Source organism: Miscanthus floridulus, chromosome 3, assembly GCF_019320115.1.
Source record: "Miscanthus floridulus cultivar M001 chromosome 3, ASM1932011v1, whole genome shotgun sequence".
NCBI lineage: Eukaryota > Viridiplantae > Streptophyta > Magnoliopsida > Poales > Poaceae > Miscanthus > Miscanthus floridulus.
In genome coordinates, this window is record NC_089582.1 from 44,209,662 (window position 1) to 44,324,010 (window position 114,349).

The 114,349-nt window shown below is 44.7% G+C and overlaps 6 protein-coding genes and 1 long non-coding RNA gene across 8 annotated transcripts; 5 read left to right on the forward strand and 2 right to left on the reverse strand.

Moving 5' to 3' along the window:
• The first annotated feature begins 9,211 nt into the window (after positions 1-9,211).
• LOC136545604 (IAA-amino acid hydrolase ILR1-like 9) lies at positions 9,212-18,854 on the forward strand. 2 transcript variants are annotated; one of them, XM_066537612.1, is made up of 5 exons: positions 9,212-9,703; positions 17,578-17,703; positions 17,786-18,100; positions 18,237-18,365; positions 18,452-18,646. In XM_066537612.1, exons 1-5 carry the CDS (start codon positions 9,338-9,340, stop codon positions 18,509-18,511), a joined length of 996 nt encoding a protein of 331 aa, XP_066393709.1. In that variant the 5' UTR covers positions 9,212-9,337; the 3' UTR covers positions 18,512-18,646. The 2 variants fall into 2 exon arrangements, with proteins under 2 accessions (XP_066393709.1, XP_066393708.1); XM_066537611.1 differs by having other exon boundaries at positions 9,213-9,703; positions 18,445-18,854.
• A 729-nt stretch (positions 18,855-19,583) lies between these two features.
• On the forward strand, positions 19,584-27,853 carry LOC136545605 (IAA-amino acid hydrolase ILR1-like 8). The gene is given in 8 exon segments (XM_066537613.1): positions 19,584-19,797; positions 19,799-19,975; positions 24,786-24,788; positions 26,552-26,671; positions 26,798-27,112; positions 27,241-27,369; positions 27,468-27,487; positions 27,489-27,853. Coding segments are annotated over 8 exon segments (1,305 nt in total). The 5' UTR covers positions 19,584-19,602; the 3' UTR covers positions 27,835-27,853.
• Positions 27,854-30,050: 2,197 nt separating this feature from the next.
• Positions 30,051-34,776, forward strand: LOC136541617 (IAA-amino acid hydrolase ILR1-like 7). Its single transcript, XM_066533593.1, has 5 exons — positions 30,051-30,588; positions 33,086-33,211; positions 33,417-33,731; positions 33,909-34,037; positions 34,175-34,776. The coding sequence occupies exons 1-5, from the start codon at positions 30,196-30,198 to the stop codon at positions 34,550-34,552; spliced, it is 1,341 nt and encodes a 446-aa protein (XP_066389690.1). The 5' UTR covers positions 30,051-30,195; the 3' UTR covers positions 34,553-34,776.
• On the forward strand, positions 34,650-35,126 carry LOC136543642 (RING-H2 finger protein ATL5-like). Its single transcript, XM_066536029.1, has 2 exons — positions 34,650-34,672; positions 34,787-35,126. Exons 1-2 carry the CDS (start codon positions 34,650-34,652, stop codon positions 35,124-35,126), a joined length of 363 nt encoding a protein of 120 aa, XP_066392126.1.
• A 4,092-nt stretch (positions 35,127-39,218) lies between these two features.
• On the reverse strand, positions 39,219-44,417 carry LOC136545606 (mRNA-decapping enzyme-like protein). Its single transcript, XM_066537615.1, has 8 exons — positions 44,045-44,417; positions 43,894-43,934; positions 43,193-43,242; positions 42,058-42,202; positions 41,117-41,173; positions 40,516-40,636; positions 39,839-40,351; positions 39,219-39,506 (listed from the first exon to the last, which is right to left on the reverse strand). Exons 1-8 carry the CDS (start codon positions 44,216-44,218, stop codon positions 39,456-39,458), a joined length of 1,152 nt encoding a protein of 383 aa, XP_066393712.1. The 5' UTR covers positions 44,219-44,417; the 3' UTR covers positions 39,219-39,455.
• A 19,728-nt stretch (positions 44,418-64,145) lies between these two features.
• LOC136543643 (acyl transferase 15-like) lies at positions 64,146-65,447 on the reverse strand. Its single transcript, XM_066536030.1, has one exon. The coding sequence runs from the start codon at positions 65,445-65,447 to the stop codon at positions 64,146-64,148; it is 1,302 nt and encodes a 433-aa protein (XP_066392127.1).
• Positions 65,448-73,329: 7,882 nt separating this feature from the next.
• LOC136545607 (uncharacterized) lies at positions 73,330-74,351 on the forward strand. The gene is made up of 3 exons (XR_010781096.1): positions 73,330-73,673; positions 73,756-73,879; positions 73,962-74,351. It is a non-coding gene; the product is annotated as an uncharacterized lncRNA (long non-coding RNA).
• Positions 74,352-114,349: the final 39,998 nt, after the last annotated feature.

Below are 114,349 nucleotides of genomic sequence, written 5' to 3' on the forward strand. Positions count from 1 at the left end.
TTGCAAGTGATGAAGAAGACCAAGTCCGTTTGGATATTAGGAAGCAATTGGGAGATAAGAACCTTTCTCGTGCAATAGAGAGGAGGTGTGGCAGTGGCAGAGGTGTCCGTGTTTCTGTTGGTAAAAAGAGTGTCACTGCCTACTTTGACAAGGATTTGGCATGCAACAAAGCACCTGTGCAGCCTAGAATTGACACTGCACTTCAAGTGGGATCTAGAGAGAAGCTTGGACAAGCATGGGCAAAGTTTTTCCATGCGAATGACATTCCTGGGCTGAAAGCTGATTGCCCGTACTTTCGGAGTGCAATTAGGCTTACTCAGCAGCTAGGGACTACAGCACAGATTCCTACATCACATGGAATTGACGGGGAATTCTTGGAAGCAAACTTTGAGGAAGCTAAAAATTCTCTTGAACAATTCAAGCAAGGTTGGAAACAGTATGGTGTGACTATCATGTGTGACTCATGGTCAGGACCTACCAGCATGGCCATCATCAACTTCATGGTGTATTGTAATGCACGCATGTTCTTCCTGAAGTCAATTGATGTATCTGGCCACAAGCAAAGTGCTGGTAAGTTGTTATTCTCATTTATTTTCTTCCATCTCTCCTTTAAGTTTTTCCCATGTTGTTAAGCTGAATGTGTTTACTGTTAGTAACATGCAGTTAATTTTTACTACTAAGCTATTAGTTTAGATGGGCATGTACCTACTTTTAAGCTTAATGTGTTTACTGTTAGTAACATGCAGTTGATTTCTACTATATTTTGGTGCTGTGCAGATTTTATACATCGGGAAATTAGAAAGGTGGTTGAGAAAATTGGCCCTGAATTGGTAGTTCAAATTGTCATAGACAATGGGTCAAATTACAAGAAAGCATGTGAGAAGCTAATTGAGGAATACAAGCATATTTTCTGGCAGCCATGTGCTGCTCACACTATCAACCTCATGTTGAAGGACATTGGCAAGTTCCGAAAGGTTGCTAATGTTGTTGCAAGTGCCAAGCTTATCTGTAGGTTCCTATACAACCATAACAGGCTACATGATGAGATGAAGAAGAAGATTGGTGGGGAATTGATAAGACCCAATGCTACTCGCTTTGGAATTGTATTTATGTTCCTCCAAAGTTTCCTTGACAAGAAAGAATATCTCCGAGCTTGGATGGTTTCACAAGATTGGAAGGACAGTGACTGGAAGGATGATGAGTACTATGAGTACACTGAAGCGTGCCTGACAAGTTCTACATGGTGGTCTGCACTGAAGTGGGTAGTAGATGCACTGAAACCACTCTATTTGGTGCTGCGATATGCAGATACACAGAAGTCATGCACACTTTCTGGGTTCAAACCGAGGATGATGGCAGCCATACAAGCAATGGAAGTTCAGCTTGGCATAGGAACAAGATAGTTTGATCGATTTCTGAGTAAGGTGACAAGGAGGGTTGACAATATGGAAAGAAACACATTAATGGTTGCAGGTATTGATACTACTACTAAATTTCATTGTTACATGTTGTACTGCCATAAATTCTAACTCTTTTCCACCTTATGTAGCTGCTGTTCTTGATCCCGAGACCCATTACAAGCACAACTTTTGCAGCAAACCAGAATATTCTTTAGCACTAACAGATGCAATAGAGAAGATGGCACAAGCTTCTGATGATGCTATTCAGGCAATCAAGGAAATATCAGTCTTCCGGGAATGCCTTGGGAGGTTCAATCGCCCCATCGCACGTGCTGGAGCATCATCTATGTCCCCAAGTAAGTCTCATCGAGTCTAATAAATTGTATGTTGGATGCTTGTTTAAGTTTGGGAGATGAATGTGAGAGATTCAGGTGCTATAATTGAGTAGTGTAATTGTAGAGCATCTCTTGTTTCAACATGTCCCTCAAAATTTTGCAATAATGGCGCTGTTGCTGCAGCTGCACCTTTTTTCTGCAGCAATATGGTGCTGTTGCTGTAGCTGCACCTTTTTTCCTACAGCAATAAGGTGCTGTTGCTGCAGCTGTACCTTTTTTTCTCTCAATTTACTACAGAACCAGTACACGACAGCAGTAGCTTAATGCACGCATGTGAACAGGCCCAACTAATTCAATATTTTAGTTACATGTCCATTGAATTGTTGAATCTGTGCTTTTTCTTGTGGCTGACTTCCATTCCCATTGTGGCAGCTGATTGGTGGTTCCAGTTTGGAGGAGAAGTGCCTACTTTACAGAAGTATGCATTATGTATTGTTTCACAATGTGTGTCATCTAGTGGTTGTGAGAGAAATTGGAGTACTTTTGCACTGGTGCATACAAAGATTAGGAACAAGCTAGGCTATGACAAGTTGCATAAGCTTGTGTATGCCCATTATAACTTGAAGGAGCGTATCCGAGAGGACAGTGGATACCAGCAGAAGGACAAGGAAGTTGATCCATGTTCTATGATGTTGGATGCTGCAATTTTTGATGAGAATAATCCAATATGGGACTGGTTAGATAGATCTATGAATGATGTAGGCCCTAGTTTGGATGACCTATGTCGAAGCCAGCTGGGCAATTCATCTCGTGGAAAGAGGGCTAGGGAGTTTGAGGATGAGGAGATTGAGTTTGAGTTGGGGGAAAGTGATGAAGAACATAATGAGGATGAGTTTGATGATGACTTAGCTGAAGGTGATGATGACAGTGATGATGAAGACAATTGTGATGATGATGAGCCTGTGTAAACTACACCAAGAGTTGAAGAAGACATAGAGGCTTTAGGTGAGGAAGATGATAATCCTAATAGCCACAGATCTGGAAGACTCCAGCAAAAAAGGATGAGGACTCAAAGCCTCTCTACTCTCTATGAGAGAGAGTAGCATGACTCTTCTGTCAAGGTAATATGCTTTGGTACCTGTATATATAATAATTGCTACTTTTATATTTGATTGTTGTGTATTTCTATGAATGATAAATTTATGTTTGGCTGGAGAGCAATACATAGTTGTTTCATAGTTATCTTTTCATTTGATGTTAATTTACCAATAGTCAATTCTCTGTAATATATTTTACTAATAGAATTGCAATATATATTATCAATAGAACCATCTGAAAATTATGTAGTGGTGAAGTTAAAGTGTGTTGGTTAATTAAAGTTAACTTATAAATGTTGTTTTATGAATGTTTTTTTAGGTACAGTCCAGCAGCAGCTCTCCAGCAGCAGTTCTGGAAGTAATTTTTTGGTGTGTACATGGTGATGGGTGGATGACTGCCATGAAACACAAAAAGGTGCCAGTGGCAATTGACAATATGCTAGCTGACATTTTATTTTGCGTTGCTTACTTTTGGGCGACTTAATTCTGTTAGTGTACGTATGGCTGGCTGGACTGTAATTTAAGTTGTACTCCTTCAGACTATTTGAGGAGTGATGAACTAGACTTCAAGTGGCCTCTAATTTGGCTTATGTTGTGTACTTAATTTGGACTCTGAACTATTTATGGAGCTATGAACAAACTCCTTAGGACTGTATTGTCTAAATATTGGCTCAATTTATGTGGCTTTCTAGGCTATCGTGCTGCAGCCTGTGTTTGAAAACTATTGAAGTCTTTATTGTTTTAAAGCCTTGATCGAAGCATGATACATTGTTTGATCGTTTTTAACTGATTTCTCTGTTGTTTTGTTCTTTATAAAAAAATTCGGACTAAATTTGTCAAATTTCGGTCAAAATTTGGTCAAACATGAAATGTTTGACTGGTCAACTTAACCGAAAACCAGTCCGAAAATTCTGAAAATTCTGAAATTCGTCAGATTCGGTGAGCACCGAAATTTTTAGCATTTTGAATCCCAAAACCTTGGCTGCATTATGTGCCAGTGAGTGCTTGAACGCCTATTTTCGTTGCCTGATTTTAAATGTAATATAATCACATTGCTAACTGATTGCATTTTATACATGAAGGGACTGGTTGCAGCGAGGATCATGCCGCAGAGGTGGCTCATGCAAGGTATGAGGAGAAGAAGTTAGATGAGCATAGATCGTGAGCTAGTCGCACCATTCAATCCCCGATTATGTTGTCTGATGAGGGGGACGAGGATGAGGACGACACTGGTAGACTTAGTGAGCTAATTGCTCTAGCAGAGGCGGGCTTGTAGGTGGTGGAGGATGAGGACGACACTGGCAGACTGAGCGAGCTCATCGCTCTAGCAGAGGCGGGCTTGCAGGCGAAGGAGGATGAGGACGACACTGGCAGACTGAGCAAGCTCATCGCTCTAGCAGAGGTGGGCTTACAGGCGGAGGAGGATGACAACGCGTTCTTCACTCAGGCCGCAGCGGCCACAGATGAAGCGGAGGCCGCTTACTATAGGCGATAGGCAGGTTAGAGCAACGTAGGTGAGCCTAGCCACAGCAACAGGGTTGTCATTGAGGATTGGTACTCGGACGATGAGTTGCTTACTCAGTATGTTTCTGACTGAGGGTTTTTGATTGCACCGTCTGTTAGTTCCATGCTTTATTAATGATCAATGTAGACATATAGTATAAATTCTATTGTGTTGTCTTATATTCCATTTGAACTACTGATGTATTGTACCCATGTATCATGTACTCAGATTACCCATGATCGATCTTAAGTGATCACATCTGTTTGTATCATGCGTTAAAAATTTCTAAAACAAACGTAATCATTTGTCACGCCATAGCCCACGGCGCGTCTGTGCTGTACAAAACTACAGAACTACAAGCGGAGGTGGGCTTACAGGCGGAGGTGCTGTACAAAACTATAAGTGTTGTACAAAACAAACATGAAGCAAATAAATGGATGATAAGTTGTCATACAACATTTTCATTGGTTTATGAGTCTACAAGTTTTCGACGACAATATTCGTTCGACATAAGTTTGACGTAATGAACCTCGTCGTTCGGTACAAGAAGGAGGTTGTCGTACTCCACATCAAGAAGGGGGATCAGCTGGTGCGGCATGGGAGGGGCCATCCTATTACAAAATGATAAACAAAGGGTTGGAGTATTCAAATTAAACAATTTTCATATTAACATTATGTAGCATTGCAAAATTTAAACTACTTGTTATGCAATTCGAACACAATATGAAATCACCTGCTGTCTTCTATGTCGGCTAGCCTTGTGGCCAGATTGTTTGCAAACAGAGCAAAGATTCCTGCCACGGGTCTCGTTGAAGTCTCCCCCGCTGTACATGTCTTCGCCGTACCCTCTCATAGCGTCCATGTCCCCCTTCAATCGCTTCTTCTTCCTCCTACCCTTCCCTACCTTCATTAGATCCGGATACGGCACGTAGTCATAACCATTATAAGGTGGTCATTGTGTTGGGTCAAGGTATGGCTCGAAGCTCATCTCCCAAATACTAACGGTGTTTGAACGGAGATACAAGGGTGACATATATGGCAGATCCTCATAGTTGTACCCACGAACCCTGCAGGCCATGATCATATGAGAGCAAGGGGCATGCATGATCTGAGGGACGTTGTAACTGCACTCTACCTTTTCAAGATCAACTCAGTAGTTTCGTCCACCATAACGTTTGCCGCCCAGGCTTGTGCCACCCTTGCCCTGTACACTAAAGATATGGTGGCAGGGTCCATACAGCTCGGCGGTGTGCTGCTTGGCCAATTCCTCGGCCTTCTTCAAATGTTTAGCTCCGGCCTTTCCAAAATGCCCCTGCTCAGCTATATTCCTCTATGCAAGCTCCCACCTCTTCACAAAATATTCGTTGCACTTATGAAAGGAGAACTTAATAATTCCAAACACAGGCAACGATCGAACTCCGGTGAATACACGGTCGAAGGACTTCGAGGAGTTAGTGGTCCTGATACCATACCTAAAACCCCCTCGTCATATGCTAATGCCCACTTAGCCTTCTGTTCCATCTGCGCCTCTAACCAGGCCTTTTCCGCTGCATTTAACATCTTGTCTAGTTCTCTCTTTGTCTCCTTGAACTGGTGCTCTATACATACACAACATAGAGCCTTTACCTTGTCACATACCTCCTGCTTCCGCTGACGCCGCCAGAAATTAGCGGCAAAGTGTCTCATGCACCATCTATGTAGCGGCAAAGTGTCTCATGCACCATCTATGTACTAGAGGTGGGAACCCATCTATATGCTCAGCTGCAGCATTAAGAAGCCCTGCGTGATGGTCGGAGATCAAACATATAGTGCGAGTTGGGCCAAGCACTTACACACGTAGAAGACGCATGAACCATGACCACGATTCATTATTCTCTCCCTCTGCCAAAGCAAATGCCACGGGTACTATCTGGTCCTCAGGATCAACAACAGTAGCCATCATTAAGGTGCCCCTGTACTTTCCTATTAGGAAAGTGCCATCAACAAGTATGACTCGCCGACAAAACTGGAATGCATGTTCCGTTTACGCAAACGACCAGAACACACGATAGAGGACATGCCTCAATGGGTTCCGAAAAAACATCCCTCTGGTGTCCACAAACCATTTCAAGCTAGGGTTGTAATAATGCATTGCACATAAGATACGAGGCACCCTGTTGTATGCTTCCTCCCAAGTACCCCATCGAATCGCTAGAGCAATTTGCTTAGCACGCCAAGTCTTTCCATACGTCACATCGTACCTAACGAATCCAGATATGGACTGTTGTAAAGAAGACGCCGAGATGTCGTTGTTGTCATTAACGAGCCCCAATATACGATGGACAAGGTAACGTGCAGTGAGCTGATGATGATTTTCCTTCCCCCTATTGTCTAGGCAAGTGTGGGGTTCAACAACTTTAGTTATCCTCCACTTTCCATCACTCTGTCTCCTTCGTGCATTTAACCTCCACAGATAACCGTTTTTGCATATCAAGTGGTACCTCAACTCCTGGTCCGAATAAGTGACAGTGTACGATCTATGGTGGTACACATCATAGTCCTAAAGGAAGAGTTTCATCTCTGACATTGTGTTGAATATCATCCCCTTCCTAAGGGTTTTCGTCTCATGGTTATACAATGAATTCCTACACATCTGGAGACTGATATCATAAACTACCATATCCGTCATGCTAACATCCCTATAATTCAGAACATCCCTAAAAGGTATGTTCTTGGACCTTAGTTGCTCAAGCTTAGTCGCTGTGTAAGATGGTGCTGGAACATACTGCTGCGCTTCGCTAATTCTGGCCCATGAATCGTAGGGGATATCATTTGCAGCCAAATCTATGACTAGTCTACCCTGAGCATGGACACATTGCAAAACCTCAGTTGGTACTGGTAATGGCATAGTATGTACCGATACTAGCATGACATCAGCTGTTGTTGCCATAGCATCTGTACCTCCTTGGTCATCATCAGAATCGTCTGAATCACTGCTAAATACATCACCGATCCTGTCCTCCTCCTCCTGCTCCTCCTCTTCTCGTTCGAACTCATTCACATCGAAGTCATTGCTTATACAGCCTACTACAGTTGAATGAAACTGCTCCTACGTCAACTGACCGTCCAAATTCATGTTATCCTGAGATGCTTTCTCTTCGACCCCTAATTCTTTTTCATTGCCTCCGAAACCATCAATGGATGGGCCGTCCTGAACACTATGCATCTTATACCCATTCTCTACCACCACCTCAACCATGGGCACATTGGAACCTTGGAGAATCCTAGTGTAGCGGGACCAGTGAGCAGGGTCACGCAAGGACATGAGGACATAGTGTGCCCTAGTCTTTCTAGTATCAAACCTCTCCTTTAGTGTGAAATCACCGCTAAACTTTATATTCAAATGGACACAAAGGTCGTTAAAGCTAGGAGGTTCATCAAACCATTCCAATTCTTCTTCCATATCCTCAAACATACTATCATCTCTCCTAACACTTTCTCCGTACAAAACTCTAATACAACAATCCATCTGCAGAAGCATTTCAAAAAACTTCATTAAATCATCGAAATCATCGTACGTAATGTCCATACTAACATTAATATATTTTCTAATTATAACTATACTAACTAATCAAATATTAACATCTATACAAGGCATACTATAACTGTACTAACTAAACTACCTAACTTTACTACCTATACTAACTTATTATATTACGTATACTAACTTAACTAACTAACTTTACTAACTATAATAATTATACTTTAATAATTTTACTAACTTTTATTAACTGTACTAACTATATTAGTGGAGTACCTCGTTGCAGCGCGTAAGATCGGGCCGGGAGGCGCGGGCGCAGGGCAGCCGCCGTGCGTGACCGGAGGGGGAGGCGCGTCGGCGTGCGGGCGCGCCAGCCGCACCCGGCGGCTGGCGGCTTGGCTGCCTGGTTGGCGCGGGCGGGCTGGCTGGCGTGGGCTTACGCGGCCGCGGCAGACGGCGTGCACGGCGGCGGGCAGGCGCGGGCGAAGGCAAGCTGACAGGCGCGGGCGAAGGCAGGTGTGGGCAGTAGGCCGCTTTGCTGCTCGGCCAGCGGGACTGGCCGCGGCGGAGGTTATCCCTAGCTCTGCCGCGCCATGGATCAGGGCGCGGCACTGCCGCGCCAAGATTGGTGACGCGGCAGAGCCCTGCCACGTCAGCGGCCAGCGTTTCTAGTCACTGCCACATCGGCCCTGTGCCGCGCCACCATGCATGGCGCGGCACAGGCATTTGGCCGCGCTAGGGCAATAGACGTGGCCAAAAGTGTTAGTTTAAAAAAATCGAGAGTGTTAGATTTAAAATCAAGTTCAAAAAAGTGTTAAAATTAAAAAATAATCCTCCAGGTGGAGCGTGTTTTGCACGCGGGCGGCCGGGCCAAACATGGACGGCATTACACCCCACGGGCGCAGCCAGGCTCTCGGGCCATGATACCAAACAGGTCCAAAATAATAAGTTTTCTGCGCCTCTCATCTAGATACAACTGTAGTATCTGTTCATGGACAGACACACACTCACACCACACACTCACACACACCGCACTCACACCACATGTACACAAATAGATCCTACAACTACACCTAGATATCACGATCGCGTCCTTTGTGAGATTACTGGATCCATGGATCCGTAGACGACGAGGTGCGTTGTATTCCCTTCGTGGTTCCACGCGCGAGAGGCAACATAATTATTTTAGGGACTAACTCCGGTGAGACACCAGAAAATCGTAGCCGCTGGGGCTCGAGGATGCCAAAATAACAATGACTGGTCTTTTCATGATTCCGTCTCGCCCCTAATCCCGAACGCGAATGGCAGGCAGGTAGCTCGATGACTCGGCCCTCTCGAAACCCCCGAAAAAACTCTGGGCCGTTCGATTCACTTCGCCACTTGACTCAAAGAAAGCCGTCTCTGCCCGCCTCCGACCACCCAAGTGAATCTCCTTCCACCTTTGCCGGCCGTTGCCACCGGACCGGCCGGGTGATCTTACCATGGCCGCCGCCGCCGCCGTCTCTTTCTCCACTTTGCTCCTCCTACCGCTACTGCTCTGCTCGCAGTTCTCCCTCGCCTCGGCAGAGGCGGCGGCGGCGGCGGCGGCGGAGCTCCTCGGCGAGGCGCGCGCGCCGGGGTTCGCCGCGTGGCTGCGGGGCGTGCGGCGGCGCATCCACCAGCGGCCCGAGCTGGCCTTCCAGGAGCACCGCACCAGCGAGCTCGTGCGGGCCGAGCTCGACGCGATCGGCGTCCCCTACAGGTGGCCCGTCGCCCAGACCGGCGTCGTGGCCACCATCGTCGGCGCCGCCGCCGGCCCCGGGCCCGTCGTCGCGCTCCGGGCCGACATGGACGCGCTCCCCGTGCAGGTCCGTGCCCCGCCCGGCCCGTCTCTTGTTTGTTCCTTTGCAGATCTTTCTCAGCGGTGCCGACAAAATCTTGCACGCCACGTTTGGTTGTTCCCCCAGTTCGCACAATCCCACGTGGGATTCGAATTCGATGCCCTCAGGGGTTTACTTAATTCGAGCATTAAATTCATCCCAACTTTTTTTGTTTTTGGCTGGCTGTGATCATCATTCTCTGGAACTAAAGGCGAAGGTTCATCTAGTTAACCCGACTCAACTGATTTTGTGTAAGATGATGCATCTGCTTGTTTTTCTTTCTCCGAGGGGTTAATGACTTGCTTTGTCTCGTACTAGTACGCTGTTCGTCCAAAATAAATCAACTTTTATAAGTGTCCTTAGTCCAACTATTTTAAATTTAATCAAATGTATAGAAAAACAATAATATATATGACACCGAATAACTATTACTAGATATACAATAATTTTTTTATAATATACTAATTTTGGTATTCTCTTTTTTATAAAGTTGATCAAACTTAAAATAGTTTAATTTTAGTTTATTCTAAAAATTGATTTAGTTTAGAACGAGGGTAGCACTAGTAATGCTAGGTTAATATAATTGTGTTTTCACCCGGTTCAGGACATTCTTTTGAACAGTTGGTCGGCAGGTTAAATGTGAATTGGGGTATGTGAGGACAATAGTTTTTTTTTTTCTCGAACTATGCAGGAGAGCTACGCGTCATTTCATTAAGAAAGAAGTGAACAAATACAAAAGCTTAGGGGAGACCCCTCAATCCTTGCACACCAACATACCCACCAAAACAGAAAACAAAAATTGCCAACAAAAAATCGCAGACTTGACCGGTAGCCATGGCGCCTAAGTGCCCAGCACCAGCGACCTAGTGAGGAGCTCCTGGAGCTTTGAGGCCCCAGCCATACACCACAAGGAGCTCTCATTTGCCACTGTTTGAAGTAGTATCTGGATGCTTGGACGTGCTCCTTCAAACACGCAGGAGTTGCGGTGCTTCCAAACCTCCCAGGCCACAAGTACGATGAGAGAGTTCAAACCTTTCCGCATATCTTTTGGCACTACCCGGATGGTGTTGCACCACCAGGCCGAGAAACTAGAGGACTCAGCCGTGGGCAAGTTGATGACCAGGTTCAGATATTGGAAAATGAAGAACCAAACCTGACGAGTGAACACGCATGATAAAAGAAGGTGCTGGGCTGTTTCCTGTGCCTGGTCACACAGAGGACAGGCGTCAGGGTGTTGCAGCCCACGCATGGCCAGGCGATCCGCCGTCCAGTTCCTCCCTTTTAATGCCAACCAAATGAAGAATTTGCAGCGTAGAGGTGCCCAACTCCGCCAGATTCTTTGCCATGCTACAAATTTTATGGAACCAACAAAGAAGGCCTCGTAAGCGGACTTGCTGCTATATGTACCAGTTTGGGTCAGCTTCCATTGAAAATGATCCTGAACTTCCTGCTGCAAGACCACTCTATCCAACAAGTCCCAAATCCTAAAATAGTCCAACAGAACTGGGACAGTGAGAGCCCCTTTTATGACAGACGCCCAGACCCTATTATTTAGAGCTTGTGCTACTGTCCTTGATCTCACCACCCTTTTGGGGACGGCTTTATAAAGGTCGGGAGCTATTTCTGCCATAGTGTTGCCATTTATCTAGCGATCTGACCAGAATAAAATTGTGTCCCCATTTCCAACTATTGCATCAACCGCCATATGAAACAAGGCTTGAGCTTTTTGTGGTACTGGATGGTGAGACCAGCCCAAGGTCTTGATGGATCTGTTTTCTGTGCCCAAAGCCAGCGGATCCGAAGTGCCCAACCAAAAAATTCCAGATTGTGAATGCCCAGCCCTCCATATTCAAAAGGCCTCTGAACCTTTTCCCAGGCTACCAGGCAATTTCCTCCATTAGCCTTTTCCTGTCCTCTCCATAAAAATCCCCTCCGTTTCTTGTCGATGGCTCTGATAACCCATTTGGGAAGATCCACCGCAATCAGAAGGTAAATTACAGTGGTTGTCAGGACCACCCGTGTTAAAACCAAACGGCCTGCTCTATTCATCAGTGAAGCTTTCCAACCTGGTAGATGGTCCGCGACCTTGTCAATGAAGGGCTGGAACACCTCCTTAGGCCCTGTTTGGATTGGAGGAAATCCAAAGGAATTTCAAAGGAAAGGATTCCTTAGGAAATGTTTCAAAGGTTGCTGTTTGGAATACAGGAAAGACGCGTTCTGTTCCAAAGGAAAGGGTTCGTATGCTGTACAAATCATAGGAAAAAAAGAATCCACTCGAACTTAAGGGAAATCTCATTGCTTGTTGATCGCTCGCTCGTCACAGCCCCACAGTCGACAGTTGCGACTCGCCGCGCATCGCGCGTCCTGGATTTCGGCGCAGTTACCGTCCGTGCTGACACCGATGCTCGCCGCGGCTGCTCGTGCTCGTGCTCGGTCGTTGCACCACCCGGCCTCCCGAGCTCACACCGGCCATGCCGCTCGCACGCCCCCGCCATGCATGCCGCCGTCGTCAGGAAGAGAGACTCATCAATGGCCGGCAAGATAAGAACCACCAGGTGCTCGAAACGGTAAAAACTTATATGGAGAGAGAACGGTTCAGCCGGACAGAGAAAGAGAGTACTAACTACTCTGCGTATACAACAACAACAACAACAACAAAGCCTTTAAGTCCCAAACAAGTTGGGGTAGGCTAGAGTTGAAACCCAACAGAAGCAATCAAGGTTCAGGCACATGAATAACTGTCTTCCAAGCACTCCTATCTAAGGCTAAGTCTTTATGTATATTCCATCCTTTCAAGTCTCCTTTTATTGCCTCTACCCAAGTCAACTTCGGTCTTCCTCTGCCTCTCTTCACGTTACTATCCTGACTTAGGATTCCACTACGCACCGGTGCATCTGGAGGTCTCCGTTGCACATGTCCAAACCATCTCAACCGGTGTTGGACAAGCTTTTCTTCAATTGGCGCTACCCCTAATCTCTCACATATATCATCGTTCTGAACTCGATCCCTTCTTGTATGACCGCAAATCCAACGCAACATACGCATTTCCGCGACACTTAGCTGTTGAATATGTCGTCTTTTCGTAGGTCAACATTCTGCACCATACAACATAGCAGGTCTAATCGCCGTCCTATAAAACTTGCCTTTTAGCTTCTGTGGTACCCTTTTGTCACATAGGACACCAGACGCCTGCCGCCACTTCAACCACCCTGCTTTGATTCTATGGCTAACATCTTCATCAATATCCCCGTCCCTCTGTAGCATTGATCCTAAATATCGAAATGTATCCTTCCTAGGCACTACTTGACCTTCCAAACTAACATCTTCCTCCTCCCGAGTAGTAGTGCCGAAGTCACATCTCATATACTCAGTTTTAGTTCTACTAAGTCTAAAACCTTTGGACTCCAAAGTCTCCCGCCATAACTCCAGTTTCTGATTCACTCCTGTCCGGCTTTCATCAACTAGCACTACATCATCCGCGAAAAGCATACACCAAGGGATATCCCCTTGTATGTCCCTTGTGACCTCATCCATCACTAAAGCAAACAAATAAGGGCTCAAAACTGACCCTTAATGTAGTCATATCCTAATCGGAAAGTCATCCGTGTCTCCATCACTTGTTCGAACTCTAGTCACAACATTGCTGTACATGTCCTTAATGAGCCCGACGTACTTCGTTGGGACTTTATGTTTGTCCAAAGCCCACCACATAACATTCCTTAGTATTTTATCATAAGCCTTCTCCAAGTCAATAAAAACCATATGTAGGTCCTTCTTCTTCTTCCTATACCACTCCATAACTTGTCTTATTAAGAAAATGGCTTCCATGGTTGACCTTCTGGACATGAAACCAAATTGGTTCATAGAGACCCGCGTTATTGCTCTCAAGCGATGCTCGATAACTCTCTCCCATAGCTTCATAGTATGGCTCATCAACTTAATTCCCCGGTAATTTGTACAACTTTGAATATCCCCTTTATTCTTATAGATCGGTACCAATATACTTCTCCTCCACTTATCAGGCATCTTGTTCGATTGAAAAATATGGTTGAACAGCTTGGTTAACCATACTACAGCTATGTCCCCGAGGCATCTCCACACCTCGATTGGGATACCATCCGGTCCCATCGCCTTACCTCCTTTCATTCTTTTCAACGCCTCTCTGACCTCAGATTCTTGGATTCTCCGCACAAAGCGCCTATTGGTGTCATCAAAAGAGTCATCCAACAGAAAGGTTATGTCCATATTCTCACCATTGAACAATTTGTTAAAATACTCTTGCCATCGATGTCGGATCTCATCCTCCTTTATCAAGAGATGCTCCCTTTCATCCTTAATGCACTTAATTTGGTTGAAGTCCCGTGTCTTTCTCTCACGAACCCTAGCCATCCTATAAATGTTCTTCTCTCCTTCCTTCGCACTCAAATGTTGGTAAAGATCCTCGTACGCTCTACCATTTGCCATACTTACAGCTCGCTTTGCAGTCTTCTTTGCCACCTTATACTTCTCTATGTTGTCCACACTCCTGTCATGGTACAAGCGTCTATAGCATTCTTTCTTCTCCTTAATAGCCCTTTGGACTTCCTCGTTCCACCACCAAGTATCTTTAGCCTCGCGTCCCCTTTCTTTGGTTACTCCACACACCTCTGAGGCTACCTTCCGAATGTTGATTGCCATCTTGTCCCACATATTGTTTATGTCGTCTTCTTCCTTCCAAGAGCCCTCTTTGATAATCCTTTCCCTAAATACCTCTGACGTCTCCCCTTTCAGTTTCCACCACTTTGTTCTTTCAATCTTAGCTTTATCCCTACGGGCACGCACCTGAAAACGAAAATCTGCCACCAAAAGCTTATGTTGAGAAACAACACACTCCCCTGGTATCACCTTGCAATCCAAGCATGTTCGTTTGTCCTTTCTTCTTGCGAGGACAGAGTCAATCTAGCTACAGTATTGTCCGCTACTGAAGGTCACTAGATGAGATTCTCTCTTTCTAAAGAAAGTGTTGGCTATCATCAGGTCAAAAGCTACCGCGAAGTCTAGAACTTCCTCACCCTCCTGATTTCTACTACCATACCCAAAACCTCCATGAACTGCCTCGAAACCTGCGCTTGTAGTACCTACATGCCCATTAAGATCTTCTCCTATAAAAAGCTTCTCACTACTAGGTATAGCTCTAACCAGGCCATCTAAGTCTTTCCAGAACTGTCTCTTAGTACTCTCGTCGAGGCCTACTTGGGGAGCATACGCACTAATTACGTTCAAGACCATATCACCAACGACAAGCTTGACTAAGATAATCCTATCTCCTTGCCTTCTCACTCCCACCACACCATTCTTGAGGCTCTTATCAATCAAAACTTCTACTCCATTTCTATTCGCGACTGTCCCTGTGTACTAAAGCTTGAAACCTGTATTGTCCACCTCCTTCGCCTTCTGACCCTTCCATTTAGTCTCTTGAACGCATAATATATTTACACGCCTCCTAGTCGCGGTATCAACTAATTCTCTTAACTTACCTGTAAGTGACCCTACATTCCAACTACCTAAACGGATCCTAGTTGGTTCGACTAGCTTCCTTACCCTTCGCACCCGTCGACTCTGATGCGAAGACCCTTGCTCATTTTTCACTACACCCGGGCGCCGATGTAGCGCGCCATTAAGGAAGCGACGACCCGATCCTTGGTTACTTGACACCATGCCCAGATCACGACACGGCGCGTCACGGGGGGTGACGACCCGGCCCTTGCCCATTTAACACCATACCCGGGTTCCGATATGGCGCGTCGCTAAGAGGGTTACGCCCCAACGATTTTCTTTCGGGTTTCATCTCCATTTAAGTGGCTAAGTTTTTACATTGGCTCGCCACGCTTAACACAACCCTCCTTCTTTACCAGGGCTTGGGACCTGCTATGCTGGGACACCAAAGGCGCCCCACCATAGGCGGAGTTAACTACTCTGCGTATAGATGAATTAAAAAGTAATATACCAAATGACTAGTTGAAAGCATCTAAATATTGTGTTAGGATGCATCAACCGATATAATCGATGCTTATGGACACACATGACGATCAAGGCTATTCCTGCAATCCAAACACCTCAAAGTATTTATTCCTGTGTTTTGGAATCCTATAGTTTTTCACTTTTCACTCTACCCTGTTCCTGCGTTTTTTTCCTTTCCTCCGTTTTACATTCCTGTGTTTCAAACAGGCCCTTAGTTGGCTTTCTCAAGGTCAGTGGCAAACCCAAATAGGTACATGGAAAATCTTTGATTGCACAGGCCAAAATATCAGAGGTCTGCTGCAAGTCTTCATCTGAGCAATGAATTGGGGAGGAAGAGCTTTTTGAAAAATTGGTATGAAGTCCAGACGATTGATTGCGAAGCACGTTCATTAGACCATGTGAATTTTCGACCCAAAAGAGGGATTTCTTTGATTTCCAAATCATCCAGGAAGCGTCTAAAATGCCCCATAATCACACGGTCCACTATTTTATTTTATTTATATACAAGGCGTGTATGCCAAACCTTGTAATAACAAAATTTTTCACATGAGAACAATCTTGTTATACATATTATGTTACATGGTTACATCACCGAATGTGCTTTCTTATGGTTATGATGTTATTTGTATATAATCGTAATAGTATATTTCAGGAAATTTACAAGTCAAAATTGAGTTTTGGAAGCCAGTTAAATCGAACCACGCTTTCTTATTTCAAATAAAGGGAGTATAATAATTTAGGACCCAGATAGCAGTTGGAGGATACTTTAAGTTTGGAGTATATGCAAGAGCTTTTAAAAAACACTTGCCAAATTACGGATTATGGCTCTGTTTGGCTTGTTACCATAGAATCGCCACAACTCAACTCTGGCTGCGCTAAAAGTCTGGCAAGCAAAGCTGGCGCTAGAGTTTTGGTAGCTGCATCCAAATGAACTAGCACCGCGTAGGCAAAGTGCGGCTCGCCATAAGTTAGATCACGAAGCAAACGTTGGCTAATGTTAGACGCGGTGTGGAGACGAACCAAACGTGCCCCATACCAATTGGGCAAATTGAGTAGGGAGCTAACTTTTACCCTTTTTAATTATTTATAATATTTGGTTGCTAAAAATCAATTCCTCCACCCAGCCTGCTGCTGCTGCTTCCCCCTATAAGCCCCCTAGCCAGTCGTAGAGAGCCCCCAGCTTGCTGGGGGAGGGGTGGAGGCCGCAAGCAGGAGGGGGAAAATGTAGGAAGACCGGACAGGAGGGGGAAACAACACAAGAGGCACGATGCACAATGCGAAATGCATGCACATATCTGGGATTTGAAGGAAAGGTTTACCAAATGTTTACTTTTAGGGAGTTCAAATCAAAACTGTTGGATGATCATTTTTTCCTTTTTGCCAAAAAAAAAAACAAATTCTGGAGTTGGAGCTTTTGGAAATGCTCTTCTATCTTATCTTGTCCTAACTGAATGCCACATTCTCTTTATCTCGCTAGTTTGTTGATATTTTTTTTAAGGATATTGCTTTCTTGGTCATTCATGTTAATTGGACATATGAGCACATTGAGAAATTTGGTAGAGGATAATAGTACGGCACAGCTTCCACATGTGAAAGCAAAATATCAATGTTGTAATGATTTTTAAAAAGAGCTCAGTTTTTTATTGTTGTAATCTAAAAGGCAGAGATCAGATCAACTAGGAGAAAACGGAAAATAATTACTCCACATTGGTATATATGGTTTGCATTGTCCAAACTAGCACCATAACTTCCATATGCCTTATAAATTAAAGCTAGCACAAACTCTTTCGGTACTTTGCACAATCTTCAATTATCATTTGAAAAAAAAATACTTACCCTGGTATAACATTGCTTTTTGGCAGGAGTTGGTGGATTGGGAACACAAGAGCCAGGAAAGTGGGAAAATGCATGCTTGCGGACATGATGCACACACAACAATGCTTCTGGGGGCTGCTAGAATACTTCAAGATCGCAAGAGTGATCTAAAGGTACTGCTTAACCAGCAAATTAAACAGATCAATTTATAAATTCCATGATTCTATACTGTTGGTGTTCTTGCTTGATCATCAGGGCACTGTAAAGCTTATATTCCAGCCGGCAGAGGAGGGTCAGGGTGGTGCATATTATGTGTTACAAGAAGGTGTTCTTGACGATGTGTCAGCCATATTTGGCTTGCATGTTGACCCAGCCCTTCCTGTAGGTGTCGTTTCATCTAGGCCAGGACCCTTTGCAGCGACGTCAGGTCGATTCCTAGCAACAGTTACTGGTAAAGGTGGGCATGCTGCAATGCCCCATGAATCCGTTGATCCTGTTCTAGCTGCAGCCACTACTATCGTCAGCCTTCAACAAATTATTTCTCGGGAAATAGATCCCCTACAGGGTGCAGTATGTTTTCTGCTTAACTGTACTTTTGGTAGTATTTTTCGTTTACTGTAAATGTTGAACCTTTTCTGGTAAAATACTAAAATTGTCTACATATGTTAAAAGATTGATGGTTCCTCTTCTTCACTAAATATTTCAGGTTGTATCAATCACTTTTATGAAAGGAGGAGAAGCTTACAATGTTATTCCAGAGTCTGTGACCTTTGGTGGCACCTTGAGGAGCATGACAAATGAAGGTTTATCATATCTCATGAAGAGGATCACAGAGGTAAACTCCTCTCATTACCTAAACTACATAGTTTCAGTTTTTTACTACTACGTACTATTTATAAATGCTTCTATGGAAGATCGTAGAAGGACAGTCGGCGGTACATCATTGCACTGCCTCTGTGGACTTCATGGAGGACACAATGAAGCGATATCCGGCTGTGATCAATGATGAAAGGATGTATGCTCACGCAAAGGAAGTGGCTGAGAGCCTCCTTGGGGAAAAGAACGTCAAGCTTGGTCCCCAGGTAATGGGTGCAGAGGATTTCGGGTTCTATGCGCAGAGAATGGCGGGCGCCTTCTTCACCATTGGAGTTGGCAACAAAAGCACCATGGAGACAATCCGTTCCACTCACTCACCCTATTTTGTGATCGATGAGGATGTGCTTCCCATCGGAGCTGCACTCCATGCCGGTGTGGCAATTGAATATGTGAAGAAGAATCATGCATCAACCTAAACTGAATTGGAAATACAAGCCTTGTTTGAATATTTTGGAAATACAAGCCTTGTTTGAATATTTTGGAAATACAAGCCTTCCATAAAAAAAGAAAATTCAATTTTAGATTTAGGACAAGACAAACTTTTTAAAATTTAACTAAATTTGTAAAAAATAATATTAGTATTTTGTTACGTTTCTAGCGAGGAAAGAAACAGTAATGCAGACTCTGATACCAATTGTTATGTTCCTAGCGAGGAAGGTAACAACAATTGTTGTTCTCGGACTAGAATCGGGGGAGAGTAGCAAGAACAAGAGAGAATTATTCTATCATGTCTTTCTATTTATGATATACACAGGTTCATAAATCCACTCAAGCATCGTTGTACAGCTGATCCTTACACCTCGGCCCGCTACCAGCCTTTCGGCCCATGACAGACAACACAACCCACACAATTTATACGCCATCAACCACTTCTGTCATACACCCTAATAACACATTTATATCTCCAACCATATTTATAAAAAATATACTACATAATTAATATAATAATAACTTTTATTTAGTATTATAAATATAATTATTTTTATACGATTTAGTGAAATTTAGAATTATTGGACTTGTTGAGAAATGAGAATCGTAATGGAGCGACAAACAAAAGAGGATCTCCCCAGTTCTCCAGGCAACTGTAGTGTACAAAGTGGCCGTCCTACCGCTACCGGCCGTCTGTTGTGTCCCATTGACCATTGTCCAACTCCAACGAAGAAAACGTGAGCAGAAGTCTCGTGGCGCTCGCGTCCATGGCATCGTCATCTGCTTCTCGCCGCCGCCTCCTCATGCTCGCCATGGTCCTCGTCCCACACCTGGCGGCTGCCGTCTCTGGCCCAGCGACGACTGCTCTCGCCGACGGCCTTCTAAGCGCGGCCCGTGCGCCAAGGTTTGCGGCGTGGACGCGCGGCCTCCGGCGGCGCATCCACCAGCACCCGGAGCTGGCGTTCCAGCTTCCAGGAGCACCGCACCAGCGAGCTGGTGCGCGCAGAGCTCGACGCGCTCGGCGTCCCCTACGCCTGGCCCGTCGCCCAGACAGGTGTCGTTGCCACGATCGCCAGCGGCGGCCGCGGTGTCGGTCCCGTCGTCGCTCTCCGGGCTGACATGGACGCGCTACCCGTTCAGGTTAGTGTTGAACTACTGTTGTGTAATTGTGTTGGCACGCACTATGCTCCCTTGCATTCACTCGCTTGCTACGCTATGGTTGCTACTGCGTTCTATTTGCTCTTCATTTGAACATCAGGTAGTGATCAGAGTTCTCAAAGTGTTCAATGCTTCGTTGCAGGAAAAGTTAATTTCTTTTTACTGAACTGATGAAGATTCATGGTATAATTTAATGATCCTCAGATCTGTAAATGCTGCCTCCGTCTCATAATACAAGTCGTTATGAGATGCGTGCAGGTTAAACTTTCTCAACTTTGACTAGATTTGAAGAAAATACGTGCAACATTTATATCTCCAAATAAGTTTATTATGAAAGAATATTCAACGATCTATCTAGTGATACTAATTATGTATTATAAATATGAATATTTTTTTATATAATCGGTCAAAGTAAAAAAAAAGCTGACTTCTCGAGAAGCGAGAACGACTTCTATTTTGGAAGTATAATTAAGGATCCAATGTTAATGTGATCGTTGCTATATGATAATATGAAAACTTGTGGAGTTTTTTTTAGGCGTGATGATGATGGTTCAGCGTCTGATGATGTATGTCGTGGTCCATTGTATAATTCTCATATCTGGAGGATATGTCATTGCTACCACAGCTGCTCCGTCCTATTTTTGTCCGATAGAATGCCTCAAAGGTGGAGACACAATAACAGGAGGCCATACAGCTAGCCCCTCCTCGCTTTCTCTCGAGGAAGGGCCTCTTTAGACGGAGTCCTGACACATAAATGCCTGCTGTGCCATGTAACATATCCTAACCCTAGATATTAAAAATTTGATGCTTAGAAAGTATATCTAACCTAGGCAGCCTTTTGAAGCCACCAACCAAACAGACCCTTACCATATATTTGTGTCCCAACGCAAGAGACCTATTATGATATTTTGTGTATTTACTTGCATTTCTTAGAGCAACTTTAGTAGCACCCCTGCTAGGCCCCTATTTCCAAGTTGGATAGTGGAAGCAAAAAAATCAACTCCAACAGACCCTTACTAGGACCCTTCATATTTATTGGCCTCCTATTTTTCCTCTCCCGCTACCCATTCATGTTGCCCACCTACCCCCTACCCAAAATTGTTTCCCTGTTTCTTCTCCGCTCGACTTCTCCACCCGCGCGACCTACACGACGCGTTTGTCTCGACCGGACGATATTCACCAAGTCACCACGCCATTGACATTCGCCCAGCCCGCCACCGACAGTCGCCCAGCCGCTGCTGTAACACCTCTGGTGTTACGAGCTTGTTTAGCACCGAGATTTAGGCCTAAGAAAATTTTTTGAAACGGGTTTCTCGGATTTTTTATTTAAAACATACTTGAGGCGATAAGTGAACCTACGTGACTTAAGTTTTGTGGACTAAAATAAACGCCCAAGTTAAATTACTCAGTGCGTAAAGATATTTAGCAATATCGAACGACAATTCTAGCCAATAGATAGCGAACGGTCTGTTCTATTAGATTAAGCATGAAAAGCAACGTTTATAAATAAAATAAAATCTATTAATAAATAGAACGATATATATAGCTTTTGAATCTAATTTAAAATTCGAGCTTTGTTGAAAATCGCCTTGTGCCTAGATGTTGCTAATTGTCTAAATTAGTAAACCGGTAGAAATATCTATAAGTATATATATATATATATATACTTACGTGTTTATTTTGAGAAGCACGCTCAGTTGAAAAGCCTTGGTCTAGTAACATGTTTTACGTATAGACTCGTTTTAGTCCCTATAATAAGTTGGTAACGTACCCGTGACAGCTGCCTATCTGGCCACTTCATAAATTCAATGTGATTGGTGTGAAAGCACGAAGCAGACGAGAGAGAGCACAACAGCTTCATTTACTTTTTTCTAGCGCGGCGTACAGCGTACTCGCCTTGCATTGCAATTATGCACCGTCTCGTCTCCCGTCGTGGCTCTGCTCCTGCCACGTTGTGTCCACTCCCTTCCCTGTACGTGCACAGGCGCGCCTCTACCGGCCACGCTGCGCCGTCCTGCCTTGTCCCCTCGTCGTGCTTGGAATTGGTGACGAGCCCGCACAAGTTTCTTGTTTTTACTCTGCTCGTCCTTGTCTGCCTCTGCTTGTCTCTACTCCCTTTTTCCATCTACTAGACAAGCAGCTCAGAGCCATTACCACCACCGCTCAGTCGCGTCGCATCAAGCAGGGTCAAGCCTGAGCTAGACCTGCTTCTTTCCCCTCCCCTTTTTCCTCTGCCGCTGAGGCCGAGTAGCCACTACCTCCGTTGTCCCGTCGAGCTAATAACCTTGTCGTGATGCCGCTGCCCTCCTAGTCGCCGTGTACGCGGGTTTGTTTGTTTGCCACCACTCACGGAGTCGGTATTAACTGCTCTTGCCACGCTGCCCTGCCCTGTCCGCCCCTATCTCCACTTGCTCTGCCGAGCTAAGCATCCACCAGGGTTTTGCCCACCGTCGCTGCGCCTCCCTCCTTGCTCCGTTGCCGCCGCTGCTGCCTCACGCGCTCGTGCTTCCTCCTTTTCTCCCACGCCCTGCAGCGCCGCCGTGGCCAAACCGTCCGTTACCCGTCCCCTCGCGGACGAGCGCGAACCCTTGTGTTTACCCCAGGCCACGTCCACTCCATGGTCAGGCGAGTCGGTCGTGGCCGCGCACCTACCTGCGCCGTTCGTCTCTGCTGCTGCGCCCCACAGCGCTGTCCTACGCAAGCCGAGCATCAGCCATGGCTGCGCCCGCCGCCATCGGTGCCCCTCACGAGCGCTGCTCCTCCTCGCAACTAGTGGCTCCCCCGCCCCGTGCCCCGCGTGCCTGCCCCCGCCGCTGTTCCGCTGCTCACTACCACCTCACGCTGAGCCTGCACCTTCGTCAAGCTCCGCGCCATGGCCAGGCGCCCCGTCGAGGCCACGCCACCGTCGCGCCCCGCCGCGGCCGGCTTGCCACCTCCATGGCTCGCGTGGGCAGGCTGCCGGGGGCTGGCTCGAGTCTTGCCGCGGCCAGCCCGTGGTCACACAGGTTTCGGTGCCCCTCACCAGTGGGTTCCCGCCGCCGCCGTGCCTTCTCCGGTCAGGATTGACCGCTGGCCGGTGCTCCCCTGTCCGTGCTCTGCTTTGGAGGAGCAGGTGAGGACGTAAATATGTAAATAGAAGATTTTTTGGGGTGCTAGATGCGAAAACTATGACTCGTGTTAATAGTGTTAAATAGTGTAGAGTACTGCAGGTGGATTAAGTAAAAGTACAGGGGTCTCGACGCAAATTGGCACCGCCGCCGCTGGGCTTCCCATCGTGGGCCGGCCTGCTCGCACTGGGCCGCCCGCACCGTTGCCGCGTGCCCCGCCGTTGCTGGGCCGCTGCCCGCAGCCTGCTCGCTACCCGCGCCTGGGCCGAATGCGCGCGCTGTGCGCCTGGGCCGTGCGTCCGCGTGGGTCGGCCGTTCCGACTGCTGGGCCGCCGAGCCGCGTTGGGCCACGCGCGCGCCTACGGGCCGAGCTTGGCCGCCCACGCCTTTTCTTGTTGCGTTGTTTTGTTTTGTTAATTGAGTGCCTTCCAAAAATTAAAAATAAAACGTAGAAAAATCATAAAAATACCAAACTAATTTTGTTAAGTTTCTAAAATTATGATCTACCTGATAGGGTATTTCGTTTGCATAGGTTCTATATATTTTTAGGATTGCTCTAATTATTTTAACATGCTTAATATTGTTAAAAAGTGAACTTGTAGGAATTTCCGTGAGAAATCGGTGATAGTGTTAACTCTAAAAATTTTACAGTAAATTACTAATATTATTAGCTGCTCACTGTAATTTTTTAGCTCCAGAATAATTAGTTTGCTAGATAGAGAATGATGCCCTATTTCGAATAAAGATTAAATTGATAGAATGGGATAAAGATACATGTTGAGATTGTATAACTAAAACATATGTTGGGAAATAACGCCTTATTCAACAACATGGATATGTAGCCTAAGTACGGTCGTCGTTAGAACTAGCTCGAGTGGCGTAAATCGTATTTTACGAGTCACGGTTGCAGTTGATTAATTACGTCTTTGCATTGCATCGCATTGCATATCATATAGGTACGATGATGGATCAACGGATCAATTGAAGGATGATTGGGAATTTAAAGATGGTGTAATGGTATTCTCTCCAGGAGATGATACAATGGGCTTTCTATTCAGTTGATGGTGGATGATCTAAAGATGCAAATACTAACTTTTTAGTATAAATCTTACCCAGGCAAGCCCCGGTGCATAACCCATATTATTCTGCACTTTAAATTATATTTGTGCATTAAGTTTTAAGGAGTTGAATGAAACCTACTTGCATATATATATATATATATATATATATATATATATATATATATATATGCAAGTAGGTTTCATTCAACTCCTTAAAACTTAATGCACAAATATGACAGGATTGTGTAGATTGCTATGCTACAGGACTCTGGTAGAAGTCGAGTGATTGCCTGTCACTCGCGAGAGATAACAAATATATTACTGTATTATTATCACTTGGAATATATAAATAGTGGAAAGGAAAATGGTGACTGGGCATGGATATGGTTTGGGTATTGGTGGGTGTAAGAGGTTGTGTCCTGCGGCCAACGGGACATAGCTTGGTTACACTGTTTTTTTTTGTCTGTGTCAGTTAAGGACCGGCCGTTGCATTGGACGCTAGGTAAGTCACAGACTTAGTATCCCGAGCACATACTTGGGTATGGGCGCTTGAAAGACTTGTTACTCTCTTGTCATAGGTTCTGGCTCTTTTCGGACCGACTGTCAGAGTGGTTTTTGGGTTAGGAGGTCCTTGCACCGCACTGAGTCCGGAACTCAGAGGCGGGGGCTTGGAGTCCTAGTTTGGACGGGGACCTGGACCCATGATAGGAGGGTAGTGGGTTGGTTCTACTTGTACCTAGGGTACAAGCGTGGCATGTGTTTTCGGGTACCCAGCTTGGGGCATTGATTCGTGAATCGCCGAGCAATCTGGTACGACTTGTCTAAACTCTAGCACCGTAATAAGAACTGGAAGATGAAAGATGGTAAAAAGAAATCTGATTGCTTACCACCTGCTTGAAAGTAGCACAGGTGCTTACATAGAATGATTAGTTAATGAACTAATGTACTGCTAATAAAAATCGAATATAAGGACGCACTTTTAGTAATGCTCCTGCAGATGCAATAAACCCACAAGCCAGATAGCCTTGCATATTCTTAGAGTCTTTTCTTTCCTCCTTTGGGTAAGTCTTGCTGAGTATAATTGAGTACTCAGGGTTTTATTTTCCCCTGTTGCAGGTGACAGGTGGATGCTAGAGCTGACTCTTGTGTGTGAATTCCTCCTGGTGGGCTCAGAGAGGATTTTCTTTACGCTGCAATCATAGTTTTGATTTATAACTCTCACTAAAGGTTTTTATAAATGAAAGTTTTATAATCTGTTGTCATAATTTATATATCAATGCTTCATCATGTCATGAATAGATATTTATTTCCGCTGAAATTCTGATTACATGTTTATATTCCACTGTTAACTTGAATTGTTCATAACTCTGATAATATGATTATATTCCGCTGTTATAACAATAGATATTATACTCTGATGTTGTATTAAAAGTGATGTAAGAAATGGTTAAGAATGATGTAAGCTTCATTCTCTCATTTATGATCCTAATGGAAAAATAGGGATTTTTGGGTTCTCCCCTGGGGTGTGCCCGACGGGACCGCGTAATTTGGTGTTCTTCCTTAAGTGCTTAGTGTCTAATGGAAGACGAGCACTCCTGGAAGGCATTAGATTAGGCGGTTCTGCCACAGCTGCCGCCCGCCCAGCTGCCATCTACTCAGGAGCCTGCCCAACTGCCGACGGTTCTCAAGCATGGCCTGCCTTGCCTGGTGCGGGCGCACCTCTGCCTTGCCTCTGCTCCGCCGCCGATGCCCGCTTCGACACTGCCGGTGCATCTCCCTGGCGTCTATGGCGAGGAGAACATGAGAGAGGATGACATGTGGGTCCCGCATGTCCTCCTCTGCTATGATAGTTTTGGGCAGCCTGTTTTAGATAGTTTTGCAGAAGAAAACAACGAAAAATGGATAGTGGTAGGTGGCTACCCAAATCAAGACGTAGGAGGTCTGATTTTGGTAGCACTGCTGGAGATGCTCTTAACACCCAGTTTAAGTAGTCAAAATGAGGCAGTCGAGATTGTGATAAATCTTAGCAATATAGTCCCTTTTGTAACGTCACACATGATGTAAGTACTAGAAATGAAAACGACATGGAACAACAAACACAACATCTGATCGAGTCATTTCTTGGCCACATCTTGCACGGCATAATGAGTTAGACAAATCAAACATGACGTACATTGTAAGAACGAAAACGACAGTAAAATTTACACCTTGTGCAGCAGTTCAACGTATCATATTTATTTGGATCTGCACACGATCGACACGATTTTTACTGAAACTACCATATTAATTATGTTAGCGATTACACCACAAGGGTTCTAAACTGTTAACATGGTGCTATTGTGTGGCTATTTCCTTGAAAATGATAGATAATGTCGTCCTTTGGCAGGAAGGTAAACTGGGAATACAAGAGTAAGGAAGATGGCAAGATGCATGCTTGTGGACATGACGCTCATGTCACGATGCTCCTTGGAGCTGCTAAGCTTCTTCAATCTCGGAAGGATGACCTGAAGGTAATTCGCAAATAAACTTATACTTCTGTGATGATGAAATTAAAGTCACCATTGAATATATTGCAAGAAAGCTACCATGTTGTGGTTGATCACTTCTCATTAAATTATGGTGATATTCGTCTTCAGGGTACAATAAAGCTTGTGTTCCAGCCAGCAGAAGAGGGGTACGCTGGGGCCTATTTCGTTCTGAAAGAAGTTGACCTGGACGATGTCTCGGCCATCTTCGGCTTGCACGTCATCCCAGATCTTCTAGTAGGCGTTGTCGCATCCCGGCCAGGGCCTTTCCTTTCAGCAGCAGCTCGGTTCACGGCAACGCTCACCGGAAAAGGCCGGCATTCCGGCGGCCCTCACGACACCATTGATCCTGTGATCGCTGCGTCCTCTGCCGTCCTCAGCCTCCAGCAACTTGTGTCCCGGGAAACTGGCCCTCGTGAAGCTGCTGTACATGATCAGCTTGATTACCACACCCATATGAATATGTGATTGTTCATTATTTAGTTTTCTAGCTAGCAGTTCGTCTGAAAAATGATGGATTTGTCATCTCATCTGGGTTGCTAATTAACTTTCAGGTGGTATCTGTCACAATGCTGAAAGGAGGTGATGCTTTCAATGTCATCGCTGAATCTGTGACAATTGGTGGCACCTTCAGAAGCATGACAGATCAAGGTCTATCATTTCTCATGAAGAGGGTCAAAGAGGTACGTAATGACAATATAATGCAAAGTGACAACCTGACAATGGATGCCTTCCCCACCAACTGACAATGCAAAGCGACAACCTGATGTTTGTATGGAAGATCATTGAAGCACAAGCCGCCGTGCACCGCCACCGTCGACTTCCTGGAGGAGGATCTCCGGCCGTACCCGACCACCGTCAACGATGAAAGGATGTACGCGCATGCCAAGGAAGTTGCTGAGGGCATGCTTGGGAAAGCCAACGTCAAGATTGCTCCGCAGACCATGGGTGGCGAGGACTTTGCATTCTACGCACAGAGGGCAGCGGGTGCCTTCTTCTTGATCGGCGTCGGCAATCAGACCACCATGGAGAGGGTGCGCCCGGTGCACTCGCCGTACTTCGTCATGGATGAGGACGCTCTTCCTATTGGAGCGGCGTTCCATGCTGCTGTGGCAATTGAGTATCTGAACAAAAATCAGTGCACCTGATTCCCTGAAACTAAGGAGCAGTTTTGGTCGGTCCGATCAAGGAGCTGGATGGATTTGTCGAAAAGGAAATGCAAATTCTTTTAGTGTGTCATATCAAACTGGAATGAAAAGATGAGCATCCATGAATTAATGTTGTAAACTGTAATGTAATGCATATCTGTCGAAATTTGCTGCATCATGCGCAGTAATTACCATGATCTTCAATTCTTCATAGTCTTTATTTTGTGAGTAGCCGAGTAGGTCAAGATCTTCGTTAGAATTACAAAACTTCCTATAGTCGATAAAACTCAGAAATCAGAACCATTTCGAAGATCAACTTTGAGATAAGCACAGCCCCTAATCTTTTGATGAAGTTAAATGTGACACAAATTAAAGTGAACTGGAAGAGAAGAAAGTATTATGAGATTTGGTTTGGACCAATTTAAAGCTTGGCATATTTATCAATGCCCCCAGAAAAGTGGACAAGTGTTAACGTACCATGTTTTTCTCAAGTTTTAGGAAAATGATACTTTGGTTTTGGGAGATCAGAGGTGTTTGGATGCATTAATGTAATTTTAAAAGCTATAATATTCTTGAAACTGTGAGTTTTCTGAAGTTTTAGAAACTCCAGACTTTATTTTTTTCTAAATTATTGTTTTGCAAGCCTTTCTAATACTAAAAGATAGAGCAAGTAATAGCGATTCCGTTTTTGAGGTTCTTGATGTGAGCTAGGTGCCGGAGATGGACAGCTAGCGGTGCCAACGGTGGTGGCGGCGGTGTGGCACTATGACGAAAAAGTCACCGGTGTGGCACTATGACAAAAAAAAAAAAAAACTTCAAGTAGATCTACTTTCTATTTTTAGACTTAAATTATTGGAACCGTTGATGATGAGATTATTATTTTTCCAATAATGATGCCCTCAAGGCGTTCGGATGGACAGACGGGATGGACCCGCCTCGCGCCGTGCGCAACTGCCCCTCACACAGTCGCGCCTCGCACCATACCTGTCTCGCTCCGTGCACGCCTCGTGCCTTGTGCAGCACACCCCACCCATGCCTCGCGCTGCGTGCTTTCCACGCCTTGTGCCTCGTGCCCCACTCGTGCCGCGCGCCGCCCGCGCTCGCGCTATGCTCCCCCGCGCCGCGTCAACTAGCCTCTGTTGGGCGGCAGCAAGTAGATGAGCACATGTTGCAAACGTATGTTTCATGCGTTTCAGATGTATGTTGCATATGTTTTATCTGGATGTTGCAAAAGTAAATCTGGTGTTGCATATGTTGCAATGGTTATACACGTATGTTGCAAATATATGTTTCAAATGTTTCAGCTGTTTGAAACATATGTTGCAAGTGTTTTATCTGGATATTGCATATGTTGCAATGGCCATACACGTATGCTGCAAGTGTATGTTTCAAACGTTTCATCTATTTCAGATATATGTTGCAAGTGTTTTATCTGGATATTCTATATGTTTCGGTGGCTATACACATATGTTGCAAGCGTCTAATCAAAATGTTTCATCTGTTTTAGGCATATGTTGCAAGTGTGCTTATCTGGATGTTGCAGTTGCTATACACATATGTTGCAAACATATGTTTATAAATGTCTCACTTGTTTAAGACGTATGTTGTATAAATGCTTCATGTTGCAACATTAACAGGCATAGGAAGCAGACGCATGCAAAGGCGGTCCCCACAGGTGTATAGCTGTCTCAACGTGCGCGGCAAGCGAAGCGGGCGTGGGTGGTCCCTACCTGGCATGCGCATCACACATGCATGTGGCGCAAAATTGCATGTGTACGCACACGGCGTGCAGGCGCTGCAGCATACGGGTCGGCGTGCATGCGCAAGCACAACGGTTGCATGCGGGGCATGCGCCGTTCTATTTCTTCATGAGTGGAGCCCATTAATTTAATGTGGGAACCGTGCATGCAGAGGAAATATTGCTGCCAGTCCTGTAGCTAAATGCAATAGGGAGCAGAGCATGCAGGTGGGTGCGTGGCGTGGGGGCACAGCAGTCAGGGCGGATAGCGCGACTAGGCAGGTGCAGGCGTCCGGATGGGGCGCTAGCCACGTCTTTTTTTTCTATTTATTGGAAGTGTTCCAACACTAGAGTTTAGCGGTGCCTCAACGTGAAAGGATCACTTAAACTTTGCCACAGAACCGCCAAATATTGTTGACTGAAGATATTTTGGAAAGTAGCTTTCCAGAGAGACGAAAACTACGGTTTGGAGGGAGAGAAACAAACCTCGGCTACCTCACTTGCCTGGAGGCCGAATGGCCGATGCGCTATCTCACTGATTGTGTAACAGAGCAGGTGCATGCGCGTTTAGTTTCAGTCGGTCGCTCGCGGGGCGCGTCGCCACTCACCTGATCACCGAGGCCATGGCCACGCCGCCGCGGCGTCTCCTTGCGACTTCCCTCCTCTCCCTCCTCCTCCTCCTCCTCGTCCTCGTCCTACTGCACCACGACTCGCCGCGCGCCGCGGCGGCGGCGGTTACGCCGTCGTCTCTCGGTGACGACCTCCTGGGCGCGGCCCGCGCGCCAGGTTTCGCGGCGTGGCTGCGCGGCCTGCGGCGCCGCATCCACGAGCGCCCCGAGCTCGCCTTCCAGGAGCACCGCACCAGCGAGCTCGTCCGCGCCGAGCTCGACGCGATCGGCGTGCCGTACGCGTGGCCCGTCGCGCAGACGGGCGTCGTGGCGACCATCGCCGGCGGCGGCGGCAGCGATGGGCCCGTCGTTGCGCTCCGGGCGGACATGGACGCGCTACCCTTGCAGGTCCGTATGCACATCTCGATCGTGAGTTGGTTGGGGTTGGATCGAGCATGCGTTTCGCATCAGTTCCTGCATGTTTCCCTTGCAGAAAGTTCAAAATTTTCTGTAGTGTTTTCGTCCTGTATCTACTGTTTTCGTGCTTTTGTGTTGTATATGCATATACTCCCATTCGGTTAAATTCGATCGTGCCTCTGTTTTAAAGAACAGATGGTGCAAGCAATTCGATTGAACTCATGTGAAGTGCACACTTCCATAGCAATAATCTCGTCGATGGTGGTTGCTCTCATGTCTACAACTAATAATAACACCAACGAAGCAGCACACATGCCATTTTTGTTTCCTGAAAAATCCAGAACATAGCCGGCATATATAATAAGAAGAAGAGAGAATTACATGCGCCAGCGGCACAAACAGCCCCTAGATTTGGCAGACCCCCAAGCTAGGCAAGGGTACTGTTAGCGTATATATATTATGCTTGTCCACACACCTGTACTTGTGTAGCCTGAGTCCTGAGGGCTCGGCATGCAAAAAAGGACTACTCACAATCTAGGAGTACCATAATGAGCCACAGCAAACAGCAACACAGCCTACCTGGCTACCTTCATCTTCTAACTTGCCAAACAAAGTAGCCACCGATATCTTCTTTCATTTTATAAAGCTATCGCGGGCTTTATAATTTAATTAAGTTGAAAACCCCACGCACAGCGTAGGTGTTGCGGCAGCGGTTTGGTAGTTGACCAGCTGTGTTGCCATGTCAATCAGGTCACTGTCCTAAGCCACCAGGATGCCTCCCGTTGTGCCATTTGCAGCCACGAATTCAAAAACCGTGTACAACCTTCCCAGGAACTCCACTGCCAGGAAGCTGTCCACTGTCTCTCTTCTTGCAACATAGTTCCAGCAAAAAAAGCTTCAAGTCCTTGCTATCCATAGGAGAAACAGGCAGCGCAACTGAAGCAGCAGGTAAACAGTTAAGCAGCAACCATACACTACCGATATTTTCTAAATCTCAGTGGTTAGTGATAAAGACAAATATTGGATATATCAGAAATTTATAGGCAATAGAAAATATTTTTCAGAAAAAAATTAGACAAAAAAACTCATTTTGTTCAGGAAAGCTCACTGATCATTTATAAACCATTTAACTTAAAAACTAAATAAAACCATATTATCAATTGTCTATTCAATGATGAGGGCAGTGACGCTGCTGGAGCATGCGAGTGTGTTGCGGCGGTGGCAACTTGAACCTCGAAGAGAAGAGGAGAGAAAATGAAACATGGATTAAGGTTAGAGTATCGTGTGGGCTTTGACGTCTATTTGGGTGGACAAATTTTAAAATTCTGAGATTTTTGGGTGATAGAATAAAAATTTTGAGCCCAGCAAGTAAACGGGTATCTTGGAAATTTCGGAAAGTATCGGCCGATATTTTAAACCCTAATCAATTAGACTGAAAACGAACCACAGAACTTCTTCCACAATACATCCTATGGAGGAGGCCCAAGCCGAGGAACCACTCTGGGGCTTAGTTAAACTAAATGGGTGTGCGGCCCAAGCTGAGGAACCACTCAGGGGCTTAGTTAAACTAAATGGGTGCACTAATTAAAGTAGAAGTATCTCAGGGGCTTGTTAAATATAAAGATTGAGACAAGTAATTATTCTCGCTCTTCTGTTTGCAAAAAACGAATCAATTCAGTTTGATGCATCTTGGATGGATTTAATGTGTCTTGTGTTGTGGCACATGAAGCAACAATCCACATTAAAAATGCTGTTGCCAGCCCGGCGAGGCGCCGATCGAGCGCGGAGGTGGCGGAGACGAGGGACGACTCCAGGGCGTCGACGGTGGCGGTACGGTCGGGAACTCCAGCGCTGATCCTGCTCCTCGAATCGGCGCGTAAGCTGCGTGAATTCATTGAGCAGGAGTTTGGTGTTCGGTTCCATGGCGTCGCAAAGAGCGTTGGAAGCGAGTATAGTGGTGGTGTTGGAGATTGGAGTCGGAGCCCAGGATTGGAACGAGGAAGCCGATACCAATTGTTAGCAGAGAACCAGCTAGCAAGGAGGAAGAAGAACTCGGGGGAGAAGAAATAGAACGGCAGAAGGAAGGATTGAATTGAGTTTCAGAGTTTAGGTTTACAAATTCCATGACTCTCTCAGCTCACTTTCTTGCTACTCATAGCAACAGAGCTAAACACGCCACATGGGCCCGAACACTCTTGTACTGGGCCTAGTAACTCTCTTGGGCCTTGCCATTCCAGCCGGGTCGTCATCTTCAGAATCCTTCTTCTGCACGTCCTCTTCGTTCTGAGCCGTGTTGTGATGCTCATCAGACGAACCAGAGTGTTCAGCCTTGCGGTTGCTGACAGTTATTAACTCTCTTTGAAATGTGGCATGACTCTTGCCCTCTATATTGTGTGGACAAACTATCTCTTTGCCAGTTTCTGTTTTTTTTTAGATGTGAATGTGCTCTCCCGCTTTGCCAATTTCTTTGCGACGATTCATTTGGCAGGAATTGGTAGACTGGGAACACAAGAGCAAGGAAAGTGGAAAGATGCATGCTTGTGGACATGATGCTCACACAACGATGCTTCTTGGGGCAGCTAAATTGCTTCATGCTCGGAAGGATGATTTGAAGGTATTGTATAAAAAAAGCAGGACTTGTGAGCTTGAGTCCTGTATCTTCCTTGGAGTGACAATTATATATGCGTGCAGATATGTGATTAGAGTTCGTTTAATAAAAATAAGACATGATTGATGTCCTTCCCTGTTTGCCCAATTACTCGATCAAACACTTAGTCAACTGCTTTTTCTCCTTCTTTTGTTTTCTGTATATTTTCTAGGGTACTGTGAGGCTTGTCTTCCAGCCAGGAGAAGAAGGTCACGCAGGCGCTTATCATATTCTGAGAGAAGGTGTCCTGGATGATGTGTCGGCCATTTTCGGCCTGCATGTTGATCCAGGACTTCCTGTAGGCACCGTTTCCTCCAGACCTGGGCCATTTCTAGCAGCATCAGGTAGATTTTTGGTGACGATCACTGGAAAAGGCGGACATGCTGCAGGGCCACAGGATGCTGTGGATCCCATTGTTGCAGCATCCTCTGCCATCGTCAGCCTTCAGATGCTTGTTGCCCGGGAAATTGATCCCCTCCAGTCTGCAGTATGTGGTCTCAGCATTATTGTAGCTTTGCAGCCTATCTTTTTTTTTTAACGAATCAGACAGGAGAGCTGCTGATTGTATTAAAAAGAAGAAGCCTAGGCTGGGCAGTAGAACGAATCAACAAATCCAGATGATGCTTTGATAATAGCATGATCTCCTCTTTGTTGTCACCGTCAGGTGGTCTCAGTGACGTTCATGAAAGGAGGTGATGCTCACAATGTCATTCCGGAGAAAGTATCCTTCGGTGGTACCTTCAGGAGCTTGACAACGGAAGGCTTTTCGTATCTTATGAAGAGGATCAAGGAGGTAAACAATGAAGGAAGCGCTCTATTTCCCCATTTGTCCATCAATCTGTAGTGGATCAAGATCAATCCAAATTTACATTTATCTACTGCGCTTAAAACAGTAAATTAATAAATGATACCTTTATACTTCTTTCAAAGATCATAGAAGCTCATGCCACCGTCCACCGCTGCACTGCCGTCATCGACTTCATGCAGGAGAAGCTCCGTCCATATCCAGCCACTGTAAACGATGAAGGGATGTACCATCACGCCAGAGAAGTGGCAGAGACTATGCTTGGGCAGGATAACGTGAGGATAGGCGCCCAGTTAATGGGTGCTGAGGATTTTTCCTTCTATGCGCAGAAATTCGCGGGGGCGTTCTTCTTTATTGGGGTCCACAACACGAGCATGGAGGCAATGCATCCCCTCCACTCCCCTTACTTTGTGATTGATGAGGACGTGCTCCCAGTAGGAGCTGCCTTCCACGCTGCAGTAGCGATGGAGTACCTGATCAAACACACAACCGCCGCAAACTGAACTGCGCACTGAACTGTGATAGATTGCTTCACTGCTTGTATGGATTATGATAGTGAAGCTCATGTTATACAAATAATTGTAGTTTCGCCAATTGCCTATGGGTTTCAGCATAGTTTTCTGGTAAGGGATTATCTCTCATCGTAAACTCGTGGTGTTCTATTCTATGTAAATGTAAATGATCTTCATGTTTCTGAAACATCATATATAAACTTTAATTTAAAACTTATTCCATAGTAAAAAAAAATTTGAGAACGGTGCCATCTGCCTCGCCGAGTTCGCGGACGGGGACGCCGTGCGCGTCATGCTGGCCTGCGGCCATGGCTTCCACGCGCACTGCATCCGCGCTGGCTCGCGGTTGGCCGCCGCTCGTCCTGCCCGACGTGCCACGCCGGCCGCTGTTGCCGCCGCCGCGCAGCCTGATGAGGCCGCTCGTCCTGTCCGGCGTGCCGCGCGCCAGCCGCTGTTGCCGCTGCCGCGCCGCCTAATGGGGCCGCTCGTCCTGCCCGACGTGCTGCGCGCCGGCCCTGTTGCCGCTGCCGTGCAGCCTGATGTGGCCGCGGCGTCATCGTCGTGAAAGATCGCTTTGGCGAGCACCAGGCATGTTGCTGTTCTTGGCAGGTGTCGGTGTTTCTTAATTTCTCTTTAACTTGCATGTGTAAATATCAAGGTTTAAAATATCTGGCTAAGCCTCTTAGCTGCTGAACTCCGCAACAGCTAAGAGAAGTTATAGCCGGAGATAGCTGTAGCTAAGACATTTAGCTGATTTTGCAAAAATCAGAAAAAGTATAGAACTTTGGCATAACAAATATGAAGTGATCCATAACTCATTCTCTGAGACCTTCAAACATTAATTTCAGACAATCAGATATACCATCAAACATCACCATTAGTACCATCAGACCATCAAACTTAACAAAATGGCAGATTGACCATCAGACATTCAGACATCTGTATAGCTAAGCATACATTAAACAAAAACACATCTTTAATGGACTGCAACTAGAACCGAGACACGGAATCACTGGCGGAAGGGGCACGCTGGTTGCACACACCTTGAACACGGTCTCCGAGGCTATGTTCTGAGCGTTGAAGAGTGCGCTGCCATTTTAGGCCTTCGTGGGCTTCCGTTTCATGGGCTGCGACCTTTTTCTGGGTCAGTCAAGGGTTTAGCTAAAGCTAAGGGCCTATTTGGTTCCCATGGACTAAAGCATTTTGGACTAAAATCTGCACTTTAGTTGAACTAAACAGCCAAACACTTGGACTAAAAGTGGACTAAAATCCTTTAGTCCTTTAGTCCATAAAACTGGACTAAAATGGACTAAAAGGTGTTGGGGACACCCATGCCTCTCATTTATTGCTCTCTCTCTCCACTTTAGTCCATTTTAGTTCAAGAAACCAAACACCACTTTAGTCCACTTTTAGTTCATAGACTAAAGTGGACTAAAACTTTTAGTCCATGAACTAGAGAACCAAACAGGCCCTAAATAGGCCACTAATTAGCGGCTATCTCCGGTTATCTCCGGCTATTAGCGGCAACGATTGTTTAGCGCTAAAAGTTGCATCTCCTAGCTGTACTCTTCCCCAGTAGCTATCCGGCTATAGCAGCAGCTAGAGCTGGAGATTTAAAACTTTGGTAAATATCTTGTCAGTAGACGACATTAGAGGCAATATAACTCAAGTGAATGTTGATGCAATCCAAGATAGAGTGGGTTGGGTTGGGTCTAAGTTAATTTGGAATAGGGTGGGGAGGAGTTGAAAAATACTAATTAATTAGATTTGGAATGGGGTGGAAATGGGTTGGAATCTCACCCATTAGCAGGTCTAGATATATATAATAAATAATATATACGGCCAAGAGCCCAAGACAATGAAAATTATCATATACTTGTGTACCTACAAAAGCTTTCAAAATACTGGCTTTGCCTCAAGATCTCAGCCATATAAAGGAAAATTATGACGCCGTGTGATGAACATTATTTTTTCTCAAATACGCAAAAATGTTTACGCATCTTTGTATTAAATAGGAGAATGTTTTACACAACGCGCAAGTAATTTCCTGCTCTCTGGTAGTGATGTAAGCATAGCCTCCCTAGCAAGGGATGTGATGAACATTATATTTCTGCCCTTGGTTAGTATATTATATTGTCACTTTATTATTGTCGTCGGTGTACCATATCTAGTTTCAGCAGTGCCTTTTGATTCCCCCTCGCAACCCCCCTCCCCTCTGCCGCAATACTTTTTTGTTATTAGCATAGCATGTACAGTCTTTGTTTTGAGATAAGGATAGATGGTAGTCAAATATATTGGATCCGAGTTTATTCTAAGTGATCAAATTTATAGAGAATGAGTATTTAAGACATAAATAAAAAAGTTAAATTAAAATAATATTTCATAGTCATGTAACAATGCGCGCATGATACTGCAAATATTATGTACTGTCAATAGCATGGCGCAGATGTTTGCATACATGCATGCACACATATTAATTCACCGTTATGAACATACCATTTCTATAAGCATTACATAAACATTAACCTGGCAGCATATCTTGAGATTGACAATGTTATCATAACTGTCTCGTTGTTGACAGAACCCTGCCTACAGATCCTATCCCTATGAGTACCTTTGGAAGACTAAGGACCTCTTTAGCAGGGCTCCGACTTCTGCACTGTAGCAGGGTGTCAGCCGCTGGGCGGCCGACAGGTGCCTACAGGAGCCGGAGCCGCGGAGCCAGAAAAACGAGCTTCTACGGCTCCGGTTGTGTCAGTGAGAGAGAAAAGGAGGAGAGAGAAAAATGGCTCCGATGAACAGTAACCGGGTGTCGGCCGCTGGGCGGCCGACAGGCCGGAGCCGGAGCTGCCGGAGCCCTGCCAAAGAGGCCCTAAGCTGGTAGATAAGAGTGCCATCAAATCCTACAATAAATCACTCGCATCAAATCGAGAACTTAAACCTTGGTGAGAAGGTTAACCAGCTGGGCTACTTGTGCTTTTTCACTATTATTTTTCACTTAGGATACTTAAATATTTATGACATCAAATAGATAAATTAAAAAAATGTTAATTTAACCAAACTTAAAAAAGAAGTTTTGACTTAGGAGAACTCAAAATCTGTACCATTTTATGACAGAGATAGTTGCTTTTGCATCCAAATCTCATAATAAAGAAGAAGCAAGTGCCACATGATTCTATCGTTCTCTCATTATTGATCTGTTTCCGAAGATTGAGTAAACCAGATACAGCTGCTGTGTTGAATCCAAAAGATGTGTTGACCTAATGAGTTGCGGCGTGATCGCGTGCTCCATGATCAAGCATATATATAAACAAAGAAGCTGAGAAGCGGATTTTATTTAAAATGGTCGCCACAATAAGAATCGAGTGTAATCATGCTTATCATATAGTCACCGATGTCATGTGTCCCTACTTCCACCTATCATAAGCATATATAATCCACAAATATTTCTTTATTATTGACTATTACTATATATATCTTAGCTTTCTACTAGTAGCTCTGTTGAAATGGTAGGTTATTTCTGTTTTTTTTCTTCTCAAATTAGAATTCTCCAATCAAGTTTATAAACTAATATATATTAAATATTTTGGTGACAAACTATCCTCCAACAGCCTTCAAGATTTATCACTATCGCTAGCTAAAAATAGAGAGCGAGAATGACTCTAGAATGCGAACTATAGAAAAACTTGTTGGAGCATACAAATATATAGAGAGCGATTTTAACTGAAACGGTTCTCTAAATCATCATTTAGAGAGTAAATTTTAAATAGCCTCTTGGAGATGCTTTAAGGACTAGCTTATGGGCCTCCACCACAAAGGATGCCTATATACAACTACAACGTACTCTCTTTGTCCCTAAATATCTATTATTTTCGCTTCCCGAGAAACAACGTTGATTAAATATATATTAAAAAATATTAATATTTATAGTACATAATTAGTATCATTGGAAAGATTTTTAAATATAGTTTTTTAAATAAATTTATTTAGAGATACAAATGTTACCAGTATTTTCTACGAATTGAGTTAACACGCACACCAACGGCAGCTTCGCACCACCTGACGACTGTTTTTCCTTTTTTTTTGAGAATCCTCTTTTTCCAGTGACGACTAACTCCCTTTTGTGGCAGCCCCAACCCCAAGCTTGCATCGGCCGCCCGCACCTCGCCTCACACATCATATATGTTGACTTCAGCCCTCCGCCAACATGTGCCTGCATATGTGACTTTATTGCTGACAGAAGAAGCACATTTTTCACGACAAATGGCTTATCAGCACCGGCACGGAAGGAAAAAGCACTAGAGCTGGCTTGGCTTAATTGGTGAGTTAACAATGACACAGCCCACATGACATGGATTATACAGGTTCACGGGATATATCCCTAGCACAGATTATGCATTGAGATCTCGGCGCATGAAAAGAAAGAAACACAAACACCAGGTTATCCCTCTTGTATTCCTAACCCAGATATATGCTTTCCCTGTTATTTTACCCTGCATATTTGGTTAATCTACTACATCTTGCAGTTCTAGCCTATGCAGGCCAGAGGGAACAATCTTCGCCATTTTGCATGCACTCCAACTCTACTCTTTGGACACCTGTTTTGCTAAAACATGACCCAACCGTCCACTTGAGGATATAGGTAGGTCCCAAAATGTTTGGTTCAGCAAAAGTTTCACGATATACTCAGAACAAAACTTCTCTGCACCACGAATACAGCACAGATTTTGTAACCATTTACAGATGTAGAAAGTACATTAATAGTACAAACTCCACCAATCGAAGGATTTCATCAATGGATTTACAGGATAACTTGGAATAGGCTGGACAACAGATAATCATAGAGTCCAGACACAAACTAGCCTGATGGAGAGGGCTGTACCTTGAAAATCCATTACTGTCTGTTCATGATCTCCCGGTAGACTAAATCAACGAATTCATCGTTCTGGCACAAAAAATAAACTTCGTGTCTCAGAAGAAGGAATACAGCTAGGAACAAATTACTGTACTACAGTTCAACAGATATAAAAATATCTACAACTCTTCTAGTTTGATGTTGAATTAAGCACAAGTCTAGCAGAACTATATTCCAAGTGCTAGCTTGTCACACCCATATATACCTATATACTACAGCAAGATACCAAAGACTAAAAAAAAGTAGACTTGAACAAGCAATATATTCAAAGCCAACAATTAAATAATTGCGCATCCTCATAATCAGAAAAAGAAGAATGCATTCAAATTATACAACAAAATAAAATAAACAGAACAGTGTACCTCCACAAGTCTCAGTAATGCATCTCTGACTTTGTCTCTAGACAGCGCTGGGCTCCACACTGGTGCAGACGCAAGAGATGGCGACGGATTAGGTGGCGGAAACGGTTGAAGTAATGGAGTCCCATATGGTGGAGATGGTGAAGCCGTAGGTAATGGAAAAGGCTGAAGCAAGGGAGCACTTTGTGGCTGCTGAGCGGTACGAGGATGTTGTGGTGGAGCAGTTGGTACTGCAGGATTACTGTGCATCATTGTTGTCTGTGAAGACGTCAATGGTGAGAAAAGTGATGGGTTTACAAGGCTTGTGGTCCTTCCTATAGAACCAGTGCCACCATGAGCATCAGCTGGCATCCCAGAAACCGTTGAGGCTTGTGAAGGAAGCAAATAATGCAAGCCTGGCGATTGTGCTGTAGTGATACTAGTTGCTGCATGTGTAGCCACCGGAGTAGGACCAAAAGGTTGAATTGGTTGCCTTGCAACAGCTACAGCAGAGTTGCCACCAGCATTTGCAGCTGCCTGTTCCCAGAGATGCACATTTAAACACAGGGAAAAAAAAGGCTAAAGCTGCTATATACTGGAGAAAGTAGATAACAATCTTAGGCTGAAAAGCAGCTAAAAGTTAATGGAGTTAAGAGGACCAGAATACAATGTAAAATTAATGAGCAGAACAATTTCCATACACTGAAAAATGCAGATAAAGGGTCCTCTTGAACGTGAGTAGTAGTTGACATGATATTTGACGTTTGCGGTTCCAGAGGACCTTCAACCAACGCAGGTGCTGCTTCCAACTCTTCAAATTCACTGAAACAGGATTAATTAGCGACTGTAAACCTCCTCCCCCCCCCCCCCCCCCCCCCCCCCCCCCCCCCCCCCCCCCCAATCACCACCAAAGAAAAGCTTTACATTATATAAGATGCCATGGCTCAACATTAAGAGTAAGGTGAAATGTTAATTAAGTTCACAAAAACAAGTAGACATTGGCCATGTTAATGCAGCATCATTACAACTTGTTTGTTTTCACATAATATGCTAATAGTAATTGGAGTACAAAATTGTTTGTCCAATAACATAACACTATACATACGCCTGAAGTAATTTTTAGTTTTTCACTAGCTATTTGATGAATTAAACATTGAAGGGTCGAAAAATAAAGAGTAATAAGCTTTTGTTGCTAATACAAGTTCTGGAAAGGTCCATAATAAAATTAAAGGAATATGTTGCACCATGTCCAACTGATTAGCATGTCTCCCACCATACCATAATGCACAACATTTCAAGTACCTTTGAACAGAGGGAATCTTCGGCTTTGGTGGCACCTTCGAGAAAGCATTCAAAATCCTGCGCAGTGTGATGTATTGGTCACCAAAGGAATAGAAAAGCTCTGAGAATTTCGAAAACTGTACTACTCAGATAATTTCAGACATACAATAAGATAAAAGCACTGATGTGGCAAAGAAATAACAATATGAAGCTGCTGTAGATTATATATGCACATCTGATTCTCATATTGCTAAAAGCTATCACATCTACATAGACGATATCAAAACAATATTGAGTGTTCACTTGCATATTTATTGTTTTATTAGTTGCTAAAGTTTGTATACTCGGGAACATTAGCACAACACAGGTTCGTGGGCCTACCAACTTAAACTAAGTGGGTGTCTTTATTCAAGGTTGGGGACTTCAATGCAACGTCCTGAAGGAAGACTTGAATACTCGATTTCAACATTTAAAATGTTACTTTTTAGCAGGAGTCACCACATGTCTTTTTAACCAAAATGTAGAAAAGAATGTAGAATCTACCACTGTCACATGTCTTATGCTCTTATACCGATGCGCAACAAATATTAGGCATTTAGAAAGCCTGTAATTGACACTTTTTCATATCACCAATGTCTGAGATTGGTGGGGAAGGGATGACTGGAGTACTGGACTATATATCTTAGTGTTAACTCCACACACACAACACTCAATAAACAATGACCATATCAGAAAAATATATCTTGATGAAGATGCCTTTGCTTATTGCAATTCACACACACAACACTCAATAAACAATGACTAGATTATATATCATAGTGTTAACTCAACACACACAACACTCAATAAACAATGACTGGACTATATATCTTGATGAAGTTGCCTTTGCTTACTGCAATTCATGATAAGAAGGGTCCTAAAGACAAAAGCAGGAGTAATAATTACAAGTTTGCAACTGATACCTGTTGAAAAGGTTTGCAACTTCTTGACACTCCTGAGAGTTGTAAAACCAAATTCCTATAACTTCTTGAGCAGCATTGCGGTACATTATATAAGGAGCTTGGAGTTGGTATTCAAAATCTCCCAAGAGATCTTCAACTAGATTATCTGTTAACAAGTGGAAGCGACCGAAATATGAAGAAAACATTAATGGCAATGTGAAGATACAAGCAGGCTACTTTACACAATAAGCTTCTGCCAATCATTTCAGAAGAATAATAAAAAACTAAACATGCAATCACCAACGAGTTTAAAAAGTAACCCATCTTAAACTGCAGCTAAGTTTACTCCAACAATAGAAATGTGGATATTATAGAATATTATGGAATACAAAAATATTATCAACATTTTGAAGGTTAATGTCTTTTGGCTTTGTATCAATGGACAAAGTATAGAAAATGAGTGAACTACAAGAGTATCAATTTATCATCTATTAATTTGACAAAATAAAACCATTACCTGCTCCTTTCTCAGCTGGAGAACTATTTCAGTGAGAACATTATCATATAGTTTTATTAGATTTGAGGTATTAACAAAAGGGGAAGGAGTTAGCAACACCAATATCAAATGATGCAAAGAAATATGTTTGGTTTTCCCCTGCAAACTGAAAGTTTATGAGCTTCATTAGATAAATTGTGTAAAATCTAAACTGTTTTCTGATGGGCAGGAACAAAGAGTTGTTATCAAAGATAACTATTACTCACAGAAAAATAGAGTTCACAAAGATGTTAATTAAAGTTTCAGACTGCCAGGTTGATACCGATCATCATGTATGCCACATGACTGAGGGCATGTTTGGATAAGCTAGAGCTAATTACTAGTTGGGCTAAAAATTAGCTCAAATTAGCTAGGGTTGGCTAGCTAGCTGGCTAACAACTAGTTAAAGACTTATCTAAAAAAATAGCCCATCTATTAGCCCTCCTGTTTGGATGCACTAGAGCTAATTTGGACTAATTTTTAGCTAGCTAGTGATTAGCCCTTGTATCCAAAATGGTCCTGAGTTATTCTCATGTGAATTTTTTCCAAAGGTTACACATAATCAATAATGAGAATTCAGTCACCAGATTATACAACCCAAAAAAATGCATGATAAAATACCTGTATTCCTGCGATTCATGACAATGAACTGGAATCTGGGTTGAGCATTCCTGCAAGAAATATACACTATTTGTTGGAAAGACGCAAATGGTATAAGCACGGACAGAAACGTGAACCGCAAAAATTTGATCACTCTTAAGGCCCACAACATTTTAGTTAGCTTCAGAATAAGAGACATATCTAGAACTGGATGACTAAACAAATAGAAATATGGGCACATGTCAATAGACTAATACTTGGATATGCAATTGTTCCACTTATAGAAAGTGAATTGTCCCTGTCTGAGCTTCCATTCATTTTCGGCGATTTTAGAAATCTTGAAGTAGCCCAACATGGTAATCTATTGAACTCCGAAATAAACAAATATAGAAACCCAGGTATGCATCTCTCTCTCTCAAAAGGCAGCAGAGGAGAACTAAAAAAATCACTAGTCCAATGCTTTAAACTGGCAAAGAACAAAAGCTCTACTCTGCATCTAGTAGGATAACAGAGAGAAGCAATTCACGGCACAACTGAACATATTTTTGCCAGTACAGTAATCAGATTCTGCATTTAGTTTCCTATGATCACCAAACAACCAATATGTTTATGATTTATTAGTAGATAGAAATTGCTAAAACGAACGACATTGACAACCTATAAAGTTTCAATTTTTATGCAAGTGCATCTAATTAGGCCTCTGAGAAAGAGACGAGACGGACCTCTTGACGACGAATAGCGACCCCTCCACGTCCTTCCGGCTCTGCATAAAACACACAACACGGAGCACACAAATAAGGCCCAACCAGCCAAATTCTTCACCCATGAATCACAGGGTCAAGGCGAATCAGACAGACGTGCAGGGAAACGCACCCACTGGTTGACGTCGGTGTCGAAGTCGTAGAGCGTGACGTGAGCCGCGGTGATGAGGATGGCCTCGACGGCGGGGTCGAGGCGCTGCAGCACGGTGAGGTTGAGCGTCCGCGTGCCCTCGCCGTCCACCGCCAGGTTCGGCGTCACCTTCGCCCTCCCGCCGCCGTGGGCCATGGCCGCGCCGCCGCGGGTTAACGAAGGGGGAGAGAGCACCTAACACTCTGATGGCGGATTGCCTAGGGTTTGGGGATTGGATCGAAGGGATTCGAGGTGACACAGTGGGCGGAGTCGAGACGAAGAGGACGAAGAAAATAAAGAAAAAAGGGAGTTTTTTTTTCGGTTTCTCCTGTGATCTTTTTCTGTCGCCTTTTCTTTTCGGTTGCGGCAAACAGGATGCCGAGACCGGGGCGGAATGTTTGTGGCTGTATCAGGGTTTGGGTGGATTCGGCCGCACGTGACACCGTCACGTGTCCTTGCCGGAGACCTAGGAAATTATATCGAGGAAAATTCATGGACGTCAGATACATGCCACGTCAGCGCAAATGTGGGTTAAGATCCATCTGGACTCCAAGTTAAAGGTTCCTGAAATATCATCGCTTCGTTGAAAAAACAAGCCAAAACATTGTTCTAGCTAATTTGTTGTGAGAGAAAAATACTATTCTAACTGGAAAAACAAGCTGAAAAGTACGGATTATAAGAGAAGCAGGACCTTTAAGAGCATATGGACCTAAATATGGGATATTATTTAGGTCCCTATGCTCTTAAAGGTCCTGTTCACTTCTCTTATAATCCGTACTTTTCAGCTTGTTTTTTCAACCGGAATAGTATTTTTCTCTCACAACAAATCAGCTGGAACAGTGTTTCAGCTTGTTTTTTCAATGAAGCGAACATGGCCAAAATGATATTTTAGGGTCCTTTAACTTGGCTACGAGTCTCATGCAGGTCCAGATGGATCTTAACCCACATTTACGCTGACGTGGCATGTATCTGATGTGTGGGGCCCATGCTATGCCACTAGGCCGTGCCCCGTCGTCAGTCTCTCTTCTGCGGCCTTGACTGCGGCGGCCTCAGCCGTTGACTCGGGGCCAGCGGCGGCGTGCAGGCCTACACGGGGTGCACGGCGGTCACACTTGCACAACAGGGGTGCTCGCATGCACGCTGGAGCGGCGGCGGCGCGGCTATGCCGGCGAAATACGGGAGCGGCACGGTGGCGGCTCGGCGACGGCCCTCCAACACGAATCGGTGTAGCTCGCCGCGTGCTTCCACAGCGCTGAACCCGGTGGCGGCGCGCTGACTGCTACGGCGGCAGTCCTGGAGATCACGACACGCGACGTGGGGCCACACCATTGCTCTGCGGCGTTCCTCGATGCCCTCGACCTAGCCCACCGCGCCGAGGACTTCCTCGCACAGGCCGTGCTCTAGGTCGCTCCTAGGTGCCGCGCCGTGCTATAGTCCTGTGCGGCGCTGCTCCCAGGTGGTGGGTGAAAGGACCTTGATGTCGCCTAGAGGGGGTGAATAGGCCTGTTTAAAATAAACTCGCAACGAAAGTTAAATTCTAGGTGCGGCACTACTGCTCCCAAGGTGCAGCACTGCCGCACTGCTGCACTACCTCACAAAAGTGCGTCACTGCTACGCCTATAGACAAGCTCGAACTACAATTCAAAAAACTGCCCAAGGAAAAGTAGATCAAGCAAATTACTGATGTTCCTGGAGTAGTGTAGAGCCTATTCCACCGCCTGTATGTTGGCGGAAGTGCACAAGCAAGTAGATCGGGACCAAACCCTAGAATCACCATAAATACAAGTATAGCAATACAAATCACAAGAACACAAGTGAGACACCGATTTATCCTGTGGTTCAGCTCGCCACTAAGGCTTGTCTATGTCCACGTTGTTGAGGTTGCCACAAAGGCTTTGGGTCTCTTTTAATCCTTTCCTCGTTCTCAAGTCAAGAGAATGAACTCTTGAGACGAGGGATGATTTCACTAGCTGTTTGGGGTGATAACAAACCTCTCGGGGCTGCCACACAAGTTGGCAAGCTCCACGGACGACGCTCTAGTCGGCTTGAAGTAAAGCTCCAAGAGTAACAAACACAATTCACCGGCTTGAACGAGAACCAAGTGGTCTAGGAGATAAGGACAGTTGGGGTTGCTCTCTAATGCAGTTTGGAGGCTCAAACTCTCTTGGATTTAGAAGTGGAAGAGAATCAAGGGAGAAGCTTGAGGGTCTCCAATGGTGAGTGAGGGAGAGAGAGCATCTCTTTTCTGTTTTTGACGAGCTGGAATGAGCAGGAGGTTCTAGAGAGCCGTTTAGGAGGAAGAGAAGGGGTATAAATACCCCCTGCTCCCAACGGTTAGTTCAGTCTGTGGTAGTGCCGCACTGCGATAGTGCCTCTCTTCAGGTGTGGCAGTGCCGCACCAGGCAATACAACAAGAGTAAGAGTGAAGTGTTGGCTGTCTTGGCTGTGAATCTGAGGATGCATGTGTAAGTTGGAGCACTTGGTAGCACATGCTAGCTTAAGCATTGTGTCTCTCTTTATAGTATGGCTTTTCCTATACTCAAATTCAAAATATCAAATAATTTAAATACCTTTGAGTTGGTCACCGCATCTTTTTATAATAGGGGGCTCCACTATCAAATGTATTGTCCTTATTTCCATTATGCTTTAAGCATGTGACTTAACCATTTTAACCACTTGAGTCTTCAATGTCTTCATATGCCATTTCATCTCAATATCACTTCATAAGCAAACACACCTTGAGCATGTGACTTGAACCATTTCCATACATATGAGTTCATCTCATTGGCTTCAAGTCACTTTCACTAATGATTTGATCCTCAACACAATATGACTCCTCATAGCTTGATTAGTTCCTCGACTCAATGCAAGTACTCTCTTCTTCACCTTAGCCATGGTACCTCGGTCCTCAAGCCATCGCTTGCCCTTCACCTTTGTTTAGTCCCTCGAAGCCCTTTCCTTGCTATCTTTACCTTATCAAGCCATACTCAAGTCACATCATATCAAGTATCCATTGAAAAACCATTTCTTCAATAGTATGATCCTTTCTTGAATATCTTCTAGATATGAATGTTGAGATCAATCAAGCTTTAGTTTGATTCACATAAAGACATATATGAATCAACATCAATATAGTCAAGCCAATTCATGATTTCTTATATCCTCTTCATTTTGGCTTGACACTCCTAATACTCACTTCAATATCTATCTTCATACTTCTAGCTTGATCAAAGTAATGCAAAGTGATTTTCCAAATCTTTATCCATACAAGCAAACCAACATAGAGACCGACTTATATCCAATATGAGTTGTGTCCTTTATCATTTAAACCTTTGCTTGGTATTTCTTCACTTATGCATTCTTGACTCATTCTTCAATCCTTGATCAAAGCTAATCCACTAGTCAAACTCTTCTTGTTCATGCAAAGCAAGCCATTATTGAGACCAATCCAAAATCATCAACTCATGTCTCTTTTAACATTTGCCAAATATGCTTGCATTCTCATGATACTATGATATTCCTCAACATAGAAGCCATTTCATCAACTCCATTTGCATTGTTGTCTTTCTCTTGAACTATATTGTTTCCATGATCTTCCAACACAACAATACACAATTTGGCCTTGATTTGAACATTATATGGAATATCATCAAGTTTGCCTTCTTGTTGAACCTATATACACTTCTCATTCCACATTCCACAAGTGTATGCAATAAACTCAATTTCTTGTTCAAGACTTAGCAAACTTGTTAGACCTTTAATGGTGTTGTCATTCAATTCACCAAAACCCACTAAAGGGCTAGATGCACTTACAATCTCCCCCTTTTTGGTGATTGATGACAACACAATTAAAGCTTATAAGAGATTGATAAATAATAAGATTTTGAATCCTATGATATAGTGAGCTCCCCCTAAATGTGTGCATTGAAAGGAATTCAAATTTTGGCCTCAAATGCCAAATGCACATATTCAAGATAAAGTGTGGGAACTCTCCTATATCTTAGCATCCGTGGGGTGCAAGGAGTCATCATGATAAACGTGATGCTCATGGCAGTTCATGCACTCAAGAAGTTTCTGAAGCTGTCATGTGCGGCACTTCCGTGAGTGAGCGACGGCACTGCCTCACAGTGGCAGTCAGAGAAAATAAACAACACATCATTCAAGGCAATGAACATCACACACTAGCATATATGGTTCCTTATCAAGAGCATCAATTTAAACTATCCTTGCACACACCACACAATAAAAATTGAAAAATCTTATATGCCTCCCTTTTACCCCTTTAAATCCTCATATCAATCTCTTTCCTTACACTCTCTCCCAATATTTCTCCCCCTTTGGCATTAATCTCCTAAAAAGGATCTCTCCACCAAAAGGAGGAAATAATGAGTAGACAAGTGAGGGCAAGAGGTAGGTAAAAGTTTAGCATATAGGATTTCTCTCTGAGTTTTCTACCAAACAAAGTATGCAACATGTTAAGTCAAGATTCTTGAGAAGTCAGCATATTTGGCTCATACCTCACTTAGATGACACTTTTAACATGAGACTGACTCATGCCATCACCACAAGAGATATCAACCAAATATCTAAATAATTCTCTAATCGTCATCCACAAGAACAAACTCATGGTGTGACTCAAAGTATTGCATACACATGCACACACTAGCATGTAAGGGCCTAGATGCACAAAGGTAGTACAAGAGTTCATGGAGCGATATACCTTTGTTCTAAGCCTCATAATCTCCACCAGTGATCATGATATTTTGAATTTAGTGCTTTGATGGGCTTGGCATAATGCAAAAAGATTTCATTTGTGCCCATCTCTTTTAATCATGACCTTCATGAAGATTTCACAAACTTGTGCTTGATCTCGTTTGAAAGTCCATTGCTAGCTCTTCTTGTCATTTTGAGATACCAACTGAAGACATATTTCTTGATATACCGAATTGAAAGATTATCCACTAATACCAATTGAAATATGATCTTCACAGTTTTGACACCACTTGAAGGAGAGTCTTCACAAGTTGATGCCAATTGGAATGGATTCTTGTATCTCATAATGTCACTTAGGGAATACTCATAAAGACAAGAGATATCATTAAATTGCACAAGCTAGAGTTTCACAACTAGTTATCATTTTGGAGGTGGAAGGCATGTAGATCACTAATTGCAAAACCTCATAACATAGACTAAATTCCCCCTTTTTGATAGTGCATACATATATATGTGGAAGGCAAGAACATATGCACTTTTGGTCAATTAAGTCCAAACAAGGGAATTTAAGCTATATTATGGAGAGTAGCTACACAAGAGATAAAATTGCAATCCAAATGAATATGAGAGATAACTTTACCAATTTGGATTGAGTCAATGTAGCATACCCATGAGAAACTCATTCTCACCAAGAGACTATATAAATTCACTAGAAGAAAAGATTAGTCTCAAAAGACACAAGACATAGAATGGGCTCCTCCTTAATATGTGCATCAAGTACTCGAATTACTTGTGAAGTGCACTTGAATCGGTTTAAGAATTAAGAGGAGTTCATCTTATATCTTGGTCAAGGCATGATAAATTTGCAATAATTGAAATTATGCCAAGGAAACATACCACCACCAAGGTAGATAGATCACCACATTGATATGACCATCATAAGTGAGACTTGATGATTTGGATAGCCATAGTTCTTCACTTGATGACTCATGGTGAATTAGAGCTCTTATGATCATCCAAGATCCATATTTGGTTCTAGTTCTTTCTTTACCTAAAGCAACTCACACAGAGAGCAAAGGTAAAATTAATGAATTTTGCAAATAGTGAACTAGGAGTTACCACTCTTTGTTGATAAGATCCTAGGTGATCAATGGGATGGATCATGTGCATATGATGAGCTCTAGAGAGGAGAAATAGCAATGAAAGCCCACTCTTCAATTCTTTTCTCCAACTCATTCAAATCTAGTTCCACTAAAGGATTGGGGCATTCGACAATAAACCGGGAGCACTTGGTTTATAAAGACCAAGACCTCCTAGAATAACCTTTGGAGCACCCAAGGATTCCATTGGAACCATCCATCCTCCTTTGATGTTCTTCTTTTTCCTAATGTGTGTGAGACTACTCAATATTAACTTTGAAAGAAACCATTAGTCCCACAAGATATAGGCTTAACTCCCTCTCAATTTGTGCATAGAAGAGTGCATAAAGTACACTCATGCACATCAATAATTATGAGGTCAAGGGAGAAGTTTACACTATACTCCAACTGATTCAAACTCCTTTAAACTACTTGTAGTCCAATTAGTTTCAGCTGATTCTAGTTGCTTCCAATTGATTTCAAATAATTCCAACTGATTATAACTCATTGCTGCTACTTGTAACTGCTGAAGTCAACTAGTTTCAATTTATCTCAGCTGCTGTTTCTGAAAGCCTGCAACTGATTTCTTCAAGTTCCAATCGGTTGCAATTACTTGTTGCTTCTTGTATTTTGATTGCAACTCTTTGGACCCTTGTGTGAGTCTTTCTCTTTCATTACAACTCCTTTAGACCAAACTGATGCTTATCATTTTTACTAATTCTTCACGACCAACTTGAGAGCCAACTTAATGTTGTTGTTACAATGCAATCCAATTCAATATAGTGAGTTTTCAGATTCTGTCTTCCTTGGAGAAAAATTGATATCCCTCAGACCACTAGTCCAATATGCATGAAATTTGGCTGAGATGTGCACCCATGAATCCTCTAACTAGCTGTGAAAATTTCAGCTCATTTGGACTCCATTTGATCAGCCAAATCAATTTTCTATCACAACTGCTAGAGTCTAAAACAGCATTGCTGAAGCTGACAGATCACTCAAAACTGACCTTCTTCTAAACCAATCTTCATGCCAACTGTATAGCAACAAGTACTAGGTGTGTATAGCATGCTCACAAAGTTTCAGGCCAATTTATCAGTATTTGTAACTTCCAAATCCATGCTTGAAGGCAGCCAATTTAGAATTTCAATTTTCTAGACAGATTTGATAATTCCCTATTCTTCTCTTTTTTTGTCCAATCTTGAGGTGAATTTGGTTGAGAGTACTCACAAGATGTTATTTTCATTCAGTTCTCTTATTGATACTTGTAGTCTTGTGAATTCTTCCAATATAGCTTATCCAACTCAACCTCAAACTTGATTTTATCCAAACTAAAAATTTGGTCTCTTTGGCCTCTAGCAACCTCATCTTTCTTCAGGTGAAGAGTAACCATGGGCTTGTGATTTATTTAGTTAAACAAGCACAACCTTTTTTTCTTGATTTTCTATAAATAAGCTCAACACAAGAGGGCATTAGTAACACAAGTACTAGTTTCTCATTTAGTAACATTTTATGTGTGGAAGACAAATGGGTTACTAAAATAGAGAAACCTCATAACATGGACTAAATCTCCCTTAAACCCTCATGCACATTCTTTTGAGTGGAATGGAAATGATAAATGTGCATGGTTGGTCAATTAAGTCCAAAAGGGTAGATTTAAGCCATATTATGGTGAGTGGCTAAAATAGATGAATCAATTCCAAATTAACTAGAGAGAGCACATCACATAATTTTGGATTGATGATCTTCCTATGATAGCACACTCCATTTGAGAAACACATTCTCATTTAGTGAGACTACACAAATCACTTAGAGAGAAAGATTAGTCTCACAACACTAGTCATAGAGTAACTTCCCCTTTGGTAAGTGCTCTAAGTATTTGAATTCCTCACATAGCACTTTATTCATTTAAGAACTTGGGATTTCACTCTATGTCTAGGTCATGGCAACAATAGAGTAATCAAATTGAACTATGCCAAGAAATACTTACAATCATTAGAACATGTAGATGGCCATAAGATAAGAATGAGAATTTGACAATCTACCATAAGACAAGATTCCATCAAGTAGAGAGTTCTTGAACTATGAGTGATAAGTGCCTCTACTTGAGCTTGATTCTTTATTCTTGGCTTTGTTGAAATTCTTGGTTTGAAGTCCACAAAGAAAACCCAAGTCATGTATGTTGCTTGGTGTGGATGATCAATTCAATTCCAATCATACTTTTCTTCTAGAATGACCAACAACCAATTTATATCCTCAAGTGCTTTATTTTCCTAAGTGGCTACACAAGACGCAAAGGAGTAAATTTGAAAATATCATGCACTTGTGATTTTAGAGATTAGCACTCCTTTTCAATATTTTGGTGAGCTCTTGGTTATGGAACTAGAGATTGGTCTTGAGTTGACCTTCCATTTGAGTTTCATCTGCTTCTTGCTTCAAAGATGGGTTGTAGGTTTTGTCCTCGAACTAGACTATTGTCAACTGCTGCTTCTTGTTGCTGCGCGGCACTGCTGCTTAGAGGTGCGGCACTGCCGCAGATGCTGCATCAGCTGGTTTTGGAGCAGCTACAACTTGAGGATCCTCCTCTGTAGTGGTCCTGGATTTCTTGTGGTCTAATATCACCAATAGCCATTAGCTTGATTGCCTTGCAAGGTGGTTCCTCATACCTACAATATGAATAAGATCTTGCTCTACTAGAGAGCTATTAAAAGTATCATATGGCAAAAGATTCATTAAACTTGAAATACTCTAAGCCACTCTTAACAATTCACAAACACACACATATTTGTGAACTACTAGAGACTACACAAGTCAAGTGGCTAGCTAGGAAGGGTTAGGTACTAGTTACCGAGGTGAGTATGAAGTTAGAAATATATCCATCAAGTCATCCTTGGGTCAATCTTGAGAAAATAGACAATATGAATAAGATTGATAGCTTGAGATGATATTTTCAATTAACTTGCTCAAGCACCCCAAAGCTTCATACCACCTCCAAGTACCTACAACACTCATCAAGCACAACTTGGTACCCAAACTATGTTTGGTCCATCAAAGTTAGTCACAAGAGACTTAGGCACCCAAATGGCCTTTGTGCTAGCACGTGGTGAACAAATCACCTTTCTAGCACAACTGTCATTTTTAGGCCTCATAAGCAAATTTGAATCAATTGATGAGTTGAGCTTAGGAGTGTTACCCATAGGGACAATCCATATTTAGATGTCCCTTTCCTCGGCAAGTGTAGCAAATGCGGCGCTTGATCTTGTAAGACATCTTTTTATCTTGCTTCTTGTTTGCTACCTTGCTAATGAGCCTCTTTCTTGATGACACAAGTCTTTCACTTTTCTTGTTAGAACATGAGCCAATTTCATGTCCCTTCTCATTGCAACCATAACACTTCCTCTTGTTTCTTCTTATCTTCTTCTTTGGAAGTGTGGCTGGTCATCAACCTTGTTGGAACACATAGAGGCATTGTGTCCCATGTTGGAACACTTGAGGCACTTGACATGAGTCATCTTCTTCTTCTCTTGAATCTTACTCATGCCTTTGTTTTCTTTCTTCAAGGAGCAATCTCTTACATGGTGACCCTCCTTCTTGCACCTGAAAGCAAGTGATGAGAGTCTTCTTTGGTTGAAGTTGCACCTTGGTGGCCTTGGGGGCTTTGCTGTATTCTGCCCAGGTGTGGCACTGCCGTATCCTAGAACCTCTGTAGCCTTGAGCTGAACTACTAGCATTTTGGACAGATTGCACTTCTTCAAATTTCCCCTTGACTTTGGCACTGTCGGACTTGTGTCCTTCTTGATGGGGCTTGATGCATGCTTCGGTTGATCCCTTCTCAAGCTTCTTCACCATGTCTTTATGATTATCTTGAGAAGGTTGAGCATTGCACTTGCCCTTCCATTGAATCAAGTCCCTTCTTAGCCTCTCAACTTCTTCCTTGAGCTCTTCATTTTCTTTTGTAATGGAATCATCACAAATTTCTACAAGTACATGCTCAACGGAAGGTTGGCTTGCTTGATAGCAACAATTGTTAGCACATGATAAAATAAATGGAACTTGTGTACATGTGCACTTGTGAGTGTGAGGTTGGTATGATTTTACCGTTGTTACCACAACCTCATGAGCAATTTCTAGCATGAGATGAGAATCCATAAGCTTCTCATGAGAGCACAAAAGCTCATCATGATCTTCTTGTAAGATCTCATTCTTGCTAGTGAGCCTTTCCACCTTGTCCTTGAGCACATAATTCTCATCTTCTAATTTGGCAACACAAGATAGAGAGTTAATAGTACGAGTTTGCTCAATTGACAAGTTCTCATACATTTTGACCAAACTAGCATGAGAGCACTTAAGCTTTTCATACTTTTTGGTCAACTTCTCCAAGCATCTGATCTTATTGATGAGAAACTCTTCTTGCTCGTGAAGTGTTTCTTCTTGCTCTTGAATTTTCTCTATGAGCTTGAGCACCATCAACTTGTCTTTCTTGGTTAGACGTGCCTAAGTATTGATTGAACTCATCATCATCACTTTCATCTTCACTCTCACTCTCACTCTCACTTGCCACATTCTTCTCTTTCTTTGCCATGAGACCCAAATGAGGAGTGGCATAGAGAGTTGAGTTTCTTGGTGAGGTGGATTCATCATTTGGCCTCCACCTGATCACAAGTTTCTTCTTCCTTCAAAATGTTAGTCTCACAAGAACTAGAGGAAGTAGAAGTACCACATGTAAAAGCATTGTTCTCACCAACCATTTCATTACCTTCCATTAAGTCATATGTTGGTGAGGAAGTGGATGTGGCATGATCACTTGGACCTTTTGGGAGAATCACTTGAGGCTCTTCATTTGTCGATGAAGTTGAGCACTCCTCAAGTGGTTCCTCAAATGAGAGCAACTTCTCATTACATTTGGACTTGTCATATTTTTCTTTGAGTGTGGTCCAAATGATATGAGCATCATCAAGTGGTTCATCATCTCCAAATATGATGGCATCAAAAACATCTTCACTCAAAGCACTAAATAAGACATTAGTAGCTTGAGCATTGTGTTGTAAGCATTTCACTTCCTCTTTAGATAAGATGGTCAAGTCGTCACTAGGAGGTGAAATGCTTACATCTACAATCCGTTCAATATGAGGACCCATGGCCCTAAAAACATCAAGCACACTAGCGAACCAAGATGCACAATTTGAGCCATCTAAAAGTAGAAGTTCTAGAGATATCCTCCTCACTTGTCGACATCGTCTCTCAAGGCTGGTTAAGCCCTAAATTGAGAGCCTATCTCTGATACCAATTGAAAGGACCTTGATGTCGCCTAGAGGGGGGTGAATAGGCCTATTTAAAACAAACTCGTAGTGGAAGTTAAATTCAAGGTGCGACACTGCTACTTCCAAAGGTGCAACACTGCCACACTACGGCACTGCCTCACAAAAGTGCGACACTGCTGCGCTTGCAAACAAGCTTGAACTACAATTCAAAAACTACCCAAGGAAAAGTAGATCGAGCAAATTACTGATGTTCCTAGGGTAGTGTAGAGCCTATTCCACCACCTATATGTTGGCAGAAGTGCATGAGCAAGTAGATCAGGACCAAACCCTAGAATCACCACAAATACAAGTATAGCAATGCAAATCATAAGAACACAAGTGGGACACCGATTTATCCCATGGTTCATCTCGCCACTAAGGCTTGCCTATGTCCACGTTATTGAGGTTGCCACAAAGGCTTTGGGTATCTTTCAACCCTTTCCTCGTTCTCAAGTCAAGATAATGAACTCTTGAGATGAGGGGTGATTTCACTAGCTGTTTGGGGTGATTACAAACCTTCCGGGGCTGCCACATAAGTTGGCAAGCTCTACGGGCGATGCTCTAGCCAGCTAGGAGCAAAGCTCCAAGAGTAACAAACACAATCCACTAGCTTGAACATGAACCAAGTGCTCTAGGAGATGAAGAACAGTTGGGGCTACTCTCTAATGCAGTTTGGACGCTCAAACTCTCTTGGATTTAGAAGAGAATCAAGTGAGAAGCTTGAGGGTCTCCAATTGTGAGTGAGGGAGAGAGAGAGCAGCTCTTTTCTATTTTTGATGAGCTAGAATGAGCAGGAGGCTCTAGAGAGCCATTGGGGAGGAAGAGAAGGGGTATAAATACCCCCTGCTCCCAACGGTCAGTTCAGTCGTGGTAGTGCCGCAACTGAACTGCGGCAGTGTCGCACTGCGGCAGTGCCTCTCTTTAGGCGTGGCAGTGCCGCACCAAGTAATACAACAAGGGTAAGAGTGAAGTGTTGGCTGTCTTGGCTGTAAATCTGAGGATGCACGTGTAAGTTGGAGCACTTGGTAGCACATGTTAGCTTAAGCATTGTGTCCCTCTTTATAGTATGGCTTTTCTTATACTCAAATTTAAAATATCAAAGAATTTAAACACCTTTGAGTTGGTCACCACATCCTTTTTATAATAGGGGGCTCCACTATCGAATGTATTGTCCTCATTCCCATTATGCCTTAAACATGTGACTTGAACCATTTTAACCACTTGAGTCTTCAATGTCTTCATATGCCATTTCTTCTCAATATCACTTCATAAGGGGTTGCAATCATCTTTATCTCATCTATTCGAGTAAACACACCTTGAGCATGTGACTTGAACCATTTCCATACATATGAGTTCACCTCATTGGCTTCAAGTCACTCTCACTAATGATTTGATCCTCAACACAATATGACTCATAGCTTGATTAGTTCCTCGACTCAATGCAAGTACTCTCTTCTTCACCTTAGCCATGGTACCTCGGTCCTGAAGCCATCGCTTGCCCTTCACCTTCACTTAGTCCCTCAATGCCCTTTCCTTGCTATCTTCACCTTATCAAGCTATACTCAAGTCACATCATATCAAGTAGCCATTGAAAAACTATTTCTTCAATAGTATGATCCTTTCTTGAATATCTTCTAGATATGAATGTTGAGATCAATCAAGCTTTAGTTTGATTAACATAAAGACATATATGAATCATAATCAATATAGTCAAGCCAATTCATGATTTCTTAAATCCTCTTCATTTTGGCTTGACACTCCTAATACTCACTTCAATATCTGTCTTCATACTTCTAGCTTGATCAAAGTAATGCAAAGTGATTTTCCAAATCTTTATCCATACAAGCAAACCAACATAGAGACCGACTTATATCCAATATGAGTTGTGTCCTTTATCATTTAAACCCTTTCTTGGTATTTCTTCACTTATGCATTCTTGACTCATTCTTCAATCCTTGATCAAAGCTAATCCACTGTCAAACTCTTCTTGTTCATGCAAAGCAAGCCATTATTGAGACCAATCCAAAATCATCAACTCATGTCTCTTTTAACATTTGCCAAATATGCTTGCATTCTCATGATACTATGATATTCCTCAACATAGAAGCCATTTCATCAACTCCATTTGCATTGTTGTCTTTCTCTTGAACTATATTGTTTCCGTGATCTTCCAACACAACAATACATAATTTGGCCTTGATTTGAATATTATAGGGAATATCATCAAGTTTGCCTTTTTGTTGAACCTATATACACTTCCCATTCTATAGCCCATAAGTGTATGCAATAAACTCAATTTCTTGTTCAACACTTAGCAAACTTGTTAGACCTTTAATGGTATTGTCATTCAATTCACCAAAACCCATTAAAGGGCTAGATGCACTTACAATCTCTGCCTTTTTAGTGATTGATGACAACACAATTAAAGCTTATAAGAGATTGATAAATTATAAGATTTTGAATCCTATTATATAGTGACCTCCCCCTAAATATGTGCATCGAAAGGAATTTAAATTTTGGCCTCAAATGCCAAATGCACATATTCAAGATAAAGTGTGTGAACTCTCCTATATCTTAGCATCCGTGAGGTGCAAGGTGTCATCATGATAAACGTGATGCTCATGGTAGTTCATGCACTCAAGAAGTTTCGAAAGCTATCATGTGCGGCACTTCTGTGAGTGAGCGCGGCACTACCGCACAGTGCCAGTCAGAGAAAATAAACAACACATTGTTCAAGGCATGAACATCACACTCTAGCATATATGGTCCTTATCAAGTGCATCAATTTAAACTATCCTTGCACACACCACACAATAAAAATTGAAAAATCTTATATGCCTCCCTTTTACCCCTTTAAATCCTCATATCAATCTCTTTCCCTTACACTCTCTCCCAATATTTCTCCCCCTTTGGCATTAATCTCCATAAAGGATCTCTCCACCAAAAAGAGGAAGTAATGGTAGACTAGTGAGGGCAAGAGGTTGGTAAAAGTTCAGCATATTTGGCTCATACCTCACTTAGATGACAGTTTTAACATGAGACTGACTCATGCCATCACCACAAGAGATATCAACCAAATATCTAAATAATTCTCTAATCGTCTCCACAAGAACAAACTCATGTTGTGAGTCAAAGTATTGCATACACATGCACACAATAGCATGTAAGGGCCTAGATGCACAAAGGTAGTACAAGAGTTTATGGAGTGATATACCTTTGTTCTAAGCCTCATAACCTCCACCGTGATCATGATATTTTGAATTTAGTGCTTTGATGGGCTTGGCATAATGCAAAAAGATTTCATTTGTTGCCATGTCTTTTAATCATGACCTTCATGAAGATTTCATAAACTTGTGCTTGATCTCGTTGGAAAGTCCATTGCTAACTCTTCTTGTCATTTTGAGATACCAACTGAAGACATATTTCTTGATATGTCGAATTGAAAGATTATCCACTAATACCAATTGAAATATGATCTTCATAGTTTTGACACCACTTGAAGGAGAGTCTTCACAAGTTGATGCCAATTGGAATGGATTCTTGTATCTCATAATGTCACTTAGGTCCAGCCCAACGCTGGCACACCAAGCTTCTTCCATGTCGATGCCGCCTCCTCCCTCTCCTTTAGTGCCCCCTCTTCTCCCTATATTGGCACCGTGCAGCGATATAGCACCGCTGGCCACACCACTCTGAGTTGGTTTCCTGGCTGCATGCCGCTGGGGCTCAGCCCCTAGCTCTGGCTGTGCTAGTTTAGCTGCTACTGGCAGTTGCCGTGTGTGCCGCTAGTTGGGTGGGTCGCAGGCTGTTGCAGCCATGCCCTGCTAGCCGAGTTGTGTCGTCAGAGGCGGGTGGACAACTACGCTCATGTGGTGGAGGCAGGTGGATCGAGCAGGTGCGAGTGAGTGATGCATGATTCTGTGTGAGCGCGATGAAGAAACGGATGCAACGGCGGAATGGAGGCCTGAAGCTGAGCACCCAGGAACATAGTCTCTTGGGAGGATTCGGGTGTCCACCCAAATTTTGTGGCCCAAGTAGGGGTCTACTAGAGTTGTGTTTTTGGCCTGGGCGTCCATGTTTAGCTATGGAGGCTCAAGTAGATGCCTTGCTGGAGTTGCTCTAAGGCCGGTCTCAATAGCAAGTTTCATGACACATTTGCCAGGATTGCCATGTCAATTTTTTGTTGGTATTTATGACAATGAGTTTCATCTAGATGAACTTTATGTGACTCTCTCTCTCCATAATTAACATGTCAACTCAGCAAATTGCTGATATATCACAACATTAGATGAGAAACTCCTTTGAAACTTCCATTGAGACTTAGTGGAAGTTTCATGTCTGGTTTCCAAGACTACAATAACAAATGCATGAATACAAAGCTTTTGCCTTCTCAAAGAGGATCGATAGCTCTTTTCCACACCCACATAGGCTTTTCTGTCTTTTGCCCATGCTTATTGTTCTTATCCTAAAACTTGAGTTCCCTTTTTGGGAATCTCACTATTTCACTTTGCTTGCTGGCTCCACCCAACATTGCCATAACAGTAAACGAAAGTAGAAGTATCTGTTTCTCTTTCTTGTTTCTGCTGGCCAAAATTTGTGCATCTCAAAGAGGGTAACGACATATAAAGTGGCATACAACTCCCACATTTACCATGCATATTGCTAAGTTTTCTTTGCAATTTATTGTCGCTGCAACATCAAAGATATGTGTAACACCTCGGTGTTACGTTCCTATTTAACAATAGTTTAAGGCTTAATTAATCCTAATAAATAAGTTTTCTATGCTTGGTGATAAACTCTTGCATGAAATGATAAGTACGTATTTGCTTGAATCACTTTCATGAATAAAATCAACATGTGTGATGTCAATCAACCTTGCTGTGGTGATTAAACATCTCTAAATGTGTTTGCGAACAAAAGTTATTTAGGGTTCATGTTGGAAAAATGTGAAGAAAATGCTTAAAAATGTCAAAAAACCCTAATTGGTGTTGTTGAAGGCTGAATAAATAAATAATTATTAATAAACTCTGAAATATGTCCATGTGAAAAACTTAGTACTAAGTTATGAACTTTGTGGTAGGGTACTTGTTTGTGCCTAGTTTGATTGATTGATAGATTAATTAGTGCTTCAAAGTTTGAATAAAATGCTGTTTTCTGGGAGAGTTTCTAAGTGCTTAGTGTTTTCACTGACACTGCAATGTTTAGCGTTGTTTATCTCCTAATCTGTGATTCTAATGATCGTAGTCCCTTAATATGAGTTGGAGAATGAGATGTTGGAAAAAAATCTTGTGCAGGACATGGGGCCAAAACCTTGACCAAATCCTCTGTGCGTTGCATCAAAGTGGGGCACATGTGGCTGTTCTCGCCATGCCCTGGCTCTGCCCTTGGCACGTCACGGACAGTTCATGCTCAGGGCACCCACGCCCACGCCATGCTTGGTCTCTACCCGCCTTGCCTTCTTCTATGTGTCCCGAACTCCGCTCCTCACTTCCCCGCTCGTGCTCGCTCTCTTCTTCTCCTTGCTGCGATCCAAGCACCCGCCATGGCCGAGCTCGGAGTCGAGCTCGAGTGCCACCATCCTCGCCACTACACTTGGTCGTAGGCCAAGTTGTTCTTGCCCCCACCTCTGCCTCGCTCCCCGCTATGCCCTGTGTGCGCTCGCCATAGCCCGTGTTGTCGAGAGCCATCGTGGCCCCTGCTCAGGCCGCCGCCGCATGACCACGTGGCCTGGCTGCTGTGCCCTACCCAGGCCCGGGTGGAGCCCAGCCGCAGGCGTGCTATGGCTGCCCGGTTCCGTGTAGCCTGCCCTCGTCGCCCGTCGTGCCCCACAGCGTCGCCGCCATCGATCTACACGTAGCCGAGCCGCACGCAAACGTGGCCGGCCCTCCACACTCTTCCTCCGGTCGAGCAGAGGCCAGCCCAACGACGCACTAGCCTAGAGATGCCCCCATCCCTCGCTTGGTTGCCAGCAGCACCAGCCCCGAGCGAAACCAGTCGGCCCCTTCCCTACCGTCGTCTGCTCTATTCGTGAGAAAGAAGAAGGTCAAAAGAATATTTAGAAACTCTTTTCTAGGTCCAGATGCGAAGTACTAGACTCACATGAATAGTATGGATAGTCCATGGGTTAATTAGGGAAAACCACAGGGGTCTCAGTGAAATGTGTCTGTCTTATATGGTTTTCCTTTTTCTTTTTAGTATAATCTGGCTAAAACTTTGAAAATTCATAGAAAATCGTACAAAAATCATAAAAATGCCAAACTAGTTTTGTGACACTCCACACAACTAGATCTATGCAATAGATACATAATATGACATGTTTTAGTACAAAAGTTTTGCTATAGATATTTGCCTATGCTTTTTAATGCTAAATTCATATCTGCTGTTATATGAATCCAATTGCTGTGAAATTTTTATGGTAGGTTACTTGTTGCATGCTTGTGCTGTGGTCAAAATTTTATGACCAATGGATGTTTATTTACTAAGTTATTGATTTATCATGTGTTACATGCTTTTATTACCATTAAATCTTAATTATCTGATAGTAAATAATCTGCTTATCCAGAAATTATGAAATTCATACAGTAGCTTTGTTTAGTTAAGATGTGTCTCTCATAAAATTTTCATCTCCAAAATATATGTTTGGTGCACCACCTTTTTATTCCTTAGTTGTATTTATTAAAGCTTTTATATATGTTAGGTGTTTAGATTAGGGTTAATATACGTTTGTCTATACTACTTGTTTTACATGATGACTAGGCAAAGTGTGTTTAGTAAGTAGAAGTGTGCTTAGCATGATTATGGTAGCTCTTGCCTGTATGTTTAAATGCAAGTGGTGACTTTAATAACTTGTGATATGTTGTTAATAATCAACTCACGAGTAAGTCCCGATGAGAAAGGATGGGAGTAGAAATTGGAACGTTTAATACCCTGGTTTACCCACAACGATGTGTTGCTTGTCCTTTTCGTGTTTGTATTGGCTGTGTGTATGCTTGTTTGACTTAAACATGCATTGCATTATGCATATCATTTAGGAACGATAATGGATAGATGGATTAACTGGAGGATGTTGGCGTCACGTGGAAAGATGGTGTAATTGTGACCAATACTGAAGATGATGATGGATCGTGTCCCAAAGATGGAGGAATACTAACTTTGTATAATACAAGTTTACCCAGGCAAGCCCTGGTGCATAACCCCTATTTTTATAACACTTATCTTTATGTTGTTCGTGCATTAAGTTACAGGAGTTGATTGAAACCCACCTGCATAAATATTCTATCCTATGAGTCCTACTAGTATGACAGGGATCGTGTAGTATGCCATGCTATAAGGCTTATGGTAGAAGTCGAGTGATAGACGGTCATTCACGAGAAATAGGTGATGGTTATACTATTACTACTGTCACATGGTTTTGGATATGGATAATAATTGGAGACCGGGTAGGAAGTGGGAAAATATATTTTTGTTGGAGGATTAGTGGGTGCAACAGGGCGTGGCTCTAGGTGCACGATTCCCGACTGTGTCGGTTAAGGACCGTACCGTTGGCTAGACCGCTGGTTAAGTTTGAAGGTACCGAACACATAACAGGGGCCTGAGTTATAGTTGACCGTAAAGCTAAGTACTTTCCTACAACTCAGGGTCCCTAAAAAGTTTATTGGAGTGTTACACTGACCATTCGAGGAGTTGTTAGGAGGCGGGGAATGTCCATGGACCAAACTTATGAGGGGGAAACCTGTCGCCGCTCGGCGGGGTAGGACTCATAGGGTGGGTTTCCCAGGATGGTCAGGTCGCTTTCAGACCTGGGTCATACGAACGGAACAGTTGTCTTATACTTGCTCTTTTGAGAGAAGTACGGACATGTGTTTGAGATTGTCCAGCTGGATGTATATCAATTGCAATCGCCGCTCTCCTCGGATATGGATACCACTTGCCACTGTCTAGCATCGTAGTAACAACTGGAATATGGGGATGCTGATGAGGCTACTGCCGGATCATGAAATATATTCTGATTGCTTACCGCATGCTTGAAAGTAGTATAGGCGCTTACCTAAATTGGTTAAGTAATGAACTTGATGTGACTGCTAAAACTTTGAATATAAGCATGCACTATTAGAAATGCTTCTATGCAAAACAACTAAACAACTAGCAAAATAGCCCTTGCATATCCTTAAGAGTCGGGAGACTACTCCCACCTAGTTGGGTAAGTCTTACAGAGTACATTGTGTACTCAGGGTTTTATTCCCCTGTTGCAGGTAGCAGGTGGATGCTGGAGCTAACTATTGTGTGTGGATACCTCCTGGTGGGCTCATCGAGGAAATCCTCCCACGCTACAATCGTAGTAGTTTTACTCTTACATCTCTACCTCTGTCTCAACGTTCAAAATTGTTAACTTCCGCTGCTTTTGTAAAATGATCTTTCTTCCACTGCTTTTATGAAATTGCTCTATCAAACTCTGATTTTTTGTATATTGTGATGTATGGAATGGTTAATAAATGATGTAAGTTTTATTCACTTGTCTATATATGATCCTAATGAAAACGTAGATTTTTAAGTTCTCCCATTGGTTGTGCTCGATAGACTAGTGGGTTTAACTTAGTCTCTTGTGTACTTAGTGTCAAATGACTGGCAAGCACACTTAGGATTAGGTTAAATTGGGCGGTTCTGCCACAATATGGTGCAGATAGATACAATGGTATAACATCTCCCGTAAGACGAGGTACAAACATATACTCCCTCCACTTAAATTGTAAGTTGTTCTGTCTTTTCTAGATACATACTATCTTTTATTGTGTATGTAGACATAATGTATATCTAGATGCGTAGCAAAAGCTATATATCTAGAAAAACCAGGAGGGAGTATAGGAAACAAAACACTTAAAACTACCAGTCTGATGTAACATTGAACACAACGGGTCATCGGCATAAATTGCTAATTAATCATGTGAATCTTGCCAATTCCCCAAGGAAGGCTTCAACGTGCTCCTCCCTAACACAGCGGGTGACCATGTTGGCCCCATCCTTCCCTTTCCATGGCAGGCACACCACGCAGGAGGGCACGGTCATGTGTGGCACATGGGCACGGCACATCACCCTCACCGGCTTCCTGCCGCCAACCTCGACCTCGTCGAGGCCGATGTTCCTCATGCTCGACACGCTCAGGAGGTTGTAGTTGTACCGAAGCATGTCCTCAGGCTGCTTCGAAGCCTGCGCACCACCACCGCCATCGTTCCCCTTCAGCTGTTTGGTGATCTGCTCCTTGGCATGCCTTATCATCTTCACTATGTCCAAGATGGGTCCGTTCGCCACCGAGCCGCACGTCGCGACGACGAGCTGCCCAGTGACACAGTTACCATAGTAGCCATCCTTGGCCCCGACGTGCTTGCGCACATTAGCTACGATGAACAGCAGGGAGGGGGCTTCTGGATCAGAGATGACCACACGAGTGCGGCACTGCCATAGCACAGCGGTCACCGCTTCGAACACAGTGCATGGCTGGCCACCATTCGCATGGCCATGGAACTCATCTTTGATGCTGTTGATCAAACTCGAAGGCACGGTGTACTCCAAGCAAGCGAAGTCCCTTGGCGCCAGGCCCATCATGGACCGCTGCGCGTAAGCGATCACCGGAGGGAGGCCTGGCAGCGAGCTGTCGCACCGGGTTGGGACGACAGACGGTGCTGGCAGCCCGCTCGCATGCTCGCCTACGGCCTGCAAGAACTGGGCCATCCCGGCGCCGTCGGCAATGGCGTGGTTCCATGTGACTCCGGCAACGAAGCCACCGCAGGAGAACACGGTCACCTGCATCATCAGCAGTGGGTCGGCGCAGCCGCACCTGTCGTGCGGGTAGTAGACGGCGAGGTCGTCTGGTAGCGTCGTTGCACCGGATGAAGGGTCGTTGTTGAAGAATTTTGCTTCCTTCAGGGCACAGTCTGCGGATGCATCAACGAAGACCACGCCCTCGCCGTTGCATTCGACACGAGCCTCGTCGCCGCTGTTCCCCTGGGCAAGGCGCCCGGCGATGGGGTAGTAGTAGGCAAGTGCACGGGAGAGGCCCCTTCTTATAGTTTCGGCAGGCTCGTCGATTGGGTGCTCGAACACGAGGAAGCATGTCGCTGGCATGGCACTAAAACCCTTGTCGAAGGATGAGAGGTCTATGCTACTGGTAGTCATCTTCATGTCCAGCTCCTCCGACGATGGCCTGATGAGCTGCGGCAAGGATTTCCTAACCACGGAGCTCATTGTTTGCCGTGTAGTCTTTTTTTTTTCCTTTTCTTGCTGGTTGTACTGTGAGGACTTTATATATAGCTGATGCTGTTCTTTGGACATATATATATATGCCTCCAGCCGATATTATATATATACACACACACATGTTAGGAGCATGAACTGGTGGTTGGTTCACAAGGTTTGTGTGTGCTGGGCTATTGCCGTGTGGACTACATCAGTATCTAACATGCATTTACACGGGAATAACAGATTGGAGAGCCGGCCATCAGGAGTTCTTGTTACAACAGATTATGTCATCTAAGAGCTACATAGATCGCCTATAATTAACAAACTCTAGAGCTCCTGGTCGGTTGCTTATCTCAAGTCACTACCGGAGACTGTGTATTTACCGAGTGCCCCGACAATTACCGAGTGTGAAAAGTCGGGGCACTCGGAAAAAAGTATTTACCGAGTGCCAACACTCGGAAAACATAAACACCCGGTAATCAACCGCTTTACCGAGTTAGCACACTCGGTATATTCAGACACTCGGTAAAACTACAAGTTTACCGACGGGGTGCACTCGGTAAAAATGGTTACTCGGTATTAACGTGCCACGTCACCTAGGACAGCAACCGTGCCCAGACGGCGTCAAGGCATGACATGTTTACCGAGTGTTATGATCATACACTCGGCAAACATGAAAATTTTACCGAGTGTTGGGCCAATACACTCGGTAAACACTATATTTTACCGAGTGTATTGGCCCAACACTCGGTAAAATTCAACCAAATTTCTTGTTTTTCCCTTCATTCTTTTTCCTCTATCCACATATGATATTTAGTACTCCATTCCAAAATATGGTGTTTATTTCGATTTATTTACTATATTTCACAAAAGTTTCATTCTTTATGAAAATTAGGAACATATCATGTGAATTTAATTGTAATAATTAAAATCGAACTCGATAAATCACAAGATTGGAAGAATTAACATTGAAGCATACATCTATGTTATAGAAAAAATTTCATAACGTTTTGGAAGTATTTTTACATTCGTCGTTGCCGAACCGGTACATCTCCCAAAGAGACGCTAAACATTCACAATGACGAGTAGGATTTCTATTAAGAGTGAAATTCAACAATATGATTTGAACTTGGAATTTTTTAGATAGTAAATAGATGACATGAAATAGTTCGTGTGAAAGTTTGGTGAATTTTAGGATTAAATTGGCATTTTTTCTTTTATGTTTTGCATGAAATAATGGATACAGTTACCGAGTGTGACCTGAAACACTCGGTAAAGGTTAGCCACGGCCCACTTCTACCACAGTGGGCTGCCATGCTTCTGTTTACCGAGTGCCGTAGATCTGGGCACTCGGTAATGTACCAGGCTTATGTTTACCGAGTGCCGTAGATCTGGGCACTCGGTAAACATGTACCCCACATGTCATTGGGCTGCGGTACTTGAGTTTACCGAGTGCCGTACATCTAGGCACTCGGTAAACAGAAACATTCAACACAGCCGTTTCTCCCTCAAATCGTGCACAGACGCACACACACACACCGCACACGCCTCCCCACCGTCGCGGCCGCTGGCCTCCTCCCCTCCACCACCGCCGCCACCGGGCGGTCCCCCACAGCTGCCGCCACCGGAGAGACGGAGAGAGAGACAGCGGCACCGGCGCACCGGACGACGATCCCCTCCGCCGACGCCGCCCCGTGCTCCCTCCTTCGCTCCCGTTCCCGCGAGGTGGGGTGGGGTGGGCCCCAGCAGCAACGGCGACGGCGAGCACTCTCTCCCCTCCACCACCGCCGCCACCGGGGGAGGGCGGTCACCCGCCGCCACCGCGGGACTGCCGCCACCGCGGCCGCCTCCTCCCCTCCAAGCTCCGGACCTGCTCATCTGCTGACTGAATTAGGTAACACACCACTGCTCCCATGCATCCGCTTGGCATTACAAAACTAGACAGCACAGCTTCATCACATCAAAGGGCTTATTATTATTAGTTCCATCAGAACTTGTCAATTAGTTACTCCAAGATTAGTCACCAGTTTGGTCGATGTGTGAATTTGGTTACCAGTTGCTCGATCTCATCAGTAGTCACCACAGCAGTGGAACAGAAGAAGAGAAACGAAAGAACATTGAGACCTATTGCTTGCTATATGGTACACAGAGAGAGAGAGAGAGGTGCCTTAGTAAGGCCTACGTCCCTGGAAGGAACCACCTATTAATTTGTTTTCCTTATTATTATACCACATTTTATATTCTCTTGATTTGGATTTATTTTACCACCCTTTTATTGTCTGGTTCACTCAAGTAGGAGTGTCATACTAACATGCGTGTCCGTGATCATGTGAGCTGTGATTGCGCTTAGGGTCTAGGCTGCTAGTAAAAGAAGCCAGCTAATAGTTTCTTTATTAACGTTATTAGCTAGCATACTATCTACGATCCTATTTGAATTCTCTAGCAAATACTTTCTCCGCCTAAAAAAGAATATAATTCTAGCATAGTACTTCACATCAAGTTAAAGTATCTCAAGTTTACCGACTATATATAAAAAGAAAGTATAAATAGTTGTTTCATTAAATAAGTATCATTAGATTTATCATAAGATATATTTTCATAATATATATCTGGTGCCAAAAGCATTAATAATTTTGCTTATATATTTGGTCAAACTTTGAAGGCTTTAATTAACAGCTAGGATCACTCCTCTAGTGGCTGACACTAAGTTGATTTTGCATGATGACACTCACGTGCCCAACGCTCACGGATGGATCCTTTCTTTTCCTACTTTTTTGTTTCGGTGGTAGATGAAGTCGGTGTGTTCTTATCTAGGAGCAGATAGAAAAGACGAGCCACAAAAGTCCTTTTCGTTATGGGCTCGTTGCAACCCAAATTAGTTTCGACTCTTCGCTTTTCGCCACTTGCCATCGCCAGTTAATCTCTCTTCGCCACGACAGTGGATTTTGTAGAAATAGAAATGTTCGATCACAGCAGTGGAAATTAATTTGGGTTATCACAGTTGGCCTCCAGTTGCTCGATCTCAAATCTCTCTTCGCCACTTGACGTTGACTTATCATACTTTTACAGACTAAAACAGATAACTAGCTTCCATGATATCTCCCTTTTTCCTTACAAAAGTGACCTACTCCAACCTAGGATGAAACTGTGCCACACACCAAAAATAGCGTGGTTAATTAGCGATGCATCATGGGTCAGTACAGAGTTGGTACAAACTATCAGTTGGTACAGGTTCTTCTATTTTTTGCGAATCGGTACATGTTCTTTTAGCGGCTACACATCTGTCGATATATATTTTCCTCTACGTTTGAACTATCGGTCGGTGTAGGTAAATGTCATCTGTATAGAGGCCGAAGGCCTATGGCACACTGCGCAGGCCCATTCCCACGAAAAAGTTGGTCAAAAACCTAGCTAGTCCGAGCGGGCCCGTAACAAAACAACGCCACTGTGCCTCATTTCCACACCAAAAAATGCCGCTGCCTCCATGAAAAAAGGAAAGCTGCCTTGGCCTCCCAGAATATTAAAGTCACTAGGATTAGATTGGATTGTATTGGACCCTCATAAGTAAATTTTGAATGGATAGGATGGCATAGATAGAAAACTGTTGGTGGAGCTATACAGAGGTGGTTATATGTGAAATATCTCTTTTAAAATCATGTCTACTTTTACCCCGCGTCCAAATTTTCCTTATTCTGCTTCCTCAGCAAAAAAAGATCTAACATGGGGTGACAAATTCTCTTACTCCCTTGGTCCCAGAAAATGTCTTGCCTTTGCAGGAGTCAATCAATCAATTTCAAGTTTCACTACATTCATAAAACAATAGTATCAACATTAATATTTCCAGTAATGTTTACTGCAAAAATATACTATTATGTATATATTTGATTAAATTTAAAATTGGTTGACTCTCAACAAACAAGACAGAGGAAGGACCTAGAGCTCATAACTACCATCATAGCTCACAGGTGTTAGAGGAAATCAAATTGACAATTATTGCCAGTCAACTCAAATAAATAAAAGACAATGTTTATAGGGCACGATGCAATCATGGATTGCAGACAAGTACATGAAGCAACAAAAAAAACTCCCATGATTATCTAATCTCCTTCGGCCGGAGCCTATTGTACGGTTAAATATAAGTTATACATGATAGATTCAGATTTTCAGGTGCAGTGGGGGTGGCACTGCGATCTGACTTTCCTTCCCTCTCTGAATCCAGTCCAGGATCAAACCTCACAGCCGGACAGGCCCTTGTGCAACCCACGAATTGAGGAAGCAAGCCACCTTGCGATTCCAGCTCCCCAGCACCTGCACCTGATCTTGTTGCACCTGCAGATTCCTTTTCCTACTACCTCCCCTACAAGTTATCCTCCGTGCACATGGTGGCGTCTCCTCCTCCATCCTTGGCTTCTCGAACTCGATGTACTCAGTGCCATGTCTAGACTTCCAAAGCATTTGGCAGGCCGTCGCTTTGGGGTTCCGGTACAAGTAATCTGTTGCCTTTGGCAGCATGATCTCATTCAGCTGGTCCAAGGTAATGTCGGTATGCACATAGTGCTGCTCTTCGCCGTAGACGGTCACTACCGCAGAATTCTTTTCTTCAGGAAGCCTGTGCTTCGTAGAACCATGGGGGGGGGGGGGGGGGGGGGGGTAAAGAGCAGTCCAGCTTTCAGATATGGAGAGTAGTCCTGTGTAGAACTTCTGCGTCGAGATGGCGACGTTCTGGTGGTCTGCTGCTTGTTGTACTCGGATAGTGAGACTTGACACTCCAAGTGCATTAGAATAACAGAATCCAGAGAAACATCTTGCTACCATGTCTGGGTTAGTACTGCACCAAGGCTTATTACTCTGACTTTGTTGTTGCTTCTTGCAATACTCTGACTCTGGTCATAGGTCATCTTAGATTTCAGGTGATTGGGTCATGCCTAATCAAATCATCTGTGCATGTGCAGGTGCTTGACAAGGAAACCACGTTACCTACTGACATCATTGAGAACAATAGTAAACATTATATAACTAAACCATAAAGTTTGCCAAAGAATAAAAGAAAATGTGTGCCTTGTATTTCTACAATAAAGTGACATTTATATTTATATACTAATTAAGCATTAGTTAAAACGTCACCCAAACCATAACCTGAATTTTCTTTTTGCTAAGTTACCAACATGAGGTCCCAAGTTCTGTAAAAGGAACTGGTCACTAAGAGCACATAATTCAAGAACACTATAAGCCAGAAAATTAAGCTGCTGCCGGTTGCATTCCAAAAAAAAAAATTAAGCTGCTAGAACTTTACAGTATTTCATTTGTTAAGATAGGGAAGTATTGCTAGGGGAAAGAACATTTTTCTTCACTGTTTCACACATGTCAAAAGCTATGCAAACTCAAAAGAAAACTGAAGAAAAAAATCTCAAACTCTAATGGGCATCATATAATCGAAATATGCATAGGTAAACTCTTCTGAAGCGCAAGAGTAGAAGCAGCAGAAATTTGAACCTTTGATGCGTCTCAACTCTTTACAGAGGGTGATAAAATCTCCCCATTTCATATGACACCGTCTTATAAACCTTAGGTAAAATCTCATCATCCAATCTAGCAAACATCTTCTATGTGAATCGACCAAGAACATGAATGTCTCTTTATCATCTCATATGGTTTTTCTCTAGCACTACTACTCTATTGCTCTAAACTGCAATATCGTCTATATGTTAGGATGGATGACCGTCAGTGGATGTACACGGGCTATCAGAAGAGGGGTCAATACACAAATGAATGGATTGAGAAGGCCAATGATTTCATGACGAAGGCATTTGCAAACGGACGGCGACATGCCTGGTGTCCCTGTAGGAAGTGTAAGAACAAGGCAATGAAAACATATGAGGAGATGACTAAAGATCTTGTCAACAATGGATTTGTAGAGAACTATACCCGGTGGACCATGCATGGTGAACGCCATCGTGCGAGAGAAGAGGTCGTGAGACAACGGATCGAGGAGTTTGATTCTGAAGCCGGGGTGGCAGAAATGTTAAATGACCATGACATGGCTTTCGATGAAGGAAGTGCAGAGCAGGAGCCAGAGCAAACTGCAAAGGCGTTTTACGCCATGTTGGATGCGGCACAACAACCCCTTCACGGGCGCACCAATGTTTCTAAACTGGATGCCATTGCACGTCTAATGGCTGTGAAGTCCCAGTTTAGCTGGAGTAGAGAATCCTTCGATCAACTGTTGACAGTAGTTGGCACCCTACTTCCGGATGATCACGTTCTGCCAAAGAACACGTATGAGTCAAATAAAATCCTTCGTGCACTCAAGATGTCGTACGAGCAGATACATGCTTGTCCGAACGGATGCATCTTATTCAGGGGAGAACATGCTGACGATAAGTACTGTCCGAAGTGTAAGGCATCTAGGTACATTGAGTTAGAATCTGGTGATGGTCGGAAGACGCAAACAAAAGTCGGTGCAAAGATCCTGAGGTACCTTCCTTTCATACCGAGGATCCAACGGCTTTTCATGAGCGAGGAATCCGCAAAACAGATGACGTGGCACAAAACTGGACGCCGATACACTGACAAGATGATACATCCGTCCGATGGTGAATCATGGAAAAGCTTCGATCGGAAGCATACCGACAAAGCTGATGAGGCTCGTAATGTACGCATTGCACTGGCAACTGATGGGTTCAATCCTTATGGAATGGGTTCTTCACCATACACATGTTGGCCCGTATTCGTCATCCCTCTCAACCTCCCACCTGGCGTCGCCTTTCAACGGCAAAATATTTTCTTGTCACTTATAATTCCAGGACACCCGGGGGCTAATATGAGTGTGTACATGGAGCCTCTGATAGACGATTTGGTCCGTGCATGGGACGAAGGGGTAGTGACATACGACCGATTCACAAAGACAAACTTCAGAATGCATATTTGGTACCATTATTCCATGCATGACTTCCTAGCTTATGGGTTATTTTGTGGCTGGTGTGTTCACACGAAGATGCCATGCCCGATATGCAAGTCAGCTGTGGAGTTCTTTCGGTTGGAGAAAGGGGGCAAGTTTTCTTCGTTTGACAAACATCGACAATTCCTCCCTCTTGACCACCCATTCAGGAGAGACAAGAAGAACTTTCGAAAAGGTGTCACAGTGGAAGACTCTGCACCGGAAATGATGACAGGTGCCCAGGTTCTTGAGATGTTAGATGGTCTTGTGGTCGACAATGAAAAGGGGGGCTTCGTGGGATATGGAAAAGAGCATGCCTGGACACACAAGTCGTGCTTGTGGAAGCTTCCTTACTTTAAGGACCTCCTTCTTCCACATAACATTGATGTAATGCACACTGAAAAGAATTTCGCCGAGGCGGTCCTTCACACAATCATGGACTGGGAAAAGTCAAAGGACAATGTCAAGGCTAGATTGGATCAAGCAACGCTGTGCGATAGACCAAAGCTAAACATGTTGCCTCCCTTACGCGGGAAGTCATGGAAGAAGCCTAAGGCCGACTTCGTCCTAACGAGGGCCCAAAAGAAAGAAGTTCTTCAATGGTTCCAATCGTTGATGTTCCCTGACGGGTATGCAGCGAATTGGAGGAGGGGTGTGAACTTAAGTACCATGCGAATCACAGGGCTGAAGAGTCATGATTACCACATATGGATTGAGCGCCTTCTTTCGGTGATGGTTCGTGGCTATTTCCCTGATCACATCTGGCGAGTGATGGCAGAGTTGAGCATGTTCTTCCGCAAGCTATGTGCTAAGGAGATATCTCGGACCGAGATTGAAGAAATGGAAAGAATGGCCCCGGTGTTGCTCTGCAAGTTGGAGAAGATCTTTCCCCCCGGCTTCTTCAATCCGATGCAACATTTGCTCTTGCACCTACCATATGAGGCAAAAATGGGGGGCCCTGTGCATGCCCGTTGGTGCTATCCAATTGAGCGATGCCTAAAGGTTCTTAGAACAAAATGCAAAAATAAATGCAAAATTGAAGCTTCCTGTGCAGAGGCATCCATTGTGGAGGAGGTGTCATACTTCACAACAAGATACTATGCCGACAACCTTCCTAACGTGCATAATCCACCCCCTCGTTACAATGCTGCCGACAATCAGTCGACCCTCAGCCTTTTCCGAGGGCAACTCGGAAGTGCAAGTGAACCTACCTTGAAGATGTTGAGCCTAGAAGAGTGGCGCTCTATCCAGCTGTATGTGTTGCGGAACCTTGAAGAGGTTGGCCCGTACATTGCGTAAGTTTTACACAAACTTGTTTCTTTTCTTGTCAGTATTTCGCATGCACCCATCCAACCCTCTTGTTAACGGCCGTTACAGCAAATTTGTTCTCCTCTACCATCGTCCATCACGGAGGGAACCCACCGAAGCGGAAGTTGAAACCCTTCTAAGACATGGCGCGGGAGAACGAAATCCCACTTTTATTTGTTGGTTCAAGGAGGAGGTACTGTTCAATTTCATTTGTTGTTTGTACTTAACTCTCAACTTGACAAATATATAACGAATCATCCTACTTGAACTAGCAGGCCAAAACTGACATGTCTATGAGTGCCGAGTTGAGGCAAGTTGCCAATGGATTTGAATTTAGGGTCAAGTCATTCTCTGTGTACGATGTCAATGGATATCGCTTTCACACAACTCGGCATGAGCAGAGTCGGCCGAATCGAAGAACCACAAATACCGGTGTTTTCACGCCAGGCACAGATGGGTTGGACTACTATGGAATAATTGAAGAAATATACAAACTCAAGTTTCCTGGTTGTGTACCTCTTCATCCTGTCATATTCAAATGCCATTGGTTTGATCCCAAAGAAGTGATAAAGACCCCTGAGCTTGGGTTAGTCGAAGTTCTAAAGTCATCCGTCTTGTTAGGAGACGACGTGTACATTGTGGCCCAACAGGCCACGCAAGTTTATTATCTCTCATACCCGTGCCAAACCAAAGACCGTCTTAAGGCGTATGATGTTGTGTACAAGGTATCGCCGCATGGTAAAGTACCCATCCCAAACGATGATGATTATAACATCGATGCAAACACATATGACGGAGAGTTCTTTCAAGAAGAAGGATTAGAAGGGAGTTTTGAGATTGTCTTAGATGTAGATCTCGCAATGGAAGTAGACAATGATACGATCATTGTTGACGGGGATGATGGAGAGGAGGTTCACAACGCGAAGGACTTGTTATTACTTGAGCAACACCATTCAGGCAGTGTCACTAGTGATGAGACTTTGAGAGACGATCATAATTACGTCGACAATAGCGATGATGAGATTTTTGGCCCACCTATCGATGATCTTGATGATTATTTCTAGTACATGTAAGATCTGTAGTACTTATGGCAATTTTATACATGTATGATACATTTACTTATTTTGCATCTCTTTTATACATGTATGATATATTTACTTATTTTGCATCTCTTTTATACATGTATGATACATTTACTTATTTTGCATCTCTTTTATACATGTATGATACATTTACTTTTGTATATGCGTACTGATAGTTTATTCCTTTTGTTGCAGGTGATTGATGGTGGGCGGTGGAATCAGGAAGCTTAGGTCGGTTATGACCTTACTGGCTGGTGGCGAGGGGTCCAGCCAGGGTGGAGGAGGAGGGCGTGCACAGACTGAGGGTGGAGGGCGTGCCCAGGGAGGAGGAGGAGGACGACGACGAGGGCGTGCCCAGGGAGGTGGAGCCCAGGATGGAGGAGGAGCCCAGGGTGGAGGAGGAGGACGGCGACGACTGAGGGCGTCGAGAGCCGACACCTCCTCCACAGGACGACGACCACGAGTTCATAGCGGCCACGGAGGAGGATGAGGAGGAGGAGGAGACCAGGGAGGAGATAGCGGAGGCGGTGGAGGAGGCACGGAGGGAGGATGCTTCCGAGCGGGTTGAGCGCGAGGAGGATGCCGACTTGGTGGCAGAGGAAAATGGGGTGCCTACGGTTTGGCTGCGAGGGTCGTCGCGCCTCCCAGACTTACCCATACAGAGACGGCCAGTGATTCGACCATCCGGAACTAAGTAAGTAATTTTTGCATGTTAACACTAATTCACAGGTTTTTAAGTTATAACAGAAACTAATATTCAATCTCAATAACTTTGTGCAGGGATTGGGAAATGGTGATCCCAGGGAGTCACTCTCGCCGAGTAAACGGGATCCTGGGTCTTCTGTGCAGGGCAAACTACCCCGGGATGGTGAGGATCGATGGTGTTGTGCAGCCCGCCATGAAGTGGTCCCACTGGCACGCCTGCCAGCGATCAGACTGATCGAGCTGGCAGGTGTTATAACAGCAAGGCCGACCGGGTGATGAAAGAGCTGTGGGTATGTGTTCATCGCACTATGCTGATAATAACATCACATTAATTGTATATTACTGACTGTATTTGCTTGTAGGATTACTACACCTTGGCGGAGGGAGTACGTAGGGAGGACGCGGATGACGTGGTGAACAGAGTCTGTGTTCACCGAGTGCAGGACCTCTTCTACGAGACAAAGCTCTTGTGCAGAAGAATTTACCATGCCCGCAGAGGAAACAGAGTCACCAGAGCGCAGGCAGTGCACCTGCCCCTGACTAAGGAGCAATACTTGACGGTAAACATGAGATTACATCGTCTGTGATTAATTGCACTGAAATTGATTTATGATTTGTCATGTGCTCGTGTACGTGCAGGTGCCTCCTGCTTGGTGTGCGGGGATGGACAACTGCTGGGAGGCCATTGTGGACACGTGGTTGAGTGAGGAGTACGAGCAATATCACACCGTACGCTCACGTTGCCGTGCGATGATGCAGGGTTCCTCGCACAAACAAGGGCCCACTACCCTCAAGGAATATGCAGCCAGATATGTACGCGGATTTCATTTCGTTGTTGCTACGCTAACTTCTGAATGCATAATATCTTATTGTTGTGCTTCTTCTTGCAGACGCGGTTCCACCCCGGCCAGGAGTGCGCCTCGTTCAAGGCATATGCCTTGGCACACAAGGGCAAGGCAAAGGACCCCGACCTCGTCTACAACCCGGAGGACCCGCCCGAGGCATACAGTAACCTGAGCGTGCACAGTCGCCTCAGCGAGTACACGGCGATGGCGAGAGAGATCCATGGGCCAGAATTTGATCCGAGCACCGCTGACCTCGAGGGTGACATCGTCATGAGGTTGGGACCAGGTAAGCCACACGGGAGGTACTATATGGGCAACAGCACCATAGACACGGCCAACACTCAGACACTCGCCCAGATTAGAGCCCGGAGCACGAGTTCGAGCCCGGCCATACGCCCACGCTCACAGCCCCAGGTGGTAGCACTCCAGGTTAGTTCTGTTGCATTCGTTGTCCATTCATTTTCTACCCGTTCTTTATTTGCATTCTAACTATGTGATAAATAATTGTAGGCCCAGATTGAAGCCCTGCAGGAGTCACAGCAGGCCTCACAGAGCCAGTTTCAGGCCCTCCAGCTATCGCACCAGGCCGAGTTGGCACAGGAGAGGGCGCGAGTGCAGGCCCAGCTTGAGGCCTTCCAGCAGTCGCAGAAGGCCTGGTACGAGTACATGGCCAGCTTTTCTCAGAGCATGGGCCAGCCTCCACCGCCTCCGCCGCCGCCGATGATACCGTTGGTGCCTCCACCTCCGCGCGACGGCACTCCTGTGAGTCACTCTTCATCTTGAAAGGCTTTTTCAGTTCAGATTGTGCTACAGTCAACACTATCATGTAAGAACCTAGAAGAGAGTAGGATACATACATGTATAAGTTAGATTATTAGTAATATTGTTCAGACCTTGAAAGGCATCATGTTAGGTTCTACATGAGTACATAGGTGTTTGCCCAATTCATGTTCAGTCTACTCGACCATGTGTGACGATATCTTGCACATAGAGGAGAACTAAACAGCAACTAACTTAATATGTGTTATCTATTATATGCCTATATATTGATGTCACTGTTAACTGGTCTTTCGAAGGAATATTTGAATTTGGCATACTACCTTATGATTAATTGATAAATATGTTTATTTTCTTTTGCTCCCTCATTCCAGGGACCTTCTACAGCTGGATCGAACAACGATCAAGACTTGGACTTGTCTCCGTTTCTCGGTAGGGCTCCGACCATGTGACAGGACCATGTTTCACTTGTTTGTATGTTGAACTTAGAAGTGGGTTGAACTTTGTGGACTTTGGACATGTTGATGGTGTTTGTGGACTTTGCATTGTGCTTGTGACATTTGTTGTAGCTATATGTTGGTTATAATGAGTGGATGTGACATTTGTGGACATATATGTGATATATATTGTCTATCTGATGGTAACTGTGATATTCTGTTATAATTGTTGTTAATTGTGGCTGGATATGCACTGAAACAAACAAAAAAAAATACTGTGGACAAGTTTTACCGAGTGTAACACTCGGTAATGGTGATGTTTACCGAGTGTTACACTCGGTAAAACAGAGAACAGAACCAAATTGGTTCTGATTCTGTTAATTTTGCCGAGTGTGCCATTTTTTACCGAGTGCCACGACCCCACTCGGATATATGTGCCATTTTTTACCGAGTGCCACGACCCCACTCGGATATATGTGCCATTTTTTACCGAGTGGAACACTCGGTAAATGAGTTAGATGTTTACCGAGTGTTACCGGTACACTCGGTAAACTATATTAGGAAAAAAATATTTGCGGAATTGTTTTAATCATGAAAATGGTTATCTGTTTACCGAGTGCTATGTCTAACACTCGGTAAACGACGCCGTTAACGGCAAGCTTGGGGACTGACGACCGTCACGTCGTAGTTGTTTACCGAGTGCCGGCTTAGCACTCGGTAAGATTTATTCTCCGAGTGCCCCGTTAGTTGACACTCGGTAAACTAACTTTACCGAGTCGTTGTTTACCGAGTCATGTTTACCGAGTGTGGCACTCGGTAAACAATTTACCGAGTGTTTATCCATATTTGCCGAGTGTTTATCACACTCGGTAATTAATCAGTATCCCGTAGTGAGTTGTTACACATTTATACAAGATAAACACGCATATCATTGCCTTATCTTCCAACAGAAACCAGTTTGTTTCTGTGAAAATGTTGAATTCCTTCTTCTCGAAATGATAATAAAGAACACTGAGTTGACAAAACAGTATTTTCCTTTGGAATGCTGGAATATTTTCTGTGTTTCCTACATTTTTCTTGCGAAAATAAACTTTCCTATGAAATTTCTCCATTCAAGGTAGTTTTCATGAAGGAATTGTGTAGGGTTATAAACCTATAAGCATTGTTGCTATATGGCCCTTTAATTTGGAACAAATGACTTACGGAATGGCTCAAACTATAGGAATTTTGGAGGAAATCTAGCTAACATGAGGTCCAATCTCTTGGAAACTTCCCTTTGTCTATATTTCTCTCTCTTCTCCCAGTTCCTTTAGGATTGCAAGTGAAGTGCAACTCCATTCTTATGTTTTTCTTATTTCTACATTTTAGACATCCCACATTTCAAACATGCCCTAAAAGGTTTTGCACAACAAACCCTGGCACCCAACCCATCTTTAGATTTGGTTTTGCACATAGACGTAACTGCACGACTACATAGTGATTTGATCCCTTTAAAACATGAAATGTTCCCAAAGCCTTATGATATGCCGACTTATTAAGTTTTGATTCCTTTCAATTTTGTCAATAGATCTATCTACTTTTAGGGTCTGTTTGGATCCTTTCATTTGAGCTGAATTGGGATCTACTTCGTGAACCAAGTTATTTGGCTTAAAATTTGATATTCCACCACTTTTCAAATCTAGAGTATAGAGCTATGTCAAATTCATATGGTAAGAAATGGAAAGAGAGATAGGAAGGAACAGAAAGAGAGATTCCTGGCGGCCCCCACAGCCCGATCTCCTCTGCTCGTCTCTCGTGAGTTAGGACACAAAACACTTCTTGTGGGGGTGAGAGAGTGGGAATTGGGGAATACTCAATGTATTACTCAAGACAAATCAGTGTGTACATGTAGGAACAATGGGGAGCCTGGGACTAGGGTATTCAAGCCTAGGACCACAACATTCCACGATGGTCTAGGACCGGAGCATTCCACAATGGTTTGGGACTGGTCCCTACAGTATACACTCTAACATGCCCCTCAGTCGGAACTGAGAGCACAACAAACATTTAGACTGGACCTAAACTCTGTGAAGATGAACGTCGACAAACCTTTGGTGAAGATATCGGTGTACTAGGACGAGGTAGGAATGTGCAGTACGGGGACTTCACCAAGGGCGACTCGTTCTCTGACAAAGTGTAAGTCAATCTCGACATGTTTGGTACGTTGGTGCTGGACTGGGTTGGTGGAGAGGTAGACAACACTAATATTGTCACAATAGACCAACGTGGCACGTCGAAGAGGACATCGAAGCTCCTGCAGAAGATGGCGCAACCAGCAGGCTTTAGTGACTCCATTCGCAACAGTGCGATATTCAGCCTCTGCACTGGACCGGGACACTATGGGCTAATGCTTAGATGACTAGGAGATGGGGTTGTCCCTGAGAAACATTGCATACCCGACATGGATTTGCAATTGTGCAGGACAACCTGCCCAATCAGTATTCATGTAAACAATGCGATCAGCTAGTGAGGTCTAATGGAGGTGAAGACAAAGGTCCAGAGTGCCCTGGAGATACCGTAGGATGCGCTTCATAGCACCGAGGTGAGGCGCCCGTGGGTCATGCATGTAAAGGTAGACCTACTGAACAGCATATGCAATATCCAGGCGAGTGAAGGTGAGGTACTAAAGAGCTCCAGCTGTACTGCGGTAATGGGTGGGGTGAGTCACCGAAGCCCCATCAGTAGGGAGCTTGGAGTGAGTATCCACAGGGGTGTTGCACGGCTTGTAGTCACACATACCAGCACAGTCTAGGATATCCATCATATACTGTCATTGAGAGAGGAACAAACTAACATCTAAGCGCTCAACAATGACACCCAAGAAATGATGAAGAGGCCCCATGTCCGTCATAGAGAATCCCCAGTGAAGAGCTAAAATAATATGCTGGAGAAAACTCGTAGACGAAGCCGTGAGAACAATGTCATCAACATATAGGAGCAAGAAAGCCATATCAGCGTGCCTCGATAGAAAGTAAACAAGGAGGTGTCACACTTAGCTTCAACAAACCGAGGGAGGTGATGTGAGAAGCGAAGAGGTTGTGCTAGGCACGAGGGGCCTGCTTCAATCCATAGAGAGACCGACCTAGTCGGGTCTAGAAGGTTCAACTAATCTGATTGGCAGTATATTGTCTCTGTTAAGGTCCCATGTAGAAATGCATTCTTCACATCAAGTGATGAATGGGCCAGGAGCGAGACAGGGCCAAAGTGAGTACCACCTAAATAGTAGCAGGCTTGATGACAGGGTTGAAAGTCTCACCATAATCAATTCTTGGATGCTGAGTAAAACTACGAAAAAACCATCGAGCTTTGTAGCTGTCAAGAGAGCCATCAGGCAGGAACTTATGATGGAAGACCCATTTCCTTGTAACAACATTAACATCGCACGGTCGAGGCACCAAGTTCCAGGTGTCATTAGCCCATAGCGCATCGAACTTGGCCTGCATGGTGGCACACTAGGATGAATCAGAGAGGGCAGTGCAGACGAACATTGACACCGAGGAGAGGACCACCGTGTTGAGGTTGAGGCAGTCCATGAGCTGGCGGAAACTAGCTTTCCACAGGTGCGCATGTTGTGCGCATTCATGATGGGGACGATGTCTTGCGACGTCATGGAGGAAGTTCGACCATTATCACGCCTGGCTCTATTAGCAACAACTTGGAACAAGAAGTCCATAGGGGCAGCAGTGCTAGGCATGACAGGTGTCATCAGTGGCGGTGAGGACAGCCTTGCACTAGAGGAGGGCGAGCCAGCTAGGGGGCATGCAGTCGTGCTGAGGCAGCAGATGGCCTAGCAGCTGAGGAGGACGAGGCAGCGCCTAGGGCGGCATCCATACCATCGGGAAGACAAGTACCTACATGCACAACACTTGGCCCAACAAGCAAGGTAGAACAGTCATCATCGCTCAAAAATTCTAGCATGGTGGGATCTAGAGGGAGGTGGAGATCTCAGAAAAAGGAAACAGGGCCTCATTGAGCACAACATGTCGTGAGACGATTATCTGATTGGAATGGAGATCGAGGCACCGGTACCCTTTGTGATCGCTAGAGTTGCCAAGAAAGACAGATAGGGAGGAGCGAGGTGATAGTTTATGTGGAGTTGTGAATGACAGGTAAGGGTAGCAAGCACAACCAAAAACTCGAAGATGAGTGTAGGTAGGCTAGGTGCCATATAGGGCAAAGAAAGGAGTGAGGCCATCCAGGGTCTTGGTGGGGTGATGATTGAGAAGGTAGGTGGTAGTGTGAAGGGAGTCAGCCCAATAGACCAGGGGAAGACTGGCCTAAAACAGAAGGGAATGCACAATGTTGTTAATCGTGCAAAGAGCGCGCTCGGTGTGACCATTCTGCTGTGAGGTGTACGGGCACAATGTGCGGAGGACTACATTGTGGGTAAGGAAGAATGTGTGGGCCAAGGAGTGATCGAACTCACAGCCATTGTTGCATTGGACTGCCTTGATAGGGGAGTCGAACGGCGTGGACACATACGAGAAAAAATGAGAGAGAACACAAAAGGTGTCGGACTTGAGGCGAAGGGGAAAGGTCCAGGTGTAGCGAGTGCAATCATCAATAATGATGAGGTAATACTTATAGCTGCACAAACTAACAACTGGAGATGTCCAGAGATAACAATGTGTTAAATCAAAAGGCTGAAGCGCTCGAGAGTCTGACATGCTAAAAGGAAGACACACATGGTGGCCTAATTGGCAGACATGACAAATATGACCATTGTGGCACTTATTACAAGAAATAGCATGGGAACTAATGAGCTTGGACAGAGCCTCTAGACTGATGTGACCAAGGCGGTGGTTCCAGAGGGTGGTGGAGGAAGTACCGGCAGCAAGGGCAGGGGTGCTGGTTGGTGGGAAGAATGGGTAGAGGTCACCCATGCTACTACGCTTGGTGATCTCGCTCTGTGTCTATAGGTCCTTTACAGAAAGGCCAAAGGGGTCAAACTCTATGGAACAATTATTATCAGTGGTAAAACGATGAATAGAAATCAAGTTCTTAATAATGCTAGGTGAGACTAGAACATTAGAAAGACAAAGATGACGTCGCGGTGTGGAAAATGAGTGTGACCCAACTGAGGTAACAGGGAGCAAGGCTCCGATAGAATGGTAGATGAAGGACCGGACCACGGGGGAGGGTGCGAGGAAGATAGAATACTAGTGGTGTTGACCATGTGAGAGTCGACCCGGCGTCAGCAAACCACTCATCGAGGGTGGTGGTGTCAACAACGTGGTGCTGAACTTTTTAATGACCGATGATGTGGCCTAGGACCACCTTTGCATCGGTGTTTAGGGGCTGCTGTTGTGGTGGTGGTGGTGCGGCGAAGGGGGCAGGCGGGATGCCACCATAGCCAAATCCTGGCTTGGCGCCAAGGCTAGACGCACTAAGGCCAGGTGGTGGCAGTGGCAGCGTAGAGTAATGGTATGATGATGACACGTATAGGTATTGCTGCTGCTGTGGAATGGCGGTGAAGGTGGCTAGCAGGGCTTGAGTCAATGCCCCTGATGCACCACCGAGGCCATATGGGTGCAGCAAAAATTGCACCACGTCGGCCCAGACATTGGCAAACATCACAGGTGGACAAGGGCCATCGGAGCCATTACCGGGAGTAGTCGGCTACTTTCCGGTATGCTCACGATGACGGCTGGAGCACTACGAAGATGGGGGCCTTGCCCTACATTGGTGATGCTTGAGCCACGGCTAGCAGTAGGAGGGCATGGAGCGACGTGGGGTGTAGCGACAAAGCCATCATGGCATTGGCGGCCACATTGTCAATGTTGATCTCCTCGAGAAGTAGTGTGCGGGCCTCCTCAAAGGTGGGAAAGGGGTGCTGCATTTTTAGGTTGGAGACCATGTGCCGAAACTTGCCACTAAGCCTGTGGAGAAGCATGAGGACGAGAGTGCAATCGTCGATGGGTCCCTGTACTCACAGAGGGCGTTGGCCATGGTCTCCAGGCGGTGATAGAAGTGAGTGATCGACAGTGACCCTTGTTTGGCTGTGTGAAAATCCGTGGAGTGCAGCAGAGCGCATGACTCATGCTGACTGAGGAATTTGGACTCAAGGAAGGTCTAGGCGACATGTGCTTTAGGGTGGCGCATCATTACCGATTGCTGGAGGTCACTGTTGATGTTGCCATAGATCTAGGTGAGCATGGTGCAGTACATCTACACCCATGACGAGCAATCAGTGTTGGCGACATTAGAGAGGACATGGTACGTGAGGGCATATTTGCCCAGGACGACGAGGAAGAGGGTGTGCCACTGGCTATAGTTGTTGGAGGCACAATCCAACACCACGAGGACGAGCACCTTGATGTTGAGGATGACAAGGGCTTGGGATGGATTGCGGCATGTTGAGCCTCGTAGGCATTGAGACTGATACCATGGTCCGCAGCAGCCTTCCAGTGGGTGGCCTCGGCCTCGGCGGTTCGCTGACGAGTGGCCTCAGCCTCACGAGCGACCTCCTGAGCGACCTCACGCTCATGAGATAGTGGGAATTGGGGAATACTCAATGTATTTCTCAAGGGAAATCAATGTGTACTGATAGGCACAGTGGGGAGCCCAAGACCAGAGCATTCAAGCCTGGGACCAGAGCATTCCACGATGGTCTAGGATAGGAGCATTCCACGATGGTCTGGGACTAGTCCCTACAATATACACTCTAACATGGGGGACCCTCGCTGCTGCCATCCAGCTCTCACAGGTGGCAACACTTCAATTAAGATCTAAAATGGAGTATGATTCTTGAGATAATATTCAATTCTATAGAAACAAACATGCCTGCAGTAAGAGAAATTTTATAGTAATTAGGATCATTCCTGTGCATTGCAGCGGGAACCTAAATTTTAAGTTTAAACATGTGTTGTACCATTACAAAAAAACAATTATTTAACTACTATGTTCCTTTGACAATGATGACCATGAAAAAGGCAGGGTGCACTTTTCTGTCTTATATATTGTAACTTCATTAGAACTTGGCTAGGGCCTATCACAAATTTACCCTACAATATTTTTTTTGTTTTTTCCAAAGGTTCTGCATGCGTTGCATGCAAACAAGGAAAGTCATGGGCTCCGTGCTCATAGCCTTATTACTTCATTAACACAACAGAAAAACACATTTATCAATTGCCAATCAATGAACACAATCATAAACCGACGCTTCATCTCTCTCCATTAGCCGAGTTAGCGAGCACCATCCATGTTGTTAGGTCCTCGGCGATGGCACTAGGATTATCAGGAGGCTCTGCGTTGGTGAGAAGCTCGCATTGCTTGCTATGGTGGTGAATCAGTTTGATGGCCTCTTGCCTGACATGTTTTGTGTTCATGCATGTGTTGTTTGTCACGAAACAAGAGAGTGCTGATTCTTCCCCATACCGCCACCGATCAAGGAGCAAGCAATGCAAGCCAATACTTGAATTGGAATGACCCCGCACAAAACTGGAAAGCAACATCATAGGTCCAAGACATGAATTTCAACGGCATGTAGTCCATTCGAACAAAAGGTATGATATATTCATCTTTCTTCAAAACCTTGACTCTTGTTTCCCCAACGACACATCTTTCTTCATCCATGAGACAGGACTATTGGGAATCTAGCAAAATCCACCTGATGCGCTGCATGTGTCCTGCTTACATGACTAGTAGAGTGCTCGTGCTAATGGTAAAATAAGATAAAATTTGTAAAAATAAAATAAAATGAACAGTTAGATTCATTGAGATTCACGTCTCATATATTGTATAACCAAATATTTTTGTCACATCCCCACATTGTTTTCCAAATATTCATTGAGATAGAATGACACACTCACCAATGACTTTCTCCATCCCCACATTGTTTAAACTTGAGGTTATAAAGAAAACAAACATTTCTATAACATAAGAAATATGAAACATAGTAAGAAAATAGGTGTTTGTTGACTACTTACCACATCACCATGCTAGGACATCTTTATACACAATATTTTTGGTGGTCTTCCCTGAGGCATCTACTTCTTTCTTTGGTTTGATCAAATTCTTCTCATGTGTCATGATACACCCCTTGGTAGTGCAACATAAAGATGTCCATGTGAGAAAATAGGCTCCGGAAGATAGATGACAACATTTGGGATGGTTTGGCCTTCCGCTTTGTTTATGGTCATTGCAAAACTCAGGTGGATTGAGAATTGTTTTCGCTTGAACTGAAGGAAAGTGAGATATTGTCTAATAGAGCCATAGAGATTCTAGGAATGAAGACCCTCTTGTGCTCTTACCTGGTGGCCACCAACTATTTCTCTATCAATTACATTGTCTTGGAATATGCTCTAACCATGAGTCTTGTTCCATTGCACAATCCATGGTTAGGATCTAGATTGCGGAGAAGGATCACAGGGAAATGGATTTTCACTTTGAGCTCATGTGTGGGTAGACCATTTGGAGCAATGGAATTTAGGAAGTCAATAGGGTAGTTATTTCTTGAATCATCGTCAACAGAGTCGAAGCTATGAAAAAACATTTTTATCACCTAGAAACTTGTAAATCATCTTTGCATTTAGCTGATCTACATGTGCATTTTTTGGTAGAAAGAATGGCCCATGTGCTCATATAAGCTGTTGATCTTGCATTTTCTTCCTCAGTGATGGAAAGATCTAATTTCTTGAATGAGTATTGAATCTTTGTCGTCTATATATTCCATTCAAATTTCATATTCTAGGCATACATAATCATCTCCAATCATCTCTTTCGATGCCATTTCCAATTCTATGTAGATAATCTGAAAAACATGGGTCAGATTGAGCTCTCATGTTATGTGACAATCTTATATTCCTTATATTGTTCCATAAATATGATCTCTACAGCATAGCATATGTTATCTATGCTCTCGTCCCACATGTTACCATAGGAAGCATCTACCTAAAATCTCCACCAAATAGCACAACCTTTCCCCCAAATAGCAAAGAACAATCCATAATATCCTGTAGGGACCTATCAAGAAGACACTCGACAGCTTGACGTTTTGTCATTGCAACCTCATCATTCTAGTTCCCTCGTCAAGCTATCGAGTGTCTTCTTGATAGGTCCCTACATGATATTATGGATTGTTCTTTTCCATTTGAGGGAAAGGTTGTGGTATTTGATGGAGATTTTAGGCAGGTGCTTCCTATGGTAACACGTGGGATGAGAGCACAGGTAATAGATGCTACACTACAGAGATCATATTTATGGGACAATATAAGGAAGATACGATTGTCACGTAACATGAGAGCACAATTTGACCCATGGTTTTTTACATTACCTACTCAGAATTGGAATGGCATCGAAGAGACGGTTGGAGATGATTATGTATGCCTACTAGATGATATTGTAATTGGATATATAGACGATGAAGATTCAGTAAACAAACTCATTCATGAAATATTTCCATCATCGGAGAAAAATGCAAGATCAACAGCTTATATGAACACACTTGTCATTCTATCTACCAAAAATGCATATGATTGACGATTTTCCAAGTGAGGAAATGGTTTTTCATATCTTTGACTCTTTCGATGACAATTCAAGAAATAACTACCCTATTGACTTCCTAAATTCCATCACTCCAAATGGTCTGCCTCCACATGACCTCAAAGTGAAATACCACTACCCTATGATCCTTCTCCGCAATCTAGATCCTAAGCATGGATTGTCCAATGGAACAAGACTCATGGTTAGAGCATTCCAAGACAATGCAATTGATTTAGAAATAGTTGGTGGCCACCATGCAGGCAAGAGGGTGTTCATTCCTAGAATCCCTATGGCTCCGTCGTACGATCTCTCACTTCATCCTTTCAAGTTCAAGTGGAGACAATTCACGATCTGCTTGAGTTTTGCAATGACGATCAACAAAAGCACAGAGCTAAACCAACCCAAATGTTGGCATCTACCTTCTAGAGCCTATTTTCTCACATGGACAACCTTATGTCACACTATCAAGTGGTGTATTGAGACAAACGACAAGAATTTTGGCCAAACCAAAGAAATAAGTAGATGCCTCGGGGAAGAGCACAAAAAATATTGTGTATAAAGATGTCCTAGCATGGTGATGTGGTAACTAAGTAGTCCGCAAACACCTATTTCCTTATTGTGATTCATATTTCTTTATGTTACAAAAATGTTTGTTTTCTTTGTAGCATCAAGTTTAAACAATGTGTGGATGGAGAAAGTCATCGGTGGGTGAGTCCAACGATGTTGTCATCTTCTCAAAAGATCAGTCATTATGTGACAAAATATTTGGTTATACAACATATAAGACGTGAATCTTAATGAAGAATCTAATTGTTAGTTTTATTTTTTTAGAACTTTTATCTTGTTTTGTATTCTGCCGTATCGTTAGCATGGGCACACTACTAGTCAAGGAAGGATTTCTTGTGACAAAGTTCTCCCACTCTGTTCTACCTATTTTCCCATCTTGATTTGCATCAGCATCTGAAAATGTCTATCATCACCACATAAGTCACTGTTAAGTTATAATTCCAGTGTTAGTCACAGTCACAGGTTGACAGGAACAATTTACAACCCAAATAACCATTTGATATGATTTTTGATGAAATGTTTAAAAGAACCTCGTGAAGGATTGCCTGTGATATGTTCAGATAGGTTCATTCCTGGTTTTCCTATGAGGGCAACTAACATATGCTTAACCTATGCTAGGAGGATTATACAAGTTTTTGTTAGATTTAATATGGGCTTGGCCCATATTTTATTCTATAATCAAAATAAATCCTAGGCCCATAATAAATTGCTACGGTGCATCATAGTTTTAATCCTGTATGAAATTTTTGACTGTTTGTTGAGTCCATTCAAATAGATTAACTACTTGTGCACCTATTGAGAAGTTAAAAGAGGCAAAGCACGTGCCCCCACATGCGCGGTTAGTTTTGCCACATGGGATGGTCAAGGAGGGAGCAACACACGGAGATGGTCGTATCTCTACCGCATGTTGTGAGTCTATGTGCACAGTGTGGCTGAGTCTTCTCCCATAACTCGAGGATCTACATGCACGGTGAGGCGTGGTCGCATCTCCTCCGTAACTCTCAGTTGTCCTTATATGGAGAACTACGGGTGCATCTCTTCTTATAACTCCTGCACTATTTGACTCCACCCTTCCTCCCATTAAAGGGCACTCTTGCAAACTCAAAACTCATCGCCACCATAACACTTCTCTATTGAGCCACCTCTATATATGGCCAACAGGCCAGCCCGGCATGGTAAGACATGGGCCTATGCCAGCACGGCCCGATAGCCAATGGGCCGACATGGCACGCCATGTCTCACGGGCCATGCCTCATAGGGCCACGGGCCTGGCCTTTGGCCTAGGCACGACCCTATGGGTCGATTTCCATGCCAAGCCGGCCCACGAAGCATGGCCAGAATCACGGGCCGTGCCAGCCCGTAGCCTGTTACCCTTTGCATTCACAGAATCACAGTTTCACAAATAGATAACAGTTTCATAATTCATACATTCATAGTTCACATCAATACATCATCACAGTTTCTTACATTCACAAAATCAAAGTCCAAAACTTGTCCGATACAGTCACATTTTCATACATTCACAGAATCAAAGTCAAAATGTCCGATACATTCACAGATCACAGTTTCATACATTCACTGATTCACAGAATCAAAGTCCAAAGCCGACAAACAACAGAAATAACCAAAATGAGCTGTTTAGTGCAATGCTGTCTCATTAAAAACCTTTCTAGGTAAAACTCACCCTTATGAGAAACCCTAGAAAGGAAAAAAAGAGTGCAGCCAGCTCTTAATTAACCATTGTTAAAATGATAAACAAGTCTTTCACAGTCACACACACCCTTTCACAGTCATAGATCACACACACACACACACTTAGGAGGCAAGTCTCAACCTCAGTACCTCATGAAGTACCAGGAGCACCACCAGTAGGTCCATCTTCATCAAGGTACAAGTTCTGGAATGAGTCTTCAAGTTCTTGGTTGTCAATAGCATGTTGTTCCCTTTTTTCTCCTAACTCCCAGTCCTTTAAGTAGGTCAGCATCTCCACAGTCTCTGGTGACAAGCGCCGCCACCGTTCCTCAATTATCCTATTTGTCAAACTGAAACAAGACTCCGAAGACACAGTAGATACAAGAATTAATAGGATATCTCTAGCCATTATAGATAGGATTGGAAAGGTTAACTTGTGGTCATGCCACCACAAAAGTAGGTCAAAATCATCCTCATAAGTGACATTGTCACTGTCTAAGTAAGCTGATAGCTCAGAAATAGCAGAAGTAGATGAAGATGAAGTCGTAGGGAGAGGGGAAGGACCAACAACACCTAATCCACGGCCAAAGATTCTTCCCCGGGCCTGCTTTTTCTTACCTGTATGATGTGATGGTTGTGCAACCCTTTGAGACCTAGCTACACCAAACTTGCTCTCATATTTGTTAAACAATTTATACAATTCAGTTTTGACATCAGCATAGTATGAACTATACTCAGAACTAGTGTATTCACCAAGTAATTGTAGCACATTAAAGAAACCTCTCATCTTAGCTCTAGGATCAAGAATGAATGCATATGAATATAACAGAGGTATGTCTTGCCAATATTTAAGGAACTTAAGCTTCATAGGTAATACAATAGCTCTCATATTATGATCTTTTTCACATGCATGCAAATGAGAAGCAATCTCCAGGATATGGTGTAGAACAAGTGGACTTGTAGGATAATAAACACCAGACAGTACAATAGTGAAGTCATAGAAGAGTTCCAGGAACTCCAGTATCTTCTCAGCAAAATACCAATGATTTGTAGTCAACAATTGTGAACCATAATGGGAATTAATGAACACAGAAAAGAAATTCTTGTATGGAACCAAGTGTTTAAGCATCAGGTAAGTAGAATTCCATCTAACATCCATATCCAAGCCAAACTTTCTAGGTCTAACACCCTTAGCATTACAGAATTCCATCTAACATCCATATTTAAGAAGTTAATTGCAGTTCTAAAATCTTTTGTGTAAGGTTTCAACCTCTTTAAGCTAGATTTTACAATGTGATTAATGATATGATAAGCACAATGTTGATGAACAAGACTGTACTTACGGTTACTAGGATCCACAGGATCATGTGAAGGATCAGGACCCAAGTAACAAGCAAATAGAGGTGTCAAAGTGTTCATAGCCCTAGCATTAGAAGAAGCATTGTCTAGAGTGACAGAGAAAATCTTGTTAATCAGACAATACTCCTCAACCACAACAGCAATTCTTTCAGCAATGTTTTCACCAGAATGTTTAACCTCAATTAGCCTAAGACCAATAACCCTTTTCTGTAATTCCCAATCAGCATTCACATAGTGAGCAACAACACTAATATAGTCCTCCTTAGCATTACCAGACCAAATGTCTGAAGTCAAAGCATCAGAAGAAGCAGCAGGCAACAAAAAGTTCTTAAGCTTATCACGACGTTCAATAAACATCTTACCAAGATCTCTAGTGGTGGTCTGTCTAGAAACCTTGGCAAATCTAGGGTTATGAGCAAGAACAATGTAATCCTCTCATGCCTGTGACTCACCTATACCTAATGGAAGGTCAAGCCTAGCAATCAACCTACACAACTCGGAGCGAGCAACAGTAGGATTGTAGTCCTAGTTATGCATAGATCCATCAGGATTGTAAGAAAGCTTAGACTGAACCCTAGCAGCATGATCAACCTTTTTCCTACAAGATTTCTGATGCCTAATCAAATGGCCAGTGCCAACAGAAGATCTAGCAGACAATCTACTCTTACACATTTTGCAGATAGCAGCAGTTTGAACCTTTTGACCATTCACAGTCTCATAGCTCTCATCAAAATCAACCTAGACCCTAGATTTACGCTTACCAAGGCATGAGGTACCATATGTGCTGTTGGAGCCGACCGGTGTCCCTATCGCCATCGCCGATGATGCTGGCTCCACCCCTCCATCATCATCGCCACCGTCTAGATCGATTGGAGCAGAGCCGCTACCGACATCAATACCCAACAACGCAGCAGTGTCATCATGGATGTCGACGTTGTCCTCTTGGAGCAGCCCTACCGTGATTAGGTCATCGTTGTCGGTGAGTGGATAGACGACATCATCGTCATCTGCCATGGCAACCTTGATTGCAGATGACTTATCTCCAGCACCATTCCTCAATGGTGCGCGTGGCCACCGTGCCCGATCTATGCCACAGGAAGAGGACGACGAGGCATCGGCAACCGACCTACACAGAGGAGAAAAATAGAGTCAGAGAGATAGCGCCATAGAGGTACAGATCTAGAGTCAGTGGAAGAGACACAAGAAGTGGAGAAGATAGATCTAGGGTTAGGGTTAGGGTTAGCGGAGTACCTACGCAACCGGAGCCTGGTGCTAGACATGACAAGGGCCACCTAGAGGAGAGAGACCGATTAGAAACGATGGCGAACGGTGGAGGAGGGACGGACGGGAACATGGTCACGAACTCACATAGTTCACCGAGAGTGAGAGAAGAGAGAGGGAGAAGGGAGGAGAGGCGGATCGAGGTCACCAGAGTCAGGGATGATGGATGAGATCACTAGATCATGAGAGAGCTCATATTCACCAGATCGTGGATGTGGCTGATGCGGGTGAGAGAGGAAGCAGAGATTGTGCCACGGTGAGCCAGCGAGCAAGTGGGGATTAGGGTTAGGGTTGGGAGCAGACTACGGAGCCAACCGTCGGCGAGTCCAAGGCAATTAGGCGAGCGGGTCTCGGCTGCACTACGGCGAGCGAGTGGAGAACTAGGGATTAGGGTTAGGGTTTGGAGCAGAGAGCGGAGCGAACGAGGAGGCGAGGCGACTGCTGACTGTGGAGCGGGCAAGGAGGGAGAGTGGAGAGGTGAGGACTGAGGAGGCAAGGCGATGGGGGACTGGAGAGCCGCTTATATGTGGGGGCAGGGTGGCGGGGGGGGGGGCGCTGGCAGGCCAAGCCATCACCGGGTCGGCTGCTTTGTAGCAGGCCATGCCATGCCAGCCCACGTGCCTGGGGTTAGGCCTAGGGACAGCCTGCTGCTCTGGGCTAGGCTAGCCTAGGCCCGCTAGCCTTTGTGTCGGGCCATGCTTAGACCGGGGCCAAAAAACCGGGTCTTGGGCCGGGCCGACGGGCTTGGGCTACATGGCCAACTATAGCCACCTCTGAGCTTCCCAGTCCCAACCTCTACGTGCACGAAGAATTGGGAGAGTAGGCCTCCGGAACCACTGTCTACTTCTGCGACACCTACTTGGTTGTGCGGGTGATCAGGTTTTTGGGGAGCGCTGCCATGACAGCTCGCCTCTGGATCATCTTTTATCTTGCTAGATTGTCGTGCACACGCCCTGACCTCACCGGATTGTTGTCACACCCAATTTTAAGGATAAAATTGAATGCATAAGCCTTATGTGCGCCCAAAGATCAGTCACACACATAAGCTGACAAATTACAAAGTATCATCACAAGTGTTTATTACATCATGAATAATAACTCCTTACAATAATATGAAGTCTATATAAAAAGTGGAAGAACTAGATAACTACTCTCCATGAGAGCCTCCAAACTCCAATGGGATGTCGACCAGTGAATCACAAGTCTAGTAATCCTCAGGGTAGTCGCCATAGCCACTGCCATCTGTTATCCATCTGGATTTTTTTATCCAAATAATGAAAATAAACAAGCATAAGTACATCTCGTACTTAACAAGGATAACATGGGGTTATGAAGCTCAAGAGGCTGACACTGGTTTACTGCGGTTAGCATTTTAATAAGTTTAAATTTTAGCATTAAGTATCTTTAAGTTATGCTTAAGCCCCAATTAAACCACATGATCATAAACATGAATAATAACCAGCATTAGAGTTAACATTATTAATAACATCATCAAGTGAGCGACTATTCCGTTAGTTTTCTAAGCCGCTCGTAACTATGAGTACGGCTGTTATAATATTTTTACACTCTGCAGAGGTTGTAACTTTCAGATCATATGGTTTAATTGGGGCTTAAGCATAACTTAAAGATACTTAATGCTAAAATTGTGACATATTAAAATACTAACTGCAGTAAACCATTGTCAGCCTCTTGAGCTTCATAACCCCATGTTATCCTTGTTAAGTACAAGATGTACTTATGCTTGTTTATTTTTATTATTTGAATAAAAATCCTAGATGGGTAACAGATGGTAGTGGTTATGACAAGTACCTTGAGGATTACTAGACTTGTGATTCACCAGTCGACATGCTTGTGGAGTTTGGAGGCTCTCATGGAGAGTAGATATGTCGGTGCAGAATGTGACCAACTAGTAAATATTTGTAGTTTTGCTGTACATTGTGATTGGAGGTGGCCTAGCAATCAATGACACATGATTTATACTGGTTCAGGCAATGTTCCCAACATCTAGTCAGGGTCGGTCGGTGACTTTATTCCTGAGCCTAGGTGCTCGAAGTTTGCAGTAGGGTTACAAACGAGAAGGAGAAAGATGGGGTGTACAAGAGGTCCGGTTGGCTCCAGTCGGAAGGGCCGAGAGTGACAGGAACTTCGCTATGAGCTAAGTGTTCAAGTGGGTGCTTAAGGCCCGAACCTGGCGGTTCTGTGGTTGAGAGCTATCGATCTAAGGAACTCTGATAAGCTGGAATCGGTCCTCCTTGTTGGAGGAAGCGCACCCCCTTTATAGATGAAGGGGATGGCTTTACAAGTGAGAGGGTGAGGGTACGTATGCTGCCGAGCCTTGTTGCCCATGCCTACCGTGCCTTGTTGCCCACACCGGCGGGTACAAGATAGTGGTAGGCGCCTACAATACTATTGTTGTTACTGTAGAATGTTAGACGCACACGGGAGGTCGTGCTGCCTTTTTCAAGGATGGTGGACATCGGTACCTGCAAATACTGTTTGATGCCTAGAGTCATGTGAGGAGTCTCACTATGTTCACCCGGTACGGTAAATCCTGGTGCCCATACCACTATCGATGTCCAGAGACACGCGGGGGCCTTACCGTATGGGAGTTTTAGTGGCCCTACAATACTGTAGAGGGAGATGTCAACGCCTACAATACTATTTGTGTCAGGGTGGCTGCAGAGTACTGTTCCATGCAGGGTATGGTCCCTGGTACAGTGGTTTTGACTTATGAGCCTTGCCTTGCCTTTCTCCGCACGTCTTCTGATTCCTACTGAATGGGCGTCCCCGGTTGGATGGCTCCAGTTGGCTCTGAGTGCGTCGGTAGGAGAAGAGCGGTGAGCAGGGTTCCTATGAGCCCTGGTCGGAGGGACGCGGGGTCGGAGTCGGAAGTAGTGCTTTGGGCCAGGCCTTCCGATCGAAGAGGGCATCCAGAGGTGGCTAGAGGCCGAAGCGAGTGCTCCGATCGGAGTGGTGGGCCCAAGGGGTCGACGAGCGGGTGCCGCTCCTTTCGGTCAGACCTTCTGGTCGGCGACTAGGCCGTCCTTTCGGCCTATTGTATTTAGACTCTTGGGCCGAGCCTTGGCGCGAAAGCCGGTCCCCGAGGGACCCCGGGTTTATGAACCCGACTGAAGCCCCGAGCCCCCAAGCGATTCGGTTCGAATCGTTCGGGGGATTTTTGTCTTGCCGACGGGTGCGTGCGAGTGCACCCGTGGGTGTAGCCCCCGAGCCCCCGGGCAGTTTGGGCAGAACCATCTAGTGGGTGTTGTTCTAGTGGGTTTGTGTGCGTATTCTTAGTCTGAGATGGAATTTTGTTTCCCGAGGCGTCGTTGTGCAGCTGAGGCATTTTTTAGTTTATTTTGAGAGATTGGGTGAGAGGGAGCTTGTGGATCCCGGTGCCGATGTGCACCGTGGGATCGAGCGAGGGAGTCAGTCAAGGGTTTTGGATGAGACAGAGCTCACTGATCCTAGCATTGATGCGCGCCGTGGGATCGGGTGAGGTAGTTAGTTTCGGACGAGACAGAGCTCACTGATCCTAGCATCGATGTGCGCCATGGGATCGGGTGAGGCAGTTAGTTTTGGACGAGACAGAGCTCACTGATCCTAGCGTCGATGCGCGCCGTGGGATCGGGTGAGGTAGTTAGTTTTGGATGAGACAGAGCTCACTGGTCCTAGCGTCGATGTGCGTCGTGGGATCGAGTGAGGGAGTTAGTTTGGTCATGAGAGAGCTCACTGATCCTAGCGTCGATGCGCGCTGTGGGATCGGGTGAGGTAGTTAGTTTTGGATGAGACAGAGCTCACTGGTCCTAGCGTCGATGCACGCTGTGGGATCGAGTGAGGGAGTTAGTTCGGTCATGAGAGAGCTCACTGATCCTTGCATCGATGCGTGTCGTGGGATCAGGTGAGGGAGTTAGTTTGGTCATGAGAGAGCTCACTGATCCTAGCATCGATGCGTGCCGTGGCATCGGGTGAGGCAGTTAGTTTCGGATGAGATAGAGCTCACTGGTCCTGACATCCATGCACGCCATGGGATTGAGTGAGGGAGTTAGTTCAGTTGTGAGAGAGCTCACTGATCTTGGTGTCGATGTGCACCGTGGGATCGGGTGAGGGAGTTAGTTTGGACAAACCCTAGCGTCGGTGCGTGCCATTGTTTCTAAATAGTTAGTTTAGGGGTTGGACAAGACCGAAACCGTGGGTCCCGGCGTCGGTGCGTGCCGTGGGACCGAGTGGGTCGGAGTCGTGGATCCTAGCCTTGGCGTAGCCTGGGCAGCTGAGGTAGTTAGTTTTCACACGAGTTCAGAGTCATGGTCCCTGGATTTTTGGAGCGCAGTCGGAAGTGAAACCGTTACGCGAGTTTGAAGTCGTGGTCCCTGGATTTTTGGAGTGCAGTCGGAAGTGAAGCCGTTACACGAGTTTGGAGTCGCGGTCCTTGGATTTTTTGGAGTGCAGTCGGAAGTGAAGCCATTACACGAGTTTGGAGTCATGGTCCCTGGATTTTTGGAGCGTAGTCGGAAGTGAAGCCGCTACGTGAGTTCAGAGTCGCGGTCCCTGGATTTTTTTGGCGTTTGTCTTGAGCCCTCGAGCCCTGTCGGGCCTTCATGGGGGTCGATGTGAGTTGTGTGTGTTACCCCATCCTCGGTTCCTCACAACTGGAGGGGCTGAGTTTCATCACTTGTCCCAATCGCTTGGGCTCGAAAGACTAGCTCAGTGAGTTCGCTAACGGGTGTGATCGAGTGGAATCTGGGTCTGTCGTTCATGATGGGGTCAGTATAGCCCTCTTGTGACATTCCACTACTCCTTTACCTGCAACCCGATAGATGCCTGGGTCATTTCGGAGACCGACCTAGGTGGCCTAATGTCCTCCCCTCGATGGAGATTCTGTGGGTTTGGTGAGAGCTGTAGGATCAAACGAGACGGTTGAGATGACCTGGTCTGCCAGACCGGGCGAGGGCCGCACGGGGCTCATCTACGGTTTTCTCCCCTAGCTTAGTTGGTTGCTCATGTCAAATGAGGCAACCACCCCTTCATGATGCAACACGGAACGTTGTGATGCATTTTGCTGCACGTGCGATACTTAGTTCCCGAGCCCCCGGGTGGTTCAGGGCCCGAATCATCCGGGAGATTCGGGCATATGGAATGAATGCACATATGGATGTATGAAATGATTGTAAGGAAATAGAGGGGGTTGGTAGTGCTCACCTTGATGGCTTTGAGTGACGAGGTTCGGAGAGCTTCAGTCGGAAATGTCCGACCAGGACCTGCGCTCGTTAATCATGGGTGAGTCCTTGTGTGAATAGTTTTTGTATTAATGAACGCATGCTTACCTTGATGTCCTGAGTGACGGCGTTCAGAGAGCTTCAGTCGGAAATGTCTGACCAGGACCCATGCTCGTCGCTCGTGACGGAGTCAGCATGGCCTACATGGGGCATCCCTTTGCTTCCTACCTTGGTGGTTGTGCCCCTACCTAGGAGCAGCCTTGACTGCATGAGAAGGTCAGGAGCTCCATGATCTTCTACTGAGCATCTATGGGTGCGACGCCCTTGAGGTACCCGTTGCGCTTGCCGAAGCCGAGGGAGCGGAACCGAGCAGATCCCTTACGGTCATAGTAGTGTTTGTAGTAGTAGAAAATGTAAAAGTTAAGTTTGTGGGTGGGTCCCTGCGTGAACAGTTTTTTGTATCAATGAATACATCATCACTGCCCTTGTGACAGAACCATGATATCTGTTCTCTGCTTATATCCTAGCATAACCTTCGTTTTTATCCCCTCTCTCTCGTACCTACCCGTTTGTCCCATAGGGTGCGACCTTAGGAGTCCGGGGCATGGCCCGTGGTGCTTGGTTGCTCATATCCATAGGGAAAGGCAGGGCACATTCGGTTGGGAGTAAGAACCGAGTTACGTAGGGTAATCAAAAGACATGGAATGTGTTTCCGTTTGGGGACAAAGTTGTTTATTATGTGATAGTAAAAAGAACAGGTGGTTAGACCCAATTTAGGGGAAAAACAACATAGCTGTTCAATGTTCCAAGTGTTGGTGAGAGCATTGCCGTTATTGTCCTCCAGTCAGTACGTGCCTGGTTAGATTACTTCAATCACCGTATAGGGCCCTTCCCATGGTGGAGAGAGCTTGTGCTTTTCCTTCGTTGATTGGGTCCTCCAGAGCATGAGATCGCCGACTTCGAGTATCATTCCCCTGATCTTTCTTTCGCGGTACCTACAGAGGGTTTGTTGGTAGCGAGCGGAGCGGATGATGGTCGTTTCGTGGGCCTCTTCGAGTAGGTCGACCGCATCTTGTTGAGCCTCTGTGGCTCGATCGTGGTTGAAAGCCTTCACTCTTGGAGCGCTGTGGTCGATGTCGGAGGGCAAACTGCCTTAGCTCCGTAGGCTAGGAAGAAGGGTGGGAATCCCATGGATCAGTTTGGGGTCGTTCTTAAACTCTAGAGGATCGCTGGGACCTCTGCAACCCATCGCCCAGCGTACTTGTTGATTCGGTTGAAGATGCGTGACTTAAGTCCTTAGAGGACCATGCCATTGACACGTTCGACCTGACCGTTAGTTCATGGATGTCTGACCGAAGCCCAGTCGATCCTGATACCGTATCCATCGCTAAAGTCTAAGAACTTTTTTCTAGTGAAGTTAGTCCCATGGTCAATGATGATACAGTTAGGAACACCGAACCAGTAGATGATGTCGAGGAAGAATTTGACTGCCTCCTCCGACCGGATGTTGGTGATGGGTTTGGCTTCTATCCACTTGGTGAATTTGTTGACTGCTACGAGTAGGTGAGTGAAACCACCTGGGCCTTTTTGAGGGGTCCTACCATGTCGAGGCCCCAGATCGCGAATGGCCAGGTGATGGGGATGGTTTGGAGGCGAACACCTAGCTGTGCGCACAGGTGACTCGACAGGTGGAGGAATTCTCCGCCCTTGAGAACTCTCGTGCTGGTACGTGCCCTTTCTTTTTTCATTGTTGTTTTTTTCCTTCAGCCTGTTTCTGAGCTTGTCGCTCTTCTCTCAGAGCTGGGTGGAAAGGTGAAAATGCTGGAGCGAGACCTGGAGACAATCAAGGCGACCCTCAGCCGGGATGCAGAGGAACTAGCCAAGTCTCGTGAAGAGCGACGTGCTCTCGAGGGGGATCTTGACTAGATCTGCAACGTTGCCTAGCTTGTCGTCTCGGACATCTTTGGGTCAGTGCCCAGTACTAGCGTGCCCGTGGTCTAGCTGGTGGAATCCTAGATGCGGTTCAGGACCTTATCAGGAGCGGGCTGTTCTACGAGGCGTCGGGGGTGCTGACTTTGGTGGCGATGCACCATCCGAACTTGGACTTCGCTACCATCCGTAGCGGGTATGCTGAAGGCTTTAGCATGGAGGATATCCAGTCGATCGGGGAGGGCTTGCTGCCGCACGCAAGGTCGGTGGCAGAGCAAGTCTCTGCCCAGTGGGTGATGGACATCCACCGTGAAGATATGGCCAGAAGCATGCATGGAGAAGATGCTGCCTAGTCTATAGATGGTGTGGAGCCTAGGTCGGGGGTGAACGTCGCTCCGGCCCCGACCGAGCCGAATGTCGTGCTGCCGGGGATTGAGCGGCCCACGCCCCTATCGGTCGCTCCGACAGTGGATGCCACTGGGCCGGTCTAATAGCTTGCAAAGTATAAGTAGTTTAGTGAAGGTAGAAGTTTAAGTTTGTGGGGGAGCCCCATGTAAATATTACTATATGCTTAATGACTACCATCGATTTTGTTTTCTGTGATGGAATTGCTCTGTTCAGGGGAGCTTGTTCCCTTTCGTTCCATAGTTTTCTCTTGGAATGTTTTTTAAAGCAAAGCTAAGTAAAGCAAAACTAAGGAATGAACTATCCCGTTGGTTGGGTAGGATGGAATTCCATCATATGTAAACAAAACCGAGAGGTAGTCATTAAGCATAATGATAGTAGTGTACCTTGGTGAAGCCCCCGAGCGCCCCGGGCCAAAAAGTGTTCGGGTTGGGGCGCTTTTGTAGGAGCATATACTAAGTAAATAATGGTAAGATTGAAGCTTTGGGAAAAATGACATAGCTATTCCAGTAGTTCAGAGAGATGGGCGTCATTGTCATCCTTCAGTTGGTAGGCGTCCAGTCGGATCACTTCAACCTTCGGTCGTTTGGATCCTCGCTCGCTGTGCCCCCTTCTTTGGTCGCTTCTTCCTTGCCTTTTTCTTCCTTTGGCCTACCAGCTTACCTCAACAGGCGCTTAAGGAGCTAGCAATCCTTGTAGAGGTGTTTTACGAGGTAGTCATGGTTGGTGCACGGGCTCTCCATGAGCTCGTGGAAGTGGCCCGAAGGGTCCTACCAGGGCTGCGTGCCCGCATGATCAGCCGTGGCGACCAACACGAAGTTGGCCGGTTGGTGGTGATTCTTTCAGTTATTTTTGCCCCTCTACATGGAGGGGCCTTCGTCCTGATCCCAGCGCTTGGCCATGCCCTTGCCCTAGCCTCCGTCGGAGCACGGCGGGAGCGACTTTTGTTGGGGGTTTTGGACAAAGGTCCATGGTCTTAGGCCATCAGGGCTAGGACTCCGGTCGCTGCTGCGTGTGTCTCAGTTTGGTCCGAGCCATGAGAATATAGGCGGTCGGTGCGAAGCGGTTGCTGGGTCAAGAAGAGGTGCCAGTGCAGCCTCCTGTGCCGCACTCGGCGATTGTAGCGATGATCGGGTGGAGCGACCCATCTACCACATCCTCATTCCCCTGGTGGAGAGCGAGGACGTGAGTCGGCGTCGCGATATGGAGCACTCCGCTTGTTGAACAGCGACGGTCTCCACTGGTGCCCAGAGGTTCTGGTGGATCGCTTGTTCATGAGGGTTGTTCGGCTCGGATAGGCCACGCAGAAGCATTGCCGCCGCGGCGATGTTCTGGTTCACCCGAGCGAAGTGCAGGGGATTGTTCCCCCTATCCATGGTGTTGTGCTGGACCTGACGGGTACACCCCCGAGCATTGCTCACTAGTCTATGCACACAGGGCGCAGTGTGGTGCGCTGAGCGTGTCGACGCAGTTGGTGGCTGATGCAGCCACCGTTGTTGTAGTTCCTCCCCGTGCTCAAGTGTGAGCTCAAGGGTCTCCGCATGAGGGTCCAGAGAGGTGCGAGTCCGTGAGGACTCCGCTTTCGCCAGTGGGTGTCCCAGAGGGTCTGCTATGGCGCACTCCCGGGACGAATGGTGGCTAGGTGCCATGTCACTGATGCTGGAGCCATCACTCTCGCCATCGTCATCCATGAGGTCGAGAAAACAGGTGGGAGCATGGCTCGCCATTCCCATGAATTCAGATGCGGGAGGGGGAGGCATAGGCATCCTTCAGAGCCCTCGGGCGTATGCGTCCGCGAAAGACGCAAGGCCATAGGGGAACCAGCCGTACAGCGGTTGCGTTGGGGACAACGGGGTTCCGCCGGGTAATCGGCGGAAGATAGAGAATAGTAAGTAAATAACAGCGTGTATATTACTCATAGCGGGGTTTGAGCAGAGAGTTTGATCAAAAAGAAGCACAGATGCCACGTTGTTGAAGCCACGTGTCCCGGAGTTGATGGAGGGCGTTCCTCCAACGGGTGCCGGGACGTGAGCCTCCTCACGGAGATGTAGCACGCCGAGCCGGTCGGCGACGAAGTTCAGGCTTCCGAAGAGGAAGGCCTGGGATAGCTCAAAGACGGGTGGAAACTGCATCCTAGCGGGTGAGAGTGCGGGAAACTCCAGCGACGAAGCGAATCATATCGCCCAAGCCTGCCGCGGCGAGGGTGGCGGAAAAGTGGGCCATCCAATGACCAAAAAGTGTTGAACGTACAACGTCTTCCCTATGGATGGCGCCAACTATCGGTGCAGAATGTGACCAACTAGTAAATATTTGTAGTTTTGTTGTACGTTGTGATCGGAGGTGGACTAGCACTCAATAACATAGGATTTATACTAGTTCGAGTAACGTGCTCTATGTCCAGTCGGGGTCGGTCGGTGACTTTATTCCTAAGCCCAGGTGCTCGAAGTTTGCAGTGGGGTTACAAACGAGAAGGAGAAAGATGGGGTGTACAAGAGGTCCGGTCGGCTCCGGTTGAAAGGGCCAAGAGTGACAGGAACTTCGCTATAAGCTAAGTGTTCAAGCGGGTGCTTGAGGCCCAAACCTGGCGGTTCTGTGGTTGAGAGCTATCGATCTTAGGAACTCTGATCAACTGGAATCGGTCCTCCTTGTTGGAGGAAGCGCACCCCTTTTTATAGACGAAGGGGATGGCTTTACAAGTGAGATGGTGAGGGTACGTATGCTGTCAAGCCTTGTTGCCCAAGCCTACCAAGCCTTGTTGCCCACACCAGCGGGTACAAGATATTGGTAGGCGCCTACAAGACTGTTGCTATTACTGTAGAATGTTAGATGCACACGGGAGGTCATGCTGTCTTTTTCAGGGATGGTGGATGTTGGTACCTACAAATATTGTTTGATGCCTAGAGTCATGTGAGGAGTTTCGCTATGTTCACCCGGTACGGTAAATCCTGGTGCCCATACCGCTATCGATGTCCAAAGACATGCGGGAGGCCTTACCATATGGGAGTTTTAGTGGCCCCTACAATACTATAGAGGGAGATGTCAGCGCCTACAATACTATTTGTGTCAGGGTGGCTACAGAGTACAGTTCCGTGCAGGGTATGGTCCCTAGTACAGTGGTTTTGACTTGTGAGCCTTGCTTTGCCTTTCTCCGCATGTCTTTTGATTCCTACCGAACGGGCGTCCCCGGTCAGATGGCTCCAGTCGGCTCTGAGTGCGCCGGTCGGAGAAGAGCGGTGAGCAGGGTTCCTACGAGCCCCGGTCAGAGGGACGTGGGGTTGGAGTCAGAAGTAGCGCTTTGGGCCAGGCCTTCTGATCAGAGAGGGTGTTCGGAGGTGGCTGGAGGCCGAAGCGAGGGCTCCAATCGGAGTGGTGGGCCCAAGGGGTCGATGAGCGGGTGCCGCTCCTTTCGGTCAGACCTTCTGGTCAGTGACTGGGCCGTCCTTCCGGCCTGTTGTATTTAGACTCTTGGTCCGAGCCTTGGCGCGGAAGCCGGTCCCCGAGGGACCCCAGGTTTATGAACCCGACAAGATATCTAGTTCTTCCGCTTTTAATATAGACTTGATATTATTGTAAGGAGTTATTATTTGTGATGTAATAAACACTTGTGATGATACTTTGTAATTTGTCAGCTTATGTGTCCGAGTGATCTCTGGGTGCACATAAGGCTTATGCAATCAATTTATCCTTAAAATTAGGTGTGACAAATTGGTATTAAAGCCATGTTGACTGAAGGACGCAAGCCTAGTTAGTGATGGACGTCTTCGCATCTTTTGCTTCACTTATTCATGCTTACTACGTTAGTCTTGTTATTTGCTAAAATTATTATGCTTCTTTCATTTTACTCCATTATTAAAATTTATTGTTTCTAATTCATCTCAATCTAAATCTATAGATGCCTCGTGCCAAGAAGATCACTCGCATCAGCACCGGAGGCTACTACCCAGTGCATGCTCTATTTGTACCCATGGTGCCACCAGAGGAGGAGGTCGTGGTCATCTCAGATAACGAGGAGGACCCCGTACTCGAGAAGTACCCCATGCTCATGGAGGACATCACTGAAGAAGATGAAGAGGAGTGGGTCGCCCCACCAGCACTAGCATCAGCACCAGCACCAGTGCTTGAGCCACTCCTAGAGGAAGTTGTATATGTGCCGCCATCAGTAGTTCCAGGGGTGGAGGATGAGATGGGTTGGACTCACAAGTACTACTTCAAGCAAGCTCCAAACACAACCTACTACCATTCACTGCTCACCAACATGCTTGAAGACTACTACCCGGACCGGAATGCCTCCATCAAGTATTACTATGCTGAGTACACACACCCCTTGGAGGCCACGTACTGGAAGACAGATGTGTCCATCACTGTTTGGAATGAAAGCAAGGATGGTCAGAAGGTGGAGACTGTCCATGGACACACAACAAGACTGTTTAAAGCGTCGGATAGCATGGAGGACGCAGCTCAGGAGGCCTACATCCACTATCATGGTCGACGCTATGAGGCCATGAAGGAGGATCACTTTAGGTTCCTTCCTCACCATGATCCAATGGATGGGACTTGGCTGATTAAAGATCCACAAAATAGTGATCCAACCTTGGATGCAACGGTCAGGCATGTTCATGCATTGCAAATGGCAAATGAGGAACTCCAAGGAGAGCTACGTGAGGTGCAAAGGTCCAAAAAGCGTTTCCAAAAGCAGATTAATGCCCTGAGAGCTCAGCTCAGATTACCCCCTCTCTATGAGAAGAAGCCCCCAAAGTTTACCGTCATCGACACCACCCCTTAGAGTTATGATGCCACTTTGTAATAAAAACGCTGTCAGTTTCACGAGTTGAGTCAAGTTAGTGTGTGCCTCGTGCGTCTTTATTGCTTAGTTGTTTGTGCTTGTGGCATTGGTTGATTTGGAGTATTCATGATTGTTGGGAGATTGTGGACATGTCCACAAATCCCATAGTTAAGAACCATAAGTTTGAGTTGATGAATAATATAGTTGGGTTGTTTTATCTTGTCTCCGCTGTTTCTGATTTCTGGAGCAGTCTGTGTTCTTTATCATATATCTCAAACTTCGTACATCCAAAAAACATGAAAATTTTATGGAGATGACTAGACTTCTGTATCTTTCAAATGCCATTGGTGTCATATTTTTATCAGTTCAGGTTTGGGAGATCTAACTATCGCAAACTGAGGTTGCTGTGTTGCCTGGAGTCCAGAATAGATTGGGTTTGCTCTGTTTTTTATTAACTTAATGACAGAATCCGAAAAAGTGTTCTATAATAAATTTGTAGAAAATTTCATAAGCTTTTCAACCATGTAAAGAACGTCTTTAAATGATGTTTGGAACTCGAGATATGCCTATTTTACCGATCTGTTGTCGTTGGAACTCGCCCAGAACTGTGTAGTTTTACTTTTTCTCTTATACAAGTGATCTTTTATGGGATATTTCTAAATTTCACTTTTGTGCCTTGGAAAATAGATGGTCATTAGAGGAGGTAGAGGCAGAGGCAGGGGCTGTGGTAGGGGTGCCCCCATGGATCCACCTCCACCACCACCGGTGACTGTGGAACAACTCATGGGAATGCAAGCATAATTGATGCAGGCAATGATGCAATGCATGGATTACCAGCCTGCAAGAGGACCACCGACCATCCATGGCAGGGACAAGCACGAAGAGTTTATGAAGGGACACCCTCCGGTGTTCAACCACGTTGTTGATCCTTTGGAGGCAGACAACTGAACATAGCACAGTGCAATGATATGGAAAAGGTGCTATATGCTTCTGGCCAGCTTCAGGGAGCAGCCCAAGATTGGTGGGAGTCATTCCAATATGGACGTCCCAACAATGCTTCGGCTATCTCTTGGGTAGAATTCAGGGAGAACTTCCGGTCTTATCACATCCCAGAAGGGTTGGTGGAGTTGAAACAGGAGGAGTTCAGGGCTCTAAAGCAAGGGTCTATGTCTATGATGAAGTACCATGATAAGTTTGCCCAACTATCACGCTACGCCCCTAATGATATAGCTGACCCTAATGATGTAGCTGAGGATTGCCAGAAGCAGCGTCTCTTTCTCAAGGGGCTATACAATGGTCTTTAGCTCTAGCTCATGTCTAACACCCACCCTAACATCCAAGCATTGGTGAACCACGCTATTGTGATTGACAATAAGTGCAAGGAGATGGACACCAAGAAGAGGAGGCTTCAAGGATAGGCCTCTAGATGCAACACTCGCTAATGTGCCTACCCATAATAGGGTTTCCAGTAGGGGTACTAGGGGCAATCCAATCAATGGAACCATGGTCAGTAGCCGCAGCACAACTAGTTCCAGCAGAGTCAGTAGAAGCAGCAGCAGGGTGGTTTGCAAGTACCACGCCAGAGCACGTCCAGCAACACCCCCATGAAGATAGGTGCACCTAACACTTCCAACAAGTGTTTTCGCTATGGCAAAGAGGGCCACATGTCTTACAACTGCCCTAAGAAGGCAAACCAGCAAACCCCCAAAGGCAGAATAGCAATCAGAAGTCAGCACCCAATTCTGGAAAGGTGAACCATGTGTCCGCTGATTCTACACAAGAGGCACTTGAGGTCATGCTAGGCATGTTCAGTGTCAACTCTATTTCTGCTACCATTCTTTTATGATTCTGGTGCTTCACATTCTTTCATTTCACAAGCTTTTGTTAGAATGCATAGCATACCCTTATGTGCCATGAAAAATCCCATACTAGTAAATTCACTGGGAGGTAGCATGCAAGCTTCTTATTGGTGTCCCTCGGCTAGTATTTCTTTAATGGGTGTAGACTTCGAAGTGAATCCTATTGTGTTGAGAATGGCTGGTATTGATGTTATTGTAGGTATGGATTGGATGATGCAACACCGGGCAGTGATTCAATGTAAGGAGAAGGTAGTTGTTTTGAACACACCAAAGGGGGATAGAATCAGTGTAGATGTGGTAGTGCAAGCACAACCGACAGCCACTGTGAACTGGCTGAATGATAATGCCAACCAGCAAGACCGTGTTGTGGAGGAGTTCCCAGATGTCTTCCCCGATGACTTGCCTGGTATGCCACCTGACCGTGATATTGAGTTTATTATTAAATTATTACCTAGAACTGCACCCATAGCTAAGCGTCCATATAGAATGGGGGTTAATGAGTTAGAGGAACTTAAGAAACAATTAAAAGAGTTGTAGGAGAAAGGTTTCATACGCCCTAGTTCATCTCCATGGGGGCGCCTGTGATCTTTATGGATAAGAAGGATGTCACCCAATGGATGTGTGTGGACTATCAGTCTCTTAATGAAGTCACTATCAAGAATAAGTATCTGCTGCTAAGGATTAATGACTTGTTTGATCAGTTGAGAGGTGCTTGTGTGTTCTCTAAGATTGATCTTCGCTCTGGTTATCATCAATTGAAGATTCAATGTTCTGACATACCTAAGACAACATTTACTATGAGGTATGGGTTGTATGAGTACACAATTATATCCTTTGGTTTGACCAATGCACCTGCATACTTCATGTACTTGATAAATAAGGTGTTCATGGAGTTTCTTGATAAGTTTGTGGTGATATTCATTGATGATATACTGGTATTCTCAAAGACTGAAGATGAACATGCTGAACATTTAAGGTTGGTCTTGCAGAAGCTCAGAGAACACAAGTTGTATGCTACATAGAGCAAGTGTGAGTTTTGGTTGAAGGAAGTCTCTTTCATGGGTCATGTCATCTCCAATGGTGGAATATCAGTGGATCCAAGCAAGGTAGAAGATGTGTTGAATTGGAAACCGCCAACTGATGTGAGTGAGATTCATAGCTTTTTGGGATTGGATGGGTACTACAAAAGGTTTATTGAAGGGTTTTCTAAACTTGCCAAGCCTATGATAGCCCTGTTAGAAAAGAATGCTAAGTTTGTATGGTCTGATAAGTGCTAGACTAACTTTGAGGAGTTGAAGAAGAGATTGACTACAACTCCAATGTTGGTTTTGCCAGATTTAAGTAAGAACTTCTCCATCTATTGTGATGCATCTCGCCAGGGCCTCGGATGTGTTCTTATGCAAGAAGAAAGAGTTGTGGCGTATGCATCAAGGCAGTTGAGGAAGTATGAGCTAAACTATCCCACTCATGACTTGGAGTTAGCAGCAGTGGTTCATGCTTCGAAGATCTAGAGACACTATTTAATATGACATAAGAGTGACATCTATACAAATCATAAGAGCTTAAAGTACATCTTTACCCAATCAGATCTGAATTTGAGGCAACGTCATTGGTTGGAATTGATCAAGGATTATGATTTGGAAGTGCACTATCACCCGGGGAAAGCAAATGTCGTGGCTGATGCTCTTAGTAGAAAGAGTTATCTTAATGCGGTTTAGGCGACACCAATGCCTAAGGAGTTATGTGTAGAGTTTGAGCAACTGAACCTAAGCATTGTCACTAATGCTACGAAGCTAGAAGCGACGCCTACCTTGGAGCAGGAAATACGTAAGGGTCAGTTGGAGGATGAGAAACTCAAGTAGATAGTAGAGAATATAGTGATTGGAAAGGCACCAAGTTTCAGGATAGATGAGAATGGGACTCTATGGTTTGAGAAAAGGATACGTGTACCCGAAATGAAGACTATCCGTGATGCAATTCTACGAGAGGCCCATGAGTCAGCTTATTCCATACACCCCAGAAGTACCAAGATGTACTTGGATCTTAATGAGAAGTATTTGTGGTATGGATTAAAGAGAGATGTGGCAGAGTATGTGGTCTTGTGTGACACTTGTTAGAGGGTGAAAGCTGAGCACTAAAGACCTACAGGGTTGCTACAATCAATGAAGATACCTGAGTGGAAGTGGAAAGAAGTTGGTATAGATTTTATTGTTGGATTACCTCGCACTCAGAGAGGTTATGATTCAATATGGGTAATAGTGGATTGGCTTACTAAAGTTTCCCACTTTCTACCGGTCAAGACTACCTATACATGAGCAAAACTAGCAGAGCTATACATGGAAAGGATAGTGTGCCTGCATGGAGTCCTGAAGATCATGTCTGATAGAGGTACATAGCTCTTTGGGAACCAAGTTGAATTTTAGTTCTACTTATCACCCCCAAACTAACTAGCAAACAGAAAGGACCAACTAGATTTTAGAAGACATATTGAGAGCTTATGCACTTCAATATGGTACTAGTTGGGATAAGAGTTTGTCATATGCTGAGTTCTCATACAACAACAGTCACCAGAAGAGTCTCAAGATGGCACCTTTCAAGGCTTTGTATGGACGTAAGTGCAGAACCCCACTGTTTTGGAACCAAACAAGAGAGACTCAAGTGTTTGGATTGGATGTTCTTAGAGATGCTGAGGAACAAGTGAGGATGATCAGAGACAACTTGAGAGTGGCACAGTCTCGACAGAAGAGTTATGCTAATACCTGAAGACGAGAGTTGACTTTTATAGTAGGGGATTATGTGTAGTTGAAGGTGTCACCAATGAGAAGTGTGAAGAGGTTCAATATGAAGGGAAAGTTAGCACCAAGGTACATTGGTCCCTTCAAGATTCTAGAGAGACATGGAGAAGTGGCCTACCAACTGTAACTGCCTGAGAGTCTGTTAGGTGTGCATGATGTGTTTCATGTGTCTCAATTAAAGAAGTGTTTACGAGTACCAGAAGAGCAAATATCTTTAAAAGAACTTGTAGTTAAGGAAGATCTAACATATGATGAGTACCCAATAAAAATTTTAGAGATGGCAAAAAGGGTTACAAGGAGTCGAATTATAAAGATGTGCAAGGTACAGTGGAATCGGTATACGGAGGATCAGGCTACTTGGGAAAGAGGAGAGAATATGAGAAAAGCATACCCACAGCTGTTCGAGTAAGCACCATCCGAATCTCAAGGATGAGATTCATTTTAAGGGGGTAGATTTGTAACACCCTAAAAATTGTCTTTTGTCAAAATAGATGAAATTTATTTAATTATGCATTTATGTGAGCATTGAACTTAGGGAAATAATAATTTGTATGAAATTAAAATCAACTATAAGGATAGATACAAGTTGATGCATTCATGCTGCTGCAGTTTTATTTTTATGATGACTGGTTTTGACTAAATCAGAAAATGGTTGTCAAATGCTTTTGAAATCAGATTTGTAAAACTCTTAAAATAAAAAGAAAAAGAAAATTTCTTTTCCTTCCTCTCTCTCGGCTTTGGCTAAGCTAGCCTGCTTCCCCTTGGGCCGGCCCAGCTGAGCAACTGACAGCCCGAGCAGCGCACAGGCTCACCCCTTCCATCTCTTCAGCTGATCGCCGGAACCCACCCTTGCTCTCACTGCCACGCGGGGCCCGCATGGTAGCGCCGTCCCTATCCTCCTGCTGAAATCGGGAGGACCTCTCCCGTATCCCGCTGCCACCGCACCCCAGCTTCTCGGTGTTGTTGGCTTATCCCCCGCGTCCTCACCTCTATAAAAAGGGATCCTAGGTGCCACCGCCCCTCCTGCTACTCTATCGCAATCCACCGCCTCCAATCGAGCCACCAGAGTCGTCACAAACCCTAGCTCGAACTGCCGAGCGCGGGCCTCGTCGTTCTGGCGCTTCACCGCCTCTATAAGTCGCTATTGTGCTTCACATCGAGTTCATGAAGTCGCCGAGCCTTTTTCCTCTCGTTTTATTGCTCTCGATTGATCGCTAATCGTCGTCGAACTATGCAAGAGCTCGCCGTCCGCCTTTCCGAGTTGCCCGCCGTCCGCCTTTCCGAGTTGCCCGCCGTCCCCGGTCTATTTCCGCATTCGTTTTTCTCCGTGGTGAGCTCATCGTATTCCCCTCTTTCTCCCAACGCTTTTCCCGAGCCGTTTCGTGTCCTTTAGGGTCGGTTTTGTGTGCACCGGCGACCATCCTCGCCGCCGGCCATGGCTACACCGCTGGCGGAGCCCTGTTTCCGGCCGGAGATCTCTCTCTCCATCTCCGATCTAATTTGAGCCATCCAAAGTAGATCCAATGGCCCAGATTCGTCGACACCCCTTCATGTGTCTAATTTGTTAAAGAGCCCCTTGGATTCTTCATATTTGTAACCGCAGTCCTCTGCAGATTCAAAATCTTGTTTTTGATTTATTTTTAATCCAAATTAAGTTTGTGTTATTTACGAAACTGCCATCTAGAGCCCATTTTCATCATTTCTTACCCGTTTTAGATCCGATTTGTTCCATTCAAGTTGCGTTAGATTCATAATTAAGTAATCTACATGTTTATGACACTGTTAAGATTTATTTTCAACTATTAAAATTTGAGGCTAGATTTAATCTATTAAGCTGCTATAGGAAATCTTGTTTAATTGATAACTTTCACGTTTTAGATTCAATTTTCGTCATCTTCACGTCTATGTGTTTATAGTGAGACTTAGATTTGTTTTATAAACCTTTCATCTTGTTTTCATACTATTGGTGCACTGTTCTAATCATAGGTTTGTTTGCTATGCATGATGGCCTCTAGATGCTTGTATGCTGATGTGTTGATAGAGTATAGACGGTGAACAATTCACGGTTGACCAGGAGTACTTCTTTGATGACTCGGATCAGCAGGAACCCTTTGAACAAGCCAAGTATAGCATGGATGAGCAACTCATTGGGTTAATAATGGCTCAAATGATCGAGGCCCAGTTAGGATGAGCACGTCGAACCAATGCCTAGGCTAGGGTCAGCCATGACCCCTTCTCCTGCCTTAGCCACACGGAAGGCGCGTGACCTCTCCCCCATCATGACCACTGGGGTAGGATGGGGAGAGATCGAGCGTGGCTTAGTATGTCTACTCTGACAAGAGCAGGCATGCCACACTAACCTCACAAGGACCGAGGGGACAACAGTCACCTCGATCTGGTCAGACGCCATCCCTATGCCATGTCGCACCAACAGACAGCACCACACAACGGTGGCAACGGGTATGAAACCCACCGCCCGAATATGGATCGATAGGACGTGCGCATGATCCCACCCACTACAGGATGGGATCCATGACAAGGGTCTCGACCTAAAGACCTTTCCGACTTGTGGAGAGCCATGATCCCAACGAAAGGGGTCGTGGCCCTTAGTCCCACGAAGCGACTAGATGAACAACGACCTAGGGAGGCTACCTACTATGAGTACGATGCCCCGGGATGCCTAAAGACAACGGCGAAGACCATGACGGATGTCGCATTGCATAGGACAACTGATGAACCATCACCGTGGCTACAGTGCTGCCACGGCAAGCACAGTAGCACCACGTCAGACCCTGCCACGACGTGGCCACAAGACCATGACGATAGCCATGCCTAGGAGAGCTTTAGAAGACAGCATAGCTTGCAAGCCAAGTTAGCTAGGACCTCCCTCAGGCTCTCGACCCTTCGGTTGGGGGAACCTCCTCTTTGTAACAAGCCCTGGCCCGAAACTCTATATAAGGGCAGCCAGGGCTCCCATCTCTGGACATCTTCTGATTCTTCATCATCTACCATTCCATCCATAGCAGTAGGGCTCCTAGAGCATCTCTTCGGGCTGCCCCTCGTCTAGCATAGGTTCTACCACCTCTTTCACCATTCTTGCACCCCATATTGTAAGAACTTCAGAGCGTTCAAGCGAGGAACACGTACTTGATCTTCTCTGAGACTAGACGTAGGGCTCTGGCCTGAACCAGTATAAATCCTCATGTCTATTGGATGCTACCATTGTCTTCCTAGAGCATTGCGGCAATCGTATAAATTTACTAGTCTGGTTTATGAAACACCGACACTAAGCAAACAACCACTTTTAAGAAGAAAAAGAACAAAGAAGGTGGTTGCTTTGTTTGGGGGAGTGAGGAGCATTGGGCAAGTGCATGCCCAGACCACAAATTCAAGCAAGAAAAGAGGTATGCAAACGTTGTTAGCGAGGCTGAAGGAGGAACATCTGGTTATGGTAATCCTTTACCTACTGTTCTTTCAGTCTATCATTCACCTGAGTGGAGGATGGATACTAGGGCTAACATAAATGTATGTGCTGATGCTTCTTTGTTTTCTTCTTATCAGGTCGGTGGGACTAGAGCCTTGCTGATGGAGAATGTGTCCCATGCGCATATTCTTGGTGTTGGTATGGTCATTCTAAAGTTCACTTAGGGAAAGGCAGTGCTGTTGAAGAATGTGCAACATGTCCTCACCATAAAAAAAGAATGTAGTTAGCGGCTCTCAATTGTGTCGAGATGGGTTACAATATTGTTTTTGAATCAAATAAATGTGTACTTTCAAAGTATGGGACATTTGTTAGGAAAGACTATGATTGCGGAGGCTTGTTCCACTTATCTTTGCATGATGATGTTTGTAATAAAGTTGTGAACAATGTTATTATTCTTGATGGGTCGAATATTTGGCATTCACAACTTTGTCATGTTAATTTTGGTTGTTCATTGTGGCTAGCAAATATTAATTTAATCCCAAAATTTAATTTAGTTAAAGGTTCTAAGTGCCATGTGTGTGTGCAATCTAAGCAACCCGCAAGCCTCACAAGGCTACGGAGGCGAGGAACTTGGCGCCATTAGAACTAGTTCGTTCCTATCTATGCAAGATGAATGGCGAGTTGACTAAAGGTGGCAAAAGATACTTCATAACCGTTATAGATGATTGTATTAGATTTTGCTACGCGTACTTACTAAAATCAAAAGATGAAGCGCAAACTTACCAAAAACTGTTGATTGTGCATTCCTTGGTTATGTTATTCACAACGTTGGATATAGGTTCTTAATAATAAATAATAAATTTTGGAGCACCTGATATGCATGTTGGTACTATAATGGAATTCGAAGATGCTATATTTTTGAAAGTGAATTTCCTATGAAAAATGCACCTAGCACTTCTAGTTATGAACCTATAATACCCCATGAGCAATTTATTCTGATAGAACATATTGAGGAACCTCATGTGCAAAATCCTGAGGATGACATTGTAATTACTCGAAAGAGTAAGAGACTAAGGACTACAAAGTCTTTTTATGATGACTACATTGTGTACCTTATGGATGACACACCATGAACCATTGAAGAGGCATATTCCTCTCCTAATGCTGACATTTGGAAGGAAGCAGTGCGGAGTGAGATGGATTCAATCATGTCTAATGAAACTTAGAAAGTCGTTGGACATCCTTATTGGTGCAAACCTATAGGATGCAAATGGGTGTTCAAGAAGAAGCTTAGGCCTAATGGTACTATTAAGAGGTACAAGGCAAGGCTTGTGGCCAAGGGTTATACCAAGAAAGAAGGTGTAGATTTCTTTGATACTTATTCACCTATTGCTCGATTGACCACAACTCAAAGTGTTACTTTCCCTAGTAGCCTCACATGGTCCTCTCGTTCATCGGATGGACGTTAAGACCGCCTTCCTAAACGTAGGGTTAAAGGAGGAGATCTATATGGATAAGCCAGATGGGTTTGTAACAAATGGTCAAGAAGGCATGCTGTGTAAACTGTTGAAGTCCTTGTATGGCCTAAAACAAGCTCCTAAACAACTATCGGTTTTATTGTGAATGAAGTTGATAAATGTGTGTACTATCGATATGGTGGGGGCAAAGGTGTGATCTTGTGTTTGTATGTGGATGACATACAGATTTTTGGAACCAACCTTGATGTGATCAAGGAAGTGAAGGACTTTTTGTCCAATAATTTTGAAATGAAGGATTTGGGAGAAGCTGACATTATTCTTAATATCAAGGTGCTAAGAGAAGGCAATGGTGGCGTCACACTTCTATATTCCCACTATGTGGAAAATGCTCTGAGTCGCTTTTGGTTTAGTGACTGTAAACTTTCTCCTACGCCTTATGACCCTAGTGTGCTATTGAGGAAAAAATTGAGAATAACAAGGGATCAATTGAGGTACTCTCAAATTATT

Coding starts and splice junctions, on each gene's coding strand:
- LOC136545606 (XM_066537615.1), bottom strand. CDS start 44,218: ATGGCCCACGGCGGCGGGAGGGCGAAGGTGACGCCGAACCTGGCGGTG. Junction 43,243..43,893: donor TCGCTATTCGTCGTCAAGAG/GTCCGTCTCGTC, acceptor TATTTCTTGCAG/GAATGCTCAACCCAGATTCC. Junction 41,174..42,057: donor GTTGCAAACCTTTTCAACAG/GTATCAGTTGCA, acceptor CACACTGCGCAG/GATTTTGAATGCTTTCTCGA.
- LOC136541617 (XM_066533593.1), top strand. CDS start 30,196: ATGGCCACGCCGCCGCGGCGTCTCCTTGCGACTTCCCTCCTCTCCCTC. Junction 33,212..33,416: donor CTCGGAAGGATGATTTGAAG/GTATTGTATAAA, acceptor TATATTTTCTAG/GGTACTGTGAGGCTTGTCTT. Junction 33,732..33,908: donor TTGATCCCCTCCAGTCTGCA/GTATGTGGTCTC, acceptor TGTCACCGTCAG/GTGGTCTCAGTGACGTTCAT.
- LOC136543643 (XM_066536030.1), bottom strand. CDS start 65,447: ATGAGCTCCGTGGTTAGGAAATCCTTGCCGCAGCTCATCAGGCCATCG.
- LOC136545604 (XM_066537611.1), top strand. CDS start 9,338: ATGGCCGCCGCCGCCGCCGTCTCTTTCTCCACTTTGCTCCTCCTACCG. Junction 9,704..17,577: donor TGGACGCGCTCCCCGTGCAG/GTCCGTGCCCCG, acceptor GCTTTTTGGCAG/GAGTTGGTGGATTGGGAACA. Junction 17,704..17,785: donor ATCGCAAGAGTGATCTAAAG/GTACTGCTTAAC, acceptor CTTGATCATCAG/GGCACTGTAAAGCTTATATT.
- LOC136543642 (XM_066536029.1), top strand. CDS start 34,650: ATGGGTTTCAGCATAGTTTTCTG. Junction 34,673..34,786: donor GGTTTCAGCATAGTTTTCTG/GTAAGGGATTAT, acceptor CTTATTCCATAG/TAAAAAAAAATTTGAGAACG.